The 144,179-nt window shown below is 38.8% G+C and overlaps 1 protein-coding gene and 1 pseudogene across 1 annotated transcript; both read left to right on the top strand.

Moving 5' to 3' along the window:
• The first annotated feature begins 6,192 nt into the window (after positions 1-6,192).
• PTH2R (parathyroid hormone 2 receptor) lies at positions 6,193-77,051 on the top strand. The gene is made up of 13 exons (XM_004601315.3): positions 6,193-6,253; positions 30,498-30,600; positions 37,115-37,225; positions 37,331-37,452; positions 42,011-42,108; positions 43,381-43,570; positions 44,666-44,819; positions 52,135-52,195; positions 59,719-59,785; positions 62,862-62,956; positions 73,150-73,288; positions 74,605-74,646; positions 76,138-77,051. The coding sequence occupies exons 2-13, from the start codon at positions 30,498-30,500 to the stop codon at positions 76,501-76,503; spliced, it is 1,548 nt and encodes a 515-aa protein (XP_004601372.1). The 5' UTR covers positions 6,193-6,253; the 3' UTR covers positions 76,504-77,051.
• Positions 17,996-18,091, top strand: LOC129400438 (U6 spliceosomal RNA; annotated as a pseudogene).
• Positions 77,052-144,179: the final 67,128 nt, after the last annotated feature.

The raw sequence follows: 144,179 nt of genomic DNA on the forward strand, positions 1-144,179 counted from the left end.
TCACTGGTACCACAGCTGAAAACTCTCAGCTGGCGGATGCCTGGCCGAAACTTGGGCAGCCACACCCACACCCCACCCCACCACTGCACCCATGCCAAGGACTCAGCTCCACTGCCTTATGGATATTCTTTGCAGAGATGTCAATCTGCAAATAGTTTCAGGTATCCAGTGCCCAGGTTGAAAATCCTGATGTTTTACAGAGTTGAGGTACTCTGGAACTTACCACAGCCACTGCCAGGTTGACTCATTGGCCCAGATCATGGATCCCACAGCCTCTGGACCTCAGGGATGCATACGCAGCCTCCCAAGGCAATAAACAGCTTAATAAATTCTCAGACAAGAACCTAATGCTGCAATCAGATCTAACAATTTTCACATGCATTTATTTTTTAATACCTATTGATTTTTAATATTGGTGCTTTGGGATCTAGTCAATTTTAATTCTAAAATTGTATCAATAATTTTTTCTACATTAAAATAAATATATGTATATTTTTAAAAGAACTGTTGCCTTTCATTTGCTAACTTGAAGAATTTAAGATGTCCAGGGTTGAAGCTATAGTACAGGGAGTAGGGTGTTTGTCTTGCACGGGCTGACCTGGGTTCGATCCTCAGCATCCCATTTGGTCCTCTGAGCACTGCCGGGAGTAACCCCTGTGCATCGCTGGGTGTGACCAAAAAAAGTAAAAAAAGAAAAAGAATTTAAAATGTCATTTGCAAAGAAGGATCGACCATATCCACATAGTGACCAAGCTCATTGAAGTTTCACAAGAGTTCAAGATGCCATTCTGTCTAACATTCATCAATTTAAAGAAGGCCTTCCCTTTTGTTGGGACTGAAGCAGTCATCGAAGTCTTAGCCAATCAGGGCATTCAAACTCAGTACATCGAGATCCTCCTCGAGCTGTATTATGGATTCACCACCAGGATCTCACCATTCTACAAGGAAGTGATTACTGACGTAAAGAGAGGGGTTCGGCAGGGTGATACCATTTCACTGAAACTCTTCAGTGCCACCCTCGAGAACGTCATGTGATGACTGGAATGGGAAGGAATGGGAGTGAAGATTGACGGTCGGCAATTACACCACCTCTGCTTCGCTGATGACATTGTTCTCATAACACCAAACATTAACCAAGCAGCACAAATGTTGGCTGAATTCGACCTGAGTGTGGAAAGGTTGGACCGCAGCTGAATCTCAGCAAAACAATGTTTATAAAAATTGAGCTAGTCCCTGACGTTCCATTTGCTCTCAATGGAACGAACATCTCTGAATGCAGCAGCTATGTGTACCTGGGTCAAGAACTCAACATGAGGAACGACTTGGCACCAGAACTGCACAGGAGGAAGAGAGCAGTGTGGAACACTTTCAAGAGCGTCGAAGAAGTGGTTAAGAGGACGAAGAGAATTAATATTGTCAAAATAGCAATTCTCCCCAAAGCATTGTACAAATTCAATGCGATCCCTATAGGGATACCCTTGACATTCTTCAAAGAAATGGAGCAAGCGCTCCTGAAATTCATATGGAACAATAGGCCCCCACGAATAGCTAAAGCAATTCTTGGGAAAAAGAAAATGGGAGGAATCAACTTTCCAACTTCCAACTCTACTACAAAGGGGTAGTCATTAAAACAGCATGGTACTGGAACAAAGGCAGACCTGCAGACCAATGGAACAGGGTTGAATACTCTGACACACCCCCCCAAATATATGATCATCTAATCTTTGATAAGAGAGCAAGAAATGTGAAGTGGAGCAAGGAAAGCATGTTTAAGAAATTGTGCTGGCAAAACTGGACAGCTACATGCAAAAAAATGGGCTTAGACCTCCACCTATCACCATGTACAAAAGTCAGATCAAAATGGATTAAAGATCTCAACATCAGACCAGAATCCCTAAGGTACATTGAAGACAAGGTCGGCAAAACCCTCCACGACATTGAAGCCAAAGGTATCTTCAAAGCTGACACGCCACTGGCCAAGCAAGTGAAAACAGAGATAAATAAATGGGACTATTTCAAACTAAGAAGCTTCTGGACCTCAAGAGAAACAGTGACCAAAGTACAAAGACAATCTACAGAATGAGAAAGGATATTTACGCAGTACCATCTGATAAAGTGTTGATAACAAGGATATACAATGCACTGGTTGAACTCCACAAAAAGAAAACTGCCAACCCGATCAAAAAATGGGGTGATGAAATGAACAGAAACTTTCCCAAAGAAGAAATCCGAATGGCTGAGAGGCATATGAGAAAATGTTCCACATCACTAATCATCAGGGAGATGCAGATCAAAACAACAATGAGATATCATCTCACACCACAGAGACTGGCCCACATCCCAAAAAACAAAAGCAACCGGTGTTGGCGTGGATGTGGGGAGAAAGGGACTCTTCTTCACTGCTGGTGGGAATGCCGACTGGTTCACCCTTTTGGAAAACAATATGGACGACTTTCAAAAAGTTAGAAATTGAGCTTCCATTTGACCCAGCAATACCACTCCTGGGAATATATCCCGGAGAGGCAAAAAGGTATAGTAGAGATGGCATCTGCATTTGTATGTTCATTGCAGCACTGTTTACAATAGCCAGAATCTGGAAAAAACCAGAGTGCCCCCAAACAGATGACTGGTTAAAGAAACTCTGGTACATCTATACAATGGAATACTATGTAGCTGTCAGGAAACATGAAGTCATGAAATTTGCATATAAATGGATCAACATGGAAAGTATCATGTTGAGTGAAATGAGTCAGAAAGAAAGAGACAGATGTAGAAAGATTGCACTCATATGTGGAATATAATGTAACTGAGAAGTACAAGTTGGCAATTATGCAACTTCTGGCAGATATTTCTCTGGACTTAGTTACTAAAATACTAAAATACAGAAACCCAAAACCGTGAGGCTGCTAAGTGCGGTGTCACTCGACCTCATACCTTTTCATTCTTAGCAATGGAAAACAAATTATCTAATGCTTCCTTTTCAGCAGGTCTGACTTTAGGGGTGAGATTCTCCAAACAATAATAGTGAGTTTTGTTGAAATATTGAATGCAATCAAAGTGAAAGTAAAGTGAATTTTATTAGTTACACAGGTCGGGGGGGCAAGGGGTGTGGGGGGTCTAGGGGTTTGTGAGGGGCTAGGGGTGTGGGGATGCAGGGTGGAGCTATACTGTGATTCTTGGTGGTGGAATATGTGCACTGGTGAAGGGATGGGTGTTCGAGCATTGTATAACTGAGACTTAAACCTGAAAACTTTGTAACTTTCCACATGGTGACTCAATAAAAAAATTTTAAAAAAATAAGAAAAAAAAAAGAATGGGGCTTGAAAGACAGTACAGCCATTCGCATGCTTGCCTTGCACTCAAGCAACCCAGTTTGTTCCTTGGCACCCCACATGGTCCTCTGAACCCTGCCAAGGAGTGATTCTCGAGCACAGAGCCAGGAGAAACCCCCTGACACTCACTTGGTATGACCTCCACGTCCAAATAATGGTAATAGTAATAATGGCAAGAATTACTATCAGTGGCATCTCCACATTTTAAAAATAAGTTAAATATAAGTTAAATAAGTTAAAAATATTTATTCTTCTTCTTGATACCATTTTTTGTTTCTATCAAAGCTCCCCTATCAAAGCAGAGAGTCTCTTGCCCGCACGCCTGGCTATCTTCCCCGGGGCCCCTCAGAGGGGATGGGCTCCAGCTTCCCTCCCTAACCTGAGCAGAGCTCCCTGAGGCCGAAGACCACTGAAACCTAGCTACAGCCATGCTCGAGACCCCTTTCCACACGTTCGGACAGGCCTCATTCATGAAGGTACTGGCAGAGGAACCCAGGTGTGTGTAATTCCATCAACGACCAATATCCAGAGACTTAAAAGCGAGCTCCCAGATGCAGTATCTTGTAGCCTACTTCTTCCTCTGGGAGAAACTGGCAAGCTTCTGAGAGTTTCCTGCCCACATGGGACAGCCTTGCAAGCTTCCCATGGTGTATTCATATGCTAAATCCAGTAACAAGCTGGATCTCATGACCCTGAAAGATTCTCCAGTGAGACATCATTGGGAGGGCCAAGTTGAGAGAGACTTCTAAGATCTCAGGGAAAGGACGAATGGAGAGGTTACTGAGCCCGCTCGAGAAATCAATGATTAATGGGGATTTCATGATTCGTGATTTAAATTTTAAGCAAAATTAAAAGTGAGGTTTTATTATTATTTTTGGTTCTCTTGGGCCATACTGTGGTACTGTGGGCCACTCCTGGGATTAGTTTTCTGTTTTGGAACTACACGCGGCTGTGCTCAGGATTTTTCTCCTTACTCTGTGCTTAGAGATCACTCCTGGCAGGCTCAGGGGACCATATGGGGTACCAGGGATAGAACTTGGGTTCGTAAAATGTAAGGGATACAATCCTATGTGCTGAACTATCACTTTGTTGCCCCACTTCCTGATTTGTGCTCTGGATTTCTCTCAGGGGTACAGGGGAAGCTTATGGTGCCTTGGATATAACCAGGCTTCTAGCTGCACAGGGCTGAGATATTGCTCCCACCCCCAAAGGAAGATTGTAGGTAATAATGATTATAAAAAGTTCTGTTTTGGGACGAATGGAGACGTTACTGGCACCCGCTCAAGCAAATCAAAGAGCTCCTTGGAAAAAGTAGAAAGACACCAACTATTGACATTATCCCTGAAAAGTCGAAATCTTTAATAGAATAAGCAGAAAGTGAACTTGTATATTGTGTGTCTGCTTGTGCTGTGTGTTTTAGACGGTGCACTTCCAAAAAGTAGGTGACTGTTCACAAAACATACACATTTATAAACAATGCTATTTAAAGAGCGAACATTTCAGACATGTAAAAATAGAAATAAAAAATAGCCCTTTCCAGTGTTTCAGAGTTGACTGACCTTTAATGATTGATAAGTTTTATTTATTTTTTTCAGGAGGGGGCACATATGACTGTAATCGGGGGTGACTCCTGGCTTTGCACTCATTAATGACTCCTGGCAGTGTTCAAGGGGAACGTATGGAATCCGTATGGACCGCCTACAAGCCAAGCAACGTACCTATTATATTATTGCTCCACACCCTCAATAGATAAATTTTGAAAGCAAATTCAATTTTAACTTTAGTACTCAAGTAAAAGCCAAGTGGTGACAAATCTCAGCTCCTCAAGTTGTGAAGAAGAGACAAAGGAATCATTACGTCTCTTACCTACAGGAATTGGTCCATCTCAACTCACAGCCTGGGAGCCTGAGTGCTCTCGACTCAGTGTCTCTGATCCAAGATGCAAAACGATACTAACACATTTATATCTAGACCCCGCTGAATACACACGTGCTCAGGAGCAAGAAGTTTTATTTACTTATTCTTCGTTGTTCGGTTTGGGGGGCCACACCCGGCAATGCTCAGGATTTAGTCCTGGCTTTTTGCTCAGGAATCAATCCTGATGGTGCTCGAGGGACAGACCCTATGGGATGCCTGCCGGAGAATGAATCCTGGTCGTGCGCAAGGCAAAGGCCCTACTCTCTCCGGCCCCAGGAGGAACTTTTAGGAGGTGATAGACACAGCTCAGTCCGGTGGTGGCGGATGTGCGCTGCGCCCCCGAGCCTCTGCCCCTGTGGTGCCTCTGCTAGAGTCTGGGCGCTGAATCTAACGGCGTGGAGGGAAGCAGAGGAGGTGGGAGCTGGGGGTGGAGGCAGCCGCGCTCGGATCAGTTGCTCTCGGGTCCCTCGGGCTGCGGAACCGAGTGAGTCAGAGCAGGCGCTCGGGCTTCTCCACGCGGCTCCTGCAGCTTTGCGGGGCGCGCGGCAGCTGCTGAGAGAAGGAGCGGCTGGTGGCTGGTGGTCTGGACCCGGGCAGCTCTCCCCGGAGACAACCCGCCTACCGCCGAGCCGAACCCAGAAAGAACCCAGACGCGCGGGCCGCCTGGCGACAACCCGGCCACCCCTCTGAGCCGAGCCGAATCCAGAACACAGACGTGCGGGGCGCTGGCGGCTCGATCCTCACCTGGGGCAGCTCGAGGGCGACCCTGGGCATCCCGGGCCAGGTGGTCCCAGGACCCGCCGCTTCTCCGGCGTCACACGCCCCGCGATCCCAAGTTTGCCCCGCACCTCCAAGTCAGTCTTGAGTCTGGAGCGTCTCCTGGGCTCCTCCAAGAGCTCCCCTTGCACCTTGCTGGAGCTGACTGCTGCATGGCCCGGCTCCAGGGGACCCCCTACGTCTGGGGGTGGCTTCTGCTAGGCGGCTGCATCCTCGCCAGCGCTCAGGTAAGAGCCGGTGATCCGTGGCACCCGCTTTCCACACGTTTTTGCTGAAGCTGTAGAGATAGGGTCAAGGGGGCGAAGTCCTCCTGTTCAGACTAGATTCTGGGCATCTGCAAACTATCTGACTATTTACTCCTAGATTCTTCTAGGAAGGGGGATGGCGAGGCAGGGAGATGAAGGAACTTTTTCTTACTCTAGTAGATTTCTGGGTCCCAGTGCAATGAATCCTAATTATTTTTGCCTGCCGTCAATTTAACGCAAACTTCTAGGATTAATGATGACCACTGTCGGGATGGATCCTAGGCTCTCTCTCTAGCGGGGATTCATGTATCATTAGAGGAAGAAGACAAGGAAGTAAATTCTGTTAAGGGGAGCTCGGTTGCCAATGTTACTAATGTTGCAAGTCAGTGACAGTTTTTCCTTTCGACAGATTTCTGAGCGGTATGTCACGATGTTCCTTTAAAGTAAGTGGTAAAGTTAGTGTATACATTTTTGTTTTTAATTTTGGGGGAGTCAAATAAAACGAGAGGTTTATACTGAGCATCCCAGAAGAACGAGAAACAGGCGGATAAGTGATTGATATGCCTGTGCATCTAAACGGAATCAACCTTACTTCGCCTCTGTGTTCGGTAGAGGGCGCCCCATGACCGTCAGATGAAGTTCACAAGTTTTAATTCTCTTTGAATTTAGAGAAAATTAAGACTGATTGGTGCCCTGATACTATTTATTTATCATTATTTTTCCCTGGTAATATTTAAACTTAATGTTGCTTCTTGGCTTTTAAGCGAGAAGTTTAAAGTTTAGTTATTCAATTACTGGTGTTTTAAAGTTAATTTTATTTTAACTACACAATTACATGCAAAGAAAATGGGCTTAGCTAAATAGGGGCTTTGTTTCATTTGACGAGAACATTTCATGCAAGTTTATTCTGCTTTTTTAATCAAACCATACTGCTAAGCATTGATTAATAAAATTAACATTAGATACTTGTTAAAACAAAGGTGTCCAAATTAGAAAATGTTACCAAGTTAACCAAAATAATATGAACGAATGCAATGAAAGCTTTAAGATTTGTTAATACATTTCCATGACAGTTAGTCTGCTAATCTTTAACATAATTCCTGCTTTTCATTCTCATAAGGTATTTGAATACTATGCTTAAAAACACCACTTCCTTCTACAAAGGGAAAATGAACTTGGCATTAATTTTATTCAGTGTTCCAGATGTTTTTGATAAAAATGGGGGGGGGTTATATTGGTTCATACAATCAACAAAAATCACTGTGGGATTTTGGGCAGAATATTTCCTTTATTTTTAATTTAATAAGAAATTGACATATTAAATACTTTATGATTTCAAAGCAAGCTTTTTTCCACCTTGACACTTGTAACATTTAGGGTCACACATTGTAAGATATTTAGCAGCATCCCTGACCTCTTTTCATTATCTGAATGTCAGTAACATGCTCTTGCTCTTAGCAGGTATGTCAACCCAAAAAAGTCCCTGGATATTACTGAATGCCCTTTGGGAGGCTAAATTACCTCTGTTGAACCCAGTGCTTTAAACTAACTTTCATTTATATTTCTAAAGACTTGTATAAAATGATACTTTTAAAATAATTACTTTCTAATGCTTTAAACAAACGTTGAGTCTTAAAGTAATGGATTTAATTTTCATGGATACATTGATAACTCTAGTCTTTAATTTTTAATTTCATGTTCAGCCAATACATACATTAAAATTGAAAATATATATTAATAGAACAGTAAGGGGACCATATTGAGGCAGGATTAGCTCATGTAGAGTAAGTATTTAGTATTTTAAAATGTTGGGCCAGGGATCTAGTACCACTGTATCACTGTCATCCCATTACTTGTCAATTTACTCGAGTGGGCACCAGTAACGTCTCTATTATACTCAGCCCTGAGATTTTAGCAGCCTCTCCTTACTTGTCTTTCCCAATGATTGGAGGCTCTTTCAGGGTCGGGGATCTAGTACAGGGTTAAAGTCCTGGGCTTTCAGGCACAAATCCCAGTTTGATCTCTGGCATCCCTGGGAGTGACCAGTGAGCATAGAGCCAGGGGAGTCCCGGGGACTGCCAGGTGGGGCCCCAAAACCAGAAACATAAATGGGATCACATTATAGAATAAAAACTGCAGACAAGAACTCACGTCATAAAGCAGATAATATAGTTTAGATTTCTTCAATTGTTTTAAAGGTCTCTGTGGTTTTGGGTTGATAAAGAGACCAGCTTTTGCCTTGCCATGTGGTTTGGAACCCACACATTCATGTATTAGACTTGAGCCGAGCTATGCATTTTCTGAAGTCAAGTTATCCTACAGTAGTAAACATAATATTACAGATATGTGTTGTCTTTTCCTTGTAATGTCTGTGGACCTTTAGAAAACAGACTCTGAGATGCAGTTTGAGGTACATACAATATACTAATTGGGGAGTAATTCTCGCAAAAGATAAAAGTATGAGGAAACAGGATTGGGAAAGCAGATATAAATCCGGTGAAATCTTGTTCAACCCCATAGAGAGCTCTGGGGCAGAAGGTGCCCATCAGAGTAGTCCTACTAGATGACTGGGTCCTAGTACTCCCACTAGCTGAGTCTTTGGCAGAGACCAAAATCTTGGCTCCAAACTTCATGCTTTGAAGTACTGAACTGGAGGTTGACAGTCAACCATCCACCCACTAACCAGTGCAGTACCATTCTCCTGGAAGAATGATCTCAGTGGTCCACTCCATGGTTCTGTCCCTGCAAAATATCCAGAAACAATATTAGTAATTGCTGGGCTTCAGAACGGACAGGAGTCCTTCTCTAGGTTCTATGACTGTGGACCGATGTGACTCTTTGTGTGTAAGGGAGTGGTTACAAATCCAAAACATTCCCAGAAGTTCATACTGTACTAAATGGAAGTATAGACTTTCCACACTGTGCTGGATGTGAGTGGATACCAATAGGCAGCTTTGTGTTCTTGCTGTCTCCTATTTTTATCAAGAGCAATCCAGTGCTGGCAGGGATATTCTAATTCAGGGGAAGAAAGACCTTCTTCTTTACATGAAACCTCCTAGAGAAAGTAAATCTGACCTTTTGAGCTTGAAAGTCTTTGAGCATTAGGAGGATGAGTTCTCCTGACCTTCCAGTGTGAAGATTCAGTCTACTGAAAAATAATGACAACCGGCTATGATATTTATTTGCTTATAAGTGCAAAAAAATACACTAAGTTCCTTATTATCTAATTTATTACTGTATCATTTATTCTCATAATGACTTTCTGAGATAGGCACTATAATCATTCACTGTTCAGGCTTTATGTGTGAGAAAGTGGGTCAGAGGCATTACTCAATATACTCATATCTCACTGCTAACAACTGTGGTGGTCACGATCCACACTCTGTATCTGCCTCTGGAACATCTTCCTCAGACTGATACTCAGACTGATACTCTCATTATGGAGATCAACTGGATACCTTAGAGATTAATTATGTACAAGAACATTCACTCTCTGTACCAGCAAGAGTCATGCCTGGGTATATGTATGTATATATATCCATATATATGTATATATATGATTTCTCACACACATTTATTCAAATGGTTATGTAGTAATTCTGTAATGTTGAGGAATCAGGGATACTTTCTAGCAATTTTATTATGAGATACTCAAAGTGGAATAATTCTGAAACAATGAAGAGCAATATGTCTAAATTACATAAATCAGATGAACGAGATCTTCACAACAAGAAAAGGTATAACACAGAAACTGATTTCTATAACATACGTTAAAAATGCATTTATTTAAAGCAGCAATATATTTTGTATAAACATTTAAAGATTATATATGTGTGTATAACACATAAATGGTTACATCTGGAAAGACACAGAAGTAGGGATATAGAGATAAAAGTGGGGAGAGAGATAAATAAAATAGGTAAGTCTGCCGCATGACAATGTTTTATGTTAACTGTAAAATTGTGGTGACAATAGATGGAACTGTGAGGAGGTCATTGTTGGTAGATTTAAGAGGACCTACTTAGGACATAGGTAATGGCCCAAGACTAGAAGCTAGGAGGCTGCTCTTAACAAAACCAAAAGGGAAATGTTGATCAACTCTGTAACACGGCTTTATTTACATAAACTCAACTGAAATCAAGATCCCCCAATGAATAGTTTGTTCTATCTTATTTCCATTGTCTTTTAGATGTTGGTGAGCCTTGTAGCACCAGGGTGATTTCTGTGTGGTTGTTAGCTACAGGTAATGTCTTCTGCCGTGGAAGGGCAACAAGATATATTTTTATCTTAGCAATAAACAGAGAATGTTCTCATTTCCTCAAGCCAGTCTAAATTCTTTGTGAGTAAAGACATAATATTTTCAATGTGTATTCATAATTTCCACTTGTTTTTCTGCCTAGAGTTAATATGATTTTTTTTTTTTGGCTTTTTGGGTCACACTGGCGATGCTGAAGTGTTACTCCTGGCTTTGCACTCCTGAGTCCTGCTGGTGCACAGAGGATCATATAGGATGCTGGGAATCAAACCTGGGTCGGCTGCGTGCAAGGCAAATGCCTTACCCCGTGTACTATTGCCCCAGCCCCTAATATGATTTTTCAAGGGGGGGGTCATACTCACTTTGGGGGTTAAATAAAGCTGTTAAAAAATAGAATACCTTCCCTAACCAAGCAACGCCAGCCAGAGGAATAGAAGCAAGAAACCCTTAACCTTCTACTTGAGCTAATTCAACAAATTTAAAGGTCTTTCACATGAGAATTTTTGGAATATGAATACAATACAGATTCAGCATTTTTGAATTGCTTCTAACTTTTTTTTTCTTTTTGGGTCACACCCAGTAATGCAAAGGGGTCACTCCTGGCTCATGCAGTCAGGAATCACCCCTGGCGGTGCTCAGGAGATCATATGGGACGCTGGGATTTGAACCCGGGTCGGCCGCATGTGAGGCAAATGCCCTATCCGCTGTGCTATCGCTCCAGCCCCGCTTCTAACTTTTAATCAATGTTTAAAATAAAATTTGAGTGATGTTTTGTTAAAGAGGAGAAATCAACATGAGATACTCTTCCTACATCTCTGTCCAAAAGATAGTATCCCAAATTATACTGATTTCTCACAATTATCTAAAATAGAACACTTCTTGACTCCCATTTACTTTGTATTCCTAAGATCATGTAGACTCTCACTTCTTACTCATTTAGAACAGTTTGTTATTCTGAAGTCTGCTGATTAATCACTAAGCTACTTCATAGTTTTTACAGCTTGGCCTCTTTTCTCTCATCCATAAAAATAGCTGTTGTTTGGGGCTGTGGAGATTGTATAACAGATAGGGTGCTTGCCTTGCGTTGCTAAACCTGGCTTTGATTCCCAGCACCCTGGGATGGTCCCCTGAGTCCTTGAGCATAGAACCAAGCCCTGAGCCCACCAGGTGTGGTTAGCTACCGGTAACCCGCAAAAAGCTGTTGTCTGCCAAATGGCCATAACCTTATCAGAAATTAGGGAAAACACTGTTGAGTTCTAGTATTTATCATACTTGAAAGTCTATACAAAATTATTAATTTATAGATTATCACAGCAATTTTTTCATGCTGTATAGTAACATGGGGGTATTTATTTTTTCATTGCATATATGTATTGTTGTCACAGCTAACGGGAGTTTCTACTATGTGAAAATTTTCTTTACCTTTGTTAACACATTTTTTATGGTGATTTTACATTATTGATTCTGCTTAAAATAAGTTTCTTCCTTGGGCTGGAGCAATAGTACAGTGTGTAGGGCACTTGTCTTCCATGTGGCCAACCCATATTCTGTTCCTGGCACTCCTTATGGTCCCCTGAGCCCACTAGGAGTGATTCCTGAGTGCAAAACCAGGAGTAAGCCCTGAGCACCATCAAGTGTGGCAAAAAACAAAACAAAAATTTTCTTCCTTGCTGCTGGATATCAGTCATACTGTTTTTCTCAGTCACTATTTTTTTCTCAGGATCTCACATCTGTGCCATGTAACAGATGTGTTGCCTGAAGTGGTGACATTAGTTGCAAGTGGATGAAATGCTGGCTACTGCGGCTTGACATGCAGTCTGATTTTATGTAATTTTAGATTTTTATTCCCAAATGCTTGATGGAACTGATTTTGGTGATTTGTTTTGCTCCCCAAGTAGGCCAGGGCCTTTTTTTGGTGTATGAGAGGTGAGTGGTTTATTTTTCATTTTTAAAGATTATTTGATATGGTAGTTCAGAACGTATATAACATGATTATGTAATATGTATATATAGTGCAATGATTGCTCCCACTCAAAGAAAATTCTTTTTTTAAAAAATTTTATTGGTTCACCATGAGATATAGTTACAAGCTTTCATGTCTGAGTTACAATCACACAATGATCAAACACCCATCCCTCTACCAGTGCACATTCCCCACCACCAATATTCCCAGTATATCCCACCTTTCTAACCCTCCCACTGCCTCCATGGCAGTCAATATTCCCATACTCTCTCTCTAATTTTGAACATTATGGTTTGCAATGCAGATACTGAGAGTTTATCATGTTTGGTCCTTTTTCTACTTACGACAAACATTTCCCATCCTGACCGATTCCTCCAACCATCATTTTCTTAGCGATCCCTTCTCTATTCCAGCTGTCCTCCCTCTGCCCGCTCATGAGGCAGGTTCCCAACTTTGGAGCAATATTCCTGACCCTTCTGTCTACTGTCCTTGGGTGTTGGTCTTGTGTTATGTTATTTTACATTCCACAAATGAGTGCAGTCCTTCTATGTCTGTCCCTCTCTCTCTGACTCATTTCACTTAGCATGATACTCTCAATGTCTTATCCATTTATAAGCAAATTTCATGACTTCATCTCTCCTAACAGCTGCATAGTATTCCATTGTACAGATTACCTAAGTTTCTTTAACCAGTCATCTGTTCTAGGGCACTTGGATTGTTTCTAGATTTTGGCTATTGTGAATAGTGCTACAATGAACATGTAGGTACAGATGTCATTTCTACTGTGCTTTTTTGTATCCTCGGGATATATTCCCAGAAGTGGTACTGTGAGTCATATGGAAGGTCAATTTCCAGTTTTTGAAGGACTGTCCATATTGTTTTCCAGAAAGGCTGGACCAGTTGCCATTCCTACCAACAGTGAAGGAGCGTCCCTTTTCCCCCACATCTACGCCAGCACTGGTTGCTTTTGTTCTTTTGAATGTGTGCCAGTCTCTATGGTGTGAGATGATATCTCATTGTTGTTTTGATTTGCAATTCCCTGATGATTAGTGATGTGGAGTATTTTTTCATGTGCCTTTTGGCCATTTGTATTTCTTTTTTGAGGAAACTTCTGTTCATTTCTTCTCTCCATTTTTTGATGGAAGCTTCTTTTCATTTCTTCTCATTTTCTGATGGGGTTGAAGGTTTTTTCTTATATAATTCTACTACACAACTCAAATTATTAATGTGAGATAGTTTGGAAAAATTTGAGATTTTCTGACTAGTTACGTATTTGAAAGCAGGTTTTATTTTATAGTTGGTCTCATGCAAAAAGAAATGAATCCAGACCCTTTTCTAACACATGCACAAAAGTCAATTCCAATTCAAAGACCTCAATATCAGACCTGAATCTATAAGTTGCAGCATGGTAGCACTGTAGCACTATCATCCCTTTGCTCATCAATTTGCTTAAGCGGGCACCAGTAACATCTCCATTGTGAGACTTGTTACTGTTTTTGGCATATCGAATATGCCATGGGTAGCTTGCCAGGCTCTACTCTCGGTAGCTTACTGGGCTCTCCGAGAGGGACAGAGGTATCGAACCTGGGTCAGCCACGTGCAAGGCAAACACGCTACCCTCTGTGCTATCGCTCCAGCTCTAGTTACATGGAAGAAAACATAGGTAGAACAATTTATGACATTGAAGCCAGAGTATCTTCAAGGATTCAATGTCAATAGCTAAGAAAATAGCAGCAAAGATAAACACATGTGATTATATCAAACTAAGAAGCTTCTGTATTACAAAAGATGATGATCAGGGGCCAGAGAGATAGTACAACTGCCTTGCATGCAGCCAACCCAGGTTTGATCCCTGGCATTCCATAGTTCTCTGAGCTTTCCAGGAATGATCCCTGAGCACAGAGTCAGAAGGAAATCCTGAGCACTGCTGGGTGTGGCTCAAAATCACAACTGAAAAAAAAAACCCTAAAAACAATGATGACCAGAAAAAAGATACCCCACAGACTGGGATAAAATATTTGCCCACCACTCATTTGAGAAAAGACTATTATTCAAGATATAAAACACAAATAGATCTTTACAAGAGAAAAAACAATGAAGCCCATCACAAATTTGAGGGAAGGGATGAATGAAAATTTCCTTGAAAAAGATACAGATTAGCAAAAGCCATATGAAAAAATGCTTTGCATCAAAAGTGCTTTCCAAATAAAAACAACAATGCGACATTGGCGTATCAAATATGCCATGGGTAGCTTGCAGGCTCGCCATGTGGGTGGGATACTCTCAGTAGCTTGCCAGGCTATCCGAGAGGGACAGAGGAATTGAACCCGGGTCAGCCGTGTGCAAGGCAAACACCAGTGACATTGGCATGTATCACAAGAGAAAAAAAAAACAACCAGTGTTGGTGTGGATGTGGGGATATTCATTTACTGTTGGTGGTAATGTTGACTGATCCGCCCTTTTGAAAAAAATATCGACACTTTTCATAGTCATAATATTTATTTTTTCTTTTGTTAGTTTACCATTTGTTTGATTATAGACTACAGGTGAAAGATTGAACCGGGCTGGGTTGTGTGCAAAGCAAATGCCCTGCTCACTGTACTATGTCTCTGGCCCCAGGATTTTGTATTTTAAGTAGCTGAACAGTATTCATTTGAGTGCAAATATATGTATATGGGCTGGAGCTATAGCACAGCAGGTAGCCGGGTTCTATTCCTCCATCCCTCTCAGAGAGCCTGGCAAGCTACTGAGAGTACCTCGCCCACACAGCAGAGCCTGGCAAGCTACCCATGGCATATTCGATATGCCAAAAACAGTAACAAGTCTCACAATGAAGATGTTACTGGTGCCCGCTCAAGCAAATCGATGAGCAATGGGATGACAGTGATATATGTATATAAGAACATATATGTATATAAGATAGTATATATGAACATAAGTGTTTCACTAAGATTTATTTCCCTAAGAATAATTGGTTCTTACATGTTCTTGCAAATAGCACCATTACCTATCTTTTTAAACAATTTTTCGGCCACACCTGGTGGTATCCAGAGGTTACTCCTGACTATGTATTCAGGAATTACTCCTGGCAGTGCTAGGATACCGACCATATGGGATGCTAGGAATTGAACCTGGGTTGGTTGTGTGCAAGGCAAATCCTTTGCTCCCTGTACTATCTCTTGATCCCAGGATTTTTTTTTTTTTTTAGCTTTTTGGGTCACACCCAGCGATACACAGGGGTTATTCCTGGCTCTGCACTCAGGAATTACTCCTGGCGGTGCTCAGGGGAGCATATGGGATGCTGGGATTTGAACCCGGGTTGGCCGCGTGCAAGGCAAACGCCCTACCCGCTGTGCTATCACTCCAGCCCCGATCCCAGGATTTTAAAAAAGTAGTTGAGTAGTATTCATTTGAGTGTATATGTTGTATATATGTATATCACATATTCTTTATAAAACTATCTGTCAATATTAAAACATAGCTAAAAAAGCTCTTAGCAAAATTTGCTAAGGTATCAAAATGGAAACTTTGATTTGAGGGTTGAGTGCATCCATATTTACAGAACTATGGAAAACTACTTAAATACATCAGTATTTTATGCCTAATTCTGTGTCAAAACCTCAAAAATATTTGAATTTAACTTAGCTCAAGACAAGAAGCTAAGATAGACAAATCCTGTTGTTCATTGATTTGTTTGAGCGGGCACCAGTAACGTCTCTCATTGAGAGACTTATTGTTACTGTTTTTGGCATATCCAATACGCACGGGTAGCTTGCCAGGCTCTGCCGCGCAGGCTCGATACTCTCGGTAGCTTGCCGGGCTATCCGAGAGGGGCAGAGGAATCAAACTCGGGTCAGCTTCATGAAAGGTGAATGCCCAACCGCTGTGCTATTGCTCCAGCCCAAGATAGACAAATAAGAAACAAAAACTTTATTATGTGAATTAAAATCTTTATTTAAAAAAATTATGATTTTCAAGCAATATAAAAAATAATAAAAATATTTTTATCTGATTTCTCCCAATTGGTACATCTTTCATAACTGTTGTACAGTTTCTCCCAATGAAGAAAGTGATATTGATTGAATCTATATAAGTGGGTAGATTGAATCTACCCACTTTACTCTGGGTCCACTTCTTCGATAAGTACTCATAGTTTGCTTTTGTGTTTATTATGCAATTTTATTATATGTGTAGTAGATGCCTGCAATTACCACCATAGTCAAATACAGCAGTTTCTGCATACTTGATATACCTACTTTTCTTTTGTTCCTTCCCTGCTCTCCCCAACATACACAATCCCCACTGCTAAAATCTGGAAGCCACTAATCTCTTATTCATCTTTCACTTTTAAGTCAGTGTTGATTGAGAGGGAAGTTGTGAAAAAGGAACTCTTATCTACTGCTGGTGGGAATATTAAATGGTTCAAGCCCTATGGGAACCTATAAAAGACATCATAGAAAAGTAATAGTAGAGTTTTCATATGACCCATCAATTCCACTTCTTGGTATCTAACCCCAGACATGAAGATATTAATTCAAAAGGACACATCCTCACAATTATTTTTGCAGCACTTAGCACAATAGCTAGGATACAGAATCAGTCTAGGTGATCAAGGACTGATGAGTGAATACTGAAGGTGTGGCATATATATATACCTATATATATTTTTATACATAATTTCCAGAGATTTTAGTTGTACTCTCTGGGAGAAGCACAAGAAAGTACACCTTCATCAGTGTTAAATATTTCTTTTCAACACACCTAATGTATGACTTTGCATTTTCTTGAAAATGGAAATATGGATGTGAATTTTGTAAACATAAAATTAACATTTGATATTAATCATTAATTTGTGTAAGTATAGATACAACTTTAGGTAATCTAAATAGTACAATGAATATGAAATTAGGATATACTTGATGATAAAATTTAATAATTTCAAATTATAAAAGACCACTTATTCATAAAAATGATTTAACATTTATTTTCTACATTACTGTAGATGTAATTTTTGCCTTTGTCATAATAGGCATTGGATATAAAAGACATTTTTTTCTGTTTTAAGTACACCATGCTTTTAATGTTCCATTATGGCATTATTTCCCAGAGTGAATACTACCTCTATGGTGGGTACCAAAATGAGCAGTATACTTGGGTTCAATTTTCAAATTATAAAAGACCACTTATTCATAAAAATGATTAAACATCTATTTTCTACATTATTTTAGATGTAATTTTTGCCTTTGTCATAATAGGCATTAGATATAAAAAACATTTTTTTTCTGTTTTAAGTACACCATGCTTTTAATGTTCCATTATGACATTATTTCCCAGAGTGGATACTACCTCTATGGTGGGTACCAAAATGAGCAGTATACTTGGGTTCAATTAGAGAGTACTTGTTTGCTTAAAGAAGGTTAATCTCCCAATCATGAATAACTTTGTAAGTTGGTGGTAATTCATGCAGTCAATAAAATTAAAAACAATTTTTTTAAGAAGATAAATTGTGCCCACTTCAGATAAAATTGGAACGATACAGAGAAGATTAGCATGGCCCCTGTGCAAGGATGACACGCAAATTCGTGAAGCATTCCATATTTTTTTTTTAAAAAAAGAAGATAAATCTCGTGGGGAGAGGGTGCTATTTTTATCCCTGCTCTATGATAAAGAACATTGTATTTTCTTTTTATATATTTTTATTTTATAAGTTAGTTCACAATATTTGATTACATTTAATATTCAAAAACCAATCCCACCACCATTACACCTTCCCACCACCAAATTCGGGATGTTTCCATCCCAAACCCCAATCCCTGTCCCAAAACACAACCGAAAGAATGTATTTTTTTAAAAATTTTTTATTGAGTCACCATGTGGAAAGTTACAAAGTTTTCAGGTTTAAATCCCAGTTATACAATGCTCGAATACCCATCCCTTCACCAGTGCTCATATTCCACCACCAAGAATCCCAGTATAGCTCCACCCCGCCCCCTCACACCCCTAACCCCCCCACGCCCTAGTCCCCCACCCTAAGCGCCCCCGCCTGTGTAACTAATAAATTTCACTTTACTTTCACTTTGATTGCATACAATATTTCAACAAAACTCACTATTATTGTTTGGAGAGTCTCTCCCCTAAAGTCAGACCTGCTGAAAAGGAAGCATTAGATAATTTGTTTTCCATTGCTGAGGATGAAGAGGTATGAGGTCGAGTGACAACACTTATCGGCCTCTCAGTTTTGGGTTTCTGTAATTTAGTATTTTAGTAACTAAGTCCAGAGAGATATCTGCCAGAAGTTGCATCGTTGCCAACTTGTACTTCTCAGTTCCATTATATTCCACATATGAGTGCAATCTTTCTATGTCTGTCTCTTTCCGAAAGAATGTATTTTATATTGTCTGTTATGAAGAGCTGCTGAATATGCTTACAAAAAAGTGTCCCGATAGGAAATAGTGTGAAGATTGTTCTATTTTGGCAGGAGCCATTAAGACATTCTATAGGATATCACTAACATATTGTTATAGTTTGGGTGATGTGAGCTTTGGTATACATATCTGAAAATATGTATAAATGCATATATATATTTCCCTCTATGATTTGTTGCTTACTGTCTGAACCCCATCAAATATGGTGTAGTAATTATGGAGAGAGAGAGACTTAAAAGCAAGCTCTCAGAAGAGAGTGATGCAGAGAGTCTCTTGCCCGCATGCCTTCCTGTCTTCCCCGGGGCCCCTCGGAGAGGATGGGCTCCAGCTTCCCTCCCCATACCGAGCAGAGCTCCCGGTGGCCGAGGACCACCAAAACCTAGCTACAGCCATGCTGGAGGCCCCACTCCACACGTTCGGACAGGCCTCATGCATGAAGGTATCGGCAGAGGAACCCAGGTGTGTGTAATCCCATAAATGGCCAACATCCAGAGAGAGACTTAAAAGCAAGCTCTCAGAAGCGATATCTTTAGCCTGCTTCTCCCTCTGGGAGAAACTGGCAATCTTCTGAGAATTTCCTGCCCACATGGGACAGCCTTGCAAGCTTCCCATGGTGTATTCATATGCTAAATCTAGTAAGAAGCTGAATCTCATTCCCCTGACCCTGATAGAGCTCCTAGTGCAACACCCTTGGGAGGGCCGAGTCAAGATAGACTTCTAAGATCTCAGGGAAAGGACGAAATGAGAGGTTATTGAGCCCGCCCGAGAAGTTGAAATCGGTGATTAACGGATTTTCGTGATTCATGAATTATGGAGAATGGGTGGGGAGTGTCTTATGATGTGTTGCATGGCCGTGAAAGCATCTGCACGGTTCAGGAATATGTTTACTCATATATGAGGCTCAGCCTGAGAGTGTGGGGGGTGGCCTTAAGCATGGCGGCCGTTGGGTTAGTTGTGGAGGTCAGTTGCCGGGGCTGGGTCCCTTGGGATGGGGAGAGCTCTCACCCACCCCCTGCTGGGGTGCCTCAAGTGAAAACAGCCTGGCAAGGAGTCCAGTGGTATGGCTATGGGGGCCTCATGTTATGCTCCCTTCCAGGAGAAGCAAACCTGGGATCTCAAAGAACATTGTATTTGTAACAAGAGAGAAAGAGAAAAGCAATATAAATGACACTAAATATTTTCTTACTCTCACTTGAGTGGACTAATGATCAGTGTAAGAGATCATGAATTACAATGCGACCCCTATAAGGATATCCATGCCATTCTTCAAAGAAATGGAGCAAACACGCCTGAAATTTTTTTTTTTTATTAATAGTTTATTTTTAATTAGTGAGTCAACGTGAGGGTACAGTTACAGATTTATACATTTTTGTGCTCATGTTTCTCCCTTACAAAGTTTGATAACCCATCCCTTCACCAGTGCCCATTCTCCACCACCAGTAAACCCAACATCCCACCCCCCCTTCCCAGTCCCGTCTCCCCCCACCCAAACACGCCTGAAATTTATATGTAACAATAAGCCCCCTCCCCAAATGGCTAAAGCAATTCTTGTGAAAAAGAAGATGGGAGGAATCACCTCCCCAATCTCAATGTCTACTACAAAGCAGTAATCAAAACAGCATGGTACTGGGACAAAGGCAGAGCCACAGACCAGTGGAACAGGGTTGAATATCTGACACACACCCTCAAATATATGATCATCTAATCTTTGATAAGGGAGCAAGAAATATGAAGTGGAGCAAGGAAAGCCTCTTCAACAAATGGTGCTGGAACAACTGGACAGCTACATGCAAAAACATGGGCTCAGATATCTACCTAACACCATGTACAAAACTCAGGTCAAAGTGGAATAAAGACCTAAACATCAGACCAGAATCCATAAGGTACATGGAAGACAAGGCTGGCAAAACCCTCCAAGACATTGAAGCTACAGGTATCTTCAAAAATGACATGCCACTGGCCAAGCAAGTGAAAACAAATGGGGCTATCTTAAACTATGAAGCTTCTGTACTTCAAAAGAAACAGTGACCAAATACAAAGACAATCTACAGAATGGGAAAGGATATTTACCCAACACCCATGTGTTAAGGCGTTGATATCAAGGATATACAAGGCACTGGTTGAACTATACAAGAAGAAAACATCCAACCCCATCAGAAACTGGGAGGAGGAAATGAACAGAAATTTTCTCAAAGAAGAAATCTGAATGGCTAAAGGGCACATGAGAAAATGCTCTACATAACTATTTATGAGGGAGATACAGATCAAAACAACAATGAGATATCATCTCATACCACAGGGACTGGCCCACATCCAAAAGAACAAAAGCGGTCCCCCACTTCCCGCTGCCGTCTGCGTCCCCCGAGTTTCTGAAGCCACTCCCCGCCCGCCCTGTGCACCCCGTCTCCCGAACCGGCTTTGTAACTGCGTATGTCCTTCAGGTACGAGGACCATCCCTCGGCCACGCCCTCCCGTCCCCCCCTTCAACAGGAAGATACTGGGGGCGTGGCCAGTGTATTAGTGGGCGTGGTCTCGAAGTGGGCGTGGCCTACTGTCGGAGCAGCGGCCGCTAACGCGCCCGCAGTTATTCTTTGCTACCTCAGCTCAATTGGTACTGTGTATTTCTTTGAAAATTCACTTTTGCGATCTCAAACACTTACGCAAAATAGCCATTAGCTTAAGCTGACTCTATAAAAGCTGTCAGTGAATAAGGGAAGTTTAGCACAATCGGAGCCCCTTCTTCCCACAAAAAGGAAGAGGAATAAATAACTACAAAGTTCCAACTCTATACTTCCGTGACAATATGAAGAAGCAGCGAAAATCCCCTCCGCGAAGAGAGGGGGAAGAAAAGATACCAGAAACCTCAACAGGGGCTTCTCACATCTACGACCTCTCAGATAAACAATTCAGAGAGGAAATCTGGAGGAGAGTCGACCTACTCCAAGCAAATATGGAACAGACATCCAATAAATTAAGGGAGGAGATGAATGAAGCGCTGGAACGGTCTACCAAGAAAATCCAGGAAGAAATGAGAGCAGAAATTTCAAACCTACGAACGGAAGTCTCACAAATAAAAGGAATCGGTAGATGAAATAAAAATCTCACTAGATGCCCTCAACACTAGAATGACTACAGCCGAAGACAGAATCAGCGATCTGGAAGACGAGCTGCAGAAAGCTTATAGACAACAACAAATCATGGCCAAAGACCTCAAAATGGCTATAGAGCAAATCAGAGCCCTGGGTGATGACTTCAAGAGGAACAACATAAGAATCATTGGAGTACCAGAACCACAGGGAAGTAACCCCAATGAAAAAAACACAGTCAAAGACATCATTGCTAAGAAATTCCAAGAGCTGGAGAAGGCAGGCATCCAGATACATGGAGTCCGAAGAGTACCAGCAAAAAGAGACCCGAATAAAAAGACCCCAAGGCATATCATAGTCAGAATGATTGATACCATGGATAGAGACACAATTCTGCAAGCAGCAAGGTCAAGGAAGGAAATCACATACAAAGGAGCACCCCTCAGATTTACAGCCGATCTGTCAGAAGAAACCCTCCGAGCCCGAAGACAATGGTGGGACATAGTGAAAAAACTCAACGAAATGAATGCCTCACCAAGAATACTTTATCCAGCTAAACTCTCACTCAAACTCGAAGGAACCATACACTATTTCTCGGATAAACAACAGCTCAGGAATTTCATAGACTCAAAAACAATCTTGAAAGAAGGTCTAAAGGGGCTACTGTAAGACCAGGAGGAGCCCCATAAGAACAACAAATCCCACAGAAAGATGACACAAAACCCCATCACAATAATCTCTCTCAATGTCAATGGCCTAAATGCACCTATCAAGAGACACAGAGTGGCTAAATGGATCCGGAAATTAAACCCAACATTCTGTTGCCTGCAAGAAACACACCTGAACAAACAGAGTAAACATAGACTCAAAGTCAAAGGATGGAAAACAATCCTGCAAGCAAACAACCCCTTAAAAAAGCTGGAGTGGCCATCCTGGTATCCGACAAGATAGATTTCAGGATGAAAAAGATCAAAAGGGACAGCGAAGGTCATTTTCTGTTTATCAAGGGATATGTACAACAGGAAGAAATCACACTCTTAAACGTATACGCTCCTAATGAACGACCGGTTAAATATTTAAAACAACTCTAACAGACTTCAAAGAGGACATCACTAACAGCACAATGTAGTCGAAGACTTCAATACGGCCTTATCGCCTCTAGATAGATCGACAAGAACAAAACTCAACAAGGAAACACTGACTCTGAAAGAAGAAATTGAAGAGAGAGGCCTAATAGACCTATACAGGGCCTTACACCCCCAAAAGAAAGAATACACATTCTTTTCCAGTGCACACGGAACATTTTCTAAAATAGACCATGTACTGGGCCCCAGAACATACCTCAATAGAATCGGAAAAATAGAAATTGTATCAACCATCTTTTCAGACCACAATGTGCTGAAGATAGAAGCTAACCACTCACAAATACGGAAAATCAAATCAAACACCTGGAAATTAAACAATTCAATGTTGAACAATGAGTGGGTCAGGAACGAAATCAAGGAAGAAATCAAAAGATACTTAGAAACAAATGAGAATGAAGACACGAGCTACCAAAACCTATGGGACGCAGCTAAAGCCGTGTTAAGGGGAAAATTTATAGCTCTCCAAGCATTCCTCAGGAAGGAAGAAAGGACCCACATAGATAGCTTGACTTCACGACTCAAGACCTTAGAAAAGGACCAGAAAAAGGAACCCAAACCAGACCGAAGGAAAGAAATTATAAAAATTAGAGCAGAAATTAATGACATCGAAACCAAAAAAACAATCCAAAAGATCAATGAAACAAAGAGTTGGTTCTTTGAGAAAATAAATAAGATTGATAAACCGCTAGCAAGACTCACAAAGAAAGAAAGAGAGAAAACTCTAATAAATCGAATCAGAAATGAAAAGGGGGACATCATAACAGAAACCAGTGAGATTCAAAAGATCATTAGAGACTACTTTGAAGGTCTTTACGCCACAAAAAAGGAGAACCTAAAAGAAATGGATGGATTCCTTGATTCCTACAATCTCCCAACACTGAAGAAAGAAGACCTGGAATACCTGAATAGACCCATCAATGTTAAGGAAATTGAAACTGTAATAAAAAACCTCCCCAAAAACAAAAGCCCAGGCCCAGATGGTTTCATTGGCGAATTCTTCCAAACATTTAAAGAAGACCTATTGCCTGTTTCCCTCAAACTTTTCCAGGAAATTGAAAAAAACAGGAACTCTCCCAAACAGTTTCTATGAAGCACATATCTCCCTAATACCAAAAGCAAACAAAGACACCACTAAGAAAGACAATTACAGACCAATTTCCCTGATGAACACCGATGCGAAAATCCTCAACAAAATACTAGCAAATAGGATCCAACAACTCATCAAAAAGATCATACATCACGACCAAGTGGGATTCATCCCAGGGATGCAAGGATGGTTTAACATTCGGAAATCAATCAACATAATCCAGCATATCAACAAAAGTAAAGACAAAAACCATATGATCATATCCATAGATGCAGAGAAAGCATTTGACAAGATCCAACATCCTTCCATGATGAAAACCCTCGCCAAAATGGGGTTTGGAGGAACTTTCCTTAAGATAGTCGAAGCCATCTATCACAAGCCTACGGCAAGCATTATCCTCAACGGGGAAAAACTAAGGGCCTTTCCTCTGAGATCGGGCACAAGACAAGGATGCCCACTCTCACCACTCCTCTTCAATATAGTACTGGAAGTACTTGCGATAGCTATTAGACAAGAAAAAGAGATTAAGGGCATCCAGATAGGAAGAAATCAAACTCTCACTATTTGCAGACGACATGATACTATATCTAGAGAAGCCTAAAGCCTCTACTAAGAAACTCTTAGAAACAATAGACTTATACAGTATAGTTGCAGGCTACAAAATCAATACCCAAAAATCCATGGCCTTCATATATGCAAACAATGAGGCAGAGGAAAGGGACATGAAAAAAGCAATCCCATTCACAATCGTGCCCCAGAAAGTCAAGTACCTCGGAATCAGCTTAACCAAGGAAGTAAAAGACCTCGACAAAGAAAACTACAAAACGCTACTCCATGAAATCAAAGAGGACATGAGGAAATGGAAACATGTACCCTGCTCGTGGATAGGGAGAATCAATGTTGTCAAAATGGCAATACTCCCCAAAGCATTATACAGATTCAACGCGATCTGTATAAATATACCCACGACATTCTTCAAAGAAATGGATCAAGCAATCCTAAAATCCATATGGAACAACAAACGCCCACGGATAGCTAAAACAATTCTTGGGAAAAAGACGATGGGAGGCATCACTCTCCCCAACCTCAAACTTTACTACAAAGCAGTAACAATTAAGACAGCATGGTACTGGAACAAAGGCAGAGCCGTAGACCAATGGAACAGGGTGGAATATCCCTACACACAACCCCAAATGTATGATCATCTAATCTTTGATAAGGGAGCAAGAGATGTGAAGTGGAGCAAGGAAAGTCTCTTCAACAAATGGTGCTGGCACAACTGGACAACTACATGCAAAAAAATGGGCTTAGACCTTGACCTGACACTATGCACAAAAGTCAGATCAAAATGGATTAAAGACCTCAACATTCGACCACAAACCATAAGGTACATTGAAGACAAGGTTGGCAAAACCCTCCACGATATTGAAGATAAAGGTATCTTCAAAGGTGACACGCAACTAAGCAATCTAGTAAAAACAGAGATCAACAAGTGGGACTACATTAAACTAAAAAGCTTCTGCACCGCAAAAGATACAGTGACCAGAATACAAAGACTGTCCACAGAATAGGAAAGGATATTTACACAATACCCATCAGATAAGGGGTTGATATCAATGGTATATAAAGCACTGGTTGAACTCTACAAGAAGAAAACATCCAACCCCATCAAAAAATGGGGTGATGAAATGAACAGAAACTTTCCCAAAGAAGAAATACGAATGGCTGAGAGGCACATGAGAAAGTGCTCTACATCACTAATCATCAGAGAGATGCAGATCAAAACAACCACGAGATACTACCTCACACCACAGAGACTAGCACACATCCAAAAGAACAAAAGCAACCGCTGTTGGAGAGGATGTGGGGAGAAAGGGACCCTTCTTCACTGCTGGTGGGAATGCCGACTGGTTCAGCCCTTCTGGAAAACAATTTGGACGATTCTCAAAAAATTAGATATTGAATTCCCATTTGACCCAGCAATACCACTGCTGGGAATATATCGTAGAGAGGCAAAAAAGTATAATCGAAACGACATCTGCACATGTATGTTCATCGCAGCACTGTTTACAATAGCCAGAATCTGGAAAAAACCCGAATGCCCTAGAACGGATGACCGGTTGAGGAAACTTTGGTACATCTATACAATGGAATACTATGCAGCTGTTAGAAAAAAGGAGGTCAAGAATTTTGTAGTTAAGTGGATGGGCATGAAAAGTTTCATGCTGAGTGAAATGAGTCAGAAAGAGAGAGACAGACATAGAAAGATTTCACTCATCTATGGTATATAGAATAACAGAGTGGGAGACTAACACCCAAGAACTGTAGAAATAAGTACCAGGAGGTTGACTCCATGGCTTCAAGGCTGGCCTCACGTTCTGGGGAAAGGGCAACTCAGAGAAGCGATCACCAACTATAATGTAGTCGAAGGCCATGTGGGGGAAGGGAGTTGCGGGTTGAATGAGGGCTAGAGACTGAGCACAGCGGCCACTCAACACCTTTATTGCGGGCCGTAGAAGCTAAATAGAGAGAGAGAACAGAAGGGAATGCCCTGCCACAGTGGCAGGGTAGGGTGGGGGGGAGATGGGATTGGGGAGGGTGGGAGGGATGCTGGGTTTACGAGTGGTGGAGAATGGGCACTGGTGAAGGGATGGGTTCCCGAACTTTGTATGAGGGAAGTATAAGCACAAAAGTGTATAAATCTGTAACTGTACCCTCACGGTGATTCTCTAATTAAAAATAAATAAATTAAAAAAAAACAACAAAAGTACAAAAGCAACTGCTGTTGGCACAGATGTGGGGAGAATGGGACTCTCCTTCACTGTTGGTGGGAATGGTGACTGGTTCAGCCCTTTTGGAAAACAATAGGGATGATTCTCAAAAAATTAGAAATTGAGCTCCCATTTGACCCAGCAATACCACTCCTGGGAATATATCCTAGAGAGGCAAAAAGATATAGTAGAAATGACATCTGCATTTGTATGTTCATTGCAGCACTGTTTACAATAGCCAAAATCTGGGAAAAACTGGAGTTCCCCAAAACAGGTGTCTGGTTAGAGAAACTGTGGTCCATCTACACAATGGAATACTATGCAGCTGTTAGAAAAGATGAAGTCATGAAATTTGCATATAAGCGGATCAACATGGAAAGTATCATGTTAAGTGAAATGAGTCAGAAAGAGAGAGATAGACATAGTAAGATCGCACTCATCTGTGGAATATAAAATAACATCTGTGGAATGTAAAATAACAGAATGGGAGACTAACACCCAAGAGTAGTAGAGATAAGGACCAGGAGGTCTGCTCCACGGCTTGGAAACCAGTCTCACATGCTGGGGGAAAAGGCAGTTCAGAAAGAGAAGGGAACATCAAGTAAAGGATGTTGGGAGGAGCTATTCGGGTTGAAAGATGCGAGCTGAAAGTAGACTGTAGACCGGACATGATGGCTATGCAATACCTCTATTGCAAACTACAACACCCAAAAGGAGAAAGAACAAAAGGGAATTCCTTGACACAGAAACGGGGTGGAGTGGTGGGGATGTGGTGTGGGTAGTGGGAGGGATATTGGGAACATTGCTGGAGGAGAATGGTAACTGGTGGAGGGATGGGTAAACAATCATTGTATGACTGAAATGCAAACACGAAAGTTCGGAAGTTTGTAACTATCTCACGGTGTATCACTGTCATCCCATTTCTCATTGATTTGTTCGAGCGGGCACCAGTAACATCTCTCATTTACAGACTTATTGTTACTGTTTTTGGCATATCCAATATGCACGGGTAGCTTGCCAGGCTCTGCCGCGCGGGCTCAATACTCTCGGTAGCTTGCCGGGCTTTCAGAGAGGGGCGGAGGAATCAAACACGGGTTGGCCGCGTGAAAGGCAAAAGCCCAACTGCTGTGCTATAGCTCCAGCCCACGGTGATTCACTATTAAAAATTAAAAAAAATTGTCAAAAAAATCTAAATTTGCTGCTTGATTCCACATGTAATTAAAAAAATCTCCTTTTTCATCTCTAAAAAAAAGATCATGAATTAGCGTGGGGTAATCAAACTTTTTATGACTAAACTGATCACATGTTTTAAAATCAAAATTCCATTGCTGTTTTTTATTGATTCTTGTAGCACTTAAAAATTATCCCAGCAAAAGGGCTAAATCTGTAGAAAGGAAAACAAAAGCAAATTTATTCCAGTGAAAAGGGCACAAGGGCTTATTTGAAATGTCTGATAATTGTAAGGAAAATTTCTCTGAACCAAATTTGTAATTCTGAAAACTGGACACTGATTACCTGGTGTTTTCTAGGACTGAAGTAAAAGAAAGTAAGTATTAAACTAAAAAATAGGCAGGAAATTAAAAAAAAAACCTTCCATAGTGCTTGAATGTTTCTAGACAACGAATGGGAAAAAGTCAATTCTTCCTGTCATGCCTACTCAGATGACTCATGTTTCTGTTTAGTTCTGTATTTTTGATGTTAGATTTTTATAGCTCACTTTTAGTATAGCTAAGCATCTGAAAATTCAGATCATTTTCCAAATCCCCAAATTGTTTTTTAATTACTCTTTTTCTTTTATAAAATTCAATAAAGTAAATGTAGACATTGAATGTAATATTGTTTAGAATTTTTCAGAACTGTATGTTCAGCTATATATTGGAAAAGTTACTCTTCATATTAAACATGATATAGAATAGTACTCTCATAGTTTTAATGCATACTATTCATTTTTGGGGTACAAAATAAATGATTTGTTGTTGTGATTTTCGAATAGTTTTCATCTTCTTTTTACTTTGTTATTTATTTTACAGGCAAAAGTTTTCTATAGTCCCAGTTGTTTTTGCTTTTGCTTCTTGTGTTTTGTCATGAAAACTAAAGAACAGAATAGGACAAAAATCTATGGAAAAATCAATTTTATTAAGGGGAGTGATGTAATATTACAGTACACCATTCAGTAGAAACTGTACTGAACAGAAATAAAGGCCACAATGCATGCAAAGTGCTGAAAGCAAAGACTTTTTTTAAACTAAAACCCCTATCAGATTAACATTTAAAGTAAAAAATTGATGGGGCTGGAGAGATAGCACAGCGGGTAGGGCGTTTGCCTTGCACGCGGCCGACCCGGGTTCAAATCCCAGCATCCCATATGGTCCCCTGAGCACGGCCAGGGGTAATTCCTGAGTGCAGAGCCAGGAGTAACCCCTGTGCATCGCCAGGTGTGACCCAAAAAAAAAAAAGCAATAAAGTAAAAAATTGAGATAAAAGTTTACAGATAAAAATATGTATTTAATTATATACCAAGTGATCATTTGCAAAATATAAAATGTAGGACTAGAAAGGTAGTAAGGCAGATAGAGCATTTGCCTGGCACACAGCCAACCCCGTATCACCGGCACCCAATATGGTCCATCAAATTAGCCTGTCCTTCCTTCCTGCCCTCCCTCCCTCCCTCCTTCCCTCCTGCCCTCCCTCCCTCCCTCCTTCCTTCCTGCCCTCCCTCCCTACTTCCTTCCTGCCCTCCCTCCCTCCTTCCTTCCTTCCTTCCTTCCTTCCTTCCTTCCTTCCTTCCTTCCTTCCTTCCTTCCTTCCTTCCTTCCTTCCTTCCTTCCTTCCTTCCTTCCTTCCTTCCTTCCTTCCTTCCTTCCTTCCCTCCTTCCTTCCTTCCCTCCTCTCCTAGCCTCCTTCCCTTCCTCCTCTTTCAGTTCTGCGCAGAGGTTGGAGTTCAGGACGGAAACATCCGAAATATGGTGGTGGGAAGGTGTAATGGTGGTGGAAAGGTATAATGGTGGTGGGATTGGTGTTCAAATATTAAATGCAATCAAGTATTGTGAACTACTTTATAAAATTAAAGACAAATAACTGAAAAAAAAATCCCAAGTGACTTTTTCAGAGTTACACTGGTAAATTTTTAGTAAAATTAAATAAAGGTTTCTAGTTTATTTTATTTTTATGTTAAAATTGACATATCAAAAGACAATATATCCGGCCTTTATAATAATTCAGAAATTTTTTATTACATTATACCTAATATAATTAGCTATTTAGATAAACAGTTTCTGGTAGGAATTTTTTCCTTATATTAAGGCAAAAGTATGATTACTATACAACCTTATACACTGATGTATTTAGAATTTAATTTAAAGAAAAATTTCAGACAGCTGGATGTCAAAACTTTAATTTTCAATTATATTCCTTGGTAAAATGCTGGAAGCTCATATAACAGCTTAAGTAAAAAGACAAAGGGAATGTTTTTCTGTGTTTTGTCATTCCTACAGATGGATTCCGATGGCACCATTACGATAGAGGAGCAGATTGTTCTTGTGCTTAAAGCTAAAGTGCAGTGTGAACTCAACATCACAGCTCAGCCCCAGGAAGGAGGTAAAGGTGCCAAGAAAATCCTTTGTGTTCCCACTCCATCACCTCCCAGGGATTGTTAATTCCCTCCTATTGGGTTTTAGGGAGTTTCTTACTAGTCACTCCATGTTTCCACTTGGAAGAGAGCATAGCAGAACAATGTGCTTTTCATCTCTTTTACCTCCATTTGGATGGAGTGCTGTGTCATTTCTGTTTCAGAAGAGCAAATGGATAATTGTGCATGCCTGCGAAGACTTTACCTCTCCTTTGGATCTGTCTGTCTACTGCAGGGAGCACACATACCCTATCCTTGTGGTTAATGGCTGAAATTTTTTTTTTTTAAGTTTTTATTTTATTGAATCACTGTGTAAAATAAATACAAAGCTTTCAGGTTTAAGTCTCAGTCATACAATGATTGAACCCCCATTCCTTCACCAGTGCACATGCTCCACCACCAGAAACCCCAAAATACCCCCTTCTCACCCAGCCCCCACCTAAGTAGCTGATGATCTTCACTTTATTCTCTCTATACTTTGAATACATTCAATATTTTAATAGAGAACTCACTATTATTGTTTGGAATTTCCCCCAACAATCAGGCCTGCTGAAAAGGCATCATTTAATCATTTCTTTTCATTGCTGAGAATGAAGACTCTATAAACTCGCGGCCTCGCGGTTTTGTATTTCTGATATTTTAGCTCAGTTCACGGTCCCAATGCATTGCTGTAAGAAGCCGCTCTGGGTGCCAAAATGGGTTAGAAGAAAGACCTCTGGAATCAAAGTCTTTAGGAACAGAGGGTCCGTTTCACACTCAGCAGCTCCGGATTTATCTGGGCCGAGGGTGTAATGGCTGAAATTTTTTGGTAGAAAGTAAATTTTAGGGGAGAAAATATGAAAGCTCATTATACACATGTAAGTCATGTTCAGAAAAAAAAGGAAACACTTAATAAAACGGTGATGTATTTCCATCTGCCTGACTCCTACAGACTTTCTAAAATAGGTCAACTGAAGTGGGAAAAGAAGATGATTTATTGAACTCCCAAAATTCACCACACTGAATGTAGTGAACAATGTCCTTAAAGTTTTGTCCCATAGTAAAATATGTAGTTTTCTTTTTGCTTCACTGTAGTCTCCAAATATTAAAATATTGTGATTTATTTCTTAGTTGATTATATCTGATTAGAAAATCAGGTCTTCAAGATATATTTTACAATATCTTAAAAATGAAGGGATTTTTTTATTGTGGTCAATTTTGATAAACGTTCAATGTGGCTTTCAATTTCCTTTGAAATAATTCAGAGTTGGATTTTAAAGGTCTTCAAATTAGAAATTTCATTAGATCTTCAAACTATAATTTCACTAGGTTTTCCGTAGAACATTTTATCTTGTCCACTAGATTAGCTTATTGGTTATAGAATTTTTGTATTTTGTTTCCATGATGATTTGTCATTTGCTCCACTCATTTCTCTTGGAAGTGTATAATCTTAAAATCTCTCCATGATAATTAATCTTTTGTATGTTTTGAAGATATTTTTAGCGTATAAAAATTTATAATTCTATATTTACTGGTATATTATTATTTTATCAATATGAAGCAACACACTTATTTCTATGTTTTCACTTTAGCACTTGAAATAAATTTATTGTATTAAAAACAATATTTAATAATTTGTTTTTTAATTGGTGTTTTCCACTTAGTAGTTATTTGCTTTGCATAACTTTCCCCATACTTGAAAAAATTCTTCTAGTTGTGGAAAACACACATAACATTAAATTTGCCATCCTAAACGTTTTTAAGTATATTATTCGGTGGTGTTGCATATTCATCTTGTGCAACAAATCACCAGAAATTGCAAAATTAAATAGCATTATGTAGTCTTTAGATACCAACTCTATTATCTTTCCTCATTAAAAAAAGTTATATATATATTTACCATAAACATGACACAAATAGAAAATTAAATTAGATAACTCCCAGCTAAAGAGTTTGATTCAGTTGCATTAACTGGAATTCCTATTATACATTATTTACATTTAATTATACCATCTTATTTGGGCTTTTCATTTCATCAGCTCTTTCTGTGTGTTACTTCTGCTTAACATCAAGCTCTCTTTGGATTTACTTTGGATTGATTAAGACTATTTCACTCATTTTACTTTTGAAGATATTGTTTTAATTCTTTTAATGATGAACCTAGATTTTTCATACATATATATTTCATAAAGTTAAAAGTTAATAACTTTTCCCTCCTAATAGTTCGGACAATTTGAAACTACTTTAATTGGTTCAAAATTATATGTTGCTCTCATATGGGGTTTTTGTTTGATCTTACTTGTATGATATTGAAATTGTTCTTCCTGAAAAACAATTAAAAATCCTTAATATTTGAATTCATTGTTAGTGAAGTCACTGTCTTTGTCTGAAAAGGTATTTATTTTACAGTTGGTCTTCAAAGATGCTTTTTATAGACATCTAACTTTTTAATTTAATAACTGTGACTTACAAAGTTATTGATAGTTGAGTTTTAGGCATAAAAATATTTCAACACCAATCCCACCACCAGTATCAACTCCCCCCCCCACCAGTGTTCCCATACTCCCTCCCTACCCCAACCCTCATTTAATTCCTGCCTGTCAACTTGACAGGCACAATAAAGTGTTTCAATGGTTGCAACTTAGATCTCATGTTTTCAGTTTTGTTGAGTCTGTGTTTTGGGCATATGGCTATACCACTTGCTCATATCATCTGTACAACTGAAGCCTGATGCCTGTTCACCCATTATTTCCCATTTTTTAATTCTCCCTTTGATTTCTTTCCTTCTCTGTCCTTCTCCTCTCTCAACACTAGGGTCAAGGTTGAATTAGACATCCATCTTTTACTACATTTCCTTATGCAGTATTCTACATACTACAGATAAGTGAGATCATCCTGTGTCTTTCTTCTGACTTACCTCACTCAACCTGATACCTTCTAATTCCAACCGGGTTGCAGTAAATTGCATGAATTCATCATTTCTTGCAGCTATATAGTATTTCACTGTGTACATATACCACATCTTCATAATCCATTCCTCTGTTGTTGGACTTAATCTAGATTAATTTCTTATCTTAGCTATTGTACTGAGTATAGCAATGAATAAAGGTGTGAATATGTCCTTTTGAGAGAGTGCTTTTTTTTTTTGGCTTTTTGGGTCACACCTGGCGATGCTCAGGGATTACTCCTGGTGGTGCTCAGAGGACCATATGGGATGCTGGGAATCAAACCCGGGTCGGCTGTGTGCAAGGCAAATGCCCTACCCACTCTGCTATCCCTCCAGCCTCTTGAGAGAGTGCTTTTATGGGCATATAGCTTTTAATTTAGAATTATTTATTTTAAGGAAATGAATAATTTTGAAGGAATTGATGTCTCAGCGTTATGACAGTGGAGAGTGCATTTAGAACACCAACCTGTCTCCTTTGGTTAATTGGCTTGACTCTTTGATCCGTAGTGGTGAAATAAGGGAATTAGACACCTTTCTGATAGTGTGAAAATTTAAAAGTAGAGATATCACAACAGTAAAACCACTGGAAAAAAGTTGATTAAGGAAGGATTAGAGGAGAATTAATGGAAAATAATAATCTCATTTTATAGTTAAATAAATGAAATTAGGGGTTGGTTGGAGAGATAATACAGCAGGCAGGGGCTTGCCTCGCATGTGGCCGATGTGGGTTTAATCTCTGGCACCCCACATGTGCCCAAAGCCTGCCAGGAGTGTCACTGAGCTTATAGCCTGGAGTAAGCCCAGAACATGACCGGTATGGTCCTCAAACAAGCAAAAAACAAACAAAAAAAAGGGAATTAGATGTGTAGAGGAGGAAGGCAGAGGGAATACGATGGGCAGAGGCAGATAAGCATGAATCATACATCAGGTTACAAGTTACATAAGAATAAATGATCTGGATGTGTGGATTAACATCTGTGAAGATGTGAGTCATATAAAATAAGTAGATGAGAAATATCTGAAAAGGAAAGACTTTGGGGGATATGTATTTCCACACAGATAGTATAAAATGAAATATGGGTAGGGCTGGAGGGGTAGCATAGGAGTTAAGACATTTGCCTTGCATGTGGTTCATCCTGGTTGGATTCCTGGCACCATATTTGTTTTGCCAGCCCTATTAGGAGTGATCTCTGAGCACAGAGCTAGAAGTAAGCCCAGAGCATTGCCAGGTGTGGCCTAAACATCATTGCACGCCCCCCTCACCCTAACGTACTAGATATGGTCAAACTTTGGTCTACCTTTCAATGAAAAATTAATATGTAAGTTGGCTCAAATTTCTTTCACTAAGTGTAAGAAAACTAGAATGGCAATTTGAATTAACAAGTTAATTTAAGAAATTTTAGGTTTAAATTTTCTTGAAATTAAAACAGATAATCAAAATATTAGAGCTGAGGTTTCATGCTATTTGCAATTTACTTTCAAATACCACAGTGGGTTGGAGAGATAGTACAGTGGATTGGGCATTTGCCTTGCACACGACCGATCTCTGTTTGATTCCTGGCATCCTGTATTATCTCCTGAACATCATTAGGAGTAACTCCTGCTTACAGAGCCAAGAGTAACCCCTGAACCTTACCAGCATGGCCCAAAAATAAAAAAAATAAAATTAAATAAAATGCCATAGCAAAAAATATACTAGATGATATAAACATGATTCAGTATTGATGACTGTCATTTCTAGATGAAGGATATATATTAGTCTCTATTTTATTCTGAGAAACTATTATAAAAAGACAATAAAAATTTCCTAGTCTCTATGATAGCAAATGTAAATACCCAGCTCTATTCATGTATTAAAAAAGAAAACTCAAAATATCATTAATAGTGATTCTGTTTCACAAATATGTAGTCACATTGTGTTATGAGTAATTATAGAGCCTAAAATAGATTAAACTGGATTCTCTGAATTTTGAGACTATTCTAGGTAAGTGTCATGGTTTGATAAATTTCACCAGTTATTAGTTTGTTCTGACACACACGAAAGATTCCAGGGACTGTAATTAATAGCGTTAATTTGAAAAAGAGGATTGTTGACTAATTAGGCAATTAAATATACTTTTCCAAATTATGAAAGTATTTACTCACATAAGATGTAAAATGATGATCAAAGAAAATATGTTAATTAAAATCTCTTTGTTATCACTGTGAGATAATGAATTCCTCAATCTTTTCAACCTGTTATGAAGATCTGTTTTCATTACCAAAGAGCTATTAGAGAAATAAATACAATCTACAGGAAATTATTTTGTGGAAAACACTGGTTTTCTGAAAAATTTGAGTATATGCTTGTGTGTGAATGTGTGGGGATAGTATTTTGTTGGCAACTGGAAAGGTATTTCTATTATGAGGGAGATATAAACCCCTCACCCCCTGTACTTCCAGAAACCCCAGCAGCCACCCCCACCTCCCACTGCTGGCCCCATGTCATCTCATTGGCCCAGACCACAGAATCTGAAGTCTCTAGACATGAGACTGCTGGAAATTCCTCAGTTCTGAAACTCCAGCTGGAGCACACCAAATTAGATGAAAAGTAATAGAAACCAACTAAACTCAGCAAACAAAAACAATAAAACAGATGGCTCAACTAGCAACAAACAGTTTAGTAAATCCTTAGACAAGGACTTTATAACCCCATGTAAAAAGATAATAATTTTCACATAAAAATTGATTTTTAAAATTATTGATTTTAAGGTTGGAGCCTTGTTATTTAATCAGTTATAGCTCTACAATAGTATAAACAGTTGTGGCTCTTGTCTACAATAAAGATAATTAAGAAAATCATCACATTTTTTCCACATTTATTTAAAAATTGTTAGTTTCAGAACAAACTGGTCATTGGTATTTAGTCTTATATTCCATCATGTAACTCTTCAGAAATTCCCATGACATTATTGCATCTGTGTGTGTGTGTGTGTGTGTATGTGTGTGTGTGTCTTTCTGTGTCAGGAGTCACTCCTGTTGATACGTGGTAGTATGGACCAAATAATTCAGTGCTGGAACCTGTGGTTTGGGGCCCACCAAGGTCATAACTGACATTGTCTTAGGGTCATATGGCTTGGGGATCAAACCTCGGGTCTTACATATATTAGGTTTATTAGATGTGTTGCTCTATCACATGAATTAACTTGCTGACCCTCACTTTAAAAAATGTAGAAAATTCTGGAATAAATATATATCTACTAATATCAGAGCTAGACAAATTTTTTATAGAAGTTATTCATAATTAATTTTAAGGTTTCTTATTTAATTGCTATAATTCATATATGTTGGAACACTATAGAATTTTTATATTTACACTTAACTTTATGCAAATTAAGTGTTTCTATATGGACCTCTGACAGAATAAGGCTTGTGAATTTTAGTACTGTGTGTCATTTCTACCCCAGTCTACTTTCCAGAGCAACTTGTTTTATACTTTGCCACAAAGTATATTGAGTGCATAAATTCCCTGAATCTATCTGTAGTTTTGTTTATTTTCTTACTTTTTTTCTCAATAGAAGGAAACTGTTTCCCAGAATGGGATGGACTCATTTGTTGGCCCAGAGGAACAGTGGGGAAAATATCTGCTGTCCCATGCCCTCCTTATATATATGACTTCAATCACAGAGGTATTGAGTTTTTCTGAACTGATTAACATGGAACATATATTTCATTTTTAATTTTGTAATGAATTCTAAGGGAACAGTCTCAATGTTTTTTCCATGTCTTTGCAGGACTTGCTTTCCGACACTGCAACCCCAATGGAACATGGGATTTTATGCATAGTTTAAATAAGACATGGGCCAATTATTCAGACTGTCTTCGCTCTCTGCAGCCAGATGGCAACATAGGAAAGGTAATGTCTGCGTGTGTTTGTTTGACTCTCTTAGCAAACCAAAGCAATGTTTTAATGTAATTCACGATTTCCACAATATACCAAAAACCTTTTATTCTATGAAAAAGATCATCAAAAACAAAAGCAAGATTGGAATCTCTTCAGATATCTGCTTAAAGAAAAATCTAGGAAATGAAACATTCTATTGTTTTATTTAGATTAGAGTTGCCTGGCTGACATGTATCTATAGACAATTATAAATATGTTAATGTTTACATTATGTTATATTATATATTGTATTCATCATCCCATTGATGATCGAATTTCTCGAGCGGTCTCAATAACATTTCCATTTGTCCTAGCCCTGAGATTATAGAAGCCTCTCTTTACTCATCCTTCCCAATGATGCTGCATTGGAGGCTCTTTCAGGGTCAGGAGAATGAGACCCAGCTTGTTACTGGTTTTGGCACATGAATACACTATGGGGACCTTGCAAGGCTCTCCCATGTGGGTTGGAAGCTCCCGGTAGTTTGCCAGGTTCTCCCAAAGGAGAAGTAGGTTGTAAGATATTGCGTGGCCGAGAAGTGGCCGCGCTTCCAGGAGCTTGCTTTTACGTCTCTGGATGCTGGCTATGGATGGGATTACATGGCACACGGGGCAGTCTCTGGGTGTGACCGCCTAGCTACTGGGAAATGGGAAATCTGAGTGGAGGAGGTCCAGTTCCAATCTGAGCAGACTTGGAGGTCTCAGCCCTGGGTCCCACACACCTGGTTCCTCTGCCAGTACCTTCATGAGTGAGGCTCGTCTGAACGTGTGGCGACGCGCCTTGAGCATGGCTGTGGCTAGGTTCCGGAGGTCTTTGGCCACCGGGAGCTCTGCTTGGGGCGGGGAGGGAAGCTGGAGCCCATCCCCTCTGAGGGGCCCTGAGGAAGACAGCCAGGAGCGCAGGCAAGAGACTCTCTGCCATATATATCTGTACAATATATATTATATATAATAATATATAATAACATATTTTATATATACATATTATATGTATAAAAATCCAATTAGGTAGTCAGAAATTGGTTCCCAATTTCTTCTTGGTTGCTATGAATAATTACATTTCATCCCACTCAATATTTCTGGAGGAACTTCATATTTAGAGATGTATTTTTATCTCATACGATTTAACAGTAGGTGATTTAATTAATAACTGAAAGATTCAAGTTGTATTACTAAAGAAGAAAAAAGGATATCCTATGGTCTTTGAACATTTTATCTTTGCTTTATATGTGTAAGTTATCTTAGAACCAGAAATTAGACATTGGTTGCAGTGAGGAAGCTGATGGGTCTAAAGCAGAGCTACGATTTCCAGATTCCTCATCATTGCTGTTTCCAGCATCTAAGATGGATACATATATCCAGCATATAAGATGGATACATAAGCTCTCCTAACACTGGACGTGTTTTTAATACTTGACTTTTGGAGGGGGCTGGAGGATGAGAGAAGATGAAGTGATGAATTAAAGATTTCTTTGCCTGATTTTTGCACAACAGTGATGAGTTTCTTTCTTAATTTTCTTCCTTTCAAACACAAACCATCTCTTTAATAAGATTTTTATTTATTTTTATTTTTATTTATTTTTTTTTTGCTTTTTGGGTCACACCCAGCGATGCTCAGGGGTTACTCCTGGCTCTGCACTCAGGAATTACTCCTGGCGGTGCTTGGGGGACCATATGGGATGCCGGGGATCGAACCCGGGTCGGCCGCGTGCAAGGCAAACGCCCTCCCCGCTGTGCTATCGCTCCGGCCCCTTTAATAAGATTTTTAGTGAGTTGCTGTAAACGTCTTGTTTGTATTTTATTATTTACAAGAAATTAGATAAAATTATCAAAAAGGGAAGAAGGCTATTAACAAATATAAAAATGGAATTAAAACCAAAAAAGAGACTTCAGTCACCTTCCAGTCTCTCCTTTCTCTTTGCTGTGCTTTGAGGCAGAGGACTCAGGGGTGTAGGTGACCTAAACTGTGACCTAATCAGGCTTCACAGAGTGAGATACCCCTTGTCTGAAGTTATGACACAGAACAGAGATGCTGAGAGAGCTCTTGAGGCTCATGAGCCCTCACTGAGTACGTGACTGCTGCAGACAACAGCTGGCAGAAGGGCAGCAAAATGAAGATAAATCCCTGAGATGAACATACTCATGGACTAGAATGCAGTAGGCTGACAGAGAGCTAGGAAAAATCTCTCTCCAGGACATGAGGTGGGTGGATCTTTATCTGAAGGCAGAGATGAGGTAAGGACTGGCAAAGAGCAGTGGGTGCAGTGAAATATCCTCAGCAGTAGAAAGGCCAGGTCAGAGCTGGAGAGCAAAGCCAAGGTCCTAGCAGTTATCTGATACACTCAAGCACATGCAATGGCCACTGGGGACTGATGATGCTTGGATTCCAAGTTCTGCTAGAGAAAACTAGATTCTGTTCTTAAAAACCTAAAACGAGGGCATGATTGAGACCAAAAGCTACAAGTGTTAGTATAGAGTAACCGAAGCTCCCACTTATAGAAAGAGGCCTGCCCACTTTTAGGCTATTAATTAAATCTGTATTGCTATTTTACCCAGAATGCCTAGCATATCACTGTATCACTGCCACTGTATCACTGTCATCCCGTTGCTCATCGATTTGCTCGAGTGGGCACCAATAACGTCTCCATTTTGAGACTTGTTATTGTTTTTAGCATATCGAATTTGCCACTGATAGCTTTTGAGGCTCTGCCATGTGGGTGGGATACTCTCAGTAGCTTGCCAGTCTCTCTGAGAAGGGCGGAAGAATTGAACCTGTGTCGGCTGAGTGTAAGGCAAACACCCTACCCGCTGTGCTATTGCTTCAAAAAGATTATGATTAGTTCTCATAATTTTTAAAATATGTTCAGAATTTGTTAAAACCTAAAAAATATTTTAGATTTCAGGTCCCTTCCTGAAATCTAACAGAATAAACAGATGATTCAGATGTTAGAATTTTTGCATGAGGATTTAATAAAAATGACTGCAAATATATTTTCATAATTTTTATAGATAAGAAGTATTTCACTGTGCCTATATAGCACACATTTTTCATTTGTAAGTTTATATATGTGTCAAAAGAATAATTATGCATCTTTATTACAAAGATGGTTTATGTTTATGTATGTGACATAAAAACATAAACTATATAACATTGCACTCACATCAGAGTTATAGTTTCAGGGTTTTAAAAAATTTTTTATTTTATTGAATCACCGTGACAAAAGTTACAAAGCTTTCAGGTTTAAGTCTCAGTCATATAATGATCAAACTCCCATCCCTTCACCAGTGCACCTATTCCCCCACCAAGAACCCCAATATACCTCCCTCCCACACAGACCCCCAACCTGAGTGGCTAATGATCTTCACTTTATTCTCTCTATACTTTGAATACATTCAATATTCCAACAGAGAACTGACTATTATTATTCGGAATTTTCCCCCAACAATAAACCTGCTGAAAAGGCATCATTTGATAATTTGTTTTCCATTGCTGAGAATGAAGATTATATGAGCTTGTGTGGCCTCAACAGCGGCCACACAGTTTTGGATTTCTGTTATTTTAGCTCAGTTCACAATCTAGATGCATTTCTATAAGAAGTCTCTGGGTGCCAAAATGGGTTAGTAGACCTCCTGGATCATAGTCTTTAAGGAGCAGAGGGGCCGTGTCGTGCACGGCTACTCTGGATCTCATCTGGGCAGAGCTAGTTTCAGTTTTAAAGCAGATTGCTTAAGATATAATTATTAGAAGATATTAAACAAAGTATAAGGAAGCCTTTGTTATTATTTCCTTCCTTTTGTGAATTTATAATTATTTAAAGATAAAAGGTTTAAAGTGAACAAATAATCTTTGAAATATACTTACATGTGAATATTGAAGAAAAGAGTATATAAAGCATAATTTTAAGAACTCCATGAAGCACCCAGAAATGCATAAAGTATATGAACAGAGAAGCTAATTTGTGGTGACAAAAATTGGAAAAGAAGTTACCTGGGGGTGGATGTGGGTAGTTTTTTGACTAGCAAGGGTCGTTATGAACTTGATTTGTCAAAACTTGTCAATCTGCTCATTTAAGGTTTGTGCATTTTATTTTATGTAAATTATAGTTCAGTAAGAAAGTTAAAGAGAACTGGAAAAAAATTCCAAGAGCAACATTTAAAAAAAGGTTGTTTTCTCTTAAAATAATCCTGTATCATATATTTGATTTGCACCAATTATTATATAAAATATATAATTTCAATTTTTTAAAATGAAAGCATGTTTATGTAAACTGTTAGTTTCTAATGAAAAAATTAAAATGAGAGTGTATGAAGTAAATAGTGCAGTATTTAAATTTGGCTTAACTTATACAACTAGCAATGTCCAATTGCATCTTTAACTTGAATTGACTTTAGGAAATGAAAGAAAGTTCAGATGAGTAATCTCTGTTATATGAATGTGATAATGTATTGCTATCAGAGAAATACATGATTTTTTCAGTGTATCTACAGTGACTTGTCCAAACCTGCGTTTATTGTTCAATCTCTTCCCCTTCAGCAAGAATTCTTTGAACGCCTCTATGTCATGTACACCATTGGGTACTCTATCTCCTTTGGTTCCCTGGCTGTGGCTATTCTCATCATTGGTTACTTCCGGTGAGTAAGCCTCACATTTGGTTGCTTCAGATGACTTTCTCCATGATAAGATTCTGTTCTGTATCCATTCAAAATACAGAGGTTTTGTGATCTGTGACTGGAAATATTTCCCCCCAAAATACAAATTTTTAAATTTAGCTTAGTTTTGTTACTATATTATTTGGTACTAGCCATTTATGTTTCAAAATATTCAGAATTTCAAAAAATTCAAGACTTTTTGCTGCTGTTTGAAAAGCTAAAGCATTTGGGCAAGATAAAACGTTCCTCTCCAATAGCTCTGCCATCCATTGTATTTGCCTTTCATGTGATATTAGAACAGAACTGAGTGAACTCAAAATATTTTATTCATGGTGAAGTTAGTTTTTCCAAATGATTTTGATGCCAATGGGGAAATTTTATTTTAAATGATCTCTCAAATTATGTATAATATTATATAAGAAGAAGTAGGATTGATTGATCTTGTAGTTTACTTTTTACCCATTTAAACTTGTCCAATTTAATTCAACTTAATCCAAATCATACATAATGTTGAATGTCATTATATGGGGAAAATGTAAATGACATATACAGGATGGGTTTTTGTTTGTTTGGTTGATTTTTTCTTTTGCTTTTTGGGTCACATCCAGAGATGCTTAGGGATTACTCCTGGCTCTGCACTCAGAAATCACTCCTTGGTGGTGCTTGGGGGACCATATGGGATGGTGGGGATCGAACCCAGGTCGGCAGCATGCAAGGCAAACTCCCTGCCCTTTGTACTATCACTCCGGCCCCTATATAAGACATTTATAATCATGATTCAGCTGGCTTGTGATTCAAATAGCTGAGAAGACTATTAGTATAAGATTTGAGGTATGCTATAATTTAGTTTAGGAAGGGCTGGACGTGTGAGTAAGCAATAAAGCACTTGGGTAAGGTCGTGGATTTGATTCCTAGCACTGGAAACAACAAAAAACCAAAATACTGAAAACTGAAAGGAAGAGTGTTCTAAACCTAAACTTATGTAAGGAAATCCACGAAATTTTTAGGAATTCAAAAGAGGAGACATAAAAACAATAATGCAATAATGTATGCCATCATTATGCTGATATCACTCCATCTACATTTAGTTTTTGATCCCAGTTGTTCTTATAGAAAGTAGATAGCAATAAGTTTTTGTTCTTGTTTAGATATACAGTATTTTTCTTTGGGGGAAGGGGCTTGGGCTAATTTGTTTATATTTTCTGCACTTCAAATTAGTTGCAAATCAAAATACTGAATACTTTCTCTGTATAGACGATTACATTGCACCAGGAATTATATCCACATGCACTTATTTGTGTCCTTCATGCTGAGGGCTGTAAGCATCTTTGTCAAGGACAGAGTGGTCCATGCTCATGTAGGCATCAAGGAGCTCCAGTCTCTGATATTGCAGGATGACCTACAGAGCTCCATCGAGGCATCTTCTGTGGACATGTCACAGTATGTAAGTGTTTTCATTTATCTCATTAATTATTTGTATAGCATTATGAACAGGAGTGTTTATAGTCCACTAAGTCTGTGTTAACTTTTTTTATTTAGCTGTTAAATTATTCACTATCTAGTATTTACTAACCTCACTTCTGTACTTGACTCATATGCCTAATAAACCCATTTCAGATTGCTAAACGTGCTTGGGTTCTTACCTCAAGAACATTCTGGAATGGAAACTTCACAAAACATGTGACTGAAATGGCATTTGATGTGTGACTGAGGTAGTTATCATGTGACACCACTTTCAAAAGCAGAAAGACCACCTGCAAAGGTTTAAAAACATTGATCTGAGAGTCAATGCTCTTTAATTCTTTATTGTAGACTCAGACTTGTCGAAATTTAAGATACCATAGTAATTGACTCTGCTTTGATGCAGATCTCTGCTCTGTTTAGTAAATAAAATAACCCAATAATTAAGTTAATTAGAAACATTGTCATCACAGCAGCAAGATAGGTAGAAATTAGGTCAAGTACATCAATTATCTTGTTGGTGCTTATTAATATCTTTTCTGTATCTTTGCCCTTTGCCCTGTAACTTTGTAGTTCTTGCTAATCTTGATTCTGGACCAACTTTATGACTTATCTTATCCAATAGAGTAATGTGAAAATGATTTTGTGTTAGTTAAGCACAGAACTCTCTACATGAACTACTCTAGGTTATTTGAGATTGGCCTTGATCAGCAGAATTGCCACATATAAAAGACTAAAAGAAATTCACTGTAACGTAATGAAAAATATTATCTATTTTGTGCTTTTGTGTACTTTTAGTTTTTCTATAATGATTATGCATTATTTGTTTATAATAGGAAAAATTAAGGATAGCTGATAATATCTAGAGAAAAAGAACCTTATGTTAAAAATAAAATTACACCTATAGTTTTAAAGATGACATGTTCAAATAACTCTGATCTCTTTCAAATATCTTGGACTTCTTATTAGCAGGAGATGTATTAAGACAAAGGAATGAAAGAACTGAGTTTTAGTATTCTATTGTTGGCATGTAGGACAATTAGCTCTAATCTGATGAAATTTTATTTTTTTGTCACAGATTGGATGCAAGATTGCTGTTGTGATGTTTATTTACTTCTTGGCTACCAACTACTATTGGATCTTGGTGGAAGGTCTCTACTTGCATAGTTTAATCTTTGTGGCTTTCTTTTCGGATACCAAATATCTGTGGGGATTCACCTTGATAGGCTGGGGTAAGGCATCTATGTCTCCTTTCTTAGCTTTTTAAAATTTATTTGTTTTTATTGAATCACCATAAGATATACAGTTAAAAGGTTGGGTTTCAGTTATACAATATCCTAACATTTATCCTTTTACCAGTGTACATTTCCCACCTTACTTTTTATAATGGATTATTGATTTTAGGTCTTTCTATCACACCTGTTAACACTATTTCTATCTTTTTCTGGAAATCATCTCTTCTATCTTATTTTCACCATTTCCACAACTCTTCTTTTTTAGTGTTCATTAAGAGAAATCAAGTTTATAATCTTCTCAGTGATAATAAATGTCCTAAAACTCAGTATTACTGTTCTTAAGTCAAATTTTTGAGGGAATCCTTAGGTGGAAGTGGAAGAGAACACACTTTTAGCCACATATATTCAAAACTTTTATCATCATGTCTATTGTGGATGTTTCAATTAAGTAACACTTTCATCCTAAAATTTTTCTCTTTTTAAGCTTTCTACCTTTTATTTATATTCTCAAGTCTTACAAAAATTCGAAAAGAAATTTATAGCCTCTGTGTTGATTTTATTTTACAAATGATTTAACCACGTCTTTCAGAATGAGACAATTGAATTTACTTTGGAATCATAAATTTTTAAAAAAGGTTGTTTGGACAGGGGACCATAGCTCAGTGATAGAGCACTTGTCTTTCATGTGTGAGGCCCCGAGTTCCATTCCTGGCACTTGCGTTCCTTCTCTCAAAAGACTCTTATTGCAAAACATTTAACCTTACAAAAACGCCTTAGTGTGAGAGAGTTACTGGATTACACATGCATTCAATGTATTGGGGAGAAAAGAGATCATAAAAATTTAAGAAAAAGTAGAGCTCAAATCTGGTTGAAACTCACTGGAGTTTTATCACAGATTATAAATCTGTGATTTATAATCACAGATTTCAATTTCTATTTTAATAGCAAACTATGTGATGCTGAGCACATAAAAAAATTAAGTGGCTTAAAATTAAATTTGGAGGTTTTTATTCCTTTTCAAAATAAGACTATGCTTTTGTCTTCTTTGCTTTAGTATTATTTTAACATTTGAAAATGTAACATAGGAATATTCAATTTCCTGATAGTTCATTATTAACCTTGGAAAGAATAGTTTTCTGTAATACTCCATTTATTAGGAAACAACAATTTTCACAAATAAAGTTCTGTTTCTGAAAGCAGTTTGTCTGATTTTACACTGTTTTATCTTTTACTAGCAATAATTAAAATTGATAAAGTGTATATTTTATTGGGAATATAGTTTTGAATAATTTTCACACTTAAAAAGAACAGTTTAGGTCTTTGTCAGGGTCATTTGCTAGAAAGACTCATTATGAGTTCAATTTTTATACTCCAACATCATTTTCTCTCCCCACATGTAACTCCAATCTTCCCCATGAATTCCCTACTGAACACCAGTTCTTAGTTTCTGTTGCCAATGGGCATTTGTTATTTCCCTATTATATTTCTTTATACCCCAAATATGAGAATGGTTATTCTTATCTGTCTCTCTTCTAACTTCACTCAGTACATTGCTCTCCAAATCCATCCAGGTAGCAGCAAATTGTGTGATTTTATCTTTTCTTATAGCCAAGTAATATTCCACATAGTCTATATGAAGTCATCTGTTCTTGTATACTTATTTGTTTTCAGATTTGGGCTATTATGAATAGTGATACAGTGTACATACAATCGCAAATGTCTTCTGGGTTGAGTTTTGGGTCCTTGGGGTAGATGTTGAGAAATAGAATTGCTGGGTCATGTGAAGCTCAATTCCTAGTTTTTAGAGAAGTGTTCATGTTGGTTTCAAAAAAAGTTGAAAGCTATCCTTAAGAGGTATCAGCCTTGCTTCATTATCCCTGCTGAATCTGCTATTCTACTATCCTATTAACAGTCATTTTAAAATTTTAATTCTCAGATGAGATTTCAGTATGTATGTGCTGTCATATAAAAGTTCCACTCTCTTTATGTCATTGGTCACTTCCCTGTTATCAATTTATCAGAAAATATTTTTACATAATGTCTTTTTTGAAAATAATCAGGAGGAGGTGCTATATTTCTAGTTTTGTTCTCTTTGTATAACATGATCAGTCTCACATTTAATTTTTTGCTTGGCTGTAAATAGTTTTAAAAGAGGTTATGCATTAAACTTCTCTATACAGGAAGCATACAAACTAATTCTCGAGGTTATTTTGTGTACTATTTGCTTGTTATGATCATAGCACTGTAGCTCTATAGCACTGTCATCCTGTTGTTCATCGATTTGCTGGAGAGGGCACCAGTAATGTCTCTATTGTGAGATTTGATGTTATTTGATGTTACTGTTTTTGGCATACAAATACGCCAAGGGTAGCTTGCTAGGCTCTGCCTTGCAGGGTGGGGTGGGGGATACACTCGGTAGCTTGCCAGGCTCACAGTGGGTAAGGCATTTGCTTTGCATGCAGCCGACCTGGGTTTGATTTCTCTTTCCCTCTCGGAGAGCCGGGCAAGCTGCCGAGAATGTTATCCTGCCCGCATGGCAGAGCCTGGCAAGCTACCCGTGGCGTAATCAATATTTTCTTTGCTTTTATGCAATACAAGCTACAGTGCTATTTGTTATGATCATATATATTATATTAAAATATTTAACTTATAAAATATTTTATTAAAATTATATAAGTTTATAAGTTAATATAATATAACACCTGCATATAAGTAAACTGCTTCAAAGTTTAAAAATCTTGAAAAACAAACTTTTCTCCTTTCCCTTATGATTTTTATTTGGAAAAATATTTATTTGTTGTTTTGTTGTTGTTGTTTTTGTTACTAATAGAAGTAAAAAATATATTAGTTTTTTTTTTTACTTCTATTAGTCCAGTCCGGACTGGAGCCATAGCACAGCAGGTAGGGCATTTGCTTTGCACATGGCCGACTGGGGTTCGATTCCTCCGTCCCTCTCGGAGAGTCTGGTAAACTACTGAGAGTATTCTGCCCTCATGGCAGAGCCTGACAAGATACCTGTGGCATATTCCATATATCCAAAACAGTAACAACCAGTCTCACAATGAAGATGTAACTGATGCCTGTTGGAGCAAATTGATGAGTAATGGGACGACAGTGCTACAGTGCTACTTCTATTAAATAAAATAAAAAAATCTTTATTTTTTGTTTTAATTTTTTTCCATTGACTTATCATTGGTTTGTAACGCTGTGAAATTTCAGGGGTTTAGTTTTATATCTTTATTTTAATTGTGTGACTGTCACCACTTCCACCACCAAAGTTCAAACGCTGTTCCATTATTTAAAGGATGCCTTTGATCATTCTTCCCATTCCCACCCCGTCTCTCTGGTAGCCAAAATGGTTCACCAAATGTAAGAGGTAGTTTTGTTATTATTTTGTCTGTTCAATCGTGTTAGTTATTTATATTCCATGTGTGAGTGAGACCATTCAGAAATTGCTTTTCCTTTTTAAGATCACTTGGCATGATTGCCTAAACTTCTAATCGTTCCCCGGCCCAACTTCCCCCAAACCCTCTAACCTCCTTCTCCCCTCCCCCCCACCGGAATGCACAATTTTATCTAGCCAAGCAGTCTTCCAGCTTCTTCACAGAGTCATACATAAATGGGCATTTAGGGTGATTCCTTGTTTTGGCTATTGTGAATCATGAGGCTGTGAACACAGGGATACAAATATCTATTTGGTAAGTGTTTCTGTGTCCTTCAGATAAATGCCTCAATGTGTCATTGATGGATCACATGGAAATCCCTTTGCTTTAAAGAATCTCATACCATTTTCTGCTGCACCAATTTACATAAAGCATCATTGTTAAAGGAGAGTAGTAATAAAAATACCAGAACCTAAATCGAACTATTTTCAGGAAAAATTGACCCCAAATGAACTCCCTATTAGAGTCACTATTTTATACATCCACATTTTTTGAATAAAATCAACTCATGTATATAAATGAATTACATTGAATAGTACTCAAATTTTATCAAATTTGCATAATTTGACATTTAAATCTAACATCCACACTTTAGTTCTTTTCCTTTGCTTTTATATATTACAGATTATGTAGTACTAAGATCGTGAGTGGTAATTAAAAATCCTCAGAGTTATCTTTTCATTCATGGTTGTCTCTATGTTAGCCTTGTAAAAGACAAGGCTCTTCTGAGAGGATTAGAAAAATATTTTTTATTAAGACATGATTACCCAATTTAAGATATTGTTAAAATTATCATATGACATAATTCAAACTCAGACATCATTCATCAGTGTGTAGGTGACATTATTCAGGAAATCATCTGATCTATAGGTTATAAAGGCAGCATAAAGATTTGCAAGTGAGAAAATGTGAAAATTTTAATCAAAGATAAAGACTGTTTTAGAAAAGATAGCCAAAGCGGCAGAACAGTCAAGTGCTTTGTGAATCATCCTGTCAACAGGGGCAAGTTCTTTTCATTACATAGTGTCAATCTCTCTTTCTCTTCATGGTTTAATTAATCACTGAAGTTTTAACATTTATTTTGCTTTCTAAACTGGAATAGAGAATATATTTCAGAATAGCAAGAACATTTTTATTTTTCCATAGTTCTTAATCTGAGACTGGTATAATCCTTGACATATAAACAGGAATTCAATGGATCTTTGTTTAAGTGTGGAAAGATAGATCAAAAGATTAATAAATCAAAAGGCAACTTGGATCTAAGTAATAACCATAGTTGGGTAGATTATTTTGATACAAATTTTCCAGGACATAGAATTTACAAAGATTAAAGAGCGTTATATACAAATTAGGATGAAAAATCATAAAATTACTCCCCGAGGAAGGTTGAGATATAATTCAATTATATGGTTATTGAAGAGATCCAGGACATTTTTTAATGTTGGTCTTGTTTTTTTTTCTGAACCATTTCTTCATATGAATCTGTTTCTTCACAGTTTTGCTAAAAAGAATATTGAAAAATAATATCTTTTAAGGTTACAGAATTTAATACTGTGTTTATGTTTCCTCCTTTTGCATGATGGATCTTAGTCTCTATTACTTTCATTATGATCTTTCTTTTTTCTTAAACCTCTTTCATAAAGGCCACCTAACAAATAATTGTTCATTAAATAATTTGTTCTTCTGTTATAGTGTTCCATAAAAGCTAGGCTTTAATACCACACCAAAAAATGAAAGATACTTTGTTTCATTGTTATATTAGCATCTATCAATTATAGTATGAACTGGACAGCGAAGATTTTCTGGAATGGATGAAGGACAGGTGGAAAATCAGTATAACAGATTTGATATTAAAATCTCACAAGGTATTTATTATTTATGAAGAGCAAATACCTCATCTTGAAATAATTAGACTAATCTAAGCATCTACCTCTCCTTAGCTACTAATGCATGCCAATGTGAACAAATACAAAAGGAAAGGAGAGGTTAAACGGATCAAAATGTCTTTTTTATAAAATGCAACATAGCTGCTCAATGCCTTCTACCTTTAGGACAAGATAGTTTTAATTTTTAAATAAGAGTCTCTCCATAGTTCTTCATGATTTCATATTTGGCTTTACTCTTTGGAAGCATATGGCAGGAACCAAAGTGGAATGCACCAGCACTGCTTCTTCTAGATTGCTGTTGAACATCTGTCCCCTCCAATTATGACCTAAGTCTATGTCCTTCTAATGAAAATCTGGCCAACCATTTTTTTTTTCAGACTTTGGGAAACTCATAATATCAGTGTATCTGGCCCTTTTGAGAAATGTACAAGATGAAAATTAGACCTTTTTTTGGTTTGCATTTTTTATGCTTCTTTCTATCATCTTGTAAGAGTATATTACAAAAATAATATGCACACATGTTCTATTTTATTTATTATATTGTGCTAATAACAGAACAAACTGATTGTAGCACCCTATTTTGTTTGTTCATACCTGGCAGTACTCAGGGGCTACTCCTAGCTATATGTTCAGGTGTCATTTCTGGTGGTGCTTGGGGACTAGTGAAACTAGATAACTGCATGCAGGCAAGCACCTTACCCCCTGTACTATTTCTCTGCCTCTACCCTCTTATTTTTTTTTGTTTATTTTTTTTTGGGTCACACCTGGCGATGCACAGGGGTTACTCCTGGCTCTGCACTCAGGAATCACCACTGGCGGTGCTCAGGGGACCATATGGGATGCTGGGATTTGAACCCGGGTTGGCCGCATGCAAGGCAAACGCCCTACCCGCTATGCTATCACTCCAGCCCCCTCTACCCTCTTATTTTAAGATGGCAAATCTAACTTAAAATGCTTAGTGGGGGGAAAGTGTGGGGGTGGCAGGAGGGGTACTGGGAACATTGGTGATGGAGAATGAGCACTGGTGGAGGGATGTGTGCTCGATCATTATGACTGAAATATAATCATAAAAGCTTGTAAGTCTGTAACTGTATCTCATGATGATTCATTAAAAATAAATAAAGATGCTCAGGGGCCAAATGTGATATTTCAGCAGTTAGAGTATTTGCCTTGTATAGCACAGCGGGTAGGGCGTTTGTCTTGCATGAAGAAGACCTGGGTTCGATTCCTCTGCCCCTCTTGGAGAGCCTGGCAAGCTACTGAGAGTATCTCACCCGCAAGGCAGAGCCTGGCAAGGTACCTGTGGCATATTCAATATGCCAGAAATGGTAACAAGTCTCACAATGGAGATGTTACTGGTGCCTGCTTGAGCAAATTGATGAGCAAGGGGATGACAGTGACAGTGACATCTGACTTGCCTGAATTCGATGCCCGGCATACTATATATGGTTCCCTGAGTCCTACCAGAAGTGATCCCTGAGCACAAAGCCAGAAGTAATCCCTGAGCACTGTGCTCCCCCTAAAACAAACAAACAAACAAACAAAACCAAAACTGACTCAAACCCTCCCACTGGGCTATTATGGACATATGCCTAAGTTTCCTGAACCCAGTGATAATAGTTATTATTTATCAAACATGGGTAAAGCGATTAGATATTATTATCCCCCCCCCATAACTGAAAAATTCCACAAATAGTACATTTTCTGTGTGTATATGCCTGGTTAGCTCGAATCAGATTACAGCCACTAGAATTCCAGTCTGAGGGTCTGTTTACTTTGTTTTTCTGTTGGTTTTGTAGTGCCAGAGATGGAATTTAGGTCTCACACATGCAAGGCGAGCACTCTACCACAGAGCAACATTCTGGGCTCGGGAAGAGTAGGGAAAATTTGTATTTCCAAGGGAAATTATGTAAAAGTCTATTATGTTTGGTATGAAAACAAATTCCTTAATACCAGGGTCTCTGAATTCTTTTCTGATTTCAGGGTTTCCCGCAGTATTTGTTGCAGCCTGGGCCTTGGCACGAGCGACTCTGGCCAATGCGAGGTAAGTGAAAGAAAATAAGCAGTGAGAGCCTCAGATTTTCTCAGCCTCCGTATACCTGCTTAGAATTTCCATTTGCTGCTAATCTTATGAAACTATCTTTTACGGATAGATGTGGAAAGAGTATCTTGATATAATGGTTGCTTCTGATACATTACCAGCAAGTTGTCTATTACACAGGTAAAGGCTAAACTGAACAGACTCAAGGAACAGAAAAACAGACCTTGGACTATGCTGTTTGAAGACCATAATTCATGAAATGAACTTAAAACATATTTGACCAACCAACATACACACCAATAGTGTCTGAGAGTTCTTTTTTTCTCCACACCTCTGTCAATATTTACTTTTAGTAGACTTTTAAATTTAATTTATTTTAAAAATTATATATATTTATAAAGTTATTCATAATAATTGATTACACTTAATCAATTTATAATTAATTTTGTTTAATATTCAAACACCAGTCCCACCACCATTACATCTTCCCACCACCATATTTTGAATGTTTCATCCTGAACCCCAAATCCTGCCACCAAAGCAGAACTGAATTAATTTATTTTGTATTGCTTATTATAAATAAGCTGCTAAAATGATTCAAAATGTTTGCTTAGAAGGAAGTATGTGAAGAGTATTGTATTTCACCCAAGAGTCATTAAACCCTTCAATAAGAGATTACTAACATGTTGTTAAAGGTTGATCCTTGTGTGCTTATATATGTATATATATAAAAATTTTATCTTTCTTTATATATATCTTTATACATATTTTTTTCTCCTAAGATTGGTTGCCTTGTACTTTAAATCCCATCAAATGTGGTGTGCTACACTTGGTATATCAGTGGTGTAAAGTATGAGATGTGATGTGACTGCATTTGCTCCAAGAATTCTAAGATTTAAAATATGGTTGTACAGCAGGTTCACTCATGGGTGAGGCTCATCCAGCCCATGGAGAGCTGCCGTGAGCATGGCAGTGATTGAGTCCCAATCACTGGGGAGGGGAACTCACCTGCCCCCTTCTAGGTTGCCCAAAACAGGGTTCTGGAGACATCTCTATGGCGTATTGTTCTGTGCTCTCTTCTGAGAGATTTATTGCTGAGTTTCTGGATCATGGTTGTTCATGAGATTATACGGAACCAGAGGCAGTTTGTGGGTGTGACTGCCAACCTGCCAGAAACACAGGAAGATGGGGGGAGGTCACCCATTCCCAATTTTGTTGAGCCTTTTACCAGACTTTTAGGTATAGGTAATTTTCACTGGAATGAGCTAATATCTTATTCTCAGATTGATTTACATTTTTTCCTGATAAGTAATACTGAGAATTTTCTTTTCATGTGCCTATTGACTATCTGAATGTCATTTTAAATTTGAGCCTATAAATTTGTTTTGAGCTACTGCACAGTGTCCTCAAAAATAATTTCTTCTCTCTTCAGTGATAAAAATGACTCACAATGTGGACATCTGAATTCATAAGGAACCGGCCAGTTATACTAAAAATATAAATTGGGCAAATTCCTACCTCTTACTCTGAACTATCCAATTAAACAAGTTTCCTCTGCTAAGGCTTGCTGGCTTGGTTTTATCTTTTTATGTAATTTGAATTTGTTAGCAATTGAGGGTTAATTATATCTACACTCTTAACTTTATTGCTATATTTGCACAATAATATTGGAAATGCATGACAGAATCTGTTATTTGGTTTCTGGGAGAGGATGAAAGTTGAGTCAATAAAAATATATCAAGAAATGCTACATTGATTATATCTTAAGATGAGTTCTCTGTAACTTAGTTCTGGAATTTTAAGATTGTAGAAACCTCAAGCATTTTCTGGTTTAGTGTTCTCATTTTAGAGATGAATGGAATAAATCTCAGAAATTCATGTCATATTTTGGAAGTCTTTCAGTTACCATGGTACAGATTTTGACTCATTAATTTATTTATTTAACATATTCCATACCTTGAGCAAAAGAAGCAAATATATTTAATTAAATTAGATAATTATTTTTCTTAGTTTTCTTGCTCTTTTTCTTAGAATCACAAATTAAATCATAAATTAAGAACCATAAATTAATTCCATTATTAATTTCTGAAGTCTTTTCACAGAAAATATAAGACATACAATTAAGAATACTTTAGGCACATAACATTTTGAAAAATACATTGACTGGGGCTGGAAGGATAGCACAGTGGGTAGGCCGTTCGCCTTGCATTTGACCAATCTGGGTTTGAGTCCCGGCATGGTACCTTAATCACCGCTAGGAGTAATTGCTGAGTGCAGAGCCAGGAGTAACCCCTGTGCATCACCGGGTGTAACCCAAAAAGCAAAAAAAAAAAATTACATTGACTAATAGCTGCTCTAAGACAGTTGAGTTGATGTACAAAACAAAATAGTTAAAATATGTTATTACTCTGTGGAATGTATTTCTTTCTGTATTATAGGAATTAAACTCTTCATTTTTTATTTATTTGGGGAGCAGACCCGTGATGCTCAGGGCTCTACGCTTGGCTGTATACTCAGAGATCACTCCTGATAATGCACAGGGGATGGTATGGGTGTTGGGGATCAATGTGCAAGGCAAGTGTCGTACCTGTTGTACCACACCCAGCAGAGATAGGGAGGGTCACCCCCAGTCATGCTTAGGGGATGTGATGTCAGTGTCAAATCTCACATACCTCCTGTAAGCAAAGCACATACTCAGCCCCATTTTGCTCTCTCTCTGGTTCTTGGAGCAGCTCCAAAAGGATGGATAGAGCCTCTTCTTATGTCTATTACATTTGTGATTCAACTTTTTCCAGTCTGGCCTTTCAAAACTAGCACTCAGTTTCTTCCCATCTATATTCACATGTTAGCTATGTCTTAGCCACTTAGAGGTGAATTGTTCAAATCCAGCTTTAGAAGAAATTCTAAATTCCTTAGAATATAGTCATTTTTTCTTGTTGTTGTTGAATTACCATGAAAAAGTTACAAAGCTTTAGGGTTTGCGTCTCAATCATACAATGATCAAACACCCATCCCTTCACCAGTGCATATGTTCCACCACCAAGAACCCCAGTATACCACCCCTCAACACCCCCTCCCCCGCCTGTGTGGCTGATGATTTTCAGCCAGAAATTTCTGTCAGAAGTCACATCACTGAAAGCTCATACCTCTGGTTAGTGGACTCTATAAGACGGCAGTCACCACGCTGCCGCCACCACTGCTGCCAAAAGGAAAAGCTGAGAGAGAAAAGCCTTCCCCCTCCCAGGGCGGCATGGGGCCATAGCTCAGTTCACAGTCTAGAGGCATTTCTGCAAGAAGTCGCTGGGTGCCAAAAGTAGTTAGTAAGCCTCTGGGATCATGATCTTTTAGGAGTGGAGGAGCTGTTCATGTCAGAATATAGTCATTTTTACTTCTAAAAGTTCTTCAGATTCAGAAGTGCTATTTGACTAATGTAGTTTTAGCTAACTGAATAGATGGGACAAATAAGCTTAAAAAGTGAGTAGTTTCTTTCCTTTTGTCTACAAAAATAAAAGCACCTTATAGTATATTGCATTGCCTTCTCCTAGTTTATTTGAAGGAGAAGAGCCTGAAGGATGGAGCCTACCACACCAAAAAAAAAAAAAAAGGATCTAGGTTTTATCAATCTTCGGAAATCTGCATAGCACTCAGGCCTTCTTCACTTCCTCTACTCTTAGCTTCACTTACTAGTTATAGACACAAGACTTGAAAAAATATTTTACTAAAGTACAGTGATTTATTGGATATGCCAAAAACAGTAACAATAAGTCTCTCAATGAGTGACTGGGCATCAAGTGGTGCCCACTTGAACAAATTGATGAGCAACGGGATGACAGTGACAGTGACAGTGATTTATAAATTTATTTGTAGTTGAGCTTTAGCTATACAATGTCTCAGAACCAATTCCTGTCACCAGTGTCAACTTCTCTCCACCATTTCTCTTGTGTTCCCTCTAACGCCTCTCATCCCAAGTAGGTACTTTGACAGGCACCTTTTTATGCTTGGTTGTTAAAGTTTGGTTTTCATGATTTCAGTTTTGTTGACTCTGTGGTTTGGGTTTTTCACTCTGTCATTCTTTACTACCACCAATGTACCTGAATCCCCTTGAATCTTGTCTCTGGGTTGCTTCTCATCTCTCTTTTCTCTCCTTGGCCACTCGATTTCTTTCCTTCTCCTCCCTATACTCTGGGTTCAAGGGTATAGTTACCCCCTTTTAAAACCATTTTATATTTTTCATCCAGCTATTCTAAATATCATATATAAGTGTTTATCTGGCTAACTTCATTTACCATGTCTTCCAGGTCTATCCATGTAGCAATGAATTGTGTGATTTTATAATTTCTTACAACTATTTAGTATTCCATTGTGCATATATATATATATATATATATAATCTTCATGATACATTAGTCTAGTAGCTAAGATTTGGAATCAAACTGGATGTCCAAATACAGATTAGAGACCAAAATTTTACCAGTTTTCTATACTACAATTCCTAGTAGTATATTGTTCTTTCTGGCAGAGCAATGCACTTCCTATTTCCTTTCCTGGTTTCTAGAGGTTCTATGTTTTAGTCAGATTTTTTATATATTTCATGCTTCAAACCTATTTTTGCTGACATTCAATCCTACATTTGAGTGTTAACATTTTTTACTTTTGGGAACACACCTGACTGTGCTCAGGGGATCACTCAGGAGACCAGATGGGGCACCAGAGACTGAACATTGGTCAACTGTGGGCAAGGCAAGTGTTCTACTTGCTCTCTCTCTCTGATCCCAGAATACTAACTTCTAAAAATATAAATGGGGAAGTTTGGGAACCATATTTCACAATACAGTATGACCTGAGGCAATGATGAATTGATGAAGAATAGAGATTAATAGCATTTTATTTTTAAAAGTATGAAATAGTAGGTGCCTCTTACATAGAAAGACACCTACACATTGAAAGCCATCCAAGACAGATTTTTTTAGATGGTTAGTTTTGACCTAATTCTAAATACAAGTATTTTGTAGAGCTGGAAGTTGTGTGATTAAATTCCAGTGTGTTAACATACACTAGGAGAGAATGTCACTGAAGCAAAGAAAGAAGACTGTTAAAATATTACCAAATGTCAAAATGAAAGGAAAAAAATTAAGAAGTCTAAGAGTTCTGTAGTAGGTTAAATCAATGTTCAACTTAATTTTATATACTATATGCTACTATATAGTAGAATGCTTTATAGGGGTTAGACATTCTATACAACTTAGTCACTCAACCTTTTATTTTTATTGGCTTAATCATGAAAAATATATGTGCTTTAATAATGAGTGGAGAGTCTTCAATAGTGCCCAGATATAATATTTCACATTCTTAAATATTCATGTTTTTCTCCATTGCATTTGCAGAATTTAGTGTGGTTGAACCTGAATTACATTTGGGCATAGCAATTGATTAGGGTAATTTAATTTGGTAGATCTTCCCAGTGAAAAGCTGTGCCTATTTAGTTCTCTTCAATCTGATATGGAAACACATTTTGCTGTTGGGGGGGCTGGAGAGATTGTAGAGTGGGTAGGGTGCTTGCTTTGTCTGTGGCCCATCTAGGTTTGATTCCCACATCCCATATGGTCCCTACCTAAGCTTTGACAAAAGTAATCCCTGAGTACACAGCCTGAAATAATCTCTGAGCACTGTTGAGTGTGGCTCCAAAAACCATTAAATTTGCTAGAGAATGTAGGTATAGTACAATGAATGAGGCACTTGCCTTGCACACAGCTGATACAAATTTGATCCCCAGTACCCTTATATGGTTCCCTGAGATGTCAGGATCCCTGAGCACCGAGCCAGGAGTAAACTCTGAAAACAGCTGGATATGACCCCACAAAACAAAACAAAAAAACAATACCCACACACATATATATTTATACATATATATACACATATACACATAAATAGTTAAAAAAGTTTCAGAATGGTTAACAAAATTATGGCATATCTACACAGTGGAATACTATGCAGCTGTTAGGAAAACTGGAGTTATGAAATTTGCCTATAAATGGATGATGGAATGGAGTGTATCATGCTGAGTGAAATAAGTCAGAAGGAGAAGAACAGAAATAGAATGACTATATTCATTTGTGGTATACATATATGTAGCACTGTCATCCCGTTTTTCATCTATTTGCTCGAACGGGCACTAGTAATGTCTCCATCGTGAGACTTGTTACTGTTTTTGGCATATTGAATATGCCATAGGTAGCTTGCCAGGCTCTGCCGTGCTGGGCGGGATACTCTCAGTATCTTGCTTGCCAGGGTCTCCGAGAGGCATGGAGGAATCAAACCTGGGTCGGCCACATGCAAGGCAAATGCCCTATCTGCTGTGCTATCGCTCCAGTCCAATGATGTCTATATCTATATGCATAGCCTACAATGCATAGCTAAGAAATATTTGTAGAACTATTCAGTTATGTCCTACCAGATAATTTGAATTTATATGGCTAAGCATTATTTACATTTAGGATTCTATTATGCTCTTACCAATAAAAATCACTTGTATTATTGTTAGTTTTATGTTGCATCTCTTTGATTAAGAATGACTTGTGATGACAGAGCAATAGTACAGTGATTAGGGTGTTTTACTTGCAAGCAACTGACCTGGGTTTGATCCCAGGTATCCTATATGGATAAATATATATATATATCTACATATATATACATATAAATGGTTAAAAAAAGTTTCAGAATGGTTAACAAAATTATGGCACATCTACACAGTGGAATACTATGCAGCTGTTAGGAAAAATAAAGTTATGAAATTTGTCTATAAATGGATGAGCACTGACAGGAGTAATTCCTGAGAGCAGAGTGCAGAGCCAGGAGGACACCCTGAGCACCACTGGGTATGACCCAAAAAGCAAAAAAAAAAAAAAGACTTGCATTATTTTCATTAATGTGCTCTAGAACTTCACTGTATCACTGTATCACTGTCATCTCGTCGATCATCCATTTTCTCAAGCAGATGCCAGTAACATCTCCATTCATCCTAGCTCTGAGATTTTAGCAGCCTCTCTTTACTCATTCTTCCCAGCGTTGCTGAATTGGAGGCTCTTTCAAGATAAGGGGAATGAGACCCATCATTGTTACTGTATTTGGCATATCGAATATGCCATGGAAAGCTTGCCAGGCTCTGCCGTATGGCTCTAGAACCTACTGAATTATAAAACAGATTGATGTAATTTCATAGAGGATCTCCTTTATGAACAGTTTTAATTATTTTACCAGATTCCAGTTTGATAATAAGAATAAAGTATTAATCATGTCATAGTTTGAATGCTGGTTTTTTGTGGCCCTGAAAATGAGTTTTGTCTTGTCACTATAAAAGTAATTAACTAATACTTATAATATACTAATTACCCTTAAAGAGAGTATTATGAATAGATTTTTCTGTTTAAATCAAAAGCCTGGAACTGGAAAACAAGGTAAAACACTTAAAATGCTACTTAGGTTTCATTGCCTATTTGCATTACCTCAAGTTCTTTTTCATGTCTCAGGTGCTGGGAACTTAGTGCTGGAGACATCAAATGGATTTATCAGGCCCCAATCTTAGCAGCCATTGGGGTAAGTTTTTTTTTTTAAAGTATAATTTTTTAAAAAAGATGAATACTTAAAGTGCTATTAAAACTCAGAGGAAGTTTTTCTGTCACTGTTCTAAAAAGGCTTAAGAAAGTCTTACATTATAGCAATGATTTGGGGGTTGATTAGGTTTGGAATCAGTTCCTTATTTGAGGCTGACACTGAAACCCAAGCAGAAAGTACATGTATGCCCCTGGATCAGCTCATACACTGGGGACAGTTCCACTGTTTTAAAATATTCTGAGCGTTAAATGTTTAAGTAGTTAGAAGGTACTGAAACTTTTCCTCTTTTATCCATGCTATCGTATCTCTACTTGAACATTTTGATCTCATGGTAATAGGTCAGGAGAGGCAATGAAGAGGGAATAAAAGAGAGGAACTTACTTAAGAGAGAGAAAAAATTATTGTTATCCATTATAAAACATTGCCTAAAGCCTTTATATGACATACTTTCCCTAAGAAGTTAAGAGCATTCCATATCCAGACATGGCCTATAGAATCCTGTCTAGTAGAGAGCAGGGAGAAAGATTAGGATAGGTGTGTTGTGTAAAACTTATCTAGTTGTAAAAATAATCCATGCAAAAGAAAATTGAATGCACCACTTTTGTGCATGTGTGTGTTCCTTAGCAAGGTTTACTGTCTAATATCCTGAAAGCCAATTACTATGGCATCTACTTTTGAGAAAACTCTCAAAAGAGCTTTACTGCATACAGGGTGGACCAGCAGGATACACGGCTTGAATTTATTGCTAGGACTTTGGGAGCAAAGTCTTTTGTCTTTGGAAGCAAAGAATTAATGGGACAAGAAATAAATCTGACCATTAAGAGAGTAGTACTCTTATAACTCTGTCTTTTACCAAAAAAAATATTCGTTGTATATCAAGCTAGTGTCAAGGGTGAAGATGAATGAAAAACCTCAGCTCTCATGTTTTGCATTTTTTAATCCTTCTAAAAAGGAGGCATAAGGTCACGGCTTAGAATTTTCAAGACAGATTTTTATAGATCTGGTTCAAACTCTAGCTGATCTCTGGGCCACCTAAGTCAAATCAGTCTAAATCAGATCGTGAGGTTTCTTCATCCATAATACATAGACATGATAAAAATGCCCATCACATATTAATGTGGTCATTCAGACTGTCATCAAATAGAAGCCCCTATGGACCTGAAAGCATCCTTGTTCCAGGAGCCCACAGAACATCTTTCTCCTTCCTTCCTCCAGGTATAGGGCTCACACTTTAAACTCAATTCCTATAAAAAGATGTGAAATTGGTGAGAAGTGCCCACAGGGTTGCAGTCCATGGTGGGGTGGCAAAGAAGGTGGTAGTCAGAGGTGAGAGGGGCATTATGGTAGCAGGGGATCATCTGGTTTGGAGGCTGTAGCACACAAACCATCTGGTAGCCCAGATTCTCTGAATTCTAAGTGACTGAATCCTCAGCAAAACAAGTTAGTGATGGAACAGAGGTAAAGTTGCTTGCCTTGCACACTACCAAATCAAGTTCGATATCCAGTACCCCATAGGGTTCCCAGAGCACACCAGGAGTGATTCCTTAATAAGAGGCAGGAGTAAGCCCTGAGCAGTCCCAGGCATCATTCCAAAACAATCCACCCCCCAAAATAGAAAAAGACACCCCCAAACTACAAGTCATCAGCTAGAATTCAGGACATGATGTATCTATCCTTTGTGCTCTTGCTTTGGAATTGACATTAATACACTCTTCCATTTTGCCCAAACACTTGATAAATATTTTCATTTGTCCTAAGTACCAGCAGAAATATCCCTGAAAGAAGGCATCCAGGGGCTCCAGGCATCCACCCTACCTTAAGATGACTACTTCCTATGACCTGGGAACTTTTCCCTTTTTCATAAAAGATGCACATTGAATGTCTTTTCCAATCCACATATTGGCATCCTTTGAATAAATACCATTAGGTCTAATATCTGGATTATTCAATACTTCCACACCTTATTTTTTTATTTTAATTTTTTAAAATTTTATTGAATCACCGTGAGATAGTTACAAGCTTTCATGTTTGGGTTACAATCTCACAACGATCAAACACCCATCCCTCCACCAGTGCACATTCCCCACCACACCTTATTTTTTAAAAATTTTTAATTTTATTCTTTAATTAGTGAATCACCATGAGGGTACAGATACAGATTCACACATTTTCGAGTTTGTTTTCCCCTCATACAATGTTCTCAAACACATCCCTCCACCAGTGCCCATTCTCTACCACCAATAAACCCAGTATCCCTCCCCACATAATCCCATCTCCCCCCAACTCCACCCTGCCCCTGTGTCAAAGTATTCCCTTTTGGTCTCTCTCTCTCCAATTGGACCACACCTTATTTTTTGAGTGATCATTATGTGCCAGTTTACACAATGAGGGTCTTTTTCTATATAGTACATTTTTGGGGGGTGGGTGGGTGGAGGGAGAGTCACTTGTGGTGCTAAGGGCTTATTCCTAACTTTTGCTTAGGGAGCACTCCTGGCAGGGCTCAAGGGATCCTTTGGGTGCCAGAAATCCAACTTGGGTTGACCATGAGCAAGGCAAATGCTCTATCTGTTGTACTATTGCTCCAGCTTCCCTAAATAGCATCTTGCAAACCTTATATACATCATCCAATATTTATCATATACTATAAGATATACAGTGTTCTCCAAACAACACAATCATTCTTCTTAAAATAGAGGCAGAAATTTGCAATTAATTTTTTAAAAAGCCGTTGGTTACATTTCTACGAGAACTCTTAGTGTTTCTATTGCCAGTTTGCCTTAAGGCTTCCTCTGAACTTTGGTTTCAGAACTCACTATAGATTCTGACACATCACCCTCTGGTATTTCTAACTTCCAGCAATGTTGAAGCATTTTATTTATTTTTAGTTTCATGAAAGCAAATTAAAAATCACTAGCTTTCAAATGTTTTAATGGATTTGTATTTATGGGATGGGGAATTTTTAGTCTTTGAGTACAAAGAAATTAAGCTTATGTAAATTTTGGTAAACATTTAGAACAGTAATTTAATAATTCTTAGTAAGACTACTTTCTTTTTTCAGCTGAATTTTATTCTGTTTTTGAATACGGTTAGAGTTCTGGCTACAAAAATTTGGGAGACCAATGCAATTGGACATGACACAAGAAAGCAATACAGGTAATTGCAGGAAAATTGTGTGTGAGTGTGTGCTTGTGTGTATGTGTGTGTGTGGTACTAGGGATTGAATCCAGTGTACATGCTATTTTGTTTTTCCCACACTTACAGCTCTTTATTTTAAATACTTTTTAAAAATTGAATCACACTGAGATAACAGTTACAAAACTTTCATGTTTGAGTTTCAGTCATACAATGATTCCCCCTCATCCAAACCCTTCCCCTGCCTCTATGTCAGACAATTTCCCCCATATTCTCTCTCTCCTTTTGATACAGTCTTTATTAGCAGAAGTATATTGAATATTTATATATAAGAACAGATATTGGTTGAGCTAAAATATTTCTAAAAGATTAAATTTACAAATATATATTTTTGATGCTCACCCGCACGGCAGAGCCTGGCAAGCTACCCGTGCGTATTTGGTATGCCAAAAACAGTAACAACAAGTCTCATGATGGAGACGTTACTGGTGCCTGTTCGAGCAAATCGATGAGCAATGAGATGACAGTGACAGTGATATTTTTAATGAGTCATCTATGTGATTTACTGTGGCAGCATATATAATATGCATATATGCATAAGTTTACATAAAGTATATGACATGTGCCTATATTATATGTACATGTGAAAAATAACTTGAAGTCTTCCCAGAACACTCAAATTATAAGAAAATATTTTTTATTTCTATTATCTGCAGATTGAGATTTTCCCATAAACTATGTGATCTCTGAGAAAAATCTCTTATTACTTATTATGACCAAGTTTATATACATTCTTAAAATATTTATAAATAAAAGCAGTTAAAAAGCTAATTTTCTATATTTGTTCCAATATTTCCAACAAACTGTCATTTACAAAATATAAAGGACTTTATATGTCTTGACTTAGGGAGTTTCAATATTCAGTGTTTCATGAAAAAAAAGGGTAATTGGTTGCTTATTGTCATTATCAAACTCTCAAGAGGTTTTCTGCTTTTCTAATGATAATTTTGGAAGTTGTGAATGATTACAATTCTATTTAAATGAACATATCTAATAATCAGATAAGCATGGATTTATTTTTATAATTTCAAAATGGTAATTATTTCTACCTATTTTATGAGCTACTATCTCATACACAGAGAAGAAGAAATTATAGTCAACATTTTGATTCTTTTTCACAAATGTCTTGTGAATTCATTGTTCATCCATTTCCCTATCTCTTTAAGCAGCATTCAATTGTTGGGTATATAAGACTACAAATAAGGACAAGAATCATGTACAGAAAACTCAGTAGGAATAATGTAATAATAAAATAATAATATAACTTCCTAGCTTCAGTTATTTCTCATGTCCTAAAAGTAGTGTTGTAAAGACACAAAGAAATTGTGCCCAAGAGTTTATAGTGAAGACCTTTTCTACTTATTTTCTCACGACATGGGTCTCATATCATATCCCATTGCTAAAGAGAATAGACAAAGTGCAATATAACAATGGAAACTGTAAATAGCTTTCTTTTCTTCATAAGGTAAAAAAAATGCAATTGAGTTTTAAGTATCATTTGTTTTTTTTTTGTTTTCATAAAACTAATTAGTTACTTAGTTCTTAATGATGTAAACTTGTGCTTTCAGAGAAAAGAAGAGAGGGAGGGAGGAAAAGAGTAAGAAAAGGAGAGCAAGTGACTAAGCGCATGGCTTCAATTCAAGTCATAAAATGACAAGTAGAGATGCACTTTCAAAATATATACACATAGGCAGGAAGGTCAGATTCATTCAAAGTCAGAGAGAATTGTAAAAGGCTCAGGAAAAAATAGCATATATATATTCTGTATAATTTTATCCATGGATAAGTGATAGCACAGCAGGTAGGACATTTGCCTTGCACATAGCCAACCCAGGTTCAATTCCTCCATCGCTCTTGGAGAGCCCAGCAAGCTACCGAGAGTATCCTGCCTGAACAGCAGAGCCTGGCAAGCTGCCCATGGTGTATTCGATATGCCAAAAACAGTAACAACAAGTCTCACAATGGAGATATCACTGGTGCCCGCTCAAGCAAATCGATGAACAATGGGACGGCAGTGCTATAGTGCTCCATATAATTTCAGTTTGTATTGGGGGATCATACATGACTGTGCTTGGTGTTCATTCCTATTTTTATGTTCGGAGGTCCACACACTCAGTAGTGCTTGGGGACTATCCAGTATTAGGATTTGAACCTGGGGCTCCTGCATGCACAGTATGCAGATATGTGCTCAGTTGATGGAGCTATTTCTTCAGCCTTCTTTGCAGTTGTTTGGACAAGTCATAGAAAAATTCATAACCTGAAAATTATATTGGTAATGTATTTATTGGCTTAAAAGTATAATAGTAAGTTTTTACAAAAAGTTTCTAAGTTTAAAAGGCACCTGTACCCAAATATAAAACTTAATTTTTATGTCATTGCTAAGTTGAGTATAAATCACGATTTATCTTCTTACTCTGTTAGAATATTTTAAATTTAAAGTTCAACTTACACTAATAACAAAAGTATAGATTCCTCCCAACTTTTCTCCTGGGGAGACATGACCTGGGGAGCAATACTGAAATATTGGATATCTTGGATACCTTTTTCTACGTAGGACACTATGTAGGACACAACAAATCTGTTAACTCATTTGTAGTCTTCCAAAGTTATTGCTCTTGGATATAGAGCCATCACCACCTCCAGGAATCCAGAAGGCCAGTTTCAATAGGAACATCCCTGAAAAAACATTAGACAGCTTTTTTTTGTTGTTATTGTTGTTTTTTCAAATAGCCAAGCTTTAAAGATGTACAGTGTGTGGGGGTGACCAGATGGATGCTGAAAGAAATCAATGGTCAGAATTGCTGGATGATTGGATATGAGTGGAAAGGTCCATCTTAATAGGTGAATGCAGAGACAGATGGAGCATTGTGAATTGGCTTGGCTTGTGCCATTGCTTTCGCTTGCTCACTACCTCTGAATAATAAAATTTAAAAGAATTTATCACTATACCTCTTAAATATAAGTAGAAACACCGGTAGGATATTTTATGTGTTTAAAAGATAATGCAACACACAATCAGATTATGAATGCTTAAATGCATTTACAAGTGAATGAAAACTAGCAAACTTGTCAGTATCCACATGACTGTAACCAGTGGCATTCCATTGGGTGCAACTTGTATTTATATAGCAGGAATTATTTGCACTGTAGAATTCTACAGATGGTCCTAAGATTCCCACCCTCTTGTGAATGATGTTTTATACAACATCCACTTGAGTGTGGGTAACACTCTTGATAGCTTTTTTTCCCACTGCTTCAGTTATATGATGTAGTGTTGACACTCCTTTAATTGCAAGGTATTATGGAAGGGTCCCTTTGGCAGATTTGGGAGAGACTCTTCTGTCTATGAAGAAGTAATCTGGTATATTGGGAAAACCTGTTGGCAGAGTTGAAGACAGTCTGAGGGCAATCTGTAGGAGGAAAGCAGTCCCTAGTCAATAACGAGTTAGTTGATATTATATACCTGCAAAGAATTATCTGCTAGTAATCCAACTGCAGTTAAAAGAGAACCTTGAGGTGGGAAATGAGAAGAAGCTCAATTGACACCTTGTACATTCTGAGAAGAGATTCAAGTTACAGAGTATCCCTGAACTTTAGGCCTACAGAAATAGATAATAAATGGGTATTGGTTTAAGGTACAATTTTTTTTTAGGAATTTGCTATACAACAATAGAAAAGGAGTTTCATGATTGTTGTCTTTAAGTTAGCTTATCTCTTATAAAAGTGCTTGGTAGAAGAGAAATAAAAAAATCCAGATAACTAAGCTGCAAGGAATATACTAATTTTAGGAATATCCTAAATTTTGGTTTTTGACAAATTTTCCTTTTTGTTTTTAGAAAATCAATCCCCAAATGTTAAAATATTTTTGATAATTTTACAATGTGTTTCTGTGACTTATTTACTTTCGCTATCATCCTATTTTTTTTCTAGCTCTTAATCACATATAGTAAGAACAATCGAAGTTAGCTTGGGTATAAGAAAAATCTTCACTGGAGTTATCTTACAAATTTATATCCAGAGTAATATTAGAGTCTGTAGAATAACATTGGTTTGTTCTTTCTGCCTTGCCACCGGGAGCTTAGGTTTATTGGGATACTCCTATCATAGTGCTCCCATTCCTCTGTGTTTATTTGTAACCACTTTCTTTGTGCTCTGCTTCTCCAACAGGTCAATTACCTTTGTCTCCTAATCAGACTCTGTTAACTCGTAAATATTGCATTTCCCTTCTTCTTAAATCCTTTGCATAGTTAATTCAGAACAAAGTTCTATTTGTATAGACACTGGAAGACAGTTAATGCTATGCTTTCGTGACTTGGAAGTTAATTGACTCCTAATGATATTCACTCCTGGGCATCTGTTCTCTCAACTTAAGCCTCAGTTGCCCTAACTTCCTAGTACCCCAAAATAATTCTGTCATAATCCAAAAAAGTAACAGCTGGATTGGGTTAGGAACAATTAATCTGGTCTGAGCACTGTAGTCTGAGATCTATAGTGAGATGTCCTCAGGAGAGCCACCCTACAAGCTTAATGTATCTCTTATTGTGTCCATAAAAAAATAAATAATATTAAGAAGTAGAATTAAGATGTTAATTAAGATATTAATTAAATTATTGGACTAATGAGAGGAGAAACACCCCTCAGTGGTATTTTACCCTTGAGCGGAAGAAGGGCTTTCATACGTTGATTGAGCTCCCAGACAGAGTGTGGTGGCTACCCCTGATGTGGAGAGTTGGAGGGAGACTAGAGAGAGACCAGGGCTGTGAATCGGAACACGGAGAGACTAGCAAGGCGGACAGGAGGAGACAGGAATGAGGGGCTTAATGAGATTGGAGCAGGCGCGTGGGGAGAATGGAACAAATGGCAATTGCTCACCAACCGGCCTGGCCCTTGTTTCCTCCTTCGTCTGCCCATGGCATCGGCTATCCCGGGTGGGGAAGTGGCCCAAGACCACTGAATGCAGGTGGGGAGAGAGCACCACAGATCTTCCCTAGCGGTTTGGTGATGAAACAAGAGTAGACGCAAGGTTCTGCAAGTGTGGTTAAAATCTTCATTTATGTCATCAGGCTGAGTTTAAAAACCCTGAACTTCCTGACTATGGAAGAGGCATTTGCTACTCAGGATGCAAGAGGATGAAAGCACATCTCAAAGCAGTAATAGATGTTGAAAGACTTGGTTTGATTAGAGAACCCATTTTCTATCATTTATTTGCTTTGAGTAAAACTGACCTAAATTAGGATCTTCAGATTGGGTGTATTTTAGCTAAACTTCAGGACTAAGAACAGCACTGGAGGAAGCCTGAGAGTTCTAGGGAAGATTACAAAAGTAAGTGCAGCAGAGTAGATTTTCCTGAGTAGAGAGAAGCGTTTGATGGCTTGGGAAATCATGATGGATCAGAAAGCTAGTGGATAATGAGAAGGAGTAAATGTGAAACTTCAGATGCCTAAAGTTTTCATTTCAGTATGATTTGGGACATGGGCAACTTTTGCTCCTATTATGGGTGATGATCCCTTAGAATTTCACGCTCTTCTGCACTCTGGGGCCTTATTCTCTTACAATAGAGATAAGAAAATGGAATCAGAGCCACAAGGAAATTAATAATTGGAGATAGAGTCCAATTTTCTTTAGTCTTCATCCAGTGTGACGATAGCACAGCGGTTGGGCGTTTGCCTTTCACGCGACTGACCCAAGTTCCATTCCTCCGCCCCTCTCAGAGAGCCCGGCAAGCTACTGAGAGTATCGAGCCCGCGCAGCAGAGCCTGGCAAGCTACTCGTGCGTATTGGATATGCCATAAACAGTAACAATAAGTCTCTCAATGAGAGATATTACTGGTGCCCGCTCAAACAAATCGATGAGCAACGGGATGACATTGACAGTGACAGTTAAATAAGTTAAAAAAAGTAGAACAGAAGTCCAGTGAGGAAGAAAGAAAGGTTGCAATTGTTTGGCTTTTCAGGATATATGTTATTTATGAAGAGAGTTATTTGAGAAATAACAAAAGATGATTTAACAGTCTTCTTTTTACAAAGAGATCCCCCAAACTTATGAGTTAAGACAAAAACACATTCTTTTTTTAATGAATATTGATGTGTTTATTTATTTTTTAAAAATTTATTTAAAAAATTTTAAATTTATTTTATTGAATCACATGTGGAAAGTTACAAAGCTTTCAGGCTTAAGTCTCAGTTATACAATGCTCTAACACCCATCCCTTCAGTGTGGATTATGTGCACTGGTGAAAAACACATTCTTTAGCTCACTCTCCTCTAGGTCAAGAATCAAAGCAAGGAACCTGGGTCCTGTGTTTCAGGATCTTTAACAAGACTGGAAAGATGTCCATCAGGACCATGGCCTTACATTAAGGTTGGTCTTGGATGCTTATAATATAATTTGATGCTTAATAAGCATCCACATTGAAGCTGATGTGATTGTCCACAGGATTTGGTTTCTCATTGGCTGTTATTGTAGACTTCTCAGCAGAGCAGCTCAACCCATAACACTTTTGTCATGAAATCTAATACAGTTGAATGTCTGAGCATTAGACGAAAGTTATGACTTTATGTCATTTAGTTACAGAAATGATACTCAGACATTTTGGCCATAATCTATCAGGTAAAAACAAGTCCCAGGTCATTTCTACATCAGGGAAAGAAGATCAACAAAGATGTAAATACTAGGAGGTGGGGACCAGTTTAGAGTAAGTGCACAATACTGAGAAATTCAGGATTTCAAAATATCAGAAATTAGGAATCCTCCTTCAAATGAACAATAACAACTCTTGTATGCAAAGAGACAGCTATTGGAAATAGGGTCAGTTTTCTTAGTTTGCAAAACTAAACAAGACAAAGCACCAAGAGAACTCATAGAAAATTTGGGGAAAATAATCTGACAGATGATTTAGAAAAAGCAAGAGGTCTTGACTTCCTGTGGCTCATAATAATAGATAGTGTATAAAGGGAAAGAGAGTAATTTATTATGTTTTAGACTTGATCAAATTTATCAAATCTGTTTGAAATTATATTATTTATTGAAGTATATTGATTTACAAAATGTAAATGTTTTAGAGATGTGTTATCATACCATGTCTACCACCGAAGTCCCAGCATTTGTCCAGGATAGCCAACATAACTCTTCCAGCTCACTCCTCACCATCTTTGCTACCCTCATTTCTGTGGCCAGAGTCTCAGAGTTTGTTTTGATTGGACACTGCCTTATCCCTTGTTTTGTTTATGAATCACATATGGGAGATTATCCACTATGTGTATTTTTCCTTCAGATTTATTTCACTTAGCACAACCCCCTTCAGTTCAATCTACATTGTAGCAAATGACAAGATTTTATCTTTTTTGATAGCTTTGGTCCATTTTGTACATACACCATGTCCTTCGTTTTAGCCAACTCATCTGTATGGGGCATTTGATTGTTTCCAACTCTTGGTTATTGCAAACAGTGCTGAGGTCAATATAGGTGTTTTCATCTTTTTGAATTTTACTTTTATTTTCTTCCAACTTTATTTAAGCACTGTGATTTACAAAATTATTCGTGATGATTTGTTACAGGCATTCAATATTCCAATCCCAATCCCACCACCACTGTGACCTTTTCTCCACCATTGTCTCCATTTTCCCAACCACCTCTCAAGCCTGCCCTGATAGCAGGTCCAAAATAATTTATTTTATAAGTTTCAAAATGGAGATGTTACTGGTGTCCACTCAAGCAAATCGATGAACAATGAGATGACAGTGCTACAATGCAGTGCTGCTGCTTGTTACCAATAAATGGCTAATAGAATAATAATAAAAAACCTTTTCAGAAAAATAAAATTTGTAAAAATTCTTGTATCTCATCCTGGGGACATTAACTTCTTGCCTGAAGGTTTACTAAACTGTTGTTGCAAGTTTACTTGTTGCTGTTGCAGGCTTACTAAGCTTTGTGTGTTGTTGTTTTTGTTAGTGCGGGATTGGTTGGCTTCTAGTTACATCCCATCCAATCTGGTGTGCTGATACTGGGATGTCAGTGTTCTAGAGTCTGCAGATGTTTCTGTGCACTCCAGAAAATTCAGAAATTTTAACTGGGCAGTATGGTTGGAGTTAAATTTTTAATTGGGTTGTGGCTTTGTGGTGTGGGAGTGGCTCTGAGGACTTATTTGGGCAGAAGCACCCGGGAGATCTCAGTGGAACATGGTCCCCCCAAATTTTTGTTCATATCTTTTTGAATTATTGCTTTGTATGTTCTTTGGAGGGCTGGAGCATAGCACAGCGGGTAGGGTGTTCTCCTTGCACGCGGCTGACCTGGGTTCGATTCCTCCGCCCCTCTCAGAGAGGCTGGCAAGCTACGGAGAGTATCTTGCCCACATGGCAGAGCCTGGCATGCTACCCGTGGAGTATTCAATATATCAAAAACAGTAACAACAAGTCTCACAGTGGAGACTATACTGTTGCCTGCTTGGGCAAATTGATGAGCAATGGGATGACAGTGACAGTGATGTTCTTGGGATAGATACCTACGAATAAAATGGCTATATCTTATCATAGTTACATTTTTGATTTTTTGGAGAACTCTCTATACTGTTTTCCAGAAAGTCTGAACTAGCTTACATGCCTACCAACACTGTATGAGAGTCCTTTCCCCCCATACTCCCACCAAAGCTGGTTGTTTCTGGCATTTTTGGTCGATGCTGTTATTCCAGGGGGGAAGTGATATCTCATTGTGAGTTTTATTTGTATTTCTCCAATAGCCAGTGATAATGAATACTGTTTCCTTGTGCCTACTGACCATCTGTCATCTCCTTTGATGAAGACTTTTTTCAGTTTTTATGTCCATTTTTTAATGCGATTGTTTTTCATTGTTGAGTTTCATGAGTCCTTTATATAGTTTGGATATTAGCCTCTTTTCAGATATATGAAGTGCAAATATTTTTTCCTCTTCAGTAGGACTTAATGCTTTAATGATAGTTTCTTTCACTGTGCAGTAGTAGATGGGACACATTTGTTTATTTTTGCTGTTGTTTCCCTTTTTGCTAGAGCTGAGTCACTGAAGACATTGTGGCAGTCAGTCTCAAGGAATATTTTACTTTTCTTTTTTTTTAGATGTATTTTGTGGTTTCAGGTCTAACATCTAGGTCTCTAATCCATCCACTAGAGCTGATTTTCATAGGTTTTGTGAGATACTGATGCAATTTCTTCCTTTGCATGCAGTCATTTAGTTTCCCCAGCACCATTAAGTGATGAGCCTTTTCTTTCTCCATAATAGAGTTTTGACTCTTTTGTTATAAATTAACTACCATATAAGTGAAAGTATAGTTCTGGGCTTTCAATTTTAAAATGAATGAAACAAGCTAAAATGTGGGCATTAAAGTAAAAAAAAGTTCACATGGATAAAGGAAATGCTTCTAATAGTTTCAGACACAGGCAATAAAGAAGACTGAAGACAGTAAACTAGGTCATTTCACAACTTAAAAAAATAGCGTCCTTGAAGACTAGAAATGAAATTAGAGCAATTCAGGAAATGGGAGGATCATGGGAAGTGAGAACGAATGACCTGATTTAGTCTGAAAGTGACAGAGTGAGGAGGTGGGGAGCTAGTAGAAGTGGTGGGATGCAAAAGGATGAGAGAAAAATCTGTAGCACTGTAGCACTGTCATCCAGTTGTTCATTGGCTTGCTCCAGCGGGCACCAGTAACGTCTCCATGGTGAGACTTGTTGTTACTGTTTTTTGCATATTGAATATGCCACAAGAAGCTTGCCAGGCTCTGCCTTGCGAGCAGGATATTCTCAGTAGCTTAACAGGCTCTCCGAGAGGGACAGAACAATAGAACCCGGGTCGGCCATATGCAAGGCAAACACCCTACCTGCTGTGCTATCGCTCCAGTCCGTGAGAGAAAAATCAGCCCCCAGAAAAGCTTTGTCTTTCCTGCAGTCCTTTTTTTTTTTCTTTTTTTTCCTTTTTGGGTCACACCTGGCGATGCACAGGTGTTACCCCTGGCTGTGCACTCAGGAATCACCCCTGGCGGTGCTCGGGGACCATATGGGATGCTAGGAATCGAACCTGGGTCTGCCGCGTGCAATGCAAACACCCTACCCGCTGTGCTATCGCTCCAGCCTCTCCCGCAGTCCTTTCACCACGCCTAACGGAAAGGTTTGCCCTTCTTTTGCAGGAAGCTCGCCAAATCCACGCTGGTGCTGGTGCTGGTCTTCGGGGTGCATTACATTGTATTCGTATGCCTGCCCCACTCCTTCTCTGGGCTGGGGTGGGAGATCCGGATGCACTGTGAACTCTTCTTCAACTCCTTTCAGGTAGCACGACCCCTCAAGAAATCTGCTTCCTCTTCTAATTTCCCCCCCCTCCTGGTACCCCTTTCTCTGGCTTTCATGCTTCCTGTCTCCTGGGGGTCACACGTGTTATTCTCAGTCACTCTCTTTTTCATCTTTCGCTAGTCTCTAGCCATATATCACCCTCTAACCATTATACATCATAAAAGTGTATCTTGAAGTATATCATATGTTGAAAATATATCATATATATTTTGCGTAAGTATTTCATGTATATTTAGGTATATACTTACATATATATGACAGTGTATATATTTTAAGATGCAAGTATATAGTAAAATAGAAAATTCCTTCAGAGTAGAGGCCTGCACGTGCAGGTGTGTGTGTGTGTGTGTGTGTGTGTGTGTGTGTGTGCTTGCACGCGCATGCACATATATAAAAAGTAAATAGAAGCATATAAAAGGGAAGGCAAAAAAAGAGAAGAAATGGATAAAAAGAAGTGGTTGCCTTCACACTTCTTACTGCATTTAATAATAATAATAAATAATATGGTTGCCATCGGCCCTCGGGGGTGAATTCCTACAGGACCCCATTTCTCTTCTTACTGCACACTCATTGCTGCCAACTCCTGGGACCTTGAGTCCAGTTTCTATACGTAGTCTGAGATGTCTTCAAAGTAAATTTTATCATGTCATTTATCTGCCAAAAATATCTAGGGGCTTCCCATTTTTATTTATTTGGGCATCTCAAGACGCTAACCTTTCCCCTGGCCCCAATCAGCTCTGTGTATTAGGGATGCCTGCTCTCCACTGTCCACTAAGTTTAAATACTTCTCTTTGTCCTGTTACTTAAGTTTATTTCTGCCGTAGGGTTTCATTCTTGCTGTTCCTTTTGCCTGGAAAGTTCTTTTTATATAGCTGGCTTTCTCCCCCTCGAATCAGTTTAAATGGTGCAGTTCATTGAGTTTCCCAGCTTTTTCATTTTTCTTTTCCATTTTTCTCTTTCTCATCATGTATGTTACTGATTACTGGCCTAGTTTTTGTCTTAGCTTCTTGTTGGAGGGCTATGTATATTTTTATTCTGTTTTCCTTTCTAGAGTGTAAATGGAACTATAAATGAAACACATATGATAGATGTTTTTCCCCTGTGTGCTACTTGTATTTACTTGTTTGCTTGAGTTGACACTCAGCAAAGGTTTCAGACAAACATGAACGTAAACTTAAAGATATGGAAACATCAAGAGAGTTATTTGTAAAATTTCCAGAAAGACTCATTTTGACACTTCAGTGCTGTGATTTCTGTGGATTGTCATCACACTAATGTTTGTTGTTGTTCTCCAGGGTTTCTTTGTGTCAATCATCTACTGCTACTGCAATGGAGAGGTAGGTTGAGGCATAGGTCTAGTTCTGAACACACTTGGAAATGGTCAGCATCACACGGTAACTCCTCTTTTTAGGATCCTTCCTAGACAGGGATGAATGGGCTGAGTAAAAGGAGATGTCTTAATCGTGAATAGTTTTGAGAAAGCAAGAATAAGGTAAATTATTATTATTATTTTGTGATGCCAAGATTCAACCCAAAATACAAAGTAAGCTCTCTACCACTGAGATACACCTCTGGCCCTCCTCTATTATTTTTATTATTTTAACGTTTTTTGCTTTTATTATCGGTGGAGGGCATGCCTGCTGTGCTTAGGACTTAGGCTGTGTGTAGGCTGTGCATCACTCCTAGTTGGGCTTAGGGCACCATATGAGATGCCAGTGATAAAACCTGGGTTGGTCATTTACAAGGCAAACACCCTATCCACTGTACTATTTTTCCAGTCCCTTCTTTACTATTTTAAAATATTAATTCAGTTGCATACCCTGACATTAAAACAGAAGCTTATGGAATGAAACTTGATACTTGGAAAGGACAGTGAGTTTTATAGTTCCAGTGAATAATTACATATATACCAGTTTCAAGTTTTATAGAGAACTCAAAATAAGTGTCTTTTGGGGGAAAGTTCATTAACATTTTGGGGGAGTATATGGTACTCATCTAGCGGTACTCAGCCTTACTCCTTACTCTATGCTTATGGGTTACTCCTGCTTGCTCTCAGGGAACCAGATGCGGTGTCAGAGATAGAATGAGGGTCAACCACATGCAACACCAGCTTCTTAATCCCTGTACTATCTCTGGTCCCTAACTTTTCAAAAATTGATACGGCACTGGTCTGCAAGACTGTGCAAGTTTCACGCGTGCAGCTTCACATCCAACCTCTGTAGAGACCACGGTATACTGCCAAGGGCTCCTCTCCATCATCTGCTTGCTGAATGAGATGCTGTTTTGCTTACATTTGCACATTTTGATCTTCTGACACTGTAAGATAGTGATGGAATCATCTGACGGCTTGGCTGGAGAGTTAACCCTTAGTGAGGTCAGCCCGGCAAGTTTTCACTGTTTCCGTGGCACTTCCAAATAAGCTCCCTTCCGGCGATGGGCAATAGCTCTATAGAACGGAATCTTCAGTTGCTATCATGGAAACAAGAGTCTGTGCAAACTGGTAGAAAGGCAGTCACATTTCGAGCTGGGTACCATGCATTCCGTAGCCTTCAGTCTGGAGTGGTCCTAACCTCTTCCACAGGATGGCCATTTCTATTAGCTACATGAAAGAAATGTTAATAAATAATTGTACCTTCTATTAAATTACTGATCTGGACAAATGGCTTTGCTTCTCATGAAGCCCCCATATGATCAGGTGCGGGAGAAATATGTATTGTAAATGTCTTGGCCCCCAAATGAAACCTCAGTGGATGATTATTACTATTATTGAAATCAGGGCAAACATTGCCTGACAGTTTCTGGTACACCTCCTGGTTCTTACCCTTCAGGTTCAGTCCGAGATGAAGAAGTTGTGGAGTAGGTGGAATCTTTCCCTCGACTGGAAAAGCGCGCCCCCATGCGGCGGCCAAAGGTACGGCTCAGTGCTCACCACCGCGACTCAGAGCACCAGTGTGGTGCTCATCTCCAGCAAAACCACCAAGACAGTCTGCAGGCCCCCTGAAAGTCACGTGACTTTACCGGGCTACGTCTGGAGTAACTCGGAGCAGGACTCCCTGCCTCAATTAACCCAGGAGGAGACCAAGCAAAGCACCGGGAGGGAAGGAGATGAGATACAAATGGACGGATCTTCCAGGTCGTTGGAATTAAACCCCAACCTAGAAGGAAGCAGAGCAGAGACCGAGGATGTTCTCTGAAGCATCAGCTGTGGCTTTGCAGAGCAGGTCTGTGAGGATTGGAGGATGCAGGTGTGAGAGAAGCTTGGCTGCTATTTTTCTGCTTGTGCCTCGAAGCTGAACATTCAGGGTAAAAGCTTTGCAAACGTATTTTTAGGCTCTGTGAATGACTAAGATACAAAAGTCATTGAAGCAGTTTGTTACTTTATTTGGGTAGCAAACCATTTTTAAATTGTTGTAAATTGTCGTGTGAACACTTGCTCTGTGATTGTTTCCCTGTTAACTTTGAGTACCAGTAAAATTTGTGTTTGTTATTTGTAGCTGTAGTAACACTGGGTTTATATTTTTCATTATTTAACTAACATGGATGTGGACTAAATGAAATGTTTGTTTTAAAATTATGTTATGGGTCACTTTTAAAACTTTCTTTTTAGCATCTCATTTTATATTTTGAGGACCAATGATATATTTTTGGAAATACTTATGTTTCCAAATGTGTGTGGATCAGCACACAGCTCTGGTGATAGACCAAACATGAAATTGCAATATGTTGAAATAGTGGAAAAATATACTGAGTGTGAAATAGGGTCTAAACATTCAACCAGTCTTTTACTATCATTAATTAATTGAATCCTTATTACTAAGTTATGGAATGAATCTTATTTCTTAATAAATTCCTTAGTTTATTAAGATTTAATAAATTAATTTCTTAATCTCTTAATTTCTTAAGTCTTCTTTCCCAACCCCAACCTTTATTTTTTTTTAAACATAACAATGTGACCTTCGGAGATGGTGAAACTCTATTTTTTAATTTGAATCGCCATGAGATACACATTTACAACGTTCATGACTGGGTTTCAGCTGCACAATGTTCTCACACCCCTCCCTTCACCAGTGAGTTGGAAAAACTTATCCAAAGTTGCATTGCTAGCTGTTGACAAAGCGTATTTTTACATAATGAGTCTACTAATTTTAAGTCCCATGTTAACTATTATACTATGCTATCATTTACAGTGTTATACTGTGCTATCATATTCTGACCAATGACCACATATATTTATCGATCAATAAAATATCTCAATGAATTCCTTCAAGGTAGAGAGAGTGCTTCAGAACTCTTATTTTAGCCCTTCCCCCTGTGAAATTTTAGTGAGGAAACTTTAGTAAGAAAGACAATTTCCAATTTCACTGGAAATGAAAATATCTCAGAGCAACATAGCTCCATGTAAACTGACACAGGTCAGGCTGATGGTCCTCATTTTGCTGAATGAGCAATCAATTATGTAAAGAGTGTCTAATAATAAGATACTCTGATGTCTACAATACCTTCTTGAAAAAATATCATGCTTTTCTTCCTTGTTCTTTTTTCCTCCCCATGTCACATGTGTACCATTTCTTCCCTTACTACATATTTATCTAATTTATCTAAGTGCTTCAGCAAATTTAACTTATCAGATTTAATTCCTTATCATCACATCTTCCCTCTGCCTCCCTGTTCTTACGAGAGAACTCTCATGAACTGAGCCAGAAATTTAGCTCAATTCTGTTGCTTATTTTTCTGCAAACCTTAACAAAAGCAACTAATTTCTTTTGTAGCCCAATTTCTCTATTTTTAAAATGAAAATAATATTTGTATATCTTAGTCTGATGAAAATCACATATTGAAAGTACTTTGAACAGAAAACACTTTAATACACATACCTAATTGTGGTCTCTACTACATTGTTGTCTTAAATTAAATCTCATTTATTCACACACCATATTATAAAATACCCCACTGATCACTGAAACATAATGCATAATTTGTTATAAGGAAGAAAGGCATATAGATGGACAGGTAATATGGAAAATATCAAAGATTCTAATTTCCTAAGTCTACCCCAAATTTAAGTATAAGTTGTTACTTTTTACGTTTGAAAGTTTGAATAGTTTTTAAAGTTACTGAGATTTTCTTTAAAGTTCATTCATTCATTCATTAATTCAACAGTTTTTACTTCAAGCATATTATTAACATGTAATATGCTGGGAGCACAACAAAAAAAGTAAAATTAAGCATAATATTCCCTCAAAAAACAAAGAACACCTCAATTACCTGGGATCTTTATTTCAACCATATTAAAGCATTCTTTTTCTTCTTGGTTTTGATAAAGTTCATACCCAATTAGTTAGAATTTTAAATTATATCAGACTATTGCTTTTTAAAAGTACAATATCATGATTAAGTACTGGTTCATTTAGATCCAAAGTTGTCATCTATAGTTTGAGAAACTCAATTTTTTGGTTGCCCATGTTTTATTCCATTGCTAAGGAATGGCAATATATTTTTTGGCCACCAACATAAAAAATTTGAGCAATTTCATAATGAAATTAGATTTTATGGATTATAAAAATGTCAGAGAACAAAATGAGCCAATAGTTTGCTGGAATTGGATAGTGGCTGGACATTTTGGACATGGGAACAGAGGCTCAGAGAACACTTGAATTCATCCATTGCTTTCTGTAACCTAGCTGAGCTCCAGACACACTAAATCTCTTTCCAGGTATATAGACAATGCAACCTGAACTAGAATTTTTGACAGTATTGTTGGGATGTGAAATCCTATATAATTAAAATTTTATAATGAATTTTTAAAACTTTATATTTTATTAGTAGTATATCATTTAAGCATGAAATGTCAATGATTATTTTCTTTAGATGATTCTATTAAGATAAATTTTTACCCCATTATTTTTGTGCTTCCCAGTACCAAGTACACTATTAAAGTCTTCACTATAACTCATTATCAATACATTAAGTATTTGTTGATAATGCAGCAGAATTTTTCCTTTGGAAATACAGCAAGTTCTATATGTAAGAGGCTTAAGTGGATATATGTGAGACAGCCTTATCTAACTTGCTGAGAATGGCCTTTATGACTTGACTTAATATGGGTATTGAATTTTGATATCCAATTTTTTTCTGTATCTGAAAAAGCCTGACATTAGAGATAATCAGTTTTCACTGCCTAGTTGTAAACAGGAATGACTTTGGTCACATATTTCTTGTTGTGATAGCATTGTCTCTGCTCCTATTCAATAAAATGGAAACAACTGGGGCCGGAGCGATAGCACAGCGGGTAGGGCGTTTGCCTTGCACGCGGCCGACCCGGGTTCGATCCCCGACATCCCATATGGTCCCCCAAGCACCGCCAGGGGTGATTCCTGAGTGCAAAGCCAGGAGTAACCCCTGAGCATTGCTGGGTGTGACCCAAAAAAGCAAAAAAAAAAAAAGCAAAAAAAAAATGGAAACAACTTCTCCGCAGATTGAAATGTTACACAAAAATTTCACTGTTTTTGAGTTGCTTTGATTGTGAGCTACAGAATACTATTTATTTTCATGGATTAAAAGTAAAACTCAGATTTGACTTTTCTTGGACTTTATAGTTGACAGAATATTGCTACCATTTCAATCCACTTAGCTCTATACAAATTCGCAAAATTTGTGGCTATAGTCAGAAGCTCTTAGAGCTTCTAGATAGGAATATTATTTCATTCCTAATTAATTCTTATTTCCAAAAGGAATTAAAATGGTGGATGTAATTAAGGACTCCTAATCATCTCATCCTAAAACAGGGAGATTATTTTAGATTATTTGAATTGGCCCAGTTAATGTATTCCCTTCAAATTATTGAAGGGAAGAAGAGCAGAAGAGAAAGTCACAGTGATGTGACAATATGAAAAACTGATTCTGCTGCTGGCTTTGATTTAGAAAGGAGACCATGATAAGGAAAAGAATACAAGCAGCTTTGACAAGTGAGAGAAGGCAAAGAAAAAATCCATATCTTAGAGCTTCTAGATAGGAATATTATTTCATTGACTCCTTGATCTATTTAGTAAGACCCTTGGTGAACTTCTAGTGTATAGAACTATAAAATAGTGGATTTGTGTTGCCTTAAGAGATAATTTATATGGCATCCACAGAGAACTATTAGAATAATTTTCTATATGGAAAAAATTTCAGTAGTTGATTAGTTAGATTGGACAGCGGGTAGGGCATTTGCCTTGCACATGACCAACCCGAGTTCGATTCTTCTGTCCCTCTTGTAGAGCCCGGCAAGTACTGAGAGTATCTCACCTGCACAGCAGAGCCTGGAAAGCTTCCTGTGGTGTATTCAATATGCCAAAAAACAAGTCTCACAATGGAGATATTACTGGTGCCCACTCAAGCAAATTGATGAACAATAGGACAACAGTGCTAAGACAGTGCTACAGTGCTAATTACTGTTTGGTTGCTTCATACAGATTAGTTATTTTGCCAGTATTTGTGGTGTTTTATGTGCTGCATTTACTAGAAAGAAAATTGGATTGTTGTTACCTATAGTCTACATTCTCACCAGCAATTTTTTCATCTTAGAAATATTTTATGATGGAATTCATTAAAATCTATGGATGGAAGTCTCTTCTTTGTTTAGTATGAATTTTTTATGTTTTATGAGTTGATTTTAATCTTTTTCATTATTAAAAGGAATGTATTGGTATTAATTAAAGACTTTATTTTGGTTTTTAAATTTTAGACACCATGATTTACAATACTGTTAATGATAGGAGCACACAGTTTTCCATCTCTATACTCCACCAGAGTGTCCCCCTTGCTCAACCTACAGCCCTCCCTTATCTTGTCCCCATCAGGGTAAGCTGAATTCTGTAGATAAGTTTTCAGGTCTATTGCCTTTGGCCCTTTCTATGTCTTTTTATATCCCAGGTAGAAGAGAGGTAATTTGCATCTGTCCCTCTACTGACTTATTTCATTCAGCAGGATATACCCAGTTTCATCTACATTGCAGATTTTATTTTTCCTTTTTAAACTGTTTATCACTTTATTCCCCTCTTTCTTTTTATTTTCTTTTTGGGTCACACCCGGCAATGCACAGGGGTTACTCCTGGCTCTGCACTCAGGAATGACTCCTGGCGGTGCTCGGGGGACCCTATGGGATGCTGGGAATCAAACCTGGGTCGGCCACATGCAAGGCAAATGCCCTACCCGCTGTGCTATTGCTCCAGCCCCGATTTTATTTTTTCTTAAGTCGACTAGTATTTCATTATCTATATACACCACCATTTTATTTTTTTTATCCAGTCATCTGTTTCGGGACACTTGGGAGGTCTTCAGTTGTTTTCAGCTTTTGACTATTGTGAACTTACTGAATTTAGTTTTAATACCAAGAGTAGATGCCAAGTGGATCTGATGAATCATATGGTGAGGAAGTTACTTGAATTTATAATCAAAGATATGCCAGGAAGGTTTAAAAAAAAGTTTAAAATATAGTAGAAGTAGACTCTCTTGATTGTCATTTTTATACAAAGTTGCTGATGCAGCAGAGATTTTTAATTTTTTTTCACATAAAATGCATTTTTAAAAGGTGTTCTCAGTGGCTTCCAGTCTGGGGATTACTGTGGAGATCCTAGGGTCTGCAGACATTACTTGGATGTGTAGAGTCAGCCCCTGCACTGTGGCACTTCGAATGGCCACAGGAAGCAGGTCATCTGAGTAACCAGAGACTCCTGAGGACAAGAGGGCTACAGCTGTGTGAATGACTCAGCTCTCACTCACTCCATCCACCACAAGAGCCCGGCTTTTAAGTGCCATGGGGGAAATGAAGCCGTCTCTGAGCTGCAAGAATGGGTCTTCAATACTGACTGTGCATCAGTCCTTTTGGGCCTCTTCCAAGGAGCAATCTTCTGGAAGTGACCCGTATCCTGCTCTTTGAAAGGGTCACGAAGACACTTCAAGACTGAAGGAAGCCTGTGCCAATAAGCCAAATAGTCCTGTGGGGTTACAAAGCCAATAAACAGATGGGAGGCCAGAGACACACCCTTGTTCACTTTGCTAAGCTCATTGAGATGGATGATGTGCAGAACAGCTCCCTGATGCTGTGTTGTTGATGGAGGATGACCTCTGGGGCCCTTACATTCCCTGAGAAACACTGGCTAGGAACTCATTATTAGGTGTCAGTCACCAATTTTCAATCAGGGCATGCAATGGCAGTAAGGGCCAGAGTTCCCAGAGAGCCAGGTGGCACATATGCCAGGAACTGCCACCAGTCCCCATGCTCAGTGGAAGCAGGGCATCTGGGGAAGCCTGTCAATTTTCTCTGGGTCCTGACCAACACCTGCCAGAAGTCGGCAGGCCTGGGCAAAAGCTTCCATGTTGTGGTGCACGGAAGGGGACCTCTCGTGCTCCCACTGGCTTCTGGTGGGGCAGCAGGACTGTGGATTGAAGGAACAAGGTAAGAACCCGAGATGGACAAGTTACAGACTCCTCGTTCTTCTGGACATGGACCTCAAATTGCTACTCTGCAGATGATTCAAGATTCAAGACAGATGAAGCCATCTGTCTTGAATGTTTCTGTGGCATGGGGATGAACTCAAAGCCCCACGTATCATTCAGTGACAAATGCAGGAATAGCTGTGGCAGGTGTTCTAAGCTCAAGGATTCTTGGTCTTAGGGTTCTAGGAACCGAAAAGCCGTTGTCGATTTCTGCAAGCATCTCAGGTAACCACGACGGCACCGCCCCCCTCCTTGCCCCACTTCCTCACTTGTCTTTGCCACTGTGCAGACTGTTGAATCCACAGTCGAAACCTCTGGCCTTCCTTACACTGAGACTGCAGAGTGAGCTGGGAGGCGCTGCCCATTGCTCATCCCTTCCAGAATGAGGGCTCAGGATCTCAGGCTCAACTTTGCCTTTTTTGGAATGTTCAGTGAGACAAGCATGCCAGATCTTGGGATCCTCCTGCTGGTACCGGGGCTTCCAGTCTGCTTCTCCCAGAGTGGTGATGCCTCTCCCTTCCCGCCTTTACCCGCCTCCCCCCCACTAGCCTATTCCAGTCACATGCCCATGAGCAACACCATTCCCTGGTGTTGGGTCTCACTTCAGCCTTTCAATTTCCTAGCAGGATCTCCTTGATGTCAGAAGAAATGACTCCAGGGGGTGGCAGGCTGACTACCATCTCTCTCCTTCATTTGCATCTGACTGTTGAACTTGTTGACCACAAGATGGGTACCTTTCACAGGCTCAACCAGTTGGTGTAACTAACAAGCTGTGTATTTGGTCTTTGCTCTGTCTCCCTTCTATTTGTTCTGAAACTAACTCCTTATTGCTTGAGAAGGCCTTCCTTGGTTCATATTTCGGGAGTTAGGGGACAAATGAATCCTCTTCTTTCTGAACCTATGAGACACTCTTCTCAATAGCATCTGGGCCAGGGAAATAGTGATGGAGGAGCCCCCCACTCCTTGTGCTCTGACTTTTGCTATGAGCCTGGCTGTTGGTCAGCGCCTGTCCTGCAAGGCAGCCTTAACCCCTTAGCCAGAGTGGGAGCTGAATCCCAAGGGGTCTGGCTGACATTTTATCACAAGCAGGAGGTTCAAGGAAGTCACTCTGGCCCTGACAGCTCCTGGGTGCAGGAAGAGTCTTAGGCCACCAACACCCCAGACTCATGTGTCTCTGTGGCGGCGGAGGTGGTGGGACAGTCAACATATGGCAATGACTTACCCTGGGGTCTGGGGCAGCATGTCCACACCGCAGCCTGTGGCTTCTGCAGGCCTGGGAGGAGCCTGCTCGCTTCCTTCTGGAGAATGGCATTTTGATCAGGCTGACCTTGGATTTCCCCTGAGCCGACTTATTCTGTGTGCCAGAGAGTGCGAAGGAAACCACAACCCCCTGAGAGAGCTGGAAAGGTTGTTCAGGCTCAGAAGCCAGAAACTGAAGCCCTTCAGACCCCTTCTGATCACCCTGGTCATACCCTCCTTCCCTCTGGAAGGCTATTCTTTCACCCTGATGCCTGGCCATCCCAACTGTCTCTGTGACCCTCTCGAGCAACCTGCAGACTCAGTGGGGGATGTGCCATCTCCAGTGGGTGCCCAGTACCCAGGGACTTTCCCTGTGGGTATCCTGAGGATCTTGGGACAAAGCCAGAGGCAGGACCATCCACTTACTCCGTTCTGTCTTGGAGTAGCTGCAACATCCATCTCTGTATTAAAGTTCTGGGGCTAGAAGAGGAACAAGACAGAGAGAGAATCAAGAACGGGTGTAAGGCGCTCATCTTACATGTGGCTGACCACTTTTCAATCTGCAGCACCGCATATGACTCCCTGAAGACTGCCAGGAGTAAGTCTTGAGCACTGCTAGGTGTGGCCTGATCATTTCCCCAGCACCTCCAAAGTGAGTGGTGCAGAAACCCCTCTTTATCATGTTCTCTGAAGCAATCACAGAGAGTAGCCACCTTCTTCAGTTCACCGAAGACGGATCAGAGAACTGGATTTCCATCTTTTTTTCCAGGTCCCTCTAACTCTGCTCACAACTCACAGACTTTCCTGAGAACACACATGCAGTCAACTGCTTTTGAATCTTGTGCCTTTTCATCCTGAAAGGTTCCAGGTTGAAGTGATGGTTTTCTTCTAGGTTATTTATCAATTAAAATAGATAATGAGTGCACGTCTGCTTGGTTTTAAGAAACAGGCACCGTTTCAGTATATTTTCAGTATATTCTGTCATTTAATCTTTATAACACACTATCATTTAGTCATCACCATGTCAAAAATGTCAAGATAACAAAAATTTGAATATTTTTTACTCCAGATCAAAGTATTTTGAGCCAAGATTTGATTCTAGTTCACTGAATCCAAGAACTCGGATTGTCCTGTTACCATATAGCCCTCTCATTTTCTTTTATCAAGTGATATAACCTAACAGCAAATAACATGAGAAATTATTGTGTAAGAAATGAGAACTTGTTTAACTATTATAATAACAGAATTATCAGTAATTACAGGACAGCAAAGTCAACAATAGCGTGATCGTTTCATAGGAAAACATTTTTATGTTTCAGTATTTCACGACTATCAGAATAAAAATTACTTTTCAATATAAAGTCCCCTTTTAATTCCAGTTAAAATCTAACTACAAACATAATGAATTTTTTAAAAAATTGGTTTCTTTGGGAGGCCACATTTGCAGTGCTTAGGAATCACTCCTGGTGGGGCTTCCGATACCATTTTAACATGCTGAATATTTTACTCAGGTCAATCATGTGTGAGGTGAGTGCCCTACCTGCTGTACTATCTCTCCAGTTCCTAACTACAAACACGAAGGTTCAAATCTTATTCGTCAACTGACCCATGGGACTATAAGGAATTTTCTAGAACATTACTGCAAAAATGATTTTAAACAATTTTTTAGATTACAATTAGTTATGGCATATGAACATAGCTTTTTTATCTTTCAATGTAAGTTGGTTTTCTCTTATTCACTGTATCACTGTATCACGGTCATCCTGTTGTTCATCGGTTTACTCAAGCGGGCACCAGTAACGTTTCCATTTGTCCCACCCCTGAGATTTTAGCAGCCTGTCTTTACTTTCTCAATGATTGGAGGCTCTTTTATTTTTTTTCTTACTCATTCACTTATTTACTATTATAAAAATCACTCAGAGTGATGAAAGTGTGTAGAAATGGAATAGAAGCCAGGAAATGTGGGTAATATCCTTACATCTCACTGACATTTAATTTAATGCCATTAGCATTGAGAGACTACTTTAGTTAGTACCTTAAATGGCTAAATAAGAAAATAAATTTTGTAGATAAGGCAGAGTATGTGTAACACTTCTTCACTCCTCTTGACATAAGCAGACACTTGTGGACCAACGAATTTTTCCCAGTTCAGCCCACCTTGACTGGTCCAGGGAATGGTAACAAAACCAGGCCTCCAAAATATGCTAAATCATCACACAAAAGGCAAATTTAGCTGAACTTGAGGAATACCTAAATTTCCTTCTAATATTATTTTATTTGGCTATCAGATCATATAACATTTTCAAAGCTATTATGATTTGCATGGGTATCTTAGTAAATCTTTAACATTTGTGCTTGCACCAAAAGTGGCAATGTATAATTTAATCTTGCTGAATCTTGTTTGGAGTCTGACTCTAGGAATAATAAATCAAGAAGTTTTTTTTGTTTTTTTTTTAACCGTACCTGGTAGTGCTCAGGGCTTATTCCTGGATCAAAACTCACAGGCAACAATATGTGATGCAGAAATCAAAACCGGAATCAGCTGCATGTAAGATAAGCACCTTACTGGTCCTACCGTCCCTCAAGAAGGTTTTTCAGAAGCTTTTTGTGCTCACAAAGAAAAATAGCACTGTAGCACTGTCGTCCCATTGTTCATCGTTTTGCTTGAGTGGGCACCAGTAACATAACATCGATTTGCCCGAGTGGCCACTAGTCTCCATTTTGAGACTTCCTACTATTTTTGGCATTTCGAATATGCCACAGGGAGTTGCCAGACTCGTTCCTATGGCTGAGATACTCTTGGTAGCTTGCCGGACTCTCCAAGAGGGGTGGAAGAATCGAAACTGGGTAGGCCATGTGCAAGGCAAACGCCTTACCTGCTGTGCTATAGCTCCAGCCCCGCAAAGAAAAATGGGTCCTAAAAATAGGAACTCTTCAGCAAGTATTATTTAGCTTTAAAATTCCACTTTGCTCTAACTTGCTCATAAGAAAGAAGCAGATAAGCTTAGCTTGGGAAAATTTTACAGGTTATGTGTTCATCCTTCTCAAATCTATCAAGTTCATGAAAAAGAGAGTACAGGCTTATAAACCATTTAAGGTCACAGGAGAATGGTGAGACGTAACTAAATGAGATGTGTTACTATGAAAGAAATCAGGGAAAAAAGCAGAAGAGAAAGGTAAAAACTTGTAAAATCAAAATAAAATTTGGAGTTTACATAGCAGTAATATACTAGTAATTTTAATAGTCTGAGTTTTGGCAGAAGTGCAGATATAAACTGCATGTTTTTACAAATATAAATATGTTAAAAATGAGAACACTAGGAAAAAGTGTGTATAGGAACTCTCTACAGACTGCATTTTCTCCCTTGTGAGTAGAAAACTATTCAAAAATAAAAAATTGAAAAAAATTTTACTTTAGAAAATTACGAATAAAATTAGGAATTAGTATGCCTCTTATGATATAACTCCACTTGAGTTATTCTGTATTAAATATTTGGTATAATTAGAATGTCATAAAGTAAGTTACACACCAGGGTCGTTTTGCATATATGATATTAATGGAACATTGGGAATAAGTAGTAATGACTGGATGACTTGATCTGAAAATTTTTAATATTTTCTTTTAGTTCTTCCCATAACAAACATTATTATTGCTTTCATACTCAATAATCACAATGCAAATGTTCTATTTATTATTACTCTTAAGTTTTTTTGAAACCCTTAAGGGAAGATACTATATAAAGTATGGTCTAAGGTCTTAATTTTTGCAGTTATCATTTCATTATTCTCTTTTTAAAAAATTTCTGTCTCACAGGCAAAACCCCATTCTATTTTCAATGTTTTTTAATGCTTTTTAATGGTTGAATTTCTGTGACACTAAAGCAAGTTGGTAAAAGGTCAGACCCAGAACTCAATTCCTGCCTCTTTCATGTTAGCTATAATACCTTCAAGCATGTAATTAATATTCTTCTTTGTGTAACCTTTTGAAAATTTTCCTTGTGGAAGGTATTAATTTCTCTAATGTTATTGACATATTATTCTTCTTTCCAAGTGAAATAGTCACAATAATTATATTATTCTTCTATATTTATTTTCATATCTACATTTATTGACTTTAACTAAGTGATGTTTAATATTTATTTTTATTTGAAGAAGAAATTCACTCAAACAGTCTTGGAAAATTTTATAAAACAACTGAATAATGTTGTTGTTGGGTGTTTTTTTTTTTTTGTTTAACCAATATCTTAAACGCTGATTAAAAATTATAAATTAAATATGTAGAAATAATGGATTGTATTTCCACCTAAAGAAGTTCCCAGCTGAATTTAAAAACTGATATAAAAGAAGTTAGTTATGGGGCACAGAGATGAGGCACTTTGTTCAAACAGAGTTAAAAGGCACTTCCAGGACAAGTGAAAGCAGAATCTTTAGAGGAATAGAAGCAATCATGCCCAGAAGAGAAGGTGATCTGGGCAGTTGAAACTACTTGTGGAAACCTACCAAAGTGTGGAGACTGTGGTACAATTGGGGGAGTAAAAGGGTTTCATATGGAATGTGAGCTGAGAATTAGGGATGCGGGATTGTTCAGGGAGGAAGGTAAAACACAGATCCTTTCACTCTTGCTATAATCTAAAGGGAGTAAAGAATCTCTAATAAATGTAAATAGGAGTGGGAAAATATTTTTCTGTTTATTTTTTCTCTTTTTCTGGCAGGTGCTTACTTCTGTGCTCATGGTTCACCCTGGTGGGTCTTGGGGGACCATATAGGGTGCTGGGAGGACCATATGGGGTGCTAGGGACTGAACTTTGATCATTCGCATGTAAGTTAAGCATCCTACCAGCTATATATACTACCTCTTGACTTTCTCCATTATGGGATAACATTGGCTTGTCCTTTCTGTCTTGCCACAGGGAGCCTAGGTTTATTGGGTTACTCCCATCACAGTGCTCCCATTCCTCTGTGTTTACTTGTAACTTCTTTCTTTGTGCTCTGTTGACTTGTAAATATTATCTTTCTCTTCTCCTTAATGTCCTTTGCATGGTTAATTTTTTCAGAGCAATTGCTTTTTGTATGGATCTAGGAAGACAGTTAACAAGACAAGCATGTGGCTTGGGAGTTGATTGACTCCAGATAATATTACCTCCTGGACATCTGCTCTCTCTAATTAAGCCTCAGTTGCCCTTACTTCCTAGATCCCTAAAAGCAGGTTCCCGATGAGGGACAGGATAGACCCAGGGCAAGCAGTGGGTCTATATTGTCTACCCTGGCATCCAAATGGGCCAGGCCAAAGTGTCATAATGCTTAACTATAAGTTAAGAGTATGGTCATGGACAAATTCTGTCATGATCCAAAAAGTAATAACTAGATTTGGACCCTGCTGGGGTTAGGAATGATTGATTTGGCCAGAGCACTGTAGTCTGGGTCTGTGGCGAGATGTCCCCAGGAGAGCCACCATACAAGCCTAATGTATCTCTTACTGTGTCATTACAAAATGACTAATATTAAGAAATAGAATTAAGATGTTAATTAAATTATTGGACTAAGGAGAGGAGGAAGACCCCTCGGTGGGATTTCCTCCCAGCCTGTGAGTCTGATGGATGATCTGGAAAGGCTTTTGATATGTCGATTTTGCTGCCAGACTGGGTGTTTGGCTACCCACAATGTGCGGGAGTCAGAGAGAGACAAGAGAGAGACCAGGGCAGCAAGATGGAGCGCGGAGAGACTAGCAAGGGGGTTGGGCAGAGGGAGAAGAATGTAGGGGAAGAATGCAGGAGCAGGCGTGTGGAGAGACGAGAGAAGAGGCTGCGAGAGGGAGCGCAGAGAGATGAGCGGGAGAGTCAGGAGAAGACGGGAATGAGGGGCAGGGTGAGACTGGAATGGGGAGCTTAGTGAGACTGGAACAGGCGCGTGGGGAGAATGGAATAAATGGCAACTGATCAACCAACTAGCTTGGCCTCATTTCCTCCTTTGTCTGCCCATGACGTGGGCCGCCCCAGGCTGGAGAGCAGCCCAAGACCACCGAGACCACCAAAACCAGGCTGTGAGAGGTGAGAGGGAGATCCGCTGGGGCTTTCCCTAGCCACCCCGGAGATTACACACTCCGTTATCAAGTGCTTGGTCATAGAGTAATTTTACAGAAAAAGGTGATCCAGAAAATCAATATCTTCATTTATTTTATCAAAGACAACCTTATGAGTTACCTATACTTACCATGCATGATCTGCTTTTGTTTTGTTGTAGGGCCACACCCCGCTGTGCTCCCAGCTTACTCCTGGCTCTGTGCTCAGGGATCAGGGCATCAAACTTAGGCAAGCAGCATTCAAGGCAAACATCCCACCCATTGTACTATTACTCTGGGCCCACCCTAAGTAATCTGTATGGTGATAAGAGATTTCACTGAAAGAATCCCACCTAGAATAATTCTTGTTTTCTCACCAACTATCTGTGACGACTACAATCTGGATAAAGCCATTTATAAAACCCGTTAGAACATTCAGCAATGTTTTGATTGTATATTATTGAAGTGTATTTATAAATATATGGCCTCCTCACTACAACTGCTTTATAAAGTGAATACTATTATTTCTGTTTGACAGACATGGAATTTGAGGCAGTGCGTGGTAACAGAGCTTTCACAGAGAAGATATTCTTAAATAAGGCAGAGCTCCTCACCAGAATTGCTGCTTTTGAGAGCGGGTTGAGTCCAGGTAGATTGACAGGAGGAGTAGGAGACGTCCTAGAGGAAATGACCTCGGGGGCAGAGAAATTACTCTCTACTCTGGCTCTAGCTCCTCCTCCCCCATCACAAAAATTTACTTCCCTGTGGGCTGAGCAGTCCTTCCTCCAGAACTCTGCTGGCTCTACCTAAGACTGCAGAAGAATTATCCATCAATTTTTACTCAAAGGAAAAAAGCTGAATAATGTAAGCCTGGAAATAAGCTCTACGGGGGTGGTCATCCTCCCTGTAGAGGATTCCAGGCACTTAGCAAGCAGTTTCCAGGCACTTAGCAAGGGGCTGCTCAGAGCTGTGGAGATCTGCGCCGGTAATGTGGCCATCATAGTGGCACAGCCTCCGCACTCCACTCCGTTTGATTTTCTGCTCTAAGGAACAGAAGAATTGGCTACATGCCGTTCAGATAAAAGGATGGTTTGAATAAAGCTAGAGCTTAATTAGAATGGATGACACTTAAGGAATTAGAAGATAAAAAAAAAGACCAAATCTGTGAAGAAGGGCTCTTGTGTTTGCTGTCTAGCCTCTGTTCCTGCTCCCCCGCACTTCCTTAGGAGATTCCTTAAGAGTCTCTTTCCTGTGAGTGATGATAACACAGCAGGTAGGGTGTTTGCCTTGCATAGTGGTTGACCGGAATTCGATCCCCAGCATTCCATATAGTTCTCCAGCACTGGCTGGAGTTATTCCTGAGTCCAGAGCCAGGAGTAAGCGTTTAGCATTGTCATGTGTGGTCCAGATATGAAGAAAAGAAGGAAAGAAGGAGAGAAAGAAAGAAAGAAAGAAAGAAAGAAAGAAAGAAAGAAAGAAAGAAAGAAAGAAGGAAGGAAGGAAGGAAGGAAGGAAGGAAGGAAGGAAGGAAGGAAGGAAGGAAGGAAGGAAGGAAGGAAGGGAGAGAGGGAGGGAGGAAGGAAGGAAGGAAGGAAGGAAGGAAGAGAAAGAAAGAAAGAAAGAAGGAAGGAAGGAAAGAAAGGAAGGAAGGAAGGAAGGAAGAAAGAAAAAAGAAAGGAAGAAAGGAAAGAAGAAAGAGAAAGAAAGAAAAAAGGAGTGAAGGAAGAAAGAAAGATAGGAAGGGAGAAAGATAGGAAGGAAGAGAGAAAGAAAGGGGGGAAGAAAGAAGAGAGAATCTCTCCTTCCCCATTCTTAAGTATGCAATATAGGTGAGAGTGATGGCACTTAGAATTCCCAGGTAAAACCTGCTAGGATTTAATCAAACAACTAATCTCCTCTCTCAGACTATATCTGAATTTGTGATGAGCATTATCAAGGAGAAATATCTTGTGCTTTGGGGTTTTTATTTTGATAATAAAAATTTGTAAATATTTTTGAAACCTTGCCAATTCCAAGGTCCTGAAGATTTTATCTTTCTGGCGGTGCTGGAGGACCATATGGGATGCCAAGAATTGAAGCTGAGTCATCTTCGAGCAAGACAAACAGAGTACCCATTGTGCTATCGCTCTGGCCCCTGGTTTGCACATCTAATCCATGCTACGGTGATAGAACATCAAAGACCAATTATCCTTCCACAGTCCATTCTGTGGAAGTCTTCTATCTTCTGATCCCTCTTCCCTCCCCATATATAACCTTTGTTCTATATTCCAGGGGTTGGTTTGTCTGATTATTTGCTTTGGAAGGGGCTGGGGATATCATGTTAAGAGAAGTGAGTCAGAAGAAGGATAAATACTGAATGATCTTACTTTTCTGTCATATACAGAACAATAGAAGAAGAAATGCAACGTATCAAAGAAAGATGTCCAGATTATCATGACTCTAGATTACAGAAATGAGAAAGACAGGAAAGGAAAGAAATTGGCATGAGGGTGGGTGGCGGGTGGGAGGAAAGACAGTAAGAAGTGATGGATAGGAGGAAACAGGGGTAGCAGGGTCAGGGTTCTTGAGCGCATTGGTGGTATAGAGGTATGGTATATGTATATATCTAAACTATAGAGCCAACAATACTCAAGCATAAGATCCAAACAAATTAAAAAATATGACTGTCAAGAAGACAGAGTGGGTGGTGGGAGAGAAGCTGGTAACATTGGTGGAGGGAAGTAGATACTGGTGTTGGGATTGGGACTGGAACATTGTATACCTGGAAATAAATTATGAATAACTACGTAAATTATGGTGTCTTAATAGTAATTTTTTTAAATGTAAAACTTAAAGACTTTTTTCTTTGCCTTCACGTAGGAACCAATTTTATATGTAATGTTAGGTACAATATCTAAATCTTTGAATTTGAATTAGTTTTTGTGTAGTGTTTGTAATCCAGTTTTCTATTTTAAATATATCTTTAACAATCTAGTTTCCTCAATGCCGTTTATTGAAGAGATTTCCTTGCTCCATTGTATTACCTTGACTATGACATAGATTAGATATCCACATATGGACAGATTTATTTCTGGGATCTCTGTTCTACTTCAGATGACTTTGTTTTTTTCTAGTATCACATCGTCTTAATCACTATTGCATTGTAATATAGTTTGAAATAAAAACATAGATACCATACCTCAATTTTCTTTTCTTTCAGATTTTTTTTTACTATTTGAAATATTATGTGGTTCCATCAGAAAAATAGTTATTTTTTTCCTATTTATTTGAAAACTGGGTTTTGGTTTTGATAGAAAAAATGTACTGAATTCATGGTTTAGTTTAGGAAAATGGACATTTTAAATATCTCTATTTTAATTTGTGAATGCTATGACTTTCATTTTTTTGGTAAAAACTCTTCTGTTAATTTTGATAATAAACATCATTTTAGTGTATGGGTATTTTTTAGGTAATATCTCATACAGGTGTGTTATACTTTTTGAATAGAAATGTCTTCTTAATTTCCCCTTCCTCAAACTCATTTCTTTTTTTTTTTTTAAGTTAAAATAACTTTATTATTTTTTTTTTTAAATTTATTTATTTTTAATTAGAGAATCACCGTGAGGGTACAGTTACAGATTTATACACTTTTGTGCTTATACTTCCCTCATACAAAGTTTGGGAACCCATCCCTTCACCAGTGCCCATTCTCCACCACCCGTAAACCCAGTGTCCCTCCCACCCTCCCCAATCCCATCTCCCCCCCACCCCACCCTGCCACTGTGGCAAGGCATTCCCTTCTGTTTTCTCTCTCTAATTAGCTGTTGTGGTTTGCAATAAAGGTGTTGAGTGGCCGCTGTGCTCAGTCTCTAGCCCTCATTCAGCCCACAACTCCCTTCCCCCACATGGCCTTCGACTACAATGTAGTTGGTGATCGCTTCTCTGAGTTGACCTTTCCCCGGAACGTGAGGCCAGCCTCGAAGCCATGGAGTCAACCTCCTGGTACTTATTTCTACAGTTCTTGGGTGTTAGTCTCCCACTCTGTTATTCTATATACCATAGATGAGTGCAATCTTTCTATGTCTGTCTCTCTCTTTCTGACTCATTTCACTCAGCATGAAACTTTTCATGCCCATCCACTTGACTACAAAATTCTTTTTTTTTTTTTTTTTTTTTTTTTTTTTATATTTGTTGAGGATCTTTGCATCTGTGTTCATCAGAGATATCAGGTTATACTTTTCTTTTTTTGTAGTGTCTCTGTCTGCCTTTTGGTATTAGGGTGATATGTGCCTCATAAAAACTTTATGGGAGTGTTTTTGTTTCTTCAGTTTTCTGGAAAAGCTTGAAAATGACTGACAGTAGGTCCTCTTAAAAAGGTTGAAAGAAACCTCTGGTAAATCTATCTGGACCTGAACTTTTGTTTTGGGGAAGACTGTTGGTTACTGTTTCAATTTCCTTGATAGTGATAGGTCTACTCAGGTATTCCAAATCTTTTTTTTTTTTTTTTTTAATTTTTTATTGTGGAAAGTTACAAAGTTACAAAGTTTTCAGGTTTAAATCTCAGTTATACAATGCTCGAATACCCATCCCTTCACCAGTGCTCATATTCCACCACCAAGAATCCCAGTATAGCTCCACCCCGCCCCCTCACACCCCAAACACCCCCACGCCCCTAGCCCCCCCACCCTGAGCCCCCCCCCGCCTGTGTAACTAATAAATTTCACTTTACTTTCACTTTGATTGCATACAATATTTCAACAAAACTCACTATTATTGTTTGGAGAGTCTCTCCCCTAAAGTCAGACCTGCTGAAAAGGAAGCATAAGGTAATTTGTTTTCCATTGCTGAGGATGAAGAAGTGTGAGGTCGAGTGACCACACTTAGCGGCCTCTCAGTTTTGGGTTTCTGTAATTTAGTATTTTAGTAACTAAGTCCAGAGAGATATCTGCCAGAAGTTGCATCGTTGCCAACTTGTACTTCTCAGTTACATTATATTCCACATATGAGTGCAATCTTTCTATGTCTGCCTCTTTCTTTCTGACTCATTTCACTCAACATGATACTTTCCATGTTGATCCACTTGTATGCAAATTTCATGACTTCATGTTTCCTGACAGCTACATAGTATTCCATTGTGTAAATATACCAGAGTTTCTTTAGCCAATCATCTGTTTTCGGGCACTCTGGTTTTTTCCATATTGTGGCTATTGTGAACAGAGCGGCAATGAACATGGAAATGCAGATGTCATCTCTACTATACCTTTTTGCCTCTCCGGGATATATTCCCAGGAGTGGTATTGCTGGGTCAAATGGGAGCTCAATTTCTAACTTTTTGAGAATCGACCATATTGTTTTCCAAAAGGGCTGAACCAGTCGGCATTCCCACCAGCAGTGAAGGAGAGTCCCTTTCTCCCCACATCCACGCCAACACCGGTTGCTTTTGTTTTTGGGGATGTGGGCCAGTCTCTGTGGTGTGAGATGATATCTCATTGTTGTTTTGATCTGCATTTCCCTGATGATTAGTGATGTTGAACATTTTCTCATGTGCCTCTTAGCCATTCGGATTTCTTCTTTGGAAAAGTTTCTGTTCATTTCATCAGCCCATTTTTTGATCGGGTTGGCAGTTTTCTTCTTGTGGAGTTCAACCAGTGCATTGTATATCCTTGTTATCAACCCTTTATCGGATGGGTACTGCATAAATATCCTTTCCCATTCTGTAGACTGTCTTTGTATTTTGGTCACTGTTTCTTTTGAGTTGCAGAAGCTTCTTAGTTTGAGATAGTCCCATTTATTTATCTTTGTTTTCACTAGCTTAGCCAGTGGCGTGTCAGCTTTGAAGATACCTTTGGCTTCAATGTCGTGGAGGGTTTTGCCGACCTTATCTTCAATGTACCTTAGGGATTCTGGTCTGATGTTGAGGTCTTTAATCCATTTTGATCTGATTTTTGTACATGGTGATAGATGGAGGTCTAAGCCCATTTTTTTGCATGTAGCCGTCCAGTTTTGCCAGCACAATTTGTTAAACATGCTTTCCTTGCTCCACTTCACATTTCTTGCTCCCTTATCAAAGATTAGATGATCATATATTTGGGGGTGTATGTCAGAGTATTCAACCCTGTTCCATTGGTCTGCCACTCTGCCTTTGTTCCAGTACCATGCTGTTTTAATGACTACCGCTTTGTAGTAGAGTTGGAAGTTGGGGAGGTTGATTCCTCCCATTTTCTTTTTCCCAAGGATTGCTTTAGCTATTCGTGGGGGCTTATTGTTCCATATGAATTTCAGGAGCGCTTGCTCCATTTCTTTGAAGAATGTCAAGGGTATCCCTATAGGGATCGCATTGAATTTGTACAATGCTTTGGGGAGAATTGCCATTTTGACAATATTAATTCTTCCAATCCATGAGCAGGGGATGTCTTTCCATTTCCTCGTGTCCTCTTTTATTTCCTGAAGTAGTGTTTTATAGTTTTCATTATACAAGTCCTTTACCTCCTTTGTTAAGCTGATTCTGAGGTATTTGATTTTTTGAGGCGCAATTGTGAATGGGATTGCTTTTCTCAGGTCACTTTCTTCTCTCTCATTATTTGCATATAGGAAAGCCATGGACTTTTGGGTATTGATTCTATAGCCTGCAACTTTACTGTACGAGTCTATTGTTTCTAGGAGTTTCTTGGTAGAGGTTTTAGGGTTCTCTAAGTATAGTATCATATCATCTGCGAATAGTGAGAGCTTGATTTCTTCCTTTCCTACCTGAATGCCCTTAATGTCTTTTTCTTGCCTAATCGCTATTGCAAGTACTTCCAGTACTATATTGAACAGAAGTGGAGAGAGTGGGCATCCTTGTCTCGTCCCTGTTCTCAGAGGGAAGGCTCTTAGTTTTTCCCCATTGAGGACAATGCTTGCCATAGGCTTGTGATAAATGGCTTTGACTATATTGAGGAAGGTCCCTTCTATACCTATTTTGGCTAGTGTTTTCATCATAAACGGATGCTGGATCTTGTCAAATGCTTTCTCTGCATCTATTGATATGATTATATGATTTTTATCTTTTCTTTTGTTGATATGGTGGATTATGTTGATTGATTTCCGGATGTTAAACCATCCTTGCATCCCCGGGATGAATCCCACTTGGTCGTGGTGTATGATCTTTTTGATAAGTTGTTGAATTCTATTTGCTAATATTTTGTTGAGAATTTTTGCATCTGTGTTCATCAGGGATATTGGCCTGTAGTTTTCTTTTTTTGTGGTGTCTTTGTTTGCTTTTGGTATTAGGGAGATATGAGCCTCATAGAAACTGTTAGGGAGGGTTTCTGTTTCTTCGATTTCCTGGAAGAGCTTGAGAAGGACTGGCAAAAGGTCCTCTTTAAATGTTTGGAAGAACTCACTAGTGAATCCGTCTGGACCTGGGCTTTTGTTTTTGGGGAGACTTTTGATTACCATTTCAATTTCCTTGATGTTAATTGGACTATTCAGGTACTCCAGGTCTTCTTGGTTCAGCCTTGGGAGATTATAGGAGTCGAGGAATTTATCCATTTCTTCTAGATTCTCTTGTTTCGTGGCATAGAGATTTTCAAAGTAGTCTCTGATGATCTTTTGAACTTCATTGGTTTCTGTCGTGATGTCCCCCTTTTCATTCCTGATTCGGCTTATAAGGGTTCTCTCTCTCTCTTTCTTTGTGAGTCTTGCTAGTGGTTTATCAATCTTGTTTATTTTCTCGAAGAACCAGCTCTTGGTTTCATTGATCTTCCGGATTGTCTTTTGGGTTTCCATGTCATTAATTTCTGCTCTAAGTTTTATTATCTCTTTCCTTCTGCCTGGTTTTGGCTCCTTTTGTTGGTCCTTTTCTAAGGTCTTGAGCTGTGAAGTCAAGTTATTTATGTGGGCCCTTTCTTCCTTCCTGAGATATGCTTGCAGAGCTATAAATTTTCCCCTTAAAACGGCTTTAGCTGCGTCCCACAGGTTCTGGTAGCTCGTGTCTTCATTCTCATTTGTTTCTAGGTACCTTTTGATTTCTTCCTTGATTTCCTTCCTGACCCACTCATTGTTCAATATCGAGCTATTTAATTTCCAGGTGTTTGATTTGGTTTTCTGCATCTGTCCACAGTTAAGTTTTATCTTCAGTGCATCATGGTCTGAAAAGATAGCTGGTACAATGTCTATCTTGTTGATTCTGTTGAGGTATGTTGTGTGGCCCAGCGCATGGTCTATTCTGGAAAATGTTCCATGTGCACTGGAAAAGAATGTGTATTCCTTTTTTGGGGGATATAAAGCCCTGTATAGATCTATTAGCCCTCTCTCTTCTATTTCTTCCTTCAAAGCCAGTATTTCATTGGTGAGTTTTAATCTTCTAGATCTGTCCAGAGGAGACAGTGCAGTGTTGAAGTCTCCAACTACTATTGTGTTGCTCGAGATGTCCTTCTCGAGGTCTCTTAGCAGCTGTTGTAGGTATTTAGCTGGTCCCTCATTGGGTGCGTAGACATTTAGGAGTGTGATTTCTTCCTGATGTACACATCCCTTGATTAATAAAAAGTGGCCTTCACTATCCCTTCTAATCTTTTTCAACCTGAAGTCTATGTTGTCCGATACTAGTAAAGCCACTCCGGCTTTCTTGAGGGAGTTGTTTGCTTGCAGGATTGTTTTCCATCCTTTGACTTTGAGTCTGTGTTTGTTCTGGCTATTCAGATGTGTTTCTTGCAGGCAACAGAAGGTTGGGTTGAGTCTCTGAATCCATTTTGCCAGTCTGTGTCTCTTAATTGGTGAATTCAGACCATTGACATTAAGGGAGATTATTGTTATGGGATTTTGTGCCGTCTTTGTGCAAGGGTTTGTTGTGCTTGTAGAGGTTGTTCTTGTCTTACAATAGCCCCTTTAGTGCTTCTTTTAGGTTTGGTTTTGAGTCTATGAAGTTCCTGAGCTGTTGTTTATCCCCAAAGTAGTGTATGATTCCTTCTAGTTTGAATGAGAGTTTAGCCGGATAAAGTATTCTTGGTGAAGCGTTGATTTCATTGAGTTTTTTCACTATATCCCACCATTGCCTTCGAGCTTGGAGGGTTTCCTCTGATATATCTGCTGTGAGCCTAAGGGGTGCTCCTTTGTATGCGATTTCCTTCTTGGACCTTGCTGCTTGGAGTATTGTGTCTCTCTGGAAGATGTCCATCATTGTAACTATGATATGTCTTGGGGTTTTTCTGTTAGGATCTCTTTTAGCTGGCACTCTCCGGGCGCCTTGAATCTGGATGCCTGCATTGTCCAGCTGTGGGAAGTTTTCCGCAATGATTTGTTTGACTGTGTCTTTTTCGTTGGGGTTGGTTCCCTGTGGTTCTGGTAGTCCAATGATTCTAATGTTGTTCCTCTTGAATTCATCCCCTAGGACTCTGATTCTGGCTAGAGCTATTTTGAGGTCTCTTGCCATGGTTTGATGTTGCCTGTAGGCCTCTTGCAGCTCATCTTCAAGCATACTGATTCTGTCTTCGGCTGCAGTCATCCTATTGTTGAGGGCAGTCAGAGAGTTTTTGATTTCATGTACGGAATCCTTCATTTCTTTTTGAAGGTTTTTTATTTCTGCTCTCATTTCTTCCCGTATTTTGTCGGCTGTCTGTTGTATTGTTTCCGCCAGGTCTTCCTTGAAGTTGTCCATCTTTGCATTGAGTTGATTGAACATGTTGAGGATTTCAAGTCTGAATTCTTTCTCAGAGAGGTCAAGTTTGTAGGAGGCGCCCATTGAGGTTTCCGGACTCCTTTGATCGTCCTCTGGTTGCAATGGGGATTTTCGCTGTTTCTTCATGTTGTTTGTGGTGATATGAAAGAGGGCTCTTGATGATGAGTGTCCCTGTTTCCTTTTGTTGCGAAAAAGGATTGTGGATAGGCTCAGTTAATAGTGGTTGGCTTTTTACTTGCCTGTGTAGAACCTGGTCTCCTACTGAGATGTTCTTATGTGAAGTCTTGTGTTTTATTGTCCTACTGCTTGCGAATAGCTAGGATGTTAGTCTTGGATAGGATGTTGAGAAAAGTACTTTCCGCCGCGTTAGCGGCGGCCGCCGGCAATGAGGCCACGCCCACTTTTCTTAGGCCACGCCCCTGGTGGTTAGGCCACACCCCTTTCCCACAGACCTTTGCGGGAAGACAGGATGGCGGCGGCGCTTGGGGTCGGCGTGCCGGCCACTCGGCCGGCAGTCCGGAGGGGAGGGAAGCCCGGGGTGCTCAGGGCCGCGGAGCAGGCTGGGTCCGGAAGGGCGGGTCGAGGGAGCGTCACAGACCTTTGCCGGAAGACAGGACGGCGGCGGCGCTTGGGGTCGGCGTGCCGGCCACTCGGTCGGCAGTCCGGAGGGGAGGGAAGCCCGGGGTGCTCAGGGCCGCGGAGCAGGCTGGATCCGGAAGCTTGACTACAAAATTCTTGACCTCCTTTTTTCTAACAGCTGCATAGTATTCCATTGTATAGATGTACCAAAGTTTCCTCAACCAGTCATCCGTTCTGGGGCATTCGGGTTTTTTCCAGATTCTGGCTATTGTAAACAGTGCTGCGATGAACATACATGTGCAGATGTTGTTTCGATTGTACTTTTTTGCCTCTCTGGGATATATTCCCAGCAGTGGTATTGCTGGGTCAAATGGGAGCTCAACCTCTAATTTTTTGAGAGTCGTCCAAATTGTTTTCCAGAAGGGCTGAACCAGTCGGCATTCCCACCAGCAGTGAAGAAGGGTCCCTTTCTCCCCACATCCTCTCCAACAGCGGTTGCTTTTGTTCTTTTGGATGTGTGCCTCATTTCTTTTTTAATTTTTTTAAATTTTCTTTTTATTTTTAATTAGTGAATCACCGTGAGGGTACAGTTACAGATTTATACAATTTTGTGCTCATGTTTCCCTCATACAAGGTTCGAGAACCCATCCCTTCACCAGTGCCCATTCTCCATCACCAGTAAGCCCAGCATCCCTCCCACCCTCCCCAAACCCATCTCTCCCCACCCCACCCTGCCACTGTGGCAGGGCATTCCCTTCTGTTCTCTCTCTCTAATTAGCTGTTGTGGTTTGCCATAAAGGTGTTGAGTGGCCACTGTGCTCAGTCTCTAGCCCTCATTCAGGTCGCAACTCCCTTCCCCCGCATGGCCTTCGACTACATTATAGTTGGTGATCCCTTCTCTGAGTTGCCCTTTACCCAGAATGTGAGGCCAACCTCCAAACCATGGAGTCAACCTCCTGGTACTTATTTCTACAATTCTTGGGTGTTAGTCTCCCACTCTGTTATTCTATATATCATAGATGAGTGCAATCTTTCTATGTCTGTCTCTCTCTCAAACTCATTTCTTGCTTATATAAATGCAATATATTTGTGTGCATTTATTTTATTAAACTAATAATTTATAGTTATATTTTCATAAATTGTTTTGAATTTTATGGATATTGTTATGTCATCTATAAATGTAATTTTATTTCTTTTAAGATCTGGATTTATTTTGTATCTTTTTGTTGTCTAAATTTTCTGACTAGAGTTACAAATTATATTGAAATTATGAGTGTGAAGATACTTGTTTTATCTAGATTTTAGGGGCAAAGCTTTCAGTTATTCATTGTTAATGCTAATAGCGGGTTTGTCACATATAGCCTTTATTATGCTGAGGTATTTTTGCATGTGGATGTCTAGTGTTTCTGGATCATTTGCTGAAAAGACTATTACAACTTTTATTCTTTTGCCGAATATAAGTTGACTACATTTATGTTATTACACTTCTGACCTCTCTAATCTGTTAGATTCATTTATGTGTCCATCTTATCACCAAAACCACACTGCCTGAACACTGTAGCTTTCTAATTATTATTGACCTTGGGTAGCATCAGTTTTCAAGCTTTTGTCTTCCCCTTCAACACTGAATTTGCAATTCTGATCTTTGCCTTCTCCACATAGTCTTTAAAATAATTTTGTTAATATCTGCAAAATAACTTGCTGAGATTTTGATTGCATTTATAGAGTTAGAAAAATCTGACATCTTGATTATAGTGAATATTCCTAACCTTGAACATGGATCATCTATTTAAAATGTAATTAGAATTTTTTATAAGAAATTTTTATTTGCCTTTCTAGAGAATATACTGACTTAATTAAGTTTATGTGTTTTGATTAATGTTTAATCTGGAGGTGCTAATATAAATGATAATCTATCCAATTTAAAATTTCACTTGTTCATTGTTGGTCTATAGGAAGATGATTATGTACTTTAACTTTGTATTTTGCAACCTTTCTCTAATTTCTTATTATCCTGGAGAGCATTTAGTTGACTAAGGTCACCAACATAATCATGTCATATTTTGAAAACACAGTTTATGTCATCTTTCCCAATCAACATGTTAATTTCCTTTACTTATGACATTACCATTACTTCCAGTAAAATATTGAAAATGAATAAAGAAGGTGTATCTTATTTACTTGATCTTAATGGGAAAACTTTTTATTTGTCATCATAAGTACTGAGGCATGGCAGACTCTCCTGCCCTTGTGCCTGGCTGTCGTCACCAGGGTCCCTCGGAGGGGGGCGGGTTGAGTTCTCTCCCTGCCCTGTGTAGAGCCCCAGCAGCCAAAGACCTCCAGAACCTAGCCACAGCCATACTCAAGACCACTCTCCACAAGTTCAGACAAGCCTCAAGCATGAAGAAACTGGCAGAAGAACCCAGGTGTGCAGGACCCGGAGCTGAGATCTCTAAGCCTGCTCAGATCGGGACTGGGTCTCCTCCACCCAGATCCCCTTTTTACAGTAGCTAAGCAATCACACCCACAAACTGCTCCGGTGCCCTGTAATCCCACCAACAGCCAAGATCCAGAGACCATAAAACAAAGTATTTGTGGCTGCGAGACCTCTTATTATCTAGTTCTCCCTCTTGGAGAACCTGGCAAGCTACCGAGAGTATCCTGCCCACATGGCAGAGCCTGCCAAGCTCCCCATGGTGTATTTGATATGCCAAAAACAGTAACAATGATCGATCTTATTACCCTGACCCTGAAAGAGCCTCCAATGCAGCACTATTGGGAAGGGCAAGTAAAGAGAGGCTGCTAAAAACTCAGGGCTAGGGTGAGTGGAGATGTTACTGGCACTCGCTCGAGCAAATCGATGAACAACGGGATGACAGTGATACAGTGATACAGTGATCATAAGTACATTCTTAGTAGTAGTTTTTTTTTAGTAGATATTGCTTATTGTTTATAATTTCCTGCTTTAATGAGTGTTAATACTATTGTGTTGGATTTTGTCAGTGATCATGTAATTTTTATTTAGTCTATTAATGTAATAGATTACTTAAACCAATTAAAAATATGAAGTTTACTTTAAAATTTTTCATTTATTCTAACTTTATTGTTATCAGTGAATGTATGAACTCTCTTTCAAATGTATTGAAAAATTTAAGGAACATTATATGTCAATGTTCCATAACTAATTGAAAATAATGTATATTCTATAATTGTTTAGAGTTAAGAAAACAAAGTTATATTAACATTTGTATAGTTAGTCTACTATTAGGTTAGTCTTGAGGAAGACATTAACACATTGATTGGAATTTGGGAATGTCACATGAAATGCTTTTTAACCTTGATATAATGAATTCCTTAATAATTATAGTACTTTTCAACTGTAAATGGTTAAGTAACAAGTGTGATAGGCTATTTGAAAAGCAGTATAGTCACACTCAATTTGCACCCAAATCCACTGCAGTTACTTAAAAAGGGCCTAGGTCTTAATTAGTTTAAAAATTTTGAATGGAAATAGCTTTTCCTAGTTGCCAGGGAAAAACCATGACCATGTACTTGAAAACTGAGAATAATTATTTTCAGAGGAGTCAATGGGGGAAACAAATCCAGGTGCTACATAGCACTGTAACACTGTCGTCCCCTTGTTCATCGATTTGCTCCAGTGGACACGAGTAATGTCTCCATTGTGAGACTTGTTGTTACTGTTATTTTGCATATCAAATGCACCATGGGTACCTTGCCAGGCTCTGCTGTGAGTGTGGGATACTCTCGGTAGCTTGCCAGGCTCTCAGAGAGGGACAGAGGAATCGAACCCCAGTCGGCCACGTGCAAGGCAAATGCCCTACCCGCTGTGTTATCGCTCCAGTACAGGTGCTACATACGCTAAATAATTCATATAAAATATTTTTTAAAAAGTAACAAGAATGATGCTCTGGGAAAGAGTTATTTACGGGTAATGACATCAGGGATTTTGTGAATGGCCATGGAAATGTTTATTTTCATTATAAGCATAGCATAGTGGGTAGGGTGTTTTATTTTGTTTGCTATTGAATTGCAAAGTTACTCATGATTGAGTTTAAGACATATGCTTTTCCTTTGAAACTCACACCTCTTCCTCATTTTCACTTTGTGTCTGTCCGTATGTTTTATTTTATTTATTTGTTATTGAATTGCAAAGTTACTCATGATTGAGTTTAAGACATACAATGCTCCAACACCAATCACTTCACCGGTGCCTACTTCCATCTACCAGTGTTGTCAGTTTCCTTTCATCACCGCCTGCCTGCTGCTGTGGCAGGCACTTCCCCAACCTTTATTTGGGCTTCATGGTTTACAATACTGTTACTAATAGGGTATGGTGCTGTCATTAAATGTTCCCTTTCCTTTCCTCCAGCATTCTACCCCATCCAGTGGCAAACTTAGTGCTAGTGCTGAAGGTCAGTTCTCAACTTCTTAATTTCCATGGCCTTTGGACATTTGTTATTCCTCTAAGAAATTTCTTTATATTCTACAGATAAAAGATAATTCTTTTCTGTATGATTTTAGATCAAATTGATAGAACTATGAGTATAGATAATGAAATTGTGGCCAACTTATGAAATTTAGTGTCAATGAACCAAGCATGGTCAATATGTATTGAATTTATTTAAAATGGAAACTATGAAAAGTGAAATTTAAAGTATATTTCCCACCAATTCATTAAACTCAAGGTGGATTAAAGACCTTAAGATTCGAACAGAACTCATAAGATACATTGAAGAAAATATTAGTAGAATTCTACAGGAAATTCACCTCAGAGGTTTCTTCAATGAGATGACCCCAGAGACAAAGACAATTAAAACAAAAATAAACAAATGAGAATACATCAAAGTAAAAAGTCTCCATGCTACAAATGAAGCTGAAGCATAATAAAAAGACACCCTACTGAATGGGAGAAAATATTTGCACACATGCATCAGATAAGTGCTATTATCCAAGATACATAAAGTCCTCAAAAACTCACCAACAAAAACTCCAATGATCCTATTCAAAAATGGGGCAGGAAGATGAACAAACACTTTCCCGAAGAAGACACACAGATGGCCAATAAGCATGTGAAACAGTGCTCATCATCACTCATAGTTAGGGAAATGTAAATCAAAACAACCTGAGATATTATCTCATGCCAGTGTATGCAAACATCCAGTATTGTGAGGCTTCTGGTGAGAAAGGAGCCCTCATACACTGTTGTTGGTGGGAATGTTGTCTGGTTCAACCTCTATGAAAAGCAATATGGAGATTTCCCCAAAAGGCAAGTATAAAATTCCCATAAGACCCAGTAGTACCACTTCTTGACATCTCTTCCCCAAGCATAAAACCATTAATTTGATTTGCTTTTGTTTGGGGCTATTCCTGGCAGTGCTCATAGCTTGGGTGATCATCAAGGTTCCTGAGGACTGAATCTGCATCAGCTACATACAAAGCAAACACCCCACCTGTCATACTTTTGCTCTGGACCCACAAAAATATTAATTTGAAAACAACATGCATGCCTATGTTCATTGAATCTTTTAGTACAATAGTTAAGATAATAGAAGCATCCAAACATATAACAACAGATGAATGGATTGAAAAACTGTAGTATATGTACATAATAGAGTATTATGCAGCAGCAAAAAAGAGTGAAATCATGCAATCTGTCACTATGTGCATGGAAAAAGAGGCTACCAAACTGAGGTGTGTGAGTCCGGAGGAAAAGGACAGACACAGTGATCTCTCTCATGTGTGGGATGTTAATATATACAACAGGGAAGCAATAAATGGCCAAATGAAACATAACTGAAGAGTTGGTCCATAGAAATAAATTTACTGTGGGGGAAAAGATGAGTAAGAAGGACCTTTGGACATTGGTGGAGGGAAAGGATCACTCTGGTAGTGGGAATGGTGTTGGAATGAAACATATGAATGAAACTATCAGTAATAGTATTGCAAATTACAGTATCTAAATTAAATGTAGTATAAAAATTATAAACTATTTAATGAGATGACTTATGACTGAAAACAAACCCACTAAGGACAAAGCATGCTAAATATTTAAAATGAAAGAGGTGAGGAATAAGGGATGCACAAAAATAAAAATGTCTTTCTGTACTAAACTTTATATAAATCAGAACTTATAATAGTTTCATAGGCAGAAATTGAGCTTTTTCCTGCCATTATCAAACTTTCTGATATAAGTAACTATGGTATTGTTGCAGTTTGTTGGGGAAGAAACATGAAAGGGAAAAGATGATTAGCAAAATTTACTAGAAGAGAAGAAAATCAGGAAAAATTCTTTACCGGGCACTTCTTAATTGATGCAGGATTTGAAATGAAGATTATTTGTAAGAATTCATGTGTAACTAACTGTAATATATGCAAATGAATCACACTGTATTTCATGGATTATTATTCTATAGTAATGTTTACTTGCTTTTCATTATCAGCTCCATAAGAGAAAATTTAAACTAAAATTTAATATCTCTCTGAGAGAAAATGAATACTAAGAAATAAAATATTGTTGGATAAAGTTGAGCTTTGAAGAGTTACAAATCATTGTAATATGCAAATTTTCATATTGTTTCCTCCCATCTTGGAGACTCTCTTTGTGTTTCCAAGAACCAATTTTTATTCTTATGGGGGCAACATTGCCCTAGCTGACCGGGCAGATTCTACATGGATTCAGTTATTCTTAATCACATCCTGACATTAATTATTTCAGAATATTTTGCATTCCATTAAAAATATAGGAGAAAATAAGTGTGCAAATGACTTACCCTTCACAAAAAACCTATTTGTCCTTACTGAATGATGTAAATTGCCTGAATGTGCTATTTTTCTAGTGATGAGTTGAGCAAATGGGTAATTATTTGAAAAGAAACTTGGTCTAAAAGAACACTCTTTACATGAATATCATTTGGGTCCAGGATGAGGGCTGAGGAAGGAGGGGTGGGTGGAAAGATACAACCAGTAGATCCTAAGGAAGAACTATTGATGTATACATGGTCTAGACTGGAAACTCTATTAAAACTAGGTTATCAAAACTAAGGTGATCATTTGAGATGTGCAACCAAGTGCATCAAATCCTCACTCATTTAAAGATATTTAATTACGTGGGATCCTGGAAGCCCTTCAAAGCTTCAACACATCATTAATTTTAGCACACAATTATAGCAACCTCTCTATTTTTTAGGTTTTGTAGTTTCTGTAAGCCAGAGATAAAACCATATTTTTGGTCCAAGAGTTTTTGGAAATGAATCTTAGAATTTTCTCATTTTTCATATCTTGTTTTCCCCAAATTTTCACTTTAAATTGCGATGTGGAGGGCTTGGAGATTTTGCTGGTTTCAGTAAAATTTGTATCAGAAACCCACTTTGAAGGATGCAATCCTCAATATATTTTCAAAGTCCTTGCTTGTGAAGAACTGATTGTTTCTAAATGTTTCTGCCATCTGAAATTTGTTTATGGTCTCCTTAGCAACAGAAAAGTTTCATTCTTCCCCATGAGAATCACTTCTTGTCAAAATCATCAGCATTTTAAGCCAAAGAAAATTTCTATGATTTCTATAAATACTTTCTCACAAAGAGATTGTACCACATCTTCATGAGTAATATCTTATAAGTCATATAATGGTATCATATTTATAGTTATGTATTTCTCCATCTATTTTTATAATTATTAGTACATAAAATCACCTTAATATAAAAAAGATAAACTGAATTCAAATCTGTAAGTTAAATTACATAGAGGCCAGTGGTTTTCCAGATAAGGAACTTGGATTCTAGAGAATGTGTAGCCAACAGAAGAATCTTGGGAGGGCAACCCTGACTATTTCTCTCTGGAAGAAGAAAATGAGACTAGATTCTTTCATCCCACCATCCATCCCCTTTCATTTTTTTAAAAACATTTTTATTAAGTCACTCTGATAGAATATTACAAAGCTGCCCATGATTGGATTTCAGTCATACAGTATTCATCACCCTCCTTTTTTCAGTCTCTGTTTATCTCTCTCACTGTCCCTGACTTCTTTGTATCTCTCCTTTCTCTTTCTTATTTTTTAGCTTTTCAGGTCACACCTGGTAATGCACAGGGGTTACTCCTGGCTCTGCACTCAGAAATTACTCCTGTCGGTGCTCAGGGGACCATATGGGATGCTGGGATTTGAACCCAGGTTGGCCGCATACAAAGCAAACGCCCTACCTGCTGTGCTATCGCTCCAGCCCCCCTTTCTCTCTTTAATCTCCTCTGTATCTTTTCCTGTCTTGAGTACCACATCACCTCTCCCCTATTTTTGGTATGGCAAAACTATCAAGGATTTGCTCACCTTCCAAAGATGAGCCAGTTGGCTTCTTCAGAAAGTGATCTTCTAATAGAGTGAGAGGAAAAATGGCAAAGTTGGCCTCATAGCAAAATTAAAAATACACAAATTATGCTCGGGTTTAAAAATCCACACTGAATCTGGACACTTGAATGTCCCAGAAATGCATTTAGAGGAAATCAGTAGACTTGACATTTAGATATCAAAACTAGGGAGGAGACAGAAACTCTGAAGGAAGTAGTAATAATCATCCAAAGAGCACAAAAACAACTAAATAGAAAAGAGCCTTTATTAGTAAAAAAACAAGTCGGGAAACTGAATAAACTATAGAGCAAGTTTCAAAACAAGCTTTGGTTTTAGGCTTGGAGTCATAATAGACTATACATATTTAGTAGCTTTTCAAATAAGTTTATGAATATTTATGAGGGGGAATGAATGGTTGTCCCAGGTGAGGAACTATATAATGGATATTCATCTAGTGCTAGAAATGATGGAGAAAAGTCACTAGGAGTGTGCTTTTACTATGGTAATGAGGAGAAAGGTGACTGTAAGGGTGCCCTTGTGCAGTCTTCACTGAACAGATTTGTCTAACCAAGGATCCTTATCAGTACCAAAGTATTTGAAGGACTCTGTCTTAACCAAAAGAATTCAACTGGATAACTTCTCCTAGGAGAGGTTGTTACTCAGGCAATCTCTTTAAGCTTTTGTAAACATTAATTTCCTCTTATTGACCATATCTTAGATAGTCCCTGAGTATTACTCCTGGCAGTGCTTGGGGGAGTTTATATATGTATATTTATACATACATACATACATTTATATATGTATATGTAGTGCCAGAGAGTCTCTTGCCCACGTGCCTGGCTGTCTCCCCCAGGAGCCCCTCGGAGGGGGTGGGCTCCAGCTTCCCTCCCCACCCCGAGCAGAGCTCCCATGGCCAAAGACGTCCAGAGCCTAGCCACAGCCATGCTCAAGGCCCCTCTCCACATGTTCACTATTCCCCCTCCCCTATCTCTGTTACAACTTTCTCCCTGCCTATGTGGCAGACAATTTCCCCCATACTCTCTCTCTACTTTTGTTACATTTAATATTTTGACACCAGTCTCACCACCACTCAAACTTGCCAAAAAGGCAATGCTAAACAATTTGTTTTGTATTGTATTATATTGTGAAAAACTCAGAGCGTGGGAAAGCCACAAACAGATGCCTATCGTCAGAAACTCTCAAGCTCATTCGCCAACGTGGTTGGCACGAGTCTCAGGCAACCAAAGCTAACATCCGAGATCGCAATGCTATGCAGAGAAGCGATCAAGAAAGACCTCAAAGAGAGAAGAGCATCAGTGTTGGCCGATGCGGCAGAAACTGGGAAAAGTATTCGCAACGGTCCCCTATCCTTCGCCAACTACAAGACCAAGATGACTTCCCTCCGACATCCTGATGGATCTATCACATCTTCCAGAAGGGCAATGGAAAGGATTATTCACGACTTCTACTTGGATCTTTTTGACAACTATGTCCACCTGCCCACATACCAAATTCCACAGGATGGATATGTCATTCCCAACATCCTCTATTCCGAAATCCAATACACCATTTCATCGGTAAAGATGCATACAGCACCTGGTCCAGACAAGGTCAGACCCGACACCTGAAGAATCTGCCACCAGTACTGGTCAATACACTGGCTCAGCTCTTCACATGCTACCTGTCCGAATGCAAGGTTCCATCCCAATGGAAAACCAGCAGGACCATTCTGTTGTACAAGAAGGGGGACATCCACGACATCGGCAACTGTCGCCCAATCTGCCTGTTATCTGTTGTCTACAGGTTGTTCACTTGTGTCATCCTGAATAGAATAGGCAGAACACTAGACAAAGGACAACCATGCAAGCATGCCGGGTTCCAAAAAGAATTCAGCACAATTGACCATATCCACAGTGACCAAACTCATTGAGGTTTTGTGAGAGTTCAAGATGCTGCTCTGTCTAACGTTCATCCATTTAAAGAAGGCCTATGATTCTGTTGAGACTGAAGCAGTCATTGAAGCTCTAGCCAAACAGTGTGTTCAAACTCAGTACATCAAGATCCTCTATGAACTGTATTTCGGGTTCGCCACCAGGATCTCACCATTCTACAAGGAAGTGATCATTGACATAAAGACAGGGGTTCGGCAGGGTATTCCATTTCTCTGAAACTCTTCAATGCCACCCTTGAGAACGTCATGCGATGACTGGAATGGGAAGGAATGGGAGTGAAGGTAGATGGTCGGCAACTACATCACCTCCGCTTCACTGATGACATCGTTCTAATAACACCAAACATTAGCCAAGTGGCACAAATGCTGGCCACCTCAACTGTGAGTGCAGAAATGTCGGACTGCAGCTGAATCTCAGAAAAATAATGTTCATGAAAAACAAACTAGTCCCTGATGTTTCATTTGCTCTCAATGAAACGAACATCTCTGAATGCAGCAGCTATGTGTACCTGGGTCAAGAACTCAACATGAGGAATGGCTTGGTGCCAGAACTGTGCAGGAGGAAGAGAGTAGAACGCCTACAAGAGCATTGAAGAAGGTTAAGGGGATGAAGAGCCTCTGACTCCGAGCACATCTTTTCGATTCCACCATTCTTCCTGCACTAACATATGCCTCAGAATCCTGGGCCCTCCACAAATAGGATGAGAATGCTATTCGGGTATCCCAAAAAGGAGTCAAAGGAGCCATGCTAGGATTGTCACATTTCACTCAAGTGAGAGAAGGAATACGGAGTTCTGACCTCTGTCAATGGTCAAGATACAGGGATGCTGTCTCGTTTGCCAAGGCATCAAAAATCAGATGGGCCAGACACATAATGCAATTCAGAGACAACTGCTGGACTATAGCTCTTTTCGAATGGATTCCACGAGATGTCAAAAAACTGCGTGGCTGCCCACCAACGAGATGGTCAGACTTCTTCATCAAAACCCTGAATGAATGATTTGAGGCTCTTCCTGTTACTGGAGCGAGCAGATATCACTGGGCTACAGTAGCACGCGACAGGGACAAATGTAAACGTTACTGGTGCCTGCTCGAGCAAATCAATGATCAATGGAATGACAAGTGATACAAGTGATAAGTGATTGTTTGTTATGGATAGAATATAATGTTTAGGAAATTCTGTGTCATTCTCTTCCCAGGGCTTTAGTTTATACTCTCTGGGTCTTGGCCATTGATGAGATTACATGGTGTCGGGGGCAGATTGCCAAACTACTGGAAAACTGGGAACTAGGGGGAGGAGGCCCAGTCCCAATCCGAGTGGGCTTGGAGATTTCAGTCATGGCTTCCCACGTACATGAAACCCACAGAAATTTAAACAAAACAAAACTGTAGTGAAAGCTACTATTTTCCTACATGTATATCCTTAGGAGTTAACATTCTGTAAAGGAAATCCATGACTTCTATCAGATGCATCAGAGATAGTTTCCTTTCAAACATTTTCTGGCTGATGAAATGCTGAGGAGTAAAGTTATCCACTGGGAAGCCTTGGGCCAAGAGTACCCAGCTCCTTCCAATCACTGGTGGAATTTCAAAGTTCAACAATATTCCCATCTCTAAGCGGGATTTATCTTGTTCAACTCTATAACTCTATAACCCACTTAATAATACACTTTTCCCTATCTCTGTGCCTTCCTTGTTATTCTTCTTATTACTTGTGGAGGTTATTTCCTGGAATCAACTGTAATAAATGATTTCCTCTTGAATTCTTTTCTCAAGCTTAGTTTCTAAGAAAATCCAACTCAAGACAGCTACTCATCCAAGGACAGCTATAGCAATAAAGTCTTTCTCTTGATCATCAATAGAGGAATTGTTTTGTCTCACCCTTTGCTTTTCTCTAAAGGAAAGTGTATTTTGAAGAACTAAGTCACTATTGTATCCTTTGGTACAATATTTTTTTTTAAAGAATCAGTTTTGAAAGGCTGAATTTCCTGGCATTTTGATTAGTGTAAGGTATTCCATATTTTCCTTTCAAAGATGTTTGTATCAAAACCTTTCTTATTGCTACATAGACCTCATTATCCCATCTATTGTTTTTATTAGATTAAATTGCGGTTATACTGGCATTAACTATGTATACATATATATCCTATTCAACTACAATTTAATTTAAAACTCTATTGTTTTATTTCTTAGTTTGTGCTATCAAACAAAATTTGTCCACCCAGTAGTAAACGTGACATTATAAAAAGTTTTCCTTGATTTTCATATTAATAATTATATTCATCATATGTGCTATTAAAACTAAATAAAATTAGAAAGATGAAATTTTAATTACTTTCTAAAAGAAATAGGAAACATTTGGCCTTTCCTAGTGAACAGTAAGAAAATTTAGATAATTCTAAGTTGTGTTTACATAATATCTTGAATAGGATTGAAACTTTAATTACTTTATAATTCTTGGATTGCTTTCTGTGTTAACATACGGTATTAAATTGCAAGGTTGATTCATCTGAGTCTTGAACTCAAAAACATTAACTTAGAATGATGATCTGAATATATACAAATGTGGGACAAAAATGAAATGGTCTGTTTCTAAAGGATCCAGGAATTATCATACTGAATTCCTGATAAATATTCTTTTCTTTCCATTAAAATCTGTTTTGATTCCAAAAGTTTTTAGAGTTTGTTCCCCCCACACAGGAGCCAGTATGATTTTGGAGCATATTTGTCTTATGCTTCATTAATCATAAAACTTATATGACTGGTGTATTGCCCAATAGCCATGCTTTATAAATCTAAAATATCAGATTACTTATATGTCATATTCAATAGATATGTTATGTGAGGGCGAAATTGATGCCATGACAAGCTGCAGCTAACATTAAGTCTCAACTAGGCCTCAGTTTCTGTTTCCCTGAAGCAGGATTTGCAGTTTCTGGTAAACTCCCATTTGAGTAATTTGCCGAGATAAGGAACTGCGCAGCTGGGTCATGAGGGGACACTGTGCCCTCCTCAGAAACTGTTACTAACTGTAACTGATTGTCAAATTGCTGACCACTGTTGTAATAGGACCAATGCTAAAAACAGACCAGCATATAAATTGCTTCTTAACACGGAACTGTATATGTATATAAACCTTATTAAATGTGATTTGGAGTCAGGGTCCTTTTCAAGACTCCACTGCGTTGGATGAGGCTTGAACCCTAGCTCGAGCTACTAATAGCTCCTTTAATAAAGTTCCTTTGCTTTTGCATTATTGTCTGTAGACTTGGTCTCTCCATGACAGGGGATCTGAAACTCGGACATAACCATTGGCTAAGGTCTCGTTTTGGTAGAGAGGGCCAAATCGTGATCAGTTTTTGGCCAAATCTTGAAGTAAAAGTAAGGCTATCAGTTCTATTAGTAAAATTTTAGACTTGACAGTGGTTTATTTTTTTCTTTTAATTTCTAACAAAGCTAAGATAATATCCAAGATGTAGCTATTAATTATTATCCGCCGAGAAAATAAGCTGGGTTATATATATATATGTATATATATATATATATATATATCCCAAGACATTAACTTCTTGAGCACTTAATACCTATAAGACTAGTGTGTTTTTTTTGCCATGGAAATTATTTCTCATTAATAGATTCAACTATTTCACTTACATTTTATTAAAAACTCTCTGGGTTTCTACATTTTTTTCTTTTTGGGTCACACCTGGCATTGCACAGGGATTATTCCTGGCTCTGCACTCAGGAATTACTCCTGGCGGTGCTCAGGGGACTACATAGAATGCTGGGGATCAAACCCGGGTTGACTGCATGCAAGGCAAAGCCCTACCCGCTGTGCTATCGCGCCAGCTCCTGGATTTCTATGTTTTTATTTAGAGAATATGAAAATGTAAAATGTATTATTCCAGAAGTTCAGAAAAATTTTAAGGTATGTGGTATAATAGTTTTTCTTTAATCGAGAGTTTTGAAATCTTTGCTTCTTTTATTAACATAAATAATACAAATTCAGAATACTTCACTGATACAGTTTTTACAGTATGAGTATTGTTAAATATAGGTAAGCAAAGTCACCTTCTAGAATTATATATTCCATACCTGCTAACTAGAAAGTAAAATTCCTTTGTTACATTCTGTAGACTAAAGGAAACCATAAAGTTAGAGTTGAAGAAAGGACTGGGAAATGCAACCTATTTACTTAAAGATAATACAAAACCAAAGGGCAAACAAAGTAATATGAATTGGTACTATTACTGCAATATAGAAAAGTCTAAATTAAGACAAGAGCTTTATAAATCAAGTTCTTTGCAGACACAGATTTATTTAATAAGGACTATTTTATTATTATTTTTACTTTCAAAATTGGGCTGGAGCGATAGCACAGCGGGTAGGGTGTTTGCCTTGCATGCGGCTGACCTGGGTTCGATTACTCTGTCCCTCTCGGAGAGCCCAACAAGTTACTGAGAGTACCTCACCTGCATGGCAGAGCCTGGCAAGCTAACTGTGGCGTATTCAAAAAACAGTAACAAAAAGTCTCACAATGGAAGAGTTACTGGTGCCCCCTTGAGCAAACTGGTGAGCAATGGATGACAGTGACAGTGACTTTCAAAATTGTAAAAAATTAAATCACCATGAGCATGAGATATACAGTTTCAAAGTTGTTCACGATTGAGTTTTTGTCATACAATGTTCCAACACCCATTCCTTCAGCATACATTTCTTGCCACCAATGTTCCCAGTTTTTCTCCAACCTGCCCCGCCCCTATTGCCCTACTTCCATAGCCGCTAAAGCCTGTCTATTTTTTTTTAATTTTTAAAATTTTATTGAATCACCATGAGATAGTTACAAGCTTTCATTTTTGGATTACAATCTCACAATGATCAAACACCCATCCCTCCACCAGTGCACATTCCCCACAACCAATATCCCGGGTATATCCCCCCCTTTCCCACCCTCCCCCTGCCTCTAAGGCAGACAATATTCCCCATTCTCTCTACTTTTGGGCATTATAGCTTGCAACACAGACACTGAGAGGTCATTATGTTTGGTCCATTATCTATTTTCGGCATGCATTTCCCATCCCAATTGGTTCCTCCAGCCATCATTTTCTTAGTGATCCCTTCTCTATTCCATCTGCCTTCTCCCCTCCGCTCATGAAGCAGGCTTCCAGCTATGGGGCAATCCCCCTGGTCCTTGTATCTATTGTCCTTGGGTGTCAGCCTCATGTGATGTTATTTTGTACTCCACAAATGAGTGCAGTCCCTCTATGTCTGTCCCTCTCTTTCTGACTCATTTCACTTAGCATGATACTCTCCATGTCTATCCATTTATAAGCAAATTTCATGACTTCATCTTTCCTAACAGCTGCATAGTATTTCATCGTGTAGATGTACCAAAGTTTCTTTAACCAGTCATCTGCTTTAGGGCACTTGGGTTGTTTCCATATTTTGTAAAGCCTGTCTCTATGACCTACACTTCTCTCTCTCTCTCTCTCTCTCTCTCTCTCTCTCTCTGTCATCCCTCCCTCTCTTTTCCTGCTAGTTCTGAAAACCATGTTATTAGAATCTCAGAACTTGTTTTGTTGATGGTGTTATTTATTTATTTATTCATTTATTTTGAGGGCAGGGGTATACCCGGCTATGCTCAGAACCAGGCCTTACTCCTGGTTCTGTTCTCAGGAAACACCTGGAGAGGCTGGGGTAGCAGGGATGAATATATGTTGACAGGGATTAAATCTGAGTTGGGGGGCTGGAGTGATAGCACAGCGGGTAGGGCGCTTGCCTTGCACGCGGCCGACCCGGGTTCGATTCCCAGCATCCCATATGGTCCCCTGAGTACCGCCAGGGGTAATTCCTGAGTGCAGAGCCAGGAGTGACCCCTGTGCATCACCAGGTGTGACCCAAAAAGCAAAAAAAAAAAAATCTGAGTTGGCTGTGTGCAAAGCAAGTGTCTTACCTACAGTTCTCTCTCTCGAACCTTAAAGGATTTGTTTATGCTGAACACTGTATTTCCTTCCTTTGCTTAAAGGAGAAAAATCAACAACAAATATTTTAAGCCCATTAATTGATGATAAAGGGAACGGAGAACAAATACCCTTGTTTTTCTATTTCCAAAATCTCTATACCAGGTAATGAATAAACACTAACATTGGAGTACATTTTTATGATAAAGAAAAATTTTGAAACATTTTTGAGTTCTTGCAAAGATGGTTTAAATAGGACAAGAACTGGAACCTTGAGTTGGAAGACATAAAATAGATTACCATTATAGAAATAAAATATGAAGAAAAATAAAGAAAAAAAGAGAAAAAAGAGAACAAAGGGAGGAAGAAAAAGAAGGAAAGGAAGAAAGAAAGAAAAAAAGAAAAGAGAGAAAGAAAAAGAAAGAGAACGTGTAAGGGCAAAACTGACACCATGACAGGCATCAGAAATCAGCAAAATCAGCTAAGTCTCAGGTTCAGTTACAGGAAATAAAGCAGTTTTAGTTTCCCAGCGATGAAACAATGTGTAACTAGCCAACCTGAACCCCTATGGAATGTTCCTGGGCCCAGCAAGTGGGCAATTGAGCTCAATCAATCACAATGTGCTGGAAACCATAGAGAATGTATCCTGAAACCACAAGCCTGTCAGAGTCCAACACATACCCTAGACACTTGCAAAAGCACCTTTGTTTAGTAACTATGTAAGATTTTTCTGAAACAATAAGGCATGTACTGCTTATGTAATCAAACCCTATGTAAACTGCTTGCACTTGAAGGTCAAGGTCCCTATCAAGAGACCACTCTGTGGGTGAGAGAGTTGACCCCAGTACACTGAGAAAAAACTACTACTGCTTGTGCATTATAGAGTTAGTGTCTCTGTCTGTCTCGCCACTTGGGAACCCATAGTTATGAGCTTAACAAAAGAAGGAAAGAAAGAGAGAGAAAAAAGAGAGAAAAAAGAAGGAAAAAGGAAGAAGGAAAGAAAGAAAGAGGAAGAAAGAAGAGAGAAAGAAAAAGGAAGAAAGAAGGAAAGAGAGAAAGAAAGAAGGAAAGAAGGAAAAACAAAGAAGAGAAAGAATAGAGAAAAAAGATAAAGAACACAAAAACAAAAGCAAATGTTTCTATGGCAACAATGAAGATTATGTATAAATTACAAATGGAAAAGACAGAAAAATTCTTTAAACACTTAACTGAGTGCAGAGGTAGACACAGGGGACAATAATAACTAAGGAACTCATACCAATTTTTCCGCTTGGAAAAATTTGTTTTTACTTTTGTTTTTATTGCTTACCTGTTGGCATGATGCTTTATTTTTAAAGATTAAATAATTTGGGAAATATTATGTAAACTGGAGAACTGACAACAGGACAAAATAAATTGGAAACAGTTTGTGGTTAATTACACCAATGTTTCAAATTTTAATTGGACATATCAATTTTGCATTTGATAAAAATTATATGCTTCATTATATTTAAAATGATTTTGTGCCGTGTGTTTTTGATAGCAGCTCCTGAGAAGTGCTCAGAGGGCCCTGGCGGTACTCAGTACTCCCTGCAATAATTTGCCAGTAAGTCTTGAAAGTTGAATAGGACCTGAGGATGCAAAACTGCTCTAGCCTTCATGGGGACATACTGTGCTGGAGTTTGGACTTAAGTCCTCCACCATACAAACATAAGTACCTGCCTTTTTGTGGTAACTCTCCAGCCCCTTACATGCTAAATTTACATTTATATAGTAATGTTTAGATATATTTTTAAACAACTTTTCATTCTTGCTAGAAAATATATTTTATTTGTAGTTTTTATCCTGTTCAAATATTACTTTAAAGTTCTTTGAGAAAAATATTTGTTTTTGAACTAAAAGGAAAGCTACTTTTAATTAATTCAGATTTGGGGGCCACATCCAGTGGTGATTAGATAGTACCCCTGGCTCTGTGCTCAGGGGTCCCTCTTAAAGATGCTTGAGAGACTGTATGTTGTACCAGGGATTGAACAGTTTGCAAGGAGAACTCCTTAACCTCTGTACTGTCTCTCTAGCCCACAAAAGCTGACTCTTTGGTAAGTTACTGTAGACTTTTGTCAATCTATGATCACTAACTATTTTGTGTTCACTTTCCATGAAGTATTAAGAAGTGTATTTTGTAAAGTCAGCATTGCCATCTGAAGCAAGAAGTGAGAACTCAACATGCCCAAATCAGTTTAGTGTAGCAAGAGCATGTGATAGGAGATCCACTAATCAGACAAACTCTCAAGATTTCTATTAGGCACAAAAGAAGTAAATTCTTCACAGCATAAAGTGTTTAGGATCCTGCCCAGACGTTCTTTTGCCTTGCATGGGATTCTGATTCCATGTGCCCAAACTGATAGTGAAGAGAATGCAAGCTCTCTTTACATAACAAACAGTGATATCAAAATCAAGAAACCAGGAATCCCTCAGAGACTAAAGAGGAGGGGAAAATAGATGACTCTAGGACCAGATAGAAGACTACAAAGGGTAGTCAGGGCTCAGACTGAAAACCGTTGTTTTGTTTCTTCCTGATCTGGCTTTGTTGTGGTGAGAGCCAACGCTTTGACTACCCTCTATTACCTGCAGAGAAAAAAAAATCAGAGCAGTGCCAAATCTGGCTGGGATTCTGTATCTCTGTATCACGGGCATTCAGTTGCTCATTGATTTGCTCGAGCAGGCACCAGTAATGTCTCCATTGTGAGACTTGTTACTGTTTTCGGCATATCCAATACACCACGCATAGCTTGCCAGGCAGTGAGGGCAATATACTCTCCGTAGCTTGCCAGGTTCTCTGAGAGGGGTAGAGGAATCAAACCCGGGTCGGCCGCATGCAAGGCAAACGCCCTACCCGCTGTGCTATAGCGATAGATAAAGCTGCAGTAGCAGACCCAGAGCACTCATTTCTGGACTCCCTTCTGGTCTAATCCCTGGCTCTTGGACACATTTTAAACAATTTACATCATCGAAAGGATACAATACCAAATAGTTCCTAGAAAAATCTGACAGGGGAGAACCAATGGGAAAGGACTGCAAAGATGTGGTTCTGTGTTTCCTGGGCTTGTTGAATACTAAGCTCGTGGCTTAACTCTCCTTAAGTGTATGGAGTCTGACAGGCTAGGGCTGGAAACTTGAGCCTTTCCACATCTAATAGAAACCGTCAGAGCAGCATCTGAAAAATACCAGGCTAACAACCTAAAATGGATGAGTGACAACCGAAGATTGCACTAGCAGAAACGGCAGCTGAGCAGCATTCAGCATCTCAAATGAGTTGATATCAGAAAGAGAAAAATTTAAACAGAACATATTATTAAAGATATTAAATGCCTCTAAGTTGATTATAAATATATTGCTAAATCAAAGCAAGATGGAGAGGGAAACAATAATTAAAAGAAAGCAAAAATAAAAACAGGCAGTAGGATGGACACAGAAGATGACTGACTTGGGAGAATAGATTAAAGTAATATGGAAGACAAGGAGAATGGGTTAAAAAGTCGGAAATCAGCAAATGGTTAGGAAGAGTTCTCAGAAAGGAGTTAAGGACTATTATTTAAGGAAGTTAAGGAAGCTAAGGAAGTTAAAGCATTTTGAAGAAATTATTGAATGTTCTTAGAATTAAAAAAAAAAAGGAATATGCCTCAGCTGAAAGAACACATCAGTGTAGGTAGGAGAGAGAAAATGGATCGGTCTACATACATTACTGTAACACTTAAGAGAATTGCCACATGTAATTTTCAGAAATTAAATAGGTGGTTCTTATACAAATGTAGAAGGGGTAAATGTCAAATAATTTTTAAGGGGTACAGTTAAGGGAGTGAATTGGAACAATAGTACAGAGGATAGGGCATTTGCCTTGCACGCGGCCGACCTGGGTTTGATTCCTCCATCCCTCTTGGAGAGCCTGGCAAGTTACTGAGAGAATACCACCTGCACAGCAGAGCCTGGCAAGCTACCTGTGGTGTATTTGATATGCCAAAAACAGCAACAACAAGTCTCACAATGGAGACGTTACTGGTGCCCGCTCGAGCAAATCGATGAACAACAGGACAACAGTGCTACACACAGTGTGGTCTCCAGATTGAAGTTCAACTTTTTAAGAGAACCTTTGGATAATGTTCTTTAATAAATTGCCTTATTAATTCAGATTGATAGAGTGCTTTCAAAATTGTTAACACATTAAGTACACTGAGTGGTAAAATCTTCCAGAGTTAGACTTTGGATATTATTTTCTTCCATTAGTCTCGGCTTAGAGATAATAGCAGATAGATTTAAGCACTTCTCAAATATTATTCTTTGTGTTAACTTCCTTGGCTATTTTTTATAGTCTATCTTTGGTTTTTATTTCTGTTTACATTGTGTTATTTAACTAAGATATGCTCTTGCATTGGCCTAGTTTTAAAAAAATGGAATTATTTGCAAAGGAGAGAACCAGTTGTGGGCAAGTTCCTTCTCTTCTTATTTCCATGACCTCAGCATTTATTTATTTATTACATCCTTTTTACATCTTCACTGTAGCATTTAGTACAGAAATTAAAGAACTTTAGAATCCACTACGTATCTGTATTCAAGCTTTTATCTAGCACATCTGGAGTCCTATCTAGCATATGTGTTTTAAAAAAGGAAAGCTAGGAGATTTTTAGGATTATCTACTGACATTTGAAAAATATTGCTTTAATGTCTCCCGGTAACTTAAGTAGCAAGTTTTAACTTTAGTGAACTTAGGGGTCAGTTGTGGTAAACAATTATTATTTATTCAAGACAAAGTGGGATAAAGAGAAGATAAAGGTTACAGATCCTCAAATTTAAATGCCATTTGAAATTAACTGGAATATTATGCTAATACAAATTTCTATAATTCAGCTTTTAAAAATCTGGTTTAGGAAGTGTTACATGAATTCTATAAAATTGTATTTTAAATTATTCACATATAATGATTGTAAAAGTGAAGTTTTAAACTTTGAAAATGCTGGTGAATATCATTAATAAGTTTTAATAATATTCCTGGGATCCTTCTCTTTTTCTTTATCCTGAAACCATTTATTAAAACAAAGCAAGACAAATGTATTTTATTTTCCTCCTAGAGAAATTGATGATAAAGATTTATTTTTATCTATTGTCTAACTATTATCATCCATTTATTTTTCCATCTTGCTAATAAAAAGAATAGAAGCAATTATTATGGGCTAGATGGCTTTGACACTTTATACTTTATATGTATTTTTACCAAAAACATTAATTTTGTTGGAATTTTTAATATTTTTCCAATTCTAATTACTTAATATTTAATTTAGCCTAAAATAGTTCACATATATTTCAATTGTCATGAAGAAATGAGAGATGAATTTTTCCTTTGAAGGATATGTCCACAAAAGACTTGAGATGACATTTGGCTGAGAAAACTAAAATCTGGGGTAGCTGCCAGAGAGTTCCAAGGCAGAAAGAAGCCTCACCTGTCATGAGGAATCTTGAAAATGAATGAATGCTGCATAAAGAAAGTGAATGCTGATGAGATACAATTCATCTAACCTAGAAGGAAGCAAGAGTACCAAGAAATGTTTGGTATATATAGCTCTAAAAATTATTGGTAATAATGCTTTGAGCAAACATAATTTTTCTCTACAGTAAAGAAAAGATTGCTTCCTGTCCACCAGAATTTCATATTTTTCAACCTTTCCTATCATCACAGACTTGAACAGATCTTTATTCTCCAGAGTCTATTATTAAACTCTTGAATTATTATCATAGAGAATATATTGCTTTTTCTTTTTTTAATCTTTAAATCAGATTGTATTTAGCTGAGCTATCTCACAAATGCTATTCATTTATTTCCCTAACTTTATTTTCTACTTTCCTTTTATGCTTTATAAAATTTAACTAAATGATTCTTTTGAATAAAAAATTAAATTGAAATCAATACCTTTATTGATTTTATAAATGTTATTTATAAAATCATTCAGAGAAATGCACTACAATATATTCACACATTAGTAGTTTTATCTATGGGGGAGGGGGAAGGGAGGGGTTTACCCCAAGAAACACTCAGGGCTGCTCCCATTGTTGCTCGGGAGAACTATATTGCCAAGGATCAAAGAGAACCTGGAAGGACTCCTATGTGCAAAATAGGCATCCTAGCCCTTTGAGCTCTCTCTCAAGCCCCTACGTACAAAATTTAGTGTATATTACTGGCATGTTTCATGAATTTCATTGGTGTGCAAAATTTCTATTGTAATCAATCTTTGGGATTTTCTGAAGGTTAAATAGTCCTGGATCCAAATGAGAAGCTACTTTGATTTGTGGAAGAAAACACATATCATCCCTGAAGCTAATTTCTCATCAGAAAATTTGATTTTAACCAACAATTTCATCCTTATTTTTTGGCAAAAGGAGTGAAATATATTTCAACTAACAAAACATTAAAACATGTTCGGGTCTGTCCACAGGCAAAGTATCCATGTCACAGACAAACCTTGTTTTCTCAGGGTTTTATTGATTGTAGCTGCTTCTGCAGGGAAGTCATGGCATTCATTGTACTATAGGTGAATCAAAGTAACAGTAACTTTATTTTAAAGTTGAACTGGATTATATTTATATCACATTATTTCTCTTGGCAATATTACTTCTAGCAACAGTAGAACCCAGCAAAATTTGCTTCCTCCTCAAGTTGTGTAGAAAATGTTTTTCTAACATTTACCCCTTTTTTGAAAGCTTCCTCTCACTAGATAAGGGTCTCTCAGGATAATTTCTCTGTTAAGTGAGTGGGGATGAAATATTTAGAAAATAATAATTAGAGGGAAATTTCATCATCTTCATAGGTTATACTCTCACTGAGAAAAGAGAATTTAAAAGAATTTGTTTAATGTTTATAAAGCTGTTCACAATAGTTCATTACAGTTGATATTCAAACACCAATCCCACCACCATGCAATTTCCCATCAGCATAAGTGGAAAGTGTGTAAAAATTATTATATTTTGTCCTGGAGCCATTGTGTAAGTGATTCTAAACATGCATGTCAAACCCAAACAAATGTGTGTTACTTTTGGTACATCAGTGGTCTAGAGTATAAGAGGTCACATGGCCACAAATGAGGCCACACACTCCAGGATGTTCTATGTCTCTCTCTTCTGGGAGCTTTATTTTATAGTCTCGGGATCTTACTGTTGGTGAGGTTATATAGCCTCAGGTACTTGTGGGTGTGACTGCCAAGCTACTGGAAAACTAGGATGGTGGGGGGAGTGTGGAAGTTAATGTGGAGGTCTCGTTCTGTACATCAGGGAGAACCCTTCATAGGGCGCAGCCGAAAGAACAGACGCAGAGCCCGGAGGAGGGAGAAAAGGCATTTATTCTATGGCAGTTACAGTATTTATACCTCCCTGTTGGGAGGTATGGTGGTGCCAGGACCCCCAACAGAAATGCAGGGTGTGGCACGGGATTTAGCTAGTAATAAACAAATGCTGATAGGATAAGATCAGTAAGATTAGGAGTGGCAACCTTTGCTAGGTGTGGCATGGGGTTAGCTAGTGATTAAACAAATAGTGACAGGATAAGATCAGTAAGGTAAAATGGCTCCCTACATCTCCCCCTGTTTTGTTTTAAATTAAATGTGGTCAGGGGAGGCATTGTCTGGTATCCCTTGTGACATAAAGACTCCATTTTTGCAGGGAGAGGAAGGAAAGGATGATCGGGTCTATGCAGGGGGCTCCTCATAGGCCCCATCAATCCTTGGTTTTGGAGTAACCTCTAAGCTATACCGGAATACCTCGCAGGGAGCCGGGCCGGGGTATCAGCCCTCCCTTGCAGTGCTTTGCCTGGCAACCTGATCCACAAGAACAAATCCTTGGGAGCCCGGCATCCTCAAGGTAAAGAACTGGGGGAAGATGAGGTCCTACAAATCAAGCCAAAGATCCTTAAACACTTGAAAATCTCATTTGTTACTCTAAGATATTAACCCAGCCCTGGACCCAAAGTAGCACTTGCTGTAGAGTGTCCAGTTGTTGCTCAACATCATGGTTGACAGTAGCCTGCATTGTCCCAAGGTGGTAAGAGTCATTCTGTCATGTTTAGACGAAGTTGTGTGTCTGGACCGAGGCTTGAAGAACTATTCCTGCAACAGCATCAGTGGTGGTTACAGCAATGAGTCCAGGATAGCTGCGATCAGGGGCCCAAGGAATCATCAGGAGTGCCGGAGCAGTTGTGTCAGGTCTTCAGTCAGGAGCCCTTTATCGGGGGAGCATTGCCATTCTCTGGTCAGGTTCACTGGTAACCATATGAGATCTGGCCCTTAATAAAATTATACTGTGGGGAGAATCTTGGATTGAGAGGGAAGAATTGAGACAGGTAAATAATGCACAATCACCAGAAAAGAAAAATCTTTTTGTGAGTGATCAGAGGTAGTATGAATTTGGGACTTGGTATGAATCCAAGTCTGAAAGTGAAGAGGGAGATAGGGAGGCACACCAATGCAGACAGGATCAAGTGAGTATCCTAGAGAAAAAATTAAAAGGTGTTTCTTCTTTATTCGGCAGCTGAGGCATCTGTGAATCCCATGGAGGGGGTAAAAGAAAGGAATTGTTAGCCCAGATACTGGGTCCTGGCATGGTCCAATCTACAACCTGTAAAAGTGGAGGGTGAGGAATGTAAGTCCAATAGATATGTTTAGCTTACTAGAATTCAAGAGGATTTCAACTATTAATAACTATTAATGTTCTCCCAATATGAAATCTGGATTGAAAATTTCAATTTCTTTGTAGGCGCCACATTCTGATTAGAAATCTTTGTTTAGACCTGATCTAGCAAGCTCCAAAGATACTTAGATCTTTTAAATTGCTGGGCTCCATATCACTCTGACCTCCCTTGATTTTGTTTGTCCAGATCTAAGAGTTACTGACTTTAAACTAGCTCTAATAATCGAGTGTTCCACAGACAGAGAGACAGACAGTCAGACAATAAACATCACACATGTGCACAAATATATACTTGATCGATCAATCTGACCCTTCAAGAATGGCAGGAAAAAACTGATAGACTGAGAAAGGAAGGAGCAGTCCCCAGGGCAACGTGAGCCCTGTCGGCCGATTGGGAACATTGCTCCCTGTTTCTCTGCCTGAGCAGCCAGTTTCCTGCTTGTTGAAAAAACGGGTCAAGAAAGCACTTTTGTTGATATAAGCTGGCAAAACCTTCTCAAAGTTGTTGAAAAGTAAGCAGAACTAAGAAAGATAATGAGACAATTGCACACACACTAGGAGCACACGCACAAATCTTACTCCTACACATGCTCGGACCGGTCCTTCTTTCACGCGGGTGCGCACCCCACTCACCACATTCACACTGAGACTCCTGATCCTGCCCTACGGGCATCATCTTCGGTCTTGAAGTAATGCTGGTTCCTGCTCCAGCCAGGCCAAGTCTGAATAACTGTTCTGTGAGCGAGACCACTAGTTGGTCACTCCCGACGCGGCTGACTGAGCAGACGCAAATTCCTGGACAGTGGCAGAAGGGACACTGTCCTCAGAGGATTCATTTATTCTCTGGGTGGAAGTTGGTTCAGCCAGAGCAGGTGTGTCGACCTGCCTCATCAGTCGTTTGGGGAGCCAGCGGGCTACACCATCAACAGCATCAAATATGCAGGCTGATCCTTGGCCCCATATAAGGACTGGATCAGGGCCCTTCCATAGACCACTCAGAGGGTCTTTCCACTTTACTTTTGCGTAAGTGTGGCTGGTGGAAGTATGCCAAAAATGGTCCGCTGTGCTGCGACCTTCTTTGTCCAGTATAAGAAAGTTCATGACAAACAAAGCATGAGATAGTAACGTCTTAGGGGAAAGTGAGGCTGGGTACAGTTCCTTTTCTGTCCGGAGCTTTTGAATATATGATTTAAGAGTGAGATGGGCTCGCTCCACTATCCCCTGCCCTTGAGGGTTATAGGGGATCCCTGTATGATGGGAAATCTGCAGCTTCTTACAAAAATGCTCAAACTTTTTTCCAGTGTATCCTGGACCATTGTCTGTTTTTATTAGTTGTGGTTTGCCCAGTACAGAAAAGCAGTGCAAGACATGAGCAATGACATTTTTTGAGGCCTCTCCAGTCTGGGCTGAGGCGCAAATAAACCCACTAAAGGTATCAATAGTCACATGCACATATTTAAGCTGCCCAAAGGAAGGAATATGAGTGACATCCATCTGCCAGATGGCATTAGGGACTAGTCCTCGGGGATTGACCCCTAAGTGAGGCACGGGTAGAAGGGATACACAGGAAGGGCACTGGCGCACAATCTGCCGTGCCTGCTCACGCGTGATTTTAAACATAAGGCGGAGAGTTTGAGCATTCAGATGGTGAAGGGCATGTGCAGTTGTGGCCTCCTGCAGCGGATCTGCTTGTAGAGTTAGCGCTGTGAAAGATCGGGTGGCCAAATCTGCCAAGTGATCACCTGCCGCCAGTGGCCCAGGGAGGTTAGTGTGGGCACGAAGATGACCTATGAAAAATGGAGCTTGCCGGGAGCGAATATACTGTTGGATTTGCAAAAACAATGACGTTGCGGGGGAGGAGGGTTTAATGTAACTAATAGTCTCCAGTAATGGTATAGAGAAGGCCACATAGGCACTATCCGTGTATAAATTGAAAGGAAGAAGGGAAAAATTTTTAAAAACCATTAGAACAGCTGTGAGTTCAACCAGCTGAGCAGAGGACTCCTTTGTGGAAAAAGAAACAGTCTCACCCTCACAGGCATAGGCATAGGCATAGGCCTGGCCATTAGAGGATCCATCAGTGAAAATCACTTTAGCCCCAGGGATAGGGCTGGTCTTAGTGACAGCAGGAAAAACCCATTGATGTCAAGCCATAAATTGTATCAACTTATTGGGGGGATAATGATTATCTAAAATTCCTGAAAAGGAAGCGCAGGCGATGGGCCAATCATCAGTGCTTTGAAGAAGCCAATCTATCTGTTCCTTATTATAGGGTTGAATCACAGAAGCCGGTTCAAGACCAAAGTGTCTGCGAGAGAAACTCCTTCCTTCAATAATTAAGGATGCCACTAAGAGATAGTAGGGTACAAGAACTTTCTTTGGTGTGGCAGGAAGGTGAATCCAAGAAACAGGGTTTTCCTGCCAAATTAAGCCCGTGGGAGAATGAGGAGTAGCAAAGATAAGGAGGTGAAAAGGGCGCTGATAATCTAGAGAGCAAACAAAGTGACCTTCAATCGCTTTTTCTATGAGAACTAGGGATTCTCGGGCTGCTGGTGTCAGACTCCGAGGGGAAGAAGGGTCAGCGCAAAAGGTCATACAGGGGCATAAGGTCTCCTTTGGTAAGTTTCAGATAGGGACTGAGCCATGTAATATGCCCAAGCAGTTGTTGAAAATCATGTAGTGTCTTTAATGAAGTAAGCTTCAGCTGCGTTTTTTGCAAAAGTACACGGGACCCCTGAAGACGAAATCCAAGAAAGGTATAAGGGTCAGCGATCTGAATTTTTTCGGGGGCAATTTGAAAGCCAGACTGAGTAAACGCACGGATCACCTGATTGCAACAGAGCATAGTGGCCTGTGGGTCAGATCCAGCAAGCAGTATATCATCCATATAATGGATCATATAGATGTCGGGCCATTGTGCCCTAATGGGAGCAAGAATTTGAGCCACAAATTTTTGACACAGTGTGGGACTATTTGCCATTCCATGGGGTAAAACCTTCCATTGAAAACGTTGCATGGGCTCTTTATAATTAATAGCTGGCAAACTAAAGGCAAAACGGGGGCAATCATCAGGATGCAAGGGAATTGAGAAGAAGCTGTCTTTTAAATCGAGTACTATCTTATACATTTCTGAAGGGATGGCTGCTGGGGACGGCAGTCCAGGTTGAAGCGCCCCGAAAATGACCATGGTTTTATTTACTGCTCGTAGATCCTGTAGCAGTCGCCAACTGCTGTTTTTCTTTTTTATAACAAAAATGGGTGTGTTCAAGGGGAAAGAGGTGGGTTCTATGTGTCCCGCTGTGAGTTGTTCCTGCACTAACAACCTGGCGGCCTGTAATTTTTCAGTGGGAAGCGGCCACTGGTCCACCCATACAGGCTCATTGGACTTCCATATGATCTTATCCGTATGGGGTGCAGGAGGAGCCGTGGCAGTAACTGAGAATAAACCTAAGCCTGCGAGGTCATTTTTCACTGGGTTGAGGGCTAGCGGTGCAGGCGTGCCCTGGAGGTATTTTCCTAGAACCTTTCCCCCAGTCCGCTCCCTCTCCCGTGTCTGGGGCACCTCAGAATCATGGGCCGTTCAACCCATCGGCGTCCAGCCCCCAATTCGCTCCCTCTCCCATGACATACACTATCTGGGGACCCTGTTCCTTAACTAATATTGTGCGGGAGGTGGCACAGAGATCCAATCCGGCTGAGTATGGGATGGCTCTTGGGAATGTGCCCCTTCCTCAGGCTGATCGGCCTCCTCAACTTCTCTGTCTGAGGGATCATCATCAGGTGGAGCCGTGGCAGAGGTGGGGTATTTGGGGGCCAGAGAATGGGACCTGGTAACTGGGAAGGCAGCCATAGGTTTTGAAGCTAGAGTGTGGCAGGGCGGAGGAGAGACCGAGTTTGCACTAGATTCTTGGGAGAGGGTAGAAGGCTGCAGGGCACTCAATAGTTCCTGAACCAGCTGCCTTATTTCAGTCAAAAGTTGGACATTTTCCTGTTTCTGTTGGGGAACTGCGCATAAGGCGGCGGTGTCCTGGGCAAGCTGGCGTCCTGGGCAAGCTGGCGGGCTGCCTCACTGGCGTATGGGGGATTAAAAAAGGCAGTGTCATGGGACAGATAATGGAGTGGTGGAGCTGACGGCTGACACCTCTCCTCCTCATCCACCTGGGTAGCCTTGTCCTCCAGGGGCAAGGATTTAAGTTCCGGAGGAGAGGGATCGGGGATATCAGAAGTCACAGGATAAAGTCTCGGAGGTGCCTCTGCGCGGGAGGGCTTAGATATGGGAGCAGGATGGTCAGAGCCTATGGTAGTAGAATTTGAGGAGTCAGTCCCCTGCATGGGGGGTGCCTCATCCCCAAAGACTGAGGAAGCCTTGGAACTCTCATACTTTTTCCTCAAAAAAATCTCAATTTCGGAAACACGGTGCTGAATCTCTGAAAATGGCTGACTTTTTCTCGCCTTAAAAATTTCATTTAAGATCCAAATAAAATTAGCGAGACAAAGGATGCGAATAACTGGGGATTCCCTGGAGTAGGTAGGGGTGGAGGAATCAGAGGGTAAGTAGGCCATTCCCGCACCACGGTGTGTGCCAAGAGAAAGGCGACCCTCAGAAATACTCACTTTTTCAGTGAATTTGACGGCCACGTTGGGCACCAGGTGTGGAAGTCAATGTGGAGGTCTCGTTCTGTTCAGCAGGGAGAACCCTTTGTAGGGCGCAGCTGAAAGAACAGACGCAGAGCCCGGAGGAGGGAGAAAAGGCATTTATTCTATGGCAGTTACAGTATTTATACCTCCCTGTTGGGAGGTATGGTGGTGCCAGGACCCCCAACAGAAATGCAGGGTGTGGCATGGGGTTAGCTAGTGATTAAACAAATAGTGACAAGATAAGATCAGTAAGGTAAAATGGCTCCCTACAGGGGAGGAGGCCCAGTTCTGTTCCAAGTGAGCTTAGAGATCTCAGTCATGGGTCCCGCATACCTGGGTTTTTCTTCAGGTTCCCTCATAGGTGAGGCTCATTGAGCCTGTGGAGAGTGGCCTTGAGCATGGCTGTGGTTGGGTTCTGGAGATTTTCAGCTGCCGGGGGGCACTGCTTCAATTTAAAAAAGCACCAGAAACTGTATTATCATTGTTCAGAAAACATACACTCACATTTCAAAACTATTTAGTGAAGATGGTAAAGAATGATGGCATAAATATACGGTAGGTGTATTCTAAAATAGAAATCTTAATTTCAATAAAGCATGTGTTTTCCCATTATAATAATTTTTAACAATATAAGATTTATTTTAGCTTTCTAGTTTTGAATATGAACTCTTGTGCATTGCAATTATAGCTATTTGCATAGCTCTTTGTAGCTGCTCTCCTTTTAGGATTAAGTTCAAACATCCAAATCATTTTTCTCTCTCTGGTTGTGTGCTTCTACATGTGTGTGTGAGTATGTGTGTGTGCCCCACAGTCCTGTCACCACTTTAAACGTTGGTATATTTTGCATTACAAAAGCCTAAGTAGGGGAAAAATTCTTACAGGGTGAGGCATGTAAGAAACAGAAGCAGAAAGACAAAATTCTCACAATTGCCACTCTTCGCGCAGATAATTGCTACGGTCTCCATCAAGCCTAATGCAGAGCCTTACCTGGCAACAGGCAAAATTGGTGTCAGGAATAAAAGAGCTACTCTGGAGGGTAGCTCTAAAAGTGAAAATTTCAAGGGGTTCTTTGCCCTGGCATCTCACAAAAAGCCTGGAGACCTAAAGGTAGTATTAGTCTGATAGGAAGAACTCTTGACAGCTCCTAATAGTACGAACGAATAAACAGGACTGTGCAAACAGGTCTTTAGTCTTTAGAGAAATGCTTGTGAGTCTTACTCACGGGGTTCTGAGCTTTTTGCTGTCTCCTTTCTTAGCAGGGCCCTGGAGTGCCTTAAAATCCTGCCTGGTAGTAGAGTGCCCTAGGCACTTAGACAACTGTCCCCAGGGGCATTATGATTCATGTTTAATTGGCTCCCAGTTGCTAGATAAGTGCTATAATCAAAAGTTAAACAGAATAAACTAGCTATAAACTTGTCTTTTGAGTCCCAGGTCAAGCCTCCCTTCCCTGCCCATTCCCCCCTGATAATAGTTTCACAGCCACAGAGGAGTTTGTATTTATTCCAAAGTACTAATTTTCCACATGGTGTTTTTAGACTGTAAATAGCAGACTAGATTAGGTCATTATTTTTCCCATTTCTCCCTGAGTTTTTTCCTTTCTAGCAGTGAAAAAAAATGATCACCAGTAACATGAAATAAATGTAAGACAGTAGGTAGGAGCAAATGAGCATGACTCCATGGTTTAATTAACACTAACTTGAATGGCAATGTATTGCTGTTAGAGAAAAGATGTGTCTTCTGAGAACTGTTTTCTTTCTGTGTAGTGTATGTTTGTAGTATATATATATGTATTTGCATATATACATATATATGTGTACGTGTGCATGCACGTGTGTGTGCGTGTGTGTGTGTGTGCATGTGTGTGTGTGTGTGTGTGTGTGTGTGGTGTGTATGTCTTTGGATGCTGTAGGGACTCAGGGCAAAATTCTCCCACCCCTCAAATTTGCTGTTTGAGCAAGCAAATGAACATTAGGCAAGAGAATTAGTAAGAGAAAAAGTTCAGATTTACTAACATTGTATGAAGAATTCATATAGCTGTGCTCTCTGAAATAAATAGGACAAACTGAAGGTTTATATCCAAAACCAAGATTTGGGATAGGGATCTGGAACACGGAACATCATGGAGAAGAAGGCATATCACAAGATCAGGAGGGGACAGCTTCATATGACAAAATTGCACACTTTAGATACTTTGTCATGCCTTCATATAGATAGGAGTCCTCTGATAAAAATATTTCTGGAGATGATCCAATTTTTGAGTAACCTTTATTGTCTAAGTGATGGTAAGTTTCTCTTTAGATTTGTGGGATTTTATTGACTATAGTTCTTTTTTTCCCTTCTTTTTGGGTCACACCTGGAGATGCACAGGGGTCACTCCTGGCTCTGCACTCAGGAATTACCCCTGGCGGTGCTCAGGGGACCATATAGGACGCTGGGAATCGACCCTGGGTCAGCCGCGTGCAAGCCAAACGCCCTACCCACTGTGCTATCGCCCTAGCCCCTTATTGACTGTAGTTCTACAGACCAAGGTGACATTCCAGGAAAAAGTCTATCTGAACATTTTTTGGAGGACTGATTAAAATATTGCTATTTTGTCTAGTGACATAATACTATATCATATATTACATGTATATTAGTACAGTTCTATTTATATACAAATTATAATAAAAACAGGATTCTCTTGTGGATCATAGTATGAATGTAGCCAAAAGTCCTCAACTTCAAGTCTGGAGGATGCAGTTTTCTGATTGTAGGATGTTAGCGATTCATTTGACTAACTTATGTTTTCCTTAGGTGGCACCCCAGAGCAATCTTTTTTCTTACTTTCTGGCTAAGAGTTCAGTGTGGACCTGTACTGTTCTGAAGGTAAGCTGTTTCTGTTGCCCTTGTTGATTCTACTTCCAAGATAGGCTAGCCCCCCATGTTCATTTCTGGGAGAAAGGCAGGAGACCCAAGGTGGAGTAAAAGTGTAAGAACAAACATAGTTGAGGTGAGAGTAGCAAAATATACCACCTCACAATATACCTCATTTGCACCGATGATTTTGAAAGGCAAATAGTTCTAGGAGAGCTCTAAACTTAAAGCTAAATCTTTCCCTTTCTAAGAGGGAATTCACATTTTAGGAGGAAATCACCCTTTGTAGGAAAATTTCTTTCTTTCTCTATTCCAGAAAGAGTGTCACTAAAATCAAAAGAAAGTCTTATCAATAAAAGATTCCAGTTTAAATATTCATTAAAAATCTACTCTCTCACAGAGATAATGTTGGAGGTAATTAGGCATTCTGGTGGAGGGTGTGGTGTTGAAAGGTATATGCATAAAACCTTGCCATTTTTGCCATTTGTATTATAAATCAGTGCCTCAGTAAAACAAAAGCAGAACAAAGTAAAACACTCAGTTGTTTGTTACTATGTTTTTCCTTATCACCTTACCCCAACTGGTCTTTGCTACACCTTCTTTTATGTTTGATAATAGAAGTTAAGACCAAGTTCTAAGCTATTTGTGAATATTATTTACTTCCCCCCTGGTTATTGATTCATATAAAATCTTTCCTTTTGCTCTGATTGAGATGACATTTGCCACAGGACCCTCACCTGAGAATTAGAGGTAAAATGATCTTTTTCTCCCTTTAGGGATTTACAGATTGTGGATTTACAGATTTACAGATTGTGGATAGTAAAAGGTTGAAAGGAGAAGATACTATAGATCATCCATCAGATAAAATGAACAACACAAAGCATTCTAAAATATTTTGTAACTTCCATTTTATTTCTATTTGCATGCTTTAAGAAACAGTTTAAATTACATTTTAATTGTCTATAGTCTTGGGAAGGTCCTTCTTTAAGTATAGTAGTATTGAAGATAGACTGTATAGGGGTCAAAACAAGTTTAAATTATAGATGAATGAATTAGTGAGAGAATACTTTATAAAATATCATTTGAGTCCTTATGTATGTTGTAAATAGCAGTTTAGAGTTGTTTGACTTTATTGTATTTGGGGGGCCATACCCAGTGGTGCTCAGGACCTATTTCTTATTTTGTGCTCAGGGGTCACTCCTGGTAATGTTTGTAGGAGTATGTGTGTCAGGAATAGAAAATTTGGGTTGGCAAGTACCTTAAGCCCTGATCTATCTTTCTGGCCCTGGATTTTCTTTTTGACTTGATAAAATTTATCAGTTTCTAACTATCAGATGCCACACACAAACAGTTTTAAAAATAGTTTATTCCCTGGCATTTGCCAATGACAGTGAATGCTAAAGACACAAACAGAAAAACAAAAGGATCAATAAATCACCATTAGAGTCAGGGAACATGACTTTTAGGAGAATATAACTTATTAAATAGAAGAGAAGAGTGGTTTTATTTTGACAAATACTACACTGATGAGAGGCTCTGGATCTTCTCAAACCCAATCACTATTTTCTTATTTTTCACTTCCTGTCATCAATTGTTATTCTACTTGCTAAATATATGTTGAGTCAATAATTGCCACATATATTAGCCCAGCTGTTTAACACAGTATCCAAAAAAGAATTTAAAACACAATAACTATCATCAAGATGATAAAAATCAGATTGGATTTTAATATTATTACATTTATTTTTTGTAACAATTTAATTTCAAATATTTTATTTCAGTTGTGTGGTTTCGTGTTTTAACTTTAATATGGAACCTATATATTGTAGTATGTATTTTACATAGTTATATTTGAGCATTTGATTCTAACTCCAATTTTGCTTTCTATAGTTCTTTAAGTATTTAAAGAATCTGCATCACGTGCTGAAAGTAGACTAGAGACTGAACACGATGGTCATTCAATATCCCTATTGCAAGCCACAACACCCAAAAGGAGAGAGAGAACAAAACGGAATACCCTGCCACAGAGGCAGGGTGGGTTGAGGGGGTAGATTTGAGGGGTGGGAGGGATACTGGGTTCATTGGTGGTGGAGAATGTACACTGGTGGAGGGATGGGTTCTCAAACATTGTATGAGGGAAACACAAGCATGAAAATGTGTAAATCTGTAACTGTATACCCTCACAGTGATTCACTAATTTAAAAAATAAATGAATAAATAAAGCTTTTTTAAAAAAAGTATCTGCATCAAAGGATTCATAAATCAACATAAGAATACTAATAAATAATTTTTCACTGACAAAAGGTGATATTCAAGATATATGACTAGGTAAAATAGTAGTATAGACACTTTCATGATCCAGATCTATTAAGAGCGCTATTTACTACTTCTTGTGCAGTGTTATAAGTCTTAGATACTCATGTTATAATCACTTGTCACTTGTCATCCTGTTGATCTTCGATTTGCTTGAGTGGGTGCCAGTAACAACTCTATTCATCCCTGTCTCGAGCTAGTGTAGCCCAATGGTATCTGCTCACACCAGTAACACGAAGAGCCTCAAACCGTTCATTCAGGGTTTTGACGCCATGGAATCCATTCGGTAAAAGCTCTAGTCCAGCAGTCGTCTCTGAATCGCATTATGTGTCTGGTCCATCTGATTTTTGACACATTGGCAAACGAGACAGTGTCCTTGACTCTTGATCGTCCATGGAAGTCGGAACTCTGGATTCCTTCTCTCACTTGAGTGAAACGTGATACTCCAAGCATAGCTCTTTCAATTCCTCTTTGGGATAGCCGAATAGCATTCTCATCCTGTTTTCATAGGGCCCAGGTCTCTGAGGCGTAAGTTAGTGCAGGAAGAATGGTGGAGTCAGAAAGATGTGCCGAGCTGGAGGCTCTTTGTTCCCTTAACCACTTCTTTGACGCTTGTGAAGGAGTTTGACACTGCTCTCTTACTCCTGTACAGTTCTGGCACCAAGTCGTTCCTGATGCGACCCAGTTACACATAGCTGCTGCATTAGGAGATGTTCATTCCATTGAGAGCAAATGGAAAGTCAGGGACTAGTTCATTTTTCATGAACATTGTTTTGGTGAGATTCAGCTGCAGTCCTATCTTTCCACACTCTTGGTTGAAGTCGTCCAGCATTTGTGCCACTTGGCTAATGTTTGGTGTTATGAGAACGATGTCATTAGCAAAGTGGTGTGGTGTCGTTGCCAACTCTCTATCTTCACTCCCATTCCCTTCCATTCCAGTCATCGCATGACGTTGTAGAGGGTGGTACTGAAGAGTTTCGGTGAAATGGTATCACCCTGCAGAACCCCTCTCTTTATGTCAATGATCACTTCCTTGTAGAATGGTGAGGTCCTGGTGGTGAATCCGTAATACAGCTCAAGGAAGATCTTGATGTACTGAGTTTGAATGCCCTGTTTGGCTAGGGTTTTAATGACCGCTTCAGTCTCAACAGAATCGAAGGCCTTTTTTAAATCGATGAACGTTAGACAGAGTGGCATCTTGAACTCTCTCGAAGCTTCAATGAGCTTTGTCACTGTGGGGATATGGTCGATAGTGCTGAATCCTTTCGGAACCTGGCTTGCTTGCATGGTTGTCCTTCTATATAGTTTTCTGCCTATTCTATTCAGGATGACTTGAGTGAACAACTTGTAGAACACAAACAACAGGCATTTGGGCAATAATTGCCGATATCGTTGCTGTCTCCCTTCTTGTACAACAGGACGGTCCTGCTGGTTTTCCATTGGGATGGAAACTTGCATACGAACAAGTAGCATGTGAAGAGCCGAGCCAGTGTATTGACCAGTACTGGTGGCAGATTCTTCACGTGTTTGGGTCTGACCTTGTCTGGACCGGGTGCTGTATGCTTCTTTACTGACAAAATGCTGAGTCAGATTTCGGAAAGGAAGATGTTGGGGATGACATATCCATCCTGTGGAATTTGGTATGTGGGCAGGTGGACATGGCTGTCAAAGAGATCCAAGTAGAAGTCATGAATAATCCTCTCCTTTGCCCTTCTGGAAGATGTGATAGATCCATCAGGATGTCGGAGAGAAGTCATCTTGATCTTGTAGTTGGCGAAGGACAGGTGAGCATTGCGAATACTTTTCCCGGCTTCTGCTGCATTGGCCAACACTGCTGCTCTGCTCTCTTTGAGGTCTTCCTTGATCGCTTCTCTGCACAGCTTTGCAAGCTCGGACTTTGATTGCCTGAGGCTAGTGCCAAACCATGTTGGCGAATGAGCTCGAGAGTTACCGAAGACAGACATCTGATTATGGCTTTCCCACTCTCGGCATTCCTTGTGCAGTCATGGAGGTTTTGAACCAGTTGATCATATTCCTTGTTGATGTTGTCAATGATGGCATCTTCCCACGTTGCCGCAATAGTTCAAAAGAGCTCCTAGTTGGTGGTCATTCTGGGAGTTCTCTTCTTAAACTTATACTTTGCAGTCCTTTCTCCCTGCTCTGTGAAGTCGAATTTTGCATGAAGGAGACGGGGTGGTGGGGGTTGGGGTGGGGGTGGTGGGAGGGATACTGGAAATATTGGTGGGGGAGAATGGACACTGGTGGAGGGATGTAAACCAAATGCAAACATGAAAGTTAATAAATTTGTAACTGTACCTCATGGTGATTCATTAATAAAAATATAAAAGAGAAAAAAAGGCATGTTGTGCCTAATATCAGGTTAAAAGCATATAATTCTGTGGGATGTTGAAATGAATTATAATATTTAATAACTGAACGGAATGTTGATAATCTTAAAAAAAATGAGTGGAAACAGCTAATGTTGGCTGAGATGTGGTACCAAAGGGCTTCTGGTGAATGAGGTGGGGCTGCTATATATATATATATATATACATATGCATATATATGTATATATATATATATATATATATATATATATATATAAAGGCATGAGTGAGTACCAACAGAAGAGCAAACTGTAGTGACAAAAAGGAGAGACAAGATTCTTGTGATAGTGTTGGAGGGTTACTGACCTCTAGAGATGGTGGTGAGAAAGTATTATTATAAGTATAAATCAACATGTTGCAATGTGCATTGCCATGATCAAAAGCAAACAAAATCAGAATAAAATGCAGCTGTAGCATATACATATTTTAGTGAATTTTAATAATAACAAAACCATAGTCTTAAAAGAGATATATCAAGACCTATTAGGAGAAATAACAATGTAGATAGAATTTAAAAATTTGAGATTTTAGGGGCCATTAGGATGTGAAAAAAAACCAGAAAGAAGTCATGATACTGTAAGAAAGAGATGGTAATTTTGACTAATATTTTGAGTCATTACCGTACAGAGAAAACCGACAAGAAGCAAAACATGTACAATAGAATGGTATGCTTTAAAGGGGATTAAATGTAGAAATATGGTTACATGACATTGAGAATATCTAAGATGAGTAATGAAGAGTGATAGATCGACAAAGACTAAACAGCATTGTCCTTTCTTTAAAAATTTTACTTATAGAAAGTTTTATCTTGGGGCTGGAGCGATAGCATAGCAGGTAGGGCGTTTGCCTTGCACGCGGCCAACCCGGGTTTGGCCAACATCCCATATGGTTCCCTGAGCACCACCAGGAGTAATTCCTGAGTGCAAAGCCAGGAGTAACCCCTGTGCATCGCTGGGTGTGATCCAAAAAAAAAAGCAAAAAAAAGAGAAAGTTTTATCTCTACAGAAAGATTAGAAAACTTATTAAAAATGAAGTTTATAAAATCTATAAGTACTCATTAAAATAACCAAAATGAGACAAGAGTTTGTCCAGAAAGTTTTTTTTCCTACATTATAGACATATTGTCTCTTTTGAGAACAAAAAACTTTTTTCCTTTTAGCTTTAATCAGTGAAAGTGCTTTCAATACCCAAATATAATTTTAATGTCAATAAGCGGAAGCCAGAGAGAATGGCTACTCCCCAAATTCCTTTTCTATTTCTAAGAAATCATTCTTTTAGGAAAGAGCAAGTAAAATTTTATTTTTTTAAATTGAAAAAAGGGTAAAAAATTATCCTTTTCATTTTGAATGAGATGAAACCTTAAAAGGATATTACCTAAAGAACTAGAGTCCAATGTACAAATTGTAGTTCTTAACAGCATAACCTCTAGCTTTATTACTAGTTTATCCAAAAGGGTAATAAACCCCTTTTTATTCTCTTTGTTAATTGCAGAAAACTGTATTTTTTTAGTTGCTGAAAACCTGACTTCTTATAAGCGCTGCCATTTCTGATAAGAACTACCTTTTCTGTTTAACCTTTATCTAAGGTAATTAGGACATTTTAAAGTTGTTTCGAATGGGAGATCTTTAAGGCATTACTTTAGAAGAGAGGAGATCTATAATGTGACTATAATATCAATTCTTAGTCTTAGAAATCTCATGGCATAAAATATCATCTGGTTTTCAGTAAGTACATCAATAAGATAAATGTGTAAGTATTAATTATGTGCTCATTTATTTTTATATAATTTAATAACATGAAGTGAAGAACAAGAAATACTCTATGCATCCTCAGATATGACTGACATACTGAACTCTACTTTGCTTTGATTACTTATAAGTCAAATTCTGCTTGGTAGTCCAATCAGGCAGAAGTCTCTGAACCCCTTTCCTTTCATGTTCAATTTAATAAGTCAGACTCAGGTCATGTGAAAAATGGAAAGCACGAAATCTTCATCTATATTTCTCAGGAGTCTAATGGGGACGTTTATCTTTTCTTGGCAGTCTCTCCTTTTTATGTGACCTTAAATCTCTATTCTTGACTCAGTTTTGGTTCGTGTCAAGATACCTCCCAGGGCTCCTGCCCCACTTTGTGTGGTTCTTTAAGTGAACTTTTCACCTTTATTTTGAAAAAGCAGAACAGTTTCCCCTTACCAGCTGTTATTGGTGGCTCCCAGACCATAAATTCTGCCCTAGATCTTAGACTCACAAGAAACTAAGAGATAACTAAGACATAACTAGCAATGCCTAGGTACATTCAAATAGATAACCACAAGGGCCCTAAACTAGCCAGAAGTTTCTGTAAAGAAAATAGGAATTCTCTCACTCATTGTCACTTGATAAGATCTTGTCATTTGGTATGAAACACAATGTGACTCCCTTTTCTTTTCTCTCTAAAAATCTAGCCATACTCAATGTTAGTCCTATACTCATTCTTTTCCAGTTGGGGAATTCTTTTTGCTTTTCGATAACTTTTCCATTTTCCCAATTCTGCTTCTGTGCATCCTTATTATTCAATTTTTTCATTCTTAAAAATATTGAAAAACCTGGGAGACTTGGATGAACACAGAGACCCGCTATCATTGTTTCTGCATCAAGTCCTCATGGTGCCATTAGTGTGAGGTTCCTGATTCTGCACCTGGGACGTCTCCCCCCAAAAATAACAAAATAAAAGAAAAATATTGTACCAAATGTCACTACCATATGATTTTGAGGTAGTTTATTTTTTCACAAACTTGGACTCTGTGATGGAATGAGAACAACGCAACAGACCAAAAAAAATGCATGCTTCTTGCATGAAGGCATATCTTTCTGGGATCTTCCATTTCCTACTTTTCCTTTTGACTTTGGTAATCTCTAAGAATCACTGTAACCAAATTTTATAGTCCCAGAAGAAATTAAAATAGATTTTTTTTTAGAGGGGCAAGGCACACCCAGCAGTGTTCAGGGCTTACTCCTGGCCCTGCCCTCAGGAATTACTGCTAGTGCTTGGGGAACCATATGGAATACCGGGAATCAAGCCAAAGTCTACTGGATGCAGGGCAAATGCTCTACCTTCTTATGTGCTATAGCTCTTGCCCAGGATAAAATTTTGTTTTATCTCTATCTTTATTACCATTCCTCCATCCCTCTCGGAGAGCCTGGCAAGCTACTGAGAGTATCCCGCCCGTACGGCAGAGCCTGGCAAGCTACCTGTGGCATATTCGATATGGCCAAAACAATAACAAGTCTCACAATGGAGACGTTACTGGTGCCAGCTTGAGCAAATTGATGAACAAAGGATGACAATGCTACAGTGCTTGATTACCATTGGTTTCTTTGTGTTCAGTCCCCAAAGAGGTCATTTGTCCCCAAAGAGGTCATTTCTGTTTGATGCACAATTGTTTCTTTACTATTTATTCCCAAATACCCAAAAGGGAGGTTTCCATTTCACACCAACACTTGGTTCGGGTTGCATTCTACTATCCAGCAACGGTGATTGTTGCTAGAGGACAAACTAATTCCAAGTTTCATTGCTCCAAATCTGAGACGTTTTCAATTTCAGGGCTCATTGCTCACTGTCCTCTTCCTGAGGGGCCCCTCAGGCTTATTTCCTTTCCTTTCTTCCCTTATGTTTCTGGTAAAATAGAAACAGGTCTTGCATAAGTGAACTTTTAAAAGTGGATGCTATACCCTGAGGTTATTTTCTATGAGAGCATTTCCTGTAATATGAAATAATTTACCAATGATTTAAAATAGAAACTCATCAGATGAAATTCCATCGATTAGTCATAAAATATAAGCAGAGTTCAGGAAACCAATAATGCCTTCTACTTCTTCCTTTTTTTGTCAGTCTATAATGAAAAACAACTATAATAGATTAATTTTTATCCATGATTGATACATCAAACTTAAAACCAAGAAATTATAAATCAAAGAATTAATATTTTTGACTCATCTTATGTTGGATGTGGTGCATATTCTTTTACTTTTATTAATATGATCCCATTCCCACTTTAAAGTATTTTAACTTTAGTTTTTAAAATTCTATTTATTTTTTGTGATTTAAGCAATGAAGTTAGAATATTGTTAATGTTTATGCTTGTGGTGTAAAAGTTATGGGAATCTTTACCACTATCAAAATGCCAAAAAAACTGCCACTATTCTTGTATTACTTTTTGTCTACTTCTTCCTTCTGTCTATCTTGACCTTCTTCTCTACTATTTGATAAGCTCAGTTTTGTAGTTCTCACTGGTGTGAGTTAATATCTTATTGTTTTGATTTTCATTTCCCTGATGATGAAGTGGTGGTGAATACTTTCATATGCCTATAGACCATCTCTATTTTCTTTTGAAGGAGTCTCTATTAATCTCCTGTTTCCCCTTTTGAAGGGGTTTGTTGTTGGTGGTGATATCCAAGTTAGCCTGGATATTAACTTTTTGTCAGATGAATGATATATGGGTATGTACAGGTGTGTTTCTGTTATCCCAGATTTCTTTCACCATGCAAAAACTTTTTAGTTTGATGCAGTCCCATTGGTTGAATTTTGATTTTGTTTAATTTTGACTTTAATTTTGAAACCCAGTCAAATTTAAATATCCCCATTTTACTGGGGAAGAAATGAATTCAAGAAGGTTAAACAACCCACCCAAGTTCAAATTGATACTGGTTTTCTATAGCTTGTTGGGTGGATTTTCTCAATGCTTTTTAGGGTTATTGTTATCACATTTTTTTAATTTTGGGGGAAATATCTGGCAGTGATCAGGATTATTTACTAAGTGATGCTTTTGGGGGCTCACAAGTTGCCAGGGATTGAATGTAGATCTCCCATAGCAAAGCAAGCAATTCAGCACTTTTTTTTATATTTAAGTATAAACACAATATAAAAAAATCCCTAACCCTCAAAGTTTGTGTGTGTCTCATTTCTTTTCATTAAGTTAATGTTTTATTAAGAACTATAATTAATACTGTATTCTATATTTGAATGTTGCTAAGAGACTAGCTTGAGATATTTAAGCAAACCAAACCATGCTTATCTGGCTGCTCTTAAGGTGACAAATTGATAGACAGATGGTTCCTACTTTCTGGGATAACACATAAGATGTTGGAAGGCACAGAAAGATTGGAATATTTAGGTGCTACACTTCTCTGGAGCAGATAATACATATTTCCAGCTCATTGATTTATTCATGGATTGTTCTCCCCATAGCCCTTAGTAAAGGTGTTACACACTTGATTAATTTTTCTTCCTTGAAAAATTATTTTTATGGTTGCTTTTTTCTTGTAAAATTTAGTCTAGTGTCAAATTAGAAGAGAGAAAAATTGAGTTTTTAATTTGCATTTATGTGACCATTAGTGAAGTGGATTTTTTTTTTACCTCAGTGTAATTTTTTTTAAATTATTTGACTACAGAGAAAAAGCCAAACTAAAGTAAGCAAATGGGACTACATCAAGTTAGAGCACAGAAAACTAGATGGTAAACAAATATAAAACCAACTTAAGCTTGAAAAGCAAAAATAACACAGAAGACTCAACTAGCAACATAAAGTTCAGAAAATTCTCAATGAATTTAATAACCCCCATTGTGATACAACATTTTTGCAAACTTTCTTTAACTGAACTTTTTTTGATAATTCCACTTACAATTCTATTATATAACATTGCATTATATTCTGTTACATTAATTACAAAGTATATCTTTATATATTCATGTCCATGTTCATTATTTTTAAATTAAATTAAATAAATTAAATTAATTTTCCATTTATTTATTTTTTTAACTGAATCACAGTGGTGTTCACACTTACAAAGTTGTTCATGTTTGGATTTCAGTCATATAGTGTTCCAACATCTGTCCCTTCACCAGAGTACTTTTCCCTAAGGTGGATTTTTAACATTACCTTTCAATGCGCATAACCACTATGTGCATATCCCATGTGTTATATGAACACTCTTCTAAATTTAAGCTGGTGATTTCAGATGCATTTTTTGCTTTCTGAAAAATCAAGATGCTTTTCAGAGTACTAATTTGTAGCAAACAACAAATAAAATATTTAAATGTATCTCACTTCTATCTTTCAATTAGTTGGCTGTTTAGGTCTTAAATAAGGATAGTTTTTATGAAATTGATTGCTTCCATTTGATCTTATAAATCAATTTATTAGAAAGATGAGGATATAAAAGATTGAATAAAAAGTTCAATTTGGGGGAAACTGTCCTCAAATCAGAATTTTATATTATCTCAATTTATTTGTTTGATGTGCCCAAGGTGTGCTCTGGTTGATAGGAAAGCAAAGATTTTAAATCACACAAATCAGAGTATACTAATCAATCATCTTACATGACAATCAATCCTGTAGGATAACATTGATTTGTCCTTTCTGCCTTGCCACAGGGAGCTTAGGTTTGTTGGGTTACTCCCATCACAATGCTCCCATTCCTCTGTGTTTATTTGTAACCTCTTTCTTTGTGCTCTGATTCTGCAACTGGTCAATCACCTTTATCTCCTAATCAGACTCTGTTAACTTGGAAATATTGCTTTTCTCTTCTCCTTAAGTCCTCTGCATAGTTAATTCAGAGCAAAGTCTTTTTTGTATAGATACAGGAAGACAGTTAATGCTATACTTTAGTAACTTGGGAGTTAATTGACTCCGAATGATATTCACTTCTGGGCATCTGTTCTCTCCACTTAAGCCTCAGTTG

The sequence above is a fragment of the Sorex araneus genome, chromosome X (genome assembly GCF_027595985.1).
Source record: "Sorex araneus isolate mSorAra2 chromosome X, mSorAra2.pri, whole genome shotgun sequence".
In the NCBI taxonomy this organism is placed as follows: Eukaryota; Metazoa; Chordata; class Mammalia; order Eulipotyphla; family Soricidae; genus Sorex; species Sorex araneus.

Bases quoted from the DNA above. Each gene is read 5' to 3' on its own strand.
- PTH2R (XM_004601315.3), top strand. From the start codon at position 30,498: ATGGATTCCGATGGCACCATTACGATAGAGGAGCAGATTGTTCTTGTG. The intron at 30,601-37,114 runs GTAAAGGTGCCA...TTTTCTCAATAG, and splicing joins AGCTCAGCCCCAGGAAGGAG to AAGGAAACTGTTTCCCAGAA. The intron at 37,453-42,010 runs GTAATGTCTGCG...CTTCCCCTTCAG, and splicing joins CAGATGGCAACATAGGAAAG to CAAGAATTCTTTGAACGCCT.